General features: G+C 42.1%; 1 protein-coding gene and 1 long non-coding RNA gene across 4 annotated transcripts; both read right to left on the bottom strand.

The window, feature by feature from the left end:
• Positions 1 to 9099: 9099 nt before the first annotated feature.
• On the bottom strand, positions 9100 to 56160 carry LOC114041949. 2 transcript variants are annotated; one of them, XR_003568958.1, is made up of 4 exons: positions 56089 to 56160; positions 15229 to 15325; positions 12407 to 12477; positions 9100 to 10617 (listed from the first exon to the last, which is right to left on the bottom strand). It is a non-coding gene; the product is annotated as an uncharacterized LOC114041949 (long non-coding RNA). The 2 variants fall into 2 exon arrangements; XR_003568957.1 differs by lacking the exon at positions 56089 to 56160 and adding an exon at positions 47397 to 47465.
• An 18079-nt stretch (positions 56161 to 74239) lies between these two features.
• PLXNB1 (plexin B1) lies at positions 74240 to 129262 on the bottom strand. 2 transcript variants are annotated; one of them, XM_027860626.1, is made up of 37 exons: positions 129201 to 129262; positions 123017 to 123144; positions 120662 to 120844; positions 120107 to 120235; positions 119457 to 119557; positions 118843 to 118975; positions 117852 to 118008; positions 117488 to 117596; positions 116633 to 116741; positions 114830 to 115660; positions 114427 to 114552; positions 113618 to 113740; positions 113077 to 113170; positions 112544 to 112710; positions 112214 to 112365; positions 111090 to 111195; positions 109933 to 110069; positions 102918 to 103094; positions 102565 to 102748; positions 97967 to 98209; positions 97044 to 97211; positions 96812 to 96960; positions 96232 to 96332; positions 95891 to 96108; positions 94540 to 94718; positions 92968 to 93034; positions 91985 to 92131; positions 90010 to 90178; positions 89684 to 89787; positions 89502 to 89586; positions 89141 to 89313; positions 87803 to 87963; positions 87395 to 87542; positions 78164 to 78228; positions 77882 to 77957; positions 76370 to 76444; positions 74240 to 75165 (listed from the first exon to the last, which is right to left on the bottom strand). In XM_027860626.1, exons 3-37 carry the CDS (start codon positions 120794 to 120796, stop codon positions 75061 to 75063), a joined length of 5403 nt encoding a protein of 1800 aa, XP_027716427.1. In that variant the 5' UTR covers positions 120797 to 120844; positions 123017 to 123144; positions 129201 to 129262; the 3' UTR covers positions 74240 to 75060. The 2 variants fall into 2 exon arrangements, with proteins under 2 accessions (XP_027716427.1, XP_027716426.1); XM_027860625.1 differs by lacking the exon at positions 129201 to 129262 and adding an exon at positions 126619 to 126639 and having other exon boundaries at positions 123017 to 124159.
• Between the last annotated feature and the right edge of the window lie 12067 nt (positions 129263 to 141329).

Genomic DNA, 141329 nt, shown 5'->3' with positions numbered 1-141329 from the left:
TGTTCATATAGTTTTGAGTTTTGGAAGCTTCAAACTTGAGGTTGCTTTGGGTATGAGGGGAACCTTGTATGCCCCAGTTATATTTGAATCTATTATCATTTATCGTAATTAGAGCACAGATCTACTGAATATTACATTTCACAATCACAGAATAGTTTCCATTTTTGCTCAAATAGTGGGACCACTGGATTTATCCCATGCAATTTTTGTCTTGAGTTTGAAGTGATGATTACAATTAGTGATTTCACTGTTCCCACAACTCAAGTTTGTCAATCCTATTGAGCACTCAAAAGGAGCAGTTTCCCAGAAGAAGCTAAATTTATCAAACCAGTAATCCCTATATTTTTTTTTCCATTCTAACACTGAAGTAATCAAGGTATGGGAGGAAAGACCAGGGAAAAGGCTATATTTCACCAACATGGCATGTTTTTCATAAAGGAGATCAGCTGTTTTGTTTCTCTGAAAAAACCCATAATGGGATCACTGACATATATAAGGGATAATTACAGCAAATGGTGTTGCAAACCTTAATAATCATGTGCATCTGTCAGAAGACGCCCTCTTGGGAAAACTCCTGCACTCCTCCCTCTGTGCCTGAATACTGAGACTCTGAGGTTGGACTGGTGTGAAAAATCCAGCTTTGAATTGACTCCATTTCCCTCAGGAAAAAAGCTTTCCTTAATTCAGGCATTTATAAGGAGTCCAACTTAGCACTGTGGCTCAGAAGAACTGCTGGTTCTTACCCATTTACTTTAATGAGGAGGACTATTTCCCTCAAATGCAATTTTCATGGCTCCTGGAACTGTGCTGACATTTCTCAACCTTGCTTAGCATGTAATCACTTTCCTTTCCAAGTAGTTCCTACCTGAGACTTCCTTCATTTGAAAGTAAAAGCAAGTGGTAAGTTTACATGACTTGCATATCCAGGAAGTTACAAAAGGTGAGTGGGTGGTACGTAGCAAGCACTAAGGATTTAAAAGAGAATTGTTTGTGAAATTCATTAAAGAGAAGCCCTAATCCTAATGAAGCCATGACACTTTTGCTTCTTAGCCAACTTCTTTCACGAGTAGCAGTAACAGTCTGTCCAAGAGCAGAATCATTTGCCTACCATGATGGGCTGTTTGTGTATATCTCTAGTGTGTATTCCAGCAATCTGGGTCAGTGAGTATTGTTGGGACTTTCTTCTAATACATTTCAAAAGGAAAGCCAAACTGCCAGATCAAATTGTATTCTGCAATGACAAAAAACAAACAAAAAAAAAACACACAAAAAAAACACAAAAAAAAAACAAAGATGTTCATGATCCTGTTAAAAGTCATTTCTACCCCTTAATGAGGTTCAGCAAGGCAAAAACAAAATACAGGCATTCACCATCTTGAAAACTATAGGGGAAAAGCAAGGATAAGCCCAATGCAAATTAGATACTCTAATAGGAGACATGTTTGTTTTCATTACTTTTTTGTACATTTGCAGACAGATTAAACCTTTTCTCTCTGTCACCTTGGAGAAACTTTACATGTTGTCAAATAAACGACTGAAGGAGAACTGGAAAGAGATGACCTAACAGATATATAATAAATAATTAATAATTATTATCTTTCAAAGTACATTTATATTTATATTCTCTCTTAAAAGGCAGTGTAGTATAGTAGATAGATGGCTGGTCTTGGAGTCAGGAAGAGCACATTTCAAGTCCTGTCTGTGAGAAATAAAAACTGGCATTTGTATAGGATTTTTTAAAATTCTTAAAACATTATGCACATGGTCTCATCTGAGCCTCAAAACAACCCTGTGAAGTTAAGTACTGAAGATATTCTTATCCTCCTTCATTTGATAGATGAAGAAACTGAGTCTTAGAAAAATTAGGTCACTTGCTCAAGATTACACAATTAGCAAGTGTCAAAGGTCTACCTCACTACAAATCCAGCACTCTGACTCTTCCATGAATCTCTCATGATATAAGACTATAGACAAGTCATTTAACCTCTTATTGCCCCTAGGCAACTCTCTAAGACTAAAAGATACAAACAAATTGCTAATGGGATGGGGGGTGGGGCGCGGCAGGAGACATTTTCCACATTGGGAGTTCCCAAATACCACTGAAATCACAGGTCTACTACTACTATTACTACACACACACACACACACACACACACACACACACACACACACACGAGTTTACCTCGTAGATTCCCATCTAATACTAGGGCCTCTTTCCAAAATTCAGCACCAATTCAAAACACAAGATGTTTGGACCTCCTGAACTCACAAAATCACATCCAAGCCTGGATGTATACATCTCAAAATAGGACTGAGCACCCAAAGGAGAGGGACTATGATGGTGAGAGGACTGCTGACCTTGCCATAGGAAGACTGATTGAAGGAACTGAGATGTTTAGCTTAGAGAAAAGAAGACTCTTCCAGGTTAAAGTATTTGAAGGACTGGTAGGAGAAAAAGAATTAGCCATGTTCTGCTGGACCTCAAAGGGTAAAACTAGGGAAAGGCAAATTGTGACTCGATGTTAAAAAAAATTTCCTGATGGTGAGTGTTGTCCCCTTTTAAGATAGTGAGTTCTGCATCCCTGGGGAAGTCTTTAAGTAGAGGCTGGATGACCATTTGCCAGGAATTTTTATAGGTACCTTATATATACAGGGTTAAAGTGAGAAAAGCACTGACTCCAGGGTCAGAGAACTCAAGTTCAGATCTTTCTTCTGATACTACTTTACCTGTGTGACTTTGGGCAAGTCATGTAACCTTTCCAGGCCTCGGTTTCCTCACCTGTAAAATGAGAAGGTTGGACTAGATGGTCTTGGAGATCCTTTCAGTTCTTGATTGATAATCCTTTGACTCTTCTGAGTTCCCTTCCAACTCAGACTCATTAAAGGCACAGATCAACAATTCACTGTGCAAACCCAAAGCCCAGCACTATGATGAAATGCCCAAATCCCACGGAATCAATTATTCATTTTCTGCTTTGATACTTTCAACTTGGTACTTTGCCCCAATGTTTTCACATTTACCTTTTCAGGTTCTCCCCCATAAGAATCCAGTGGGGCTGGGAAAAGATTTACTTAAAGGCACACTATGAATTAGTCCTAGAGTCATTCTTAGAACACAGGGCTGCTGACTTCAAGTCCAGTCCTAGGATTTGCTATATAAACTGAAAGCTTCCATGTCATTGACCGGGCACTAAAATTGGCCTAACCTGACGTAAAAAGACTGCAGGATTTGGGGTCAGAGGACCTAGGGTTGAAAGCAGCTTATACCATTTACCACGCAAACTTTAGGCAAGTCACTTAACATCTTTTGGTCTCAGTTTCATCAAGTGTAAAAGATGATGATTAGGAAAAATTACCTCTAAGGTCTCTTCAAGCCCCAAATCTATGAGTCTAATACCTGTTTTCTTAAGCCTTTTTCTACTTGCATAAGAAATTTAAGTGTTCTTTGTGTCTGTATGTTTTTTTCCTTTATGAACTGCTTATTATCCTAATAGTATTCTCATGACCTTCCAATCCACAGTAACTAATATCTATTAAAATGTTTTCTGAATCTGCCTGGGGAGCTCTAAATCAAGGAATGTTTGCAAGTGTCACTCAATGACAATGACTAATTATTCTCAATTTTGTTTTTCTTTCCCCAAAAGAAAGTGTGTTTTATTATTTGTTCATACAGATACAGAGGGAGACAGAGAGAAAGAGGACACAGAGACTGAGAGATAGACAGGTAGACAGGGAGGGAGAGAAATGGGGGAAGAGAGAGAAAGAGAGAGAGAGAGAGAGAGAGAGAGCAATGAGAGGAAAGGAAAGGACAGGACAGGAAAGGAAAGGAAAAGAAAAGAGACAGAGAAAGACAGAAAGAAAAGGGAGAGAGATTGGCTGCTTTTGCACTGAGCTAAAGGAATCTTCTTCCTCGTCTCCTTCACAAGCTGCTGCTGCTGCTGCTGCTGAAACAATTCCCCAGAGACTGCAGCTCCCCACTCTTTAAGAGGTCCTCTTTTTGTTCTTTTCCATGAGGCAGAAATAGAAAGGGAAAAAAAACAAGATCTTTAAGTTAAAAAGATATGCACAAAGTGATGATATTATTTTCCATTCATGTTTCCCATGTTGTTGTGAAATCCCATACGGTACCTTATAAATAAACCAACTAAAGTTATTTCTTATGTACTTTGTATCAGGGGCTTAAATATTATATGGAAACTCATTGCAGTTGGAAAATAAGACTACTAGAAAACTGCTGACATTATACCAAATGCACAAGATGAATTTTTCATGTTATTGGTTAAAAAAATTTCACACAGATCAGCAAAATGAAAAGCATGCAGGTGTTCTGTTTCAAAGGCCAGAATAATTCATCTAGTAAACTGGTCAAGCAGCATTGTTGATCATTACTTTTCATTTTCCTTTCCCCTAGGACTATAATGTTAAATGAAGGAAGACAATCCTTCATCTGTCATCTATTTTCCTACAATCACCAGAAATAATCTCATGCAAGTTACCTTTCAACGCCATGTCAACAACAAAGGTACAAAGGTAGATGAGTAAGGCTGAAGCATGGAAACATATTGGCAAGGCTGGGAGAGGGTATAGTCCTTCCCTTCAAGGTCATTATTGTCATCGGGTGCTGGGGTCATGGTGGGATCAGTAGTAGTATTTGCTAGTTGATGGATATTTCTGTCTCTGATATTGGTTTTGCTACCAATTTTCTTTCTATCTCCTCCATTTGTTTTATTTTTGCACTTGTATATCTTATTTGAAGGTCAAAATAATATATTGTTATATTTACACATATATGTAGAAAGCTATGGTTTGGAAGTTTAATTTTCTATAATTCATTGACATGAATTGATTATAAATCATTTGTGGTCAAGCAAATAAAATAGTGAATAAAAATCCTCAGAAAAATGAGGGCAGAGGAATTATGAGGGCTAGGTGTAGGACATAAAAGAGAATAAGAAAAAATAAAATGGGAGACACCCTAAGGCAAAATCCCCAGGGCCAGATGTATTCACAAGTGAATTCTACCAAATGTTTAAACAACCAGTTACTATACTACATTATCTATTTGGAAAAGAGGCAAAGAAAAAGTCCTCCCAACACAAATATGGTACTGATACCTAAAACAGGAAGAGCAAAAGCAGAGAAAGAAAACTATAGACCAATTTCCCTAATGAATATTGATGCAAAAAAATTTGAAATAAAATACTAGCAAGGATATTATAGCAGTATATCACAAAGATCATACACTATGATCAGGTGGGATTTATACTGGGAATGCAGGACAGGTTCTATATTAGGAAAACTATCAACATAATTGACCATATCAATAACAAAACCAACAGAAATCATATGGTTATCTCAATAGATGCAGAAACATCTTTTGACAAAATAAAACATCCATTCCTATTAAAACACTGGAAAGCATAGGAATAAATAGAGTTTTCCTTAAAATGATAAGTAGTATCTATCTAAAACCATCAGCAAACAATATCTGAAATAAGCCTTCTCAATAAGATCAGGGGAAGCAAGGATGCCCATTATGACCACTATTATTCAAGTATTATACTAGAAATGCTAGCTATAGTAATAAGAGAAGAAAAAGAAATTGAAGGAATTAGAAATAGCAATGAAGAAACAAAACCATCACTTTTGCAGGTGATATGATGGCATACTTAGAGAACCCTAGAGAATCAACTAAAAAACTAGCTGAAATAATTAACAGCTTTAGCAAACTTGCAGGATATAAAATAAACCCACATAAATCATCAGCGTTTCTATATATTACCAAAAAAGTCCAGTAGCAAGGGACAGAAAGAGAAATCTCATTTAAAATAACTGTTGACAATATAAAATACTTAGGAATCTACCTGCCAAGACAAACTCAGGAACTATATGAACACAATTACAAAACACTTTTCACACAAATAAAATCAGATTTAAACAGTCAAGGAAAAATATACTAATTGCTCATGAGTCGGCTGAGACAATATATTAAAAATGACAATTCTATCTAAATTTATTCACTTATTCAGTTCTATACCAATCAAACCACCAAAAAAATTATTTTATAAAGCCAGAAAAAAATAATAACAAAATTCATCTGGAAGAAAAAAGGGTCAAGAGTATCAAGGGAATTGCTAGGAAAAAAATAACAAAATTCATATGGAAGAATAAAAGATCTAAAGTATCAAAGAAAAGTATCAAAGGGGAAAAAAGGTGAGGAAAAGGGGCCTAGCCATACCAGATCTCAAACTGTATTAAAAAGCAGTAATCATCAAAACAATCTGGTGCTAGGGAAGAAATAGAATGGTGGATCAGTGGAATGGATTACATACACAATATACAGCAATAAATTACAATAGCAATCTAGTGTTTGATAAACCCAAACTTTTAGGGTAAGAACTCACTATTGATAAAAACTTCTGGGAAAATTGGAAAGCAATTTGGCAGAAACTAGGTATAGACCATTTCATACCATATACCAAGGTAATGCTAAACTAGGTACATGATTTAGACATTAAGGGTGATACCATAAGCAAATCAGAGGAGCAAAGAATAGTTTATCTGTCAGATCCATGGATAAGGGAAGAACTTATGACCAAACGAGAGATAGAGAGCATTATAAAATATAAAATGGATAATTTTGACTACATTAAATTAAAAAGGATTTGCACAAACCAAACCAATGCAGCCAAGATTAGAAGGAAAGCAGAAAGCTGGGGAATGGGAAAGAATTACAGCAAATGTGTCTGACAAAGGCCTCATTTCTCAAATATGTAGAGAACTGAGTCAAATTTATAAGAATGCAAGCCATTTCCCAATTGATAAATCATCAAAGCATATGAACAGGCAGTTTTCAGACAAAGAAATCAAAGTTATCTATAGTCATATATGAAAAAATGTTCTAAATCACATTGATCAGAGAAATGCAAATTAAAACAACTCTGAGGCACCACCTCACACCTCTCAAATTGGCTAATATGAGAGAAAAAATGATAAATGTTGGAGGGAATGTGGGAAAACTGGGACACTGATACGCTGTTGGTGAAGTTGTGAACTTATCCAACAATTCTGGAGAATAATTTGTAACTATGCCCAAAGAGCTTTAAATCTATTTGTAACCTTTCACCCAGCAATACCACTATTAGGTCTGTATCCCAAAGAGATTTTTTTAAAAAGGCAAAAGGACCTATTTATACAAAGATATTTATAGCAACTCTTTTTGTGATGGCAAAGATTGGAAATTGAGGGAGTACCCATAAATTGGGGAATCACTGAACAAGCTATGGTACATGATTGAAATGGAATACTGTTTTGCTATAAGAAATGATGAACAGGATGCTTTCAGAAAAAGCTGGAAAGACTTACATGAACTGATGCAAAGTGAAGTGAGCAAAACCAAGAGAACATTATACACAGTAACAGCAATATTGTATGATGATCAACTGCAAGTGAATTCTCAGCAATACAATGATCCAAAGAACTCATGATGAAAGATGCTATCCACCTCCAAAAAAAGAACTGAAGGAGTCTGAATGCAGATCAAAGAATACTATTTTTGACTTTTTTGTGGGAGGATTTTTTGGTCTGTGTTTTCTTTCACAACGTGACTAATATGGAAATATGTTTTGCATGATTGCACATGTATAATCTATATCAAATTGCTGGCCATCTCAGGGAGGAGGAGGGAAGAATGGGAGGGAGAGAATTTGGGACTCAAAATTTTAAAAAAGGAAGGTTAAAAATTGTTTTCACATGTAATTAAGAAAAATAAAATATTACTTTTTAAATGGGAGGCAGGGTGGTGCAGTGGATAGAGAATTGCACTGGAAGTAAAAATATCTGTATTTGAATCTCAACTCTGCCATTTCCTGTGTGACCTGAGTGAAGTAACCCCTCAGCCCCAGTTTCTTCATCTGTCAATCTATGATACCCTGATCATAGTATCTCACATTTATATAATGCTATAAAATTTACAAAGCACCTTACATACATTATATAACTTGATCCTCACAAACGTTGTGATGTAGGTACTATTATTATCTGCATTTTACAGGTGAGGAAACAGAGTCTCAGAGAGATGAAATGACTTGCCCAGGGTCACAGAGCTAGTAATGTCTGAAGCAAGAGACAACTTTCTATTACTGTGAGTAATTAAAGGTTGCACTTAGAGCACCTTTAACAGCCTAATCCCTCCCTCTCACAGGATAATACACATTTCTTTCCAGACCCATAATATCATTTTAATGTTTAGATTTCTAATGAAAGAAAAATATAGCTTGGGGCTTCTGAACAAGCAATTCCTTTCCACCAGAACAAGTAACTCTCTAGATTTGCTCTCCAATTAGGATACTGTGCAGGAACTCTTTGGAGTATCCTCTTTTTTCTCCTAGAAGTTGATCATATCAGGAAATCTTTCTCTAGAAAGCCCAGCATGTGAACTCTTAAACTTAGTTACCCTCAAACTTGGAGTACCCACAAGGCAATTTCCAAAGCTGGGGCTCTCTTCAAGGGCTGAGTGTGAACAGACACAACTCCTACCATATGCTTCTGCAGGAAATCTTTCACTACAATCCCATGTTAAGCTGAGAAAGTTGACCCTCAGAATCTTTCCTCTTGGGCCCTGTGCAAGCACATGTCTACCATGGCCGTGCACTTCTGCTGAAGGTTGCCAATAACCATGAACAGCAACAGGGTAGGGAAAAGATAAATTCTCTTCCCGTCCCTTGCAATACATCAAAGAAGTTACAGGGTGGGGGGGGGGGGGGGGGGGGGAAGAGATGAAATACTAAAGAGAGAGAAGGCAAACAGCTGCTGATTTCTAGTCAGCCAATAATCGTTAACTCCAAATCTGAAACCCAATTAGTATTGGGAAAGTGGGTATGCTCACATTCCATGAAAGGGAAAGTGATCCCTCAATTTCCCTCAAATAATAGCCCATGCCCTGTATTTTCATCAAGTTGAACAAACTTGAATTGATGGGTAACTCTCCTGCTCATTTCCCCTTACAATACTGTTGACACTATGAGAATCTCCATGGAAACATCAAGAAAAACACTGACCGAATTTAATTCACCAAACATTTATTAAGTATCTGTGTTCAAAGAACTATGTTAAGCACTGAGGATACAAAAACAATAAAAAAATAACCCCTCCCTTCATGGAACATACACTTTTGGGTGGAGGGAGATATGACATGCACATGGATCAATAGATTATACAAGGCAATTTGAGGATGGACAGTATATTAATAATGAAGTCAATTGTGGAGGGATCCCAAGATAGGTGTCACCAGGGTTGAGATGCTAAAAGTCAGGGATAAGGAAGCAGTTTGTTACAGGAATAGGAGAAGCAGGGTTTGAGCAAAAGCAGGAGAAAAGGGATGGGATGGCTAGATCACGGAACAACTCAAAGTGAAGTCTAACTGAAATATAGGCTGCTTGAAGAGGAGAAGTAAGTGTGAAATAAGTCTGGAAAGGTAAGTTGGAGTTTTGTAGATTTTAAACACAAGAATAAGGAAACTGAATCTGACAGAAGGTAAGTAACTTGTTCAGGGTTATTCACCTAGTAAATGTCTAAGGGAGGGATTTGAACTCAGTTCTTTCTGATTCTGAGGTCAGCACCTAACTACCAAGAAAATTGATTAGAAACTACCCTAGCCATGTCCCTTTCGCCAGTATAGCCCCTGAGGTCCCTTCCAACTCTACCTACCGTCCTAGGAATGACAAACACAGGAAAAAAGGTGCATTAAGCTAGTAATCAAATCTGGTATTCCTTCAGCAGGTCCTATTAGGGTATAGAAGCAGCATTGCCTGGGGCATTTAAGGAATCAGCTCTTACCAATTTTCAATAGAAATTGAGGGGAGCTAAAAGATTGAGACTGTTAACTAGTTTAGGTCATTCACCAGGAGTCAGATCTGGGTAAAGGTGTAGTTATCTATGTCCCCAGGAGATACCCCTGAAACAAGTATATCTTTCATTGCTTTTGAATTGTGCTGACCGGTATCAAGTCAGCCAAGGAAGATGTGAGTCCATGAGTCCTCCCTTTTCTTGTGTCTTGTGTCCTGTGGCAGGACTTAGTACTTCCCCCATTTGGCATACGGGAGTATAAGGAAGGAACAAGTTTCCAGGGGAGTTTCCTAATAAAGTTCCCAGAACCTGAGACCAAAGTCTTCTATAAGACAACTAAGATTCTCCTCCATAATCCTTGGGGCATGAGTAAGAGCAAACCATGTGTGGCTGTGACCTTTGCAACCACAGGGTCACCTCCACATTGAGAAAAGGGATTGAAAAAAAAAGCAAAGGAATTGGAATAGGGTTTTGTTGGAGGAAGGTAGGAAGTGGATTTGTTAAAGGATTCATTTGGCAAAGAGGCCAAAGCAAACAGTAACCATCCCCACGTATCCCTCAGTCCTCTGGTCTCACGATTCATATTTATATCAATTACTTTGTGCTTAGAAGAACCTCAGAGGTGAAGGAAATTATTTTCCGAACCATGATGAAAAGAAGCAGGAATTCCACAGCAATCTTCTCAAATCACTTGTCTTGCACTCTCTGTGTCATTTATGATATATCTTCATTTATGACAGCAGCCAGTTCTGACTATCAAATCACCTGGAGCTGAAATTATTTTTGAAAATGTGTTAGATTCCCCATTCTAGAGAATTCACATGCCAAATCATTCATTCTGCATACAAGCAAATATTTAGATTGGCTGGAGATCATCCAATGATCACCTAATTATTCTGGTCCCCAATCTGACTTTACTGCAGCAAAGGAGAATAACAGAAATGCAAAGAAAAGGTTTAGTCAGAGAAACAAAGGGTTCTCTGAATGAGAGCCAGGCAGAATGAAAAGGGTTTTGTCTCTGAGTACTGAAATATAGAGGGCAGTTGGAGCACTTGCGATCCCCCAGCAGCGTAGAAACAACTGGGATTAACAAACACAATTCCTTAATGCAATGAACAAGCTCAGCCCTAGAGAACTAATAAGAAAACACACCCTCCTCTCAATAAAGAGGTAGGAATTAATGGATGGGAAATGTGGTTCATACAGCAGAGGTGGGTACTGCAGTGGTTGGCTCTGCATAAATTATTTTTCGTTGTTATTCAGTTGGGGAGAAATAAGGTTAAGGATAATGGAACATGGCGTAAAAATAAAGGGAAAACTGTTTTTTCAGAAAAAATGATTGATAAATTATAAAAATCAGCAAGGGTCTGTAACTTATATAGTCTCAGAGGTATCTGGGGCAATGAAAGGTTAAGTAACTCGCCCATGGTCACAAAACTTGTATGTGTCAGAGGCAGTCATTGAATCCCTGTCTTCTTACCTGCAAGGCCATCAGGAAACTCTAGAGGCTTCTTCTACCTTATGACTACACCCTAGTAGGCTTCTCCCTGGCCCAAATCTAACCCTGCCACTTCCATCTCCTTCCCAGATGGCCTCACCAGGCTCAGTCTCCTCAGAAAAAGCTCATTTTACGCCAGGGTAAAGGATTCCAATAATGAGTTCCCCTTCCCACTCCACTATTTATTTTGGGGGGAGGAAGGGAGGCAATCTGAGTTAAGTGATTTTCTCAGGGTCACATAGCTCATAAGTGTCTGAAGCCAGATTTGAACTCAGGTCTTCCTAACTCCAAGACCTATGCCTATCCACTGCACCACCTCACTGCCCCCCCACTCTACCCTTTTTGTACTTATTGCCTTGGACATAAAAGCTGCTACTTACAATACTGCTTTAAGCTAAGACAGCAAATTAAATCTTCCTTTTCAACCTTTGTTCCCATTTTGTTCTTTCTAAAGGACAAACTTGAGGCTGCTTTGAAAAAAATCTCCTGAATCTACTTTTTCCCCCAAAGTAGACTCATTCATTTTTGGACGGAAGTATGAACTAGACATTTGGATATGGTACTAAATTACCTGAGATCTTCTCTACCTCTAAAAGTCTTGTATCTAAGCTATTGCCTCTTATTAGAGTGAACAGTTAGATGGTGTAGTGGATACAGTGCTAGGCCTGGAGTTCAAATCTGGCCTCAGACACTTACTAGCTCTGTATGACCCTGGGCAAGTCACTTAACCCTGTTTGCCTCTGTTTCTTCAGCTGTAAAATGAGCTGCAGAAGGAAATGGCAAACCACTCCAGTATCTTTGCCAAGAAAACCCCAAATGAGGTCACAAAGAGTTGGATACAACTGAAACAACTGAACAACAACAATAAAGAGAGTGAGCTGATATTACAGGTCAAAGGACCTAGATAGAGTTCAGATATTAATACTTCAGTTGTTGGGGTATAAGACCCAGGATTCAGGAAGATATTAATTCCCTAGCACCAGCATTATAAATGATTGATAATTATCAAATTCAAGTAGACAACTGAATATTAATGTTAAGTGGGTTATTTTTATACTTTACCAATAGTTATCTGATAGAGAATCCTCTGATTAGCCACAAGTCTATCTTCTTTTTGTCTCAGCCTGATAAATCTGAAAAAACCAAAGCGTAAGACCTTTATCTGCAACTTTCATTACATCTCCTCATGGTAGGAGATTAATTGATACTCCATTGAGATAACTGACATCTTAGCATCATAGGTCTAGAAGACCTAGAAGAAAATTTAAAGGTCATCTAGCCTATCTCCCTTGTTTTATAAGTGACAAAAACCATTAAGTTAAACAATTGACCCAAGGTCTCACAAGCAAGAAGCAGCTATGCTGAGATTCCAGCTTGACTCCAAATCCTGCACTCTTCCTACTTCACTTCCCAGCCTTGATGAGGATGGAGTATACCTTGAGTCTGAGTGCTTGTTGGAGATTAACACTTCACCGAAACAGTGATTGAAGGATGATTTGATTGATTCAAGACTATTGAATGAAGCATAGTCTAGGTTTGGGGCCTGTAGAAGGGTACAGACAAATCAACCAGAGGTCTTAGATCTGGGGAAAGCTAAGCTCAGGTATGTACAGACATTAGCTCTGCATTGCTAGGGAAGAAAAATCTGCTTAACCCCTGACGTTGCTCTAGAGAACCCCTTCAATCATCCAGGTAGCTATAAAATATGTGGTTCTCTCTCTCAGAGGTTCTTAGAGAAGGATCCCTCTAACCAAAGGAGTGTAGGGGAGCAACCATGTGGTTTCAAAAGTCATCAGCAATCAAAGCTCAGTGGTAGAATGTTGAATGCTTCTGGATCCAAGATCCAGTAGAAGTGTCTGGAGCTCCCAGGCTCAGCCTTGTAAAAAGAGAAGGGAATTCATAAAGTTGATCTAACTCTCCTGGTCACATTCTCCATATGTTTATAATCCTTCTACCTTTGCTAATCTAACTTTGCTAAGTTTGTAAATGACAAGCAACAGAGAGTAATAGAGAAATGAGCCAACCAAACCTAGCACCATTTTTTGTTCTTAATTTACAAATTTTTGCCAGTTTTTTTAAATGATCATAATATCATAGATTTGGACCTAAATGGAACTTTAGGGACCATTGAGTCCAACCCCCTCATTTTACAGAAGAAAAGGCTGAGATACAGAAAAATCAAGTGACTTGCCCAGGGTCACAGAGTGTCTGAGGCAGGATTTGAACCTAGGTCTTAGGGCTGTAGGCTTGATGCTCTATCCATTGCACCATGCTGCCTCTCAAGTCAAAACACTAGTGATGCCATTTTACATGTGGAATAACATTTTTTTTCATTCACCTATTCATTTTACTCAACAAATATCCATTGACAGGCTACTCTATTTTCGGGCTGGGAAAGGGAACCAGGGCTAAGATTCACATTCATTGGTGAGCAATAGCCAACCATACCCTGACTGCTTTAGTCTTCTTGAAGATTGAAAAAGTAATTCATCTTATTTTTGCAGTCTGGTTCTCAGCCTCTTTACTATCCTTTCCAGAAAAACAATGTGGGCTATGAAGAATGTCCATCTTTGGTAAGGCAAGTAAGAACTTATGCTACCTGTCTTCTCAAACATGCATTAGCCACCACCTGATTCATGGTGAAACACAGAAACAAGCCCACAAATCACTCTTAACTACCCATGGGAAGTGCTCCCGACCTACTGAGCTCTATCAGATACACAACATCTTAGAAAAAATATGAAAACTTTAAAACTTCTACACTGGGAAGATAAAGCAGGAGAAAACATGTCCTGCCTTTAAAGTGGCAAAGGGCTATCTATCAAGTAAGAGAGAGAAAGCTCCTAGGCAGAGTCAGAGAATTAGAGCTGGAAGGATGCCAGAGGTTATCTAGCCCAACCCTGACATTTTGCCCAGGAGAAAAATGAGGCAGTGGACATGAAAGGAGCTGTCCAAGGTCCCACAGGTAGGAAGCATCACAAATGCAATTTCAAGCAATTATTATAAAGCACCTACTATGTGCCAGGCACTGTGCTGGGCACTAGGGATACAAGTAAAAAAGAAACAAGTCCTATTTGCAAGAAACTTACATTCTAATGGGGGAAACAAACACATGTAAAAATGCACACATCATAAATATAATATGTATGTACATCTACGTCTATATATGCATACACAATATAGTTAAATACAAAGTACTTATGGATGGGAAGCAAGGGTGTGCCGACAAATGTTTAACAACCTGTTAATATGGGGGAGGGGTTTGAAAGCGGATGTTTTCAGACTATACTATTAAATTTGTCCTGAGGAGTACATAATAATATATAGTAATAATAACTGCATTATCAACATTTTTCCACCACTTTCTTAAGTCTAGGCAATCCACAAAACAATAAATCAAGCCTGACAATTTTTTTTTTGACAATTTTCAAGGTGTAAATGCTTACACTGAAAACTCAACAATTAACTCTCCTGACTTCAGGCTGCTTATAGAACACCCCTGAAGAAAGGGCACTAGAAATCTGGGAGGTTGGGAAAAGCTCCATGCATAACATGATGCATAAACTGCATCTCAAAGGAAAAGACTATGTAACACTATCTTTCAAGCATTTGAAGGAGAGGCAACTTGTGGAGCCATAGATAAAGCACTGGGCAGGAAGTCAGAAAGACCTGAGTTCAGATCCTGCCTCAGGACCCTGTGCAAGTCTTGTCATCTCTGTCTGCCTCAGTTTTCTCAACTATAAAATGGGAATGCACCCACCTCCCAGATGCTAGAGCTAGAAGGATGCCAGAGATTATCTTATTAGCCCAACGCTGTCATTATAGCACCTACCTCCCAGGGTTGTTATGAGGATCAAATGAAATATTATGTATAAAATACCTACCATAGAGTCTGGCATGTAGTAAGTGCTTAATAAATGCTTGCTTCTTTCCTTACCCTCATTCACTCCACCTTGTAGTCAAATATTTGGAAGGGCTGCCCTGTAAAAGAGGAATTAGATTTACTCTGTTTTTTATTTTAACCAGAACTAGCTGTAGCACTGAGAAAGGACCTAAACAATGACATGCCAGGGAGTCAACACACAGTCCTGTACAAATACGGAGTCAATGAGAGTTGAGAATATAATTAGGGGCAGTTAAGTGATGCAGTAGATAGAGCACTGGCCTTGGAGTCAGGAAGACCTGAGTTCAAATCTGGTCTCAGACACTTACTAGCTGTGTGACTCTGGGTAAGTCACTTAACCCCAATTGTCTCCAAAAAAAATGAGATAGTAAAATTAAAGAAAATGGAATGCTGACAATGGTACTTCAGAAAGAAGTCTACTTTGGGCTACTAGAAGCAAGAACAGAGCTGCAAGCTTGGCTCTTCCTCTTGACATTGACTATCTGTGTGGGTCTGAGAAACTTGTTTATCAATTCTGTCTCCTTGGGTCAGCAAGATGGAGATAAGAACACCCCCACCAAAGACACATAGGTACCACAAGATAGATGAAATATAATCAATTGCATAGAATACAACAGAAATTCAAGGTATCTTTAAAATGTCCAATCCAACCCAACATACTGCCTATGGACCAGGTACTGTGTGCTAAGCCCTGGATATACAAAGACAAAATGAAAATAATACCTACCCTCAAATCACTTACAGACTAGTTGTAGAAACTCCCTTTACCAACATGGATTGGCAAGGTGCTCTGTAACATTATCTTAGAGGGACGTCTGGAACAGTGACTTGCTAGCCCATGGTCACACAGCTAGCATGAGTCAAAACTCAGGTCTTCCAATCTCTAAGGATAGTACCCTATATACTACATGATGCTACCTCTGAAGTAGATAACTATACACAGGATAATTTGGTGAGTAAGAGAGCAGTGAAAACAATGGAGTTCATGAAAGGGTTTTCACAGGAGTTAGCACATGACCTGAGCATTGAATGAAGCTAGAGATGCTAAGATATAATTGTAACGTTTCTAATTCTAATATGTTGCTATTTACCAAATTCTATGGAGTTAATGAAAAGTTACCTGGAGGCCAATAGATTGCAGAGACATGACTTGGATCTCAAAATTAAATCAGATGAGAGCTGATTCAATCAATCAGCAAGCATTATCAAATGCTTTAATGCATTAATAAAAAGACCTACTATGTGCCAGGCACCATGCAAGGCATTAAAGATACAAAGACAAAAATGAAAACAGTTCCTGCCTTCGAGATGCTAGCATTCTATCAGGGAAAACAACATGTGCATATGTAAACAGATAAAAAATATATACAAAGAAAAAACAAATACAGGGTATACCAAAAGTCTTAGTGTAGTTTTCAGCTTTTGAAAGCTGAAATCCCTTCTTTCATCTCTGAAGGACTCCCCATTCCAATCCACACAGCAGTTGTAAATGATCCCATCTTTCAAAAAGCCTTCCCTTGTCTTTTTCTAGCCCCGAAGGCTGAGATTGTACTCCCCAAGCCAAAATCAGTGGATTCCATCAATCTCTCTCTGTCCTTCTACCAGGGCCATTAGATCATAGGTTTAGAGTTGGGAAGGAGTTTAGGCAACCTCTAATCCAATCCCCTCATTTTACACATGAAGTAATTGAGCCCTACTGAGGCTGCTGACTTCTGCCTCACTGCTCACAAACATCTTTAACCTTCCTGTTAAATAAAGGATGGAAAGGGAAGAAAAAGCTGTTACACTGATAATTCAAAACCATATCCCGATTGTGTCAAGAATTGGCCCACTGGGTTTTTGTTCAGAATAGCCACTGTCAGATTATCTTCTCAAAAAGAAAAACAAACATACAGAAATGAGAGATTATAAAGCCTCCAGGGGGTCCCTCTGTGTTTGCTTATCTTCCAGCAAAAGCTGGTGAGAGTCTAATTCTTTCCTGATGGGTTTGATAGTTCTTGCAAACTCAAGAAACCTGAGGTTATTGACCAATGAGTGTCTCTTGCCATTTTATGGTCTTTTATTGCAAATCTATTTCCCTTCCAACCCCACTCCCACACCATTACATTGATTGAAGAACCTGGGGATGTTGAGCCTGGAGAAAAAAGACTTAGGAGAAATATGACAGCTGTGGTTAAGTATTCGAAGGGTTGTCTTATAAAAGTCAAATAGTTGTTTGGAGCCAGACTTTGAGTCAGCACCAGAATAAAAATGATCAGAAGAATTTTTGCTGATTGAAAAAAATAAAATACAACTTTATAAATAAAATAATTTACTCAATTTTAGCCTTTAGTTTTTGTTGGTCTTTGTAGGTAGCCTGGCTAGGTGTGATACCTTGGGCTATATACTAAAACAGCTTTAGCCCTCCCTCATCAGAGAGAGACTTACTAGCTACTCAACCCCAATAGGTAGGAACAAAGCATTTGATGGTCCAGAGAAAGTTGGATAGCTGAAAGCCAGCAGATGGTAAGAGAACAGCTTGGAGTCCACAAGATCAGTAGAGATGTTCAAGAGAAAACAGACATGACGCAATGAATAGATGACTCAGCAGAGAGTAGGGACTCAGAACTCAGTAGAAATGATATGATGCTCGGCAGAGTGAAAGCGTGGTACCCAGCAGAATGCAGGACAATGACATCAACAGAGGACCTTGGCAGCTCTGCTATATGAAAGATGTAAAGTGACCTGGCTCCATGTGCTCCCTCCATACATGCCCTCCCCATGTGCTTTCCAGTAACAAATATTCTCTGTGGATGCATTTCCCCAGTGTTGACGTGGTAACCTGTGGGGAAAACGTATCCCATGTATTAATGGTGGAGGGGACACTTTATTTTCATTTAATTTGCTATAGAGTCTTTTGCTTATAAACTCTGTTTGGCATTTATCATTTCACAATCTGGCACCTTTCTACCATTTAAGAGAGTGTCCAGGCTATGTATGTTCACTTCTCTTCTGGCTCTGCTAATGGCTCTTACCTCTCTGGACTTTTCTATCTCTTCCCTTCTTACCCTACAGAGGTTTCCACTCTTTTTTTTGTTAGGCAATCAGGGTTAAGTGACTTGCCCAGGGTCACACAGCTAGTGAGTATCATGTGTCTAAGGCTGGATTTGAACTCGGGTCCTCCTGACTCCAGGGCCTGTGCTCTATCCACTGAGCCACCTAGCTGCCCCCAAGCTTTCTACTCTTATAGCTTCCTCCTCTGCTTGGTGAGTTCTGGCCCAGAACCACCATATGAGAGAGTGGCCAGGACATCCATGTTCACTTCTCCCCTGGCTCTTCTCCTGCCTCTCCGCTTCTCCCTCTTTGCTCCCCCTACACACCTTTCCAGCTCCCATTTATGTCTTATCTTCCCCCATTAGAATATGAGTTCCTCGAGAGTAGAGATTGTCGTCTTTTAATTTGTATTTGTATTTCCAGCACTTAGGAGAGTACCTGGGGATACGTGAGAAGTACGTAATAAATTCGTTCTCTATCTATCTACCTATCTCTCTATTCTTTATTACTCTGTTCCATGCACTCTACAATCCAGCCCTAACAGCCTACCTATTGTTCCTCACACCCAATGCTCCAATACCTATCTCCCATGCCTAGAATTATTGCCCTCCCTCCGGCCTCTACCTCTTAGAATCCCAGCCTCCTTCAAGACAGTTCAAATGCAACCTTCTTTCCTGGTCCCTCATTCTGCTAATGCCTACTCCTCTAAGGTTACCATCCATCTAGGCCACTCTACGTTAAGAAGCAGCTTAGTGTGGGGGAAATTTAGGGGCCATCGAATCTTAACTTTGCCACTTATGACTTGGGAGACTTTAAGCAAGTTATTTTGACCTTTAGGAAGTCATAAATTCTCCGGACCTTGACAAATGAGAGGGTTGGACTAGATGCCCTCTGTGTTCCTTCCCAGCCCTAAAAGTCTCTTTCTATGAACTAAAACCAGACCTCAATCTGGGCCAGCCTCCCGTGAAGTCCTTTTCTCCCAGCCAATGAGTCTCATCGGCTGCTCTGCTTCTATGCCTGATTGTGGCTGCTCCCTAGTGGCCTCTTGCAGCATTGACCCAATCTGGTTAGTACATGCTATTCAGATAGCTATTCGAAAAATCATAGAATGTCAGAGCTGAAAAGCACCGCACAAGTCATGAAATCTAAACCCTTCATTTTACAAACAAGAAAGCTGAGATACAGAGACGTACCCAATAATATTGTGAGCTCCTTGAGGACAGAGACTATCTTTCGTCTCTTTTAGTACCCCCAATGGTTAACATAGTGCCTGGCGGGCACTTAAGGAAAGTCTATTGATTGATTAATTGTACTAGTATTAAGTGGCAGAGCCAGGGATTAAATCCACATTCTCTGACTCCAGATTGAGCTCTTTTCTCACTCTCCCACTCTCTTTCACTTCTACCAACATAAAATGAAAATATCATAGACTCTGGAGGCCTTGAGCCATTCTTATGGATTTCCCCAAACAGGAGAAACCTCTAAGAATCTTGGAAACCACCTAGCAGCCCATTGGGAGTAAAGGAATATCAGGAGTTATTGTTTCCCCTTCTGCTATGGATTCCCTTCTGAGTTCTTAGGAACCATCCCCATCTACCAGAATTTCAGAAGATCATTTGCATTTCTGTAGCAGCTTTCAAGTGCCTGAGTGAGAATATGCCTTTTATAGAAACTAAGTCTCTTCCAAAATTCCTACAAAGTAACAGGAGACTACTCATGCCACTTTCCCCAAAACTAAAAGACAGCATCCTTTCCATCACTTTCTTCCCCCTCCTCCTCCTCCTGCAATCTCCCACATCCCCTTCACTACTCATTTTCCCACCCATTAGTAGCTTATTCTGTATTGCCAATCACAGCATGCCACTAGGGGCTAAACTACTGAGAAATCCTGCTGCTGTTTGCTTTCCTGTAATGATGAGAAACAAGCCTGATTGCTATTGTCTCATCACAAGGTGCACTGAAGAGGAAAAGCCAACACAGTAACTGAGCTGGAGTCCTGGGCCCAGAGAGATTCCGTGATTAAGGGGAAGATCCAGAAATTAATCAATGATGAGACCAGAAACATGAACCGGTGCATGTCAATTTGTTTCAGGCTCATGTAGTTTGAGGCCAGTTGGAAAAATAACAACTACTGTAGCCAGTAATTGGCCATCTTCACATCCCTCTGATTGTTTGCCTCACAAAGATGGGGCACTAATGACTCAGGCATCTCCACCAATTGATGACATTGAATGCCTGGGTGAGATTTTCCAATTGCTGCTGAACTGGAATCTAGCCCCCAAATGGCCCTTCATTTGTGAGCCAGAGAATACCCTAGATCATTGTTACCCTCAGCTGTGCCTATAGAAAGTTAGACCTCTCTTTTATTGTATGTATTTTCTGCTACCAGCTAAGGGTTTTCTCCTTCTATTGAAGAAATGACATTCCACATTCAGCCCATGATTTACAACTTAGAAAGCACTTTTTTCATGGAGCCCCTGCAAGATAGGGTGGCACAATGATTATTTTTACCCCTTTTTACCTAGGAAGAAAATGAGACTAAGAACAAAGCAACTTCCCAGACCTCACATTGCTGGTAAATGGTATAAACTAGGATTTGAATCAAGTCTCTTTCTTCCAGGACCAGTGTTTGCTCCACTATGCCAGATTACATCTTTCTTTTTGTTGTTGTTGTTGTTGTTTATTTGTTTGTTTGTTTTTTGACTAGGCAATGGGGTTAAGTGAATTGTCCAGGGTCACACAGCTAGCAAGTGTCAAGTGGCTGAGGCTGAATTTGAATTTTGGTCCTCCTGACTCCAGGGCTGGTGCTCTATACACTGTGCCACCTAGCTGTCCCCACATCTTTCTTATTTACACTCAGGACGCCTTATTCTAGACCAAAAAGTCAACAACATAGTTCTACTTGAGCTATTTCATTGGCATTAAATTTTTTGTTGATGATCAATCATTTCAGTTATCATTATCTGACTCTTCGTGACCCCATTTGGGGTTTTCTTGCAGAGATAATGAAGTGGTTCACCATATCCTTCTCCAGCTCATTTTACAGAGGAGGAAACTGAGGCAAACGAGGTTAAGTAACTTGTCCAGGGTCACACAGCTAGTAAGTGTCTGAGGCCAGACTTGAACTCAGGAAGATGAGTTTTCACATACTTGACAAGCCTGCACTCCAGGTTCTCAATTTGACTCCCTAGAGAATGACCACTCCCAGGTTTGAGTTCAAAGGGTGCCCTATGGGTACACACTTCAAAAACTATAGCTCATAAGCCTCCTCCAATGGGCTTACTTTTTATGGTCAGCCAGTAGATACAATTAACTCAAAGTAAAGGCATTTACTAAGATGCCATGGTAAGAAAAGTAGTTACAAAACATTCCCTCTACCACTACCAAACATGAGCCTATATACATACAAAATTCCCCTGGAAAGAGTGTAAATGAACTTAGACTACAACGATAATAAAAGACCAAGGCCACAAGTGTCCAAGGCAACTAATACCTCAATACTGCACCCTTGACAGAAATAGCGAAGTTAGGAAAAAAGATTTTGGAGAAAAGATAATGATTTCAGTTTTGGACATAATGAGATCAAGATACCTATAGATTTCACCCCTGGAAGTGTCTGGCAGGCCATTGGTGATGTGGTAATGGAGCCATCTGAACAAAGGTAATAGTTGAAACCATGGGATCATTGACTTAAGTAAAGATGGCAGGCTTATCAAGTATGTGAATGACAAAAAGCTAGAAAGAACAGATAACAAACCTACAACAGAATCAGTATCCAAAAAGATCTTGACAGCCTAAAGCATTGAGTTTCATATAATAACATGAAATTTATTAAATATGAAGCCTTCCACTTGGGTTTAAAAAAAACAACTATATGAGCAGGACAAGATAGAAGAGAAGTGGCTTATAAATGATGCTTCTGAATCCAGAAATGAGTTTATTCAATATGTGCCAATGGTGTAACACATTAGTGAAGGCAGCTAAGACAATCTTAGGGTGCATTAAAAAAAAGTATGGTGTCCAGATCAAGGAAGATGACTGTCCTACTGTCCTCTGCACTGGTCGGCTCACATCTGAAATACTGTATTCAATCCTAGGCATCATATTTTAAGAGGGCAACAAGGATGTTAACAAGCTAAAGCGTACCCAGAAGATGACAAGAAAAGTAAAGAATATTGAAACCATGGGTTACAGCTAAGGAAATGGGAATATGAAGATTTAAGAGATATTTAAAAAGACACCTGAAAGACTTAGACAGTTAGACAACCTATGGGGTTACAGAGGACAGAACCAGGACCAGAGGCAGGGATTGAAAGGAGGAAGTAATTGGAAGCCACTAGAGTTTATTGATGTGGCTGGTTCGTCTAGAAGTGACTCCCTTCCGTTGTGTCCAGGTATAGGCCAGGCTGAGAATTTACTAAAATGAGGCACGCGGTGCTTTTTTAAGGAGATGCCATTAAAATTTACTCCACATAGGATTAACAAAAGGAATCTAGCAGATAGTACCTCTTCTTCCTAGTTTACAACAAAAAACCTAGAAGCCCAGATGCCACATCTCTGGACCTCCAGCAAAATAAGAGGTGATTTAATTATTTGGTTATCTCAAATTACCTCGGCCCTCTACACGATGTTCTGATAATCTGAGTTAAAACTAATATATTACATGTGATTTAAGGGCTACATCCCCTAAGTGAATTGGGGCATCATAATCTTCTGGCAGTTGTATTTTAATTAGAAATGTCATTCATTGGATGAGGAATCAGGAGACCTATGTTCCAGTCCTCATCCGGCCACTTACTATGTGACCTTGGGTGAGTCCCTTTCCCTCTCTAGATTTCAGTTTCCCTTTTCTGCAAAGTGATGTAGTTGGTTCAGGAGTGGAGAACCTGTCACCTCAAGGACACATGTGGTCCTCTAGGTCCTCAAGTGCAGCCCTTTGACTGAGTCCAAGTTTTACACAACAAATCCTTTTATTAAGGATTCCTCATCCCTGGTCACTAGATGATCTCTTACAGTTCTAACAATTCTATGAATTTCTATGACCACATCTAATAATGCACCAGTATAATAATCATGATGAATATTTTCCAAATTATCTTTCTACCTCAAACCTAAACAGGAATCAATTCAATTTACTTCAAATCAACAGATTTTTATACAGGACCTACTATGCGCATGGCTCTATATTAGGTGCTAGAAATACAAAGACAAAAAGGAACAATCTCTGCCTTCAATGAGCTCATAGTCTCACATAGTAAATGGCCGGTTGAGGACTGGAACATAGGTCTCCTGATTCCTCATCCAATGAATGACCTTTCTAATTAAAATACAATGCATTTTGCAGTCCTCAGAAAACTAAGATCACTAACACCTGGGATACACAAGGAAGATGTGACAAAGAAGATGGTTTCTGAGCCCAGTCTTGAAGGAAGATACAGATTCTAAAGGAGAGAGGTGAGTAGGATTGGCTTTTGTGAATTCACAGAGGCAGGAGGTCAAGTTTGGGGAATAACTAAGCAGTTCCAGTTCAGCTTGGAACATAGAGTTCAAGGAGAGTAGTATGATATGAGGCAACAAAGGTAAATAGAAGCTAGACTGTGGAGGGACTAAAGTGCCTGGCTAAGGAATCGTATTTTATCCTATTGGGGGGAAAGGGAACCAACATTTATTGAGTGCCTACTATGTACCAAGGCAGCCAGCTGGCGCAGTGGCTAGAGTATCAGGCCTGGAGTCAGGAAGACTCATCTTCCTGAGTTCAAATCTGGCCTCAGATACTTATTGACTGTGTGACCCTACACAGGTCACTTAACCCTGTTTGCCTCTATTTCCTCATCTGTAAAATGAGCTAGAGAAGGAAATGGCAAACCATTCCCATATCTTTACAAAGACAACCCCAAATGAGATCATGAAGAGTCAGACATGACCAACCAAAAGTGACAACAATGGGCTAGACACTGTGCTAAGCACTTCTACAAATGTTATCTCATTTGATCCTCGCAACAACCTTACAAAGTAGGTGGTATTATTATCATCCCCACTTGACAACTGAGGAAACTGAGGCAGACAGCGGTTAAGGGGCCCCCCTCAGCTGAAGCTACTAAGTGTCTGAGGCCTAATTTGAACTCAGGGCCTCCTGACTCCAGGTCCGACAATTTATCCACTGAATCACCCTAGCTGCTTCTCTAAGCAATGGAGAGCCACTGAGTTTTTGAGCAAGGGAGAGATTAGAATGAGTCCTGTGCCTTAGAAAGCTTATTTTGGTAGCTTCGTGGAGGGCAGATCGGAGAGAGAAGAGACAAGAAACAGGGAAAACAATTAGGAGGCTATTACAGCAATTCAGGCAGAAAAGAAGGAAGAAGGCTGACCTACAGTTTTGGCTGTGTTAGCAGAAAGCGGGACTGATGCGAGAGATGTTGTGAAAATTGTGTCCTCAGGACTTGGAAACTGATTGGATCTAGGGAGTTAGGAGGAGGAAAGAGTCAGAGATGATTCTGAGGTAACAAACCCTGGGGGTCTGAAAAATGGGAGTGCTTTCTATAGAAATCGACAAAACCTTCCCATCAAAACCTGCTCTTAAGAAATGATATTTTTAAATCAGTTATTCACCCTGTTGTGGAAGAGGAACAACAAGATTCGCTCCATCTTGGAGCCAAAATAGAACCAATAGTTCAAGTCCGTTCTTATGAAATCACATGAACGCTTGTAAAGCAAATTGGTTTAGAATATAAAACATAGACATCACAGAAATGGAATGAAATCATAGAAATCAAAAAATGTTTCAACAGCTTTGACATTTTTCTACTACTGCTTAATTTATCCTTTAAATTTAATTTTTAAAAATGTAATCTGTGTATTATGAGATTAGAATGGTGCTCAGAGCAATCTGACTCCATGTCCCCTCGTTTGTCCAAATCCCTTGGCTGTTGTGACTGTTTCAGCCTGGTTCTTAAACAGTGTGGAAACTATTAAGTCCCTGGGTTATCACTCCCACAGGCATTTGCTCTTTTTTTTGTTTGTTTGTTTAGTTTTAGTTTTCAACATTCACTTTTATAAGATTTTGAGTTCTAAATTTCCCCCCTCCCTCCATTCCCCTCTCCCCAAGACAGCATGCAATGTGATATAGGCTACAGGCATTGGTTTTTTAAAATGTATTTCCAATTGTGGATTGAAACACTTTCCTTTTACTCTGTGTGAAGGACTTGCAGGCATCAGGAAGCTGATGAGGAAAGTATATTTCAAGGCAAAGAGACTCCAGAACCCGACTCCACCTAGGGAAAAGCAATCCCTGACTGCATCAAAGTGTTCAATATATCCTTATGGACTTAAACTGAATCTATGCAACTTACACATTCAATTTCTAGGCTTTATCAGGTAAAGGCTGTGTCATTTTTTAATTAACTGGTACATAATAGAGGCAAGTGCTGAAGCTAGCTCCTGAAATCAAGCCGATTGTTAAATGTTCACTGTGAGCATTTACACTTCAGAAATCAGCAAATCAAGGCTTGATTTATTGTTCTATTGACTTCCCAGGCTTAAGAAAGTGGTGAAGAAAATGTTAACAGTACAGATTAAACTTTAAAGTGTGTCATAAGCACAATTTGTTTCCCTGTCAAAGAGCTGGTTGTTAAACATTTACAAGCACACCCCTACCTGACCTCCAACAAAACCCAACTCCAATGCTTCATTAGAGTGAGAAGATTAACCCCGGGTTCTTGAAATCTATGGCTATGGAATTCAAGTTCTGGCAGGTCTAGCCAAGGTGGAAAGGTTTTCAATATGGACCCAGTGACAAACTGCATGACTGTAGTCCAAGGGCCAGCCTCACTAAATTGGCAAAGTCTCATCAGGAGGGTGGCTGTAGGATGAAGAATGTTTCAGCCATAGCCACCCCCAAAGCTCCTCCACTAAGCTGTAGAAGAACTGAAATCAGCACTGCTTGAAAGAACAGACATCCATGAAATAACCAAGGTCCTTAAAGAATTGGCACGGGGCATTTTCTTCAACAGCAAGAGCCCCATGACATATTCTTCTGTATTCTTCATAATGTTTAGGATCGTGGTGTCATCAATTTAGAACTAGACATAACCTTAAAGTCCTCTAGTTCAACCCCATAATTTTAAAGATGAGAAAACTGAGGCCCATTGGGGTACAATGACTTGCCCAAAACGTAGCAAATTCATAGAAATGATAGATGGCAGAGCCAGGATTTGAACCCAGGTCTTATGACTCCAGGTCCAGGGTTGACTTTTTTTTTCCATAGACCATTCCATAACCAGCAAATTTTCTGACTTCTTATTCTACTTACAAATCAAAAAGATAAAATAAAATAAAAGCCTTCCCTTGGAGTGGAAGCTACAGTGTTCCTATTTTTTTTTTCAGTGTTCCTATTTTTAAACTTGTGTCAATCACACTGCCACCTAATGTAATGACTCCCAAAATTCAATTTGCCACTGATACCCAGTAGCATTTGGAGAATTAATTTGATGTAAATTAAATTACTCTAATGTACGTTATAAAGTAAGAGGATCTGTTAGAGTAATTCTTTGGGGTCCTCTTCAAAATTCACCAAGAAAGAAGTTACAACTCCATGGAAGATTCCTCTTCAACACATGTGTATTTCCACTTGTTCAACCAAAAGGATTTCAACACTTCTAAGTCAATAAACTTTTGTTAAAGGCCAAAATTTTCAGGGACTTTTTCTCTTCGATTTAGACTAGGTACTACCTTTAGCTTAAGGGAAGCAGCAATCCCCCGATATATTGGCAGAGACAGGAGGAGTGGGGTTTCTGTTCCGTTTGCATAATAACCCTTATCAAAAATGTATTAAGGCAGAGAAAAAGAATCCATTTTCCCTTTTTTAGAAAAGAGACATGTTCTCTCCCTTGGTATTCACAGGAGAGAAAACCCTAGGAAGAAATCTATGAATAATCTGAAATCCCAAATCTAAAGCTGGGGAATTAAAAGAACATTGTCTTCCTGAGATAATAAGCTGTTCAGCATGACTCTAGCTGAGGTTTGTGAAGCTAATGAGTTATATTAAATCCAGTGATCATAAACATGTTTTGAAAAAAAAATGTCCAACACACCATGCAAGTCTGATCTTGGGTTAAAAGAAACCTCTGTGGAAAGGCAGATAAAATTCATAGTTTTGTCTGGCAGGAATGGGAGATGCTCTTCACAAGCATGAACCAATTAGAAATATTTGAGGTGAAATGTGGAACTTCAGACCACAGTTACAATCATCTTTCTTTAACCAGGTACAAATTTCTAAAAGAAAAGAAAATGTAGCTTTAGAGAATAGCCCAAAATATACTGTTGTGAGTAGAATTTATAAAGACACAGTAGTAAAACTGTTTTTAAAATAGCTTCAGATAATCTAATGGTCCAATCCTGCCTTCCCCTCCTCACCAAAAAAAAATCACACAGTAAGTGCTTACAACAGTATCAATCTACTCCTCTATACCAGCATATAAAGTAGTTTGCTGTTCTTTAATTGAATAATTCAAAAAATCTGTTAAACCAACATGTTAAGCACCAGGGTACAAAGATAAAAATAATACTCCCTCCATTCAAAAAGCATACATTCTACTGGAGAATATAACATAAACACAACAAATTAATATCAAATGTATACAAAGTAATGTTAATGGGGAGAGAATGCTAACAACTAGGGAAATCAGAAATTATGCCACCTGAGCAGTGCTTTAGATGAAGCTACAGGCTCTAAGAGGTGGAATAAAGAGCATTCCATTCATAAGGATACCTGTAAGAAGACAAAAAGGTGAGAATGAAATGTTGTATATAAGCAGACTTTTCCACGAAAGCAAATTGAATCCATGTAAATGAAAAGCTACCAAAAACAAACAAACTTTCCTTCCAGTCTTCTTTAAAAAGGAAAGGGAAGAGATGTCAAAGATGACAAAAAAGAATGCTTTTTTTTTTAATAGTCAGTCAACAATAGGGAGAGTGAGATTTCTGTCAGCATCCTCCCAGGGTCCAACACAGATATTCCTCTACGGTGGACAAGTAATGGCAAATGCCTCAGAAGCTGTTCTCAAGATCAAGGCTTCTCTTGTTTGGGACACAAATTTGTCACAGCCAAATCTCCTGAGGAACTTTTAACTAAACACTAGAACCTCAACTGCCAATCAAGAGGTATTGGATTGGCAAGAGGAGGGATGTTGATGAGAAGATTGAGCCTTCCCTCATCCTCAAGGTATTAGTGCTCTCTCCTCAATTTGCCTTGTTATATACTTGTGTGCCCTCTAAGTGTCTCTGAAATAAAACATAAGGTCCCTTAGAGCAGAGACTGCAGCAGCTGGGTGGCATAGTGGATAGAGAACCAGGCCTGAAGTCAGGAAAACCTGAGTTCAAATCTGGTCTCAGACATTTGCTAGCTGTGTGACCCTGGGTAAATCATTTAACTCTGTTTGCCTCAGATTCCTCATCTGTAAAATGAGCTGGAGAAGGACATGGCAAACCATTCCATTATCTTTGTCAAGAAAATCCCAAATGGGGTCATGAGGAGTCAGGCATGACTGAAACAAATGAACAACAAAAGAGCAGAGACCATCACAGTTTAGTTTTTATATCTCCAGCGCCTGGCACAGTACCATGCACATAGTAGGTGTTTATTAACTATTGAATTGAAATAATTCCTCATTCTTTCCCTCTGTGAAATAGGAGATAAAATGCCTTATTTTCTAACCCAGGAGGTAATGTTGATCTTAGGATTTGAAAATCAAAACTGGAAGGGACCTTAGAAACCATCTAATCCAACCTTCTCATTGTCCATCTGAGGAAACTGAGGCCCAGAGATGTTAAGTGACTTGCCTAGGGTCACACAGAGAATAAATAATAGAACCAGAATTTGAACACAAACTTTTTTTTATTCCAAAGCCAGCATTCTTTCTATCCTACCACACAGAAGCAAGATGAGAGCCCTAGAACACAAAAGACTCAGAAAAAAACTTTCTACGAATTATACATTATTATCATAGAATCATCATCAGTGTTATGCTTCTTTCTGCAATTTAGAAAATACAGGTTTTGGGGACTGTTTTAAATTATTAATATCTTTTGTTTTTACATAACCTTGATTTCCAAATATATTCCTTCCCTTTTCCCAAGGAGCAAGCCACTCTTTGTAACAAATAATTTTTAAAAGCTCCCAAAACACCAACTGTCTACCAGTAAGTGCAAAAGTTCAGATCCATAATCCCCCACCTCTGCAAAGGGAGGTACATTTTTTTCAACTCTACTCTTCAGCTAAGTCTGACCATTATACTTACACAACATTTACAGTGTTACATTAACAATTTTGTATATTGCTAAACTCTGCTAAAAATGTACTTTTCAAGTAATATTTCATATGGTATGCTCTGTTTCTAAATGCACTAGCTAAATTGTTATAGAGTACAATGTAGGAAAAGAGGGAGCAAAAAACATGAAAAGATTTTTCATTTACTGAAATATATTCTTTCAGGTCTGTGCTCCTGTCCCTCATTCCTTTTGCACAGTCTTCAGAAATGAAAGGATAATATCAATATCATTTTATTTGTTGTTGCAAATATAATGGAACATTCACCATGTCAAAACCCCTACTGCTTGAGATGTATAAGTCTGAAATTATATCTTCCCTTATTTGATGCTTTACATCAAAAATAAAAAATCATTGTTCTCTAGGTAAGAGCTGTGAGGATTTTTGCTAAACAAGTAGTCCTAGTTTCTAATGCATATTTTGTCCAAGGGGGTTGAGGGCCTAAAATCTGTAATGACATGATCTGATAAACCAGAAGGCTAAACTGATGCAATTCATGTAGGGTCTTTCTACTGAGATGTTGTGTGAGCTGATTTTGAAAAGCATCACTCCAGGAGCTGAAATGTCAGACTGTATCTGACTGGTAAGACTCTGCCCTCTGAGAACATGGGCAGTCACTGATTTTTGAAAAATGTCAGGATTGTCATTGCTTATTGACTATTAACACCTTCTAGTTGTTTGTGGCTGGCAGTCAGGGCTGGGGGGGGGGCGCTAATTGTTGTCTACTCCCCACACATTTTCTATCCTCCATGGAATCACGAATAACAGGGGACTGGCCAAGCCCAATCTTTATGAGCATAGGCAGCTGACTGGTTTTGAAGCATCAGCAGACATTCTGTAACTGCTTCTAGTTCATTAACCATATGGTGAAAAGACAGACATTTGATTGGCTGCTAAGCCTGGGTAAGTCACTTAACCCTATTTGCCTCAGTTTCCTCATGTGTAAAATAAAATGAAGAAGGAAATGGCAAACCACTCCAGTATCTTTGCCAAGAAAACCCCAAATGGGGTCACAAAGAGTCAGACATGACTGAAATGACAGAGCACAACAAAAAAGCCTGAAATGGATTGCATTCAGAACTCACTAACCAACACAAGCAAATCTCTTCCTCTTTCCTGCCTGGCTGGTGTTTGAGCAAAGAGGACCAGGGCTGTGAACCACCAGGTCAGAGAGGGGCCTCTGGCCCTCTCTCACCTAAAGCCACCATGAATTCAAGAGAAAAAGGCTCTGCTATTGCCTCTGTTTCTGTTGTGTCCTTTCTTTTCTGGTTTTAGGTGAAGAAATGTTGGAGATGGCCTCAACTTTGAAAGTTGTGCCAAAAGTCCAGGAGCTAGAATCCATGCCAAGCCAGAGGGAAAGACTAAGTGATCACAGTACCAGAGGCCCTAAAGAGCGCTCTCATTTGCCAGGACAGTGGCAGCTAAAATGAATACTTATTCAGAGGCTATCCTGCATTTGGAAGCAAACTTGGTGAAACAAATATTTTATAGAATCTACTTAATGTATGATCCCACTCTTTCCAGAGATTGACGTGACAGATTAGAAAAGAGTGACTCCACAGTTGAGGGGTGAGGGGGGTAAAAGGAGGAATGCTTTGTTATTTCCGTTCTTGCTGTTATCTTCCAAGTAAATATCCCTTTGTGAAAGCTAACTGAAGTTAATTGGTTAAATGAAACTGGGGTGCTAATCACTTTCGGTTAACATTAGGGAGAACACACAGGATGGAAGCTTGAGCTAATGCCGTCAGGAAAAGATACCCCTAGACCTTCAGAGGGACCGTTATTAGTCTGAGGGGTAGATGTGGCCAAGTCCCAGGGACACAGCTTATCTATGAGAATAGGAGTTGGGGTAAGAGAGCCCCGAAATTTTATACGGTCGGAAGAGGCAATAACCAAAGATATGTGAGAATGATGAGACTATAACTGGAGATATACGATTAGTTGTGGGTACCTTGGAAGGATATTGAAAACTTTTCAGGAGAAAGTGACCAGCATGATGAGATCACTAAAAATCATACTGTTGCGAGGTTTCCCATCATTGGAGGTCTTTCAATGGAGGCTGAACGACCATTAGTCTTGCCAGAACTTTCCAGGTAACTCTTCGTTCTCCAGCAGTAGCTCTGCTTGGTTTCAACTTCGTGGAACATTATGCCCCTGGGGGGTACCCCCTGCTAACCTCTCCTCATTTTACTCCCCCCCACTTTTTAGCTTCTTTTTGTGTGTTGTCTTCCTCCACTAAATTGTAAGCTCCTTGAGGAAAAAGACTACCTTTCTTTTTCTTATTTTAGCACAGTGCCTAGGACATAGTAGGCATTTAATTAACGTTTCTTGAATTGAAATGCAATTGAATTTTTCAGGGATTCCGCACAAGTACATGTTAAGCTAGATAACCTCTAAGGCCTATTCCAACCTGGATTCTGTGATTCTTTATTAATCAGCCTACCCCACAAAGTGGTTATAAGGAGCAAATGATTCACTATATGTCAGATGAGTTGTACATGGCACAGATATAAATGGTACCATTTTGTATTTAAAATCTATTGTGGATACTAATCATGTTAGATCATATTAATTAGTATTGCTCTAAAAAAACAATCAAATAAGTCAACTCTAAGCTTTCCTTATTTGTTTTCTTACCTAGGCTATCTGCTTCTACTGGGGAGCATTGAACAACTGGTTTATTCTCCCTCAAAAAATGTTGCCCATTTAATGTTGTAAATAAGAGTTCAGAACTACCCACAGAACCATAGAATCTCCGAGCCACTAGGAACCTCAGGGAGCATCTAGTCCAACTAGCACTTGAACAAGAATCCTATCTATAGAAGGAAGGTAGAAAATTGGGAAAGAATTTTTACAACCAGTCTCTCTGATAGGGACCTCATTTCTAAAATACATGGAGAATTAAGTCAAATCTATAAGAATATAAGTCCTTCCCCAATTGATAAATGGTCAAAGGATATGAACAGGCAGTTCTCAGATGAAGAAATTAAAGCCATCTGTAGTCATATGAAAAAATGCTCTAAATCACTATTGATTAGAGAAATGCAAATCAAAACAACTCTGAGGTACCATATCACACCTATCAGATTGGCCAACATGACAAAACAGGAAAATGATAAATGTTGGAGAAGATGTGGGAAAATTGGAACACTAATGCATTGTTGGTGGCGTTGTGAACTGATCCAACCATTTTGGAGAACAATTTGGAACTATGCCCAAAGGGTTATAAAAATGTGCATACCCTTTGACCCAGCAATAGCACTTCTAGGGTTATATCCCAAAGAGATCATACAAATGGGAAAAGGACCCACATGTACAAAAATATTCATAGCAGCTCTTTTTGTGGTGGCAAAGAATTGGAAATTGAGGGGATGCCCATCAATTGGGGAATAGCTGAGCAAGTTGTGGTATATGAATGTAATGAAATACTATTGTGCTATAAGAAATGATGAACAGGCTGACTTCAGAAAAACCTGGAAAAACTTGTATGGTCTGATGCTGAGTGAAGTGAGCAGAACCAAGAGAATGTTGTACACCATAACAGCCACATTGTGTGATGACTAATATTGATAAACTTAACCCTTCCCAGCAATACAAGGATCTAAGACATCTCCAGAGGCCTTGTGATGGAAAATGCTATCCACATGCAAAGAAAGAACTATGGAGTTTGAATGCAGATTGAAGCATACTATTTGCTATTTTTTTTTCTTCTGTTAAGTTTTGTTTCCTCTTTCTGGTGGTTCCTCCTATTGGTTCTAATTCTTACTTACAACATCACTAATGTGAAAATATGTTTAATAGGAATGTTTATGTATAGCCTATATCAGATTGTGTGCCATCTTGGGGAGGGTGATGGGGAGGAAAGGGGAGAAAAATTTTTAATTCAAAAGTATATGGAAGTGATTGTTGATAAATCAAAATAAATTAATAAAAAAACCATTTGAAAAAAAAAAAGAATCCCATCTATAACTTTGTCAACAAGTAACCATCCGGCTGTTGGAAGACTACCAATAATGGTGAATCCACTATTTGACAAGGAGGCCCTTTCCACTTTTGGACAGCTCTAATTCTTAGGAAGTTTTTCCCTTATATTAAGCTTCACTTTTCTTATTGCACCTTCTACCTGGGGACAAACTGATGAAGTCTAACTCCTCCTCCATAGGACAGCCCTTCAGATACTTCAAGGCAGCCATCATATGCCCTCTAAGTCTTTTCTTCTCCTGGCTAAACATCATTATTCCTTCTACTACTTCCTTTACCAACCTAATGTGCAAATCAAACTGCAGATCACCTTTCTGCAACTTAATAATAACAATAATATGCACTTACATAGCACTTTTAGCTCTCCAAAGCCTCTTTTATTTCATTTGAGCTTCATAACAGCCACAGGAGGTAGGTACTATTATTATCCCCATTTCATGGGTGAGAAAACTGAGACTGAGAGGTTATGTGATTTGCCCAGGATTACGCAGATAGTAGGCGTCTGAAGCAGGATTTGAAAGCAAGTTTTCGGGGCTCCAAGCCCAGCACTCTCTCCACTATGCTAACTAGCTGCTTCCTTCCATCTCCCATGCTTTGCTGCAGTGGTACTAAGGGGAACAAGTAAAATGTCTCCTCCTCGTGACCTTGGACACTATCTAGCAACTCATCCCTGAACAGAAATTTCCTTTACAATATTTCTGATGCATAGTGATTTGGTCTCCACTGAAAGAGCTCCAGCAATGGGGAATTCACTACCACTTAAGATAGCCATTCTGGTTTCAGACAGGAAAAAACCGTTAGGAAAATTTTCCTTATATCAAACTGAAATCTGTCTCTTTGGAACTTCCATCCCATTGCTCCTTGTTCTGCTTTCCTGGGGCAGCTAGGTGGCACAGTGGATAGAGCTCCAGCATTGGAGTCAGGAAGACCTGAGTTCAAATCTGGCCTCAGACACTTGACATTAACTGTGTGACTATGGGCAAGTCACTTAACCCCGATTGCCTCACCAAAAAAGCAAAAAACAAAACAAAACAAAAAAAAAAAAAACAAGCTTTCCATGTGACAACTCTTAAAATACTTAAAAACAGCTATCATGCTATGTTTCTAGAATTCCCCTGTTCTAATCTTTGGTCACCACTTCCCTTTCAAAATGCCCATAGCCTTTTGCTGTAATAATGCATTCTAGAATTTGCCAGGAATTCAAGTCAAGTTCATTGGCCTGTAGCTTAAAGACTCCACCCTCTTTTCTGACATGAAACATCTCCCCTTCTCCACAGTCTTTCAAAGACTACTGGCAGTGGCTAACCCATCTCTTCTACCAATTCTCTCACTACCACACATGGTAGCATGGGGTAAGGATCAGAACTCTGCACTCAGAGTCAGGAAAGACCTAAATGCAAATTCTATTCTTCACACATACTAGCTGTGTGATCAGGGACATATCACTTAATGTCTCTGAGCCTGTCTGTGCACTGTAATTCTTAGAGTACGCATCTCCTGAGCTTGTGACAATTATCTCTTATCATTTTACCTCTGGACCAGTCAATCAGTGAATAAGCATTTATTAATCAGGCACTATGGACCAGAGTCCATGACTCACTCCCCAGGTGAGTTAACCCACTCAGCTTTGGAAGCCATCGTGGAAGCCTCAGCTTCATTGGCAAGAGAATGAGAATAAACTCATTAAATTAAATAATGGCATAAAAGAAGAGGCATTAACATCTGCACTGCAGCTTCATCCTAAGCACAGTGGGGCTTTTTCATCTGACTTGCAGCTAAAACCTTCTATATATCCTGGCTTCCCCGTAAGAATATGAGCACCTTGAGAACTGGGATTATCTTCTTTTTCTGTTTATATCCCCATCTCTTAGGCTATTGTTTAGCACATAGTGAGCACATAATAAATGTTTTTTTATTTCATTCATCCACTTAACCAACAATATCTAGCTGGTCCCTGACCATTATATACATCTTTCCCTGACTTCTTGGGTCATCTTACCATTTACCCCACCACCACCATGCATTTAACTCCCTCACCCCTGTTCTACCTCTTGCTACCTGGGAGTTTAGGGGATTTTTTAGGCGGGGAGAGGCAATCAAGGTTAAGTGACTTCCCCAGGGTCACATAGCTAGTAAGTGTTAAGTATCTGAGGCCTGATTTAAACTCAGATTCTCCTGACTCCAGGGCCAGTGCTCCATCCACTGCATGAAACAGTAATCAAATCAATACTACCAGTATATCTGGAAAAGCCCAAGGCTCCACTCACAATTCCTACAAACACACTACCTAACTTGGCTACCACTACCCTATATGTGTTGTGCCTGCCCCCTCCCCATTAGAAAGTAAGCTCTGAGAATTCCAAGATCAGTCCTTCTATTACACCACAAGGCAATGATGAGTCCAAAGGCTTACTGGTTCCCTTCCCAGGTTTTCTTATAGGATGTCCTCGAGAAGGAGAAAACATGACAAGTTCTATTCCTGAAATCACAACTGAACTGCTCTCTTGGGCTCATTTCTTCATCTTTTCATGGAGCAGCTCTCCCATGGATCGACTTCTGAGAGATTTTGTGAGGATTCTTAGGGTGATATCTACAAAGTTCTTGAAAACTCTTCTAAGAGACAGGATATATAACTATAATTCATTATTATTCACAAAGATAAGAAGTGAATTAACGCTCGTTAAAAATTCTTTCATGGCTCAGGAGATAAAAGCAAAGGGGAAAGAGTTTGATTTCACAGTTAAATTACTGAGTCCCTATAAGCTACAGAGCCTTTGATAGTAGAATTAATAAGTGAAGATAGAAAAAATAAACTCAATTTTTAGAAACATTGACTTTTCCTCGAGGTTTTCCCTAAAGAACTGTAAGAATTGAATCTTAAGGTCGAGAGTAGAAAAGGATGTGAAGCTCATCAGAGCCACCTGCTGGCTATAAATGAACCTTATCTTTGAATTTATAGAGAAACAATTGAAGTAGATTTTTTAAAATTACTTTCTCTGATGGAAAAAGGTAAACTGCAGTTATGTTGCCAGCCCAGCTTGTGAAATGACATTTAGACCATGATCAAGAAATCAATCAATTAGCATTTATCCGGTACCTACTATGTGTCAGGTGCTGTACTAGATGCTGGGAACACAAATACAAAAACGACACTATCACTGCCCACAAGAAGCAAGGGAATACACCATATTCATAGAAAAATACAGGAATAAAATATGAAATAAATAAGAAGTTATTTTTTTGCAGGGGTGAGGCTAGAGGAGGGAATAGCACTAACCACTGGGAAACAGGAAAGACCTCTTGAAGGAGGTAGCAATTGAGTTGAATCTTTAAGTGAAGGTGTTCTAAGAAGCAAAGATGAGAAGAGACAACATTCTTGACATGGGGAGGGGGGACAGCCTCTGCAAAGCCATAGAGAGCAAGATAACTGAACTATGGTGTCCTAAGTCCCAAATCCTGAGTCCCCCAGCCCCTTCCCCAACCTCAACTTTGAGCCCCCCTTAGCTGGGATCCTGTGAACAAAAGTAGGGAAGGGAAAGGAGGGAAAAGCATTTATTAAGCACCTACAATGTGCCAAACATTAAACTAGATGCTTTGTTATCCCATTTAGGGGTGTTGGGTAGAAGCTGAGATGGCCGAGTAAGTCCTGGAGCTTGTGGGGAGGTGCTTTGGAGGGACAAGGAGGTCTGGCAAAGGGCTTTGGCTAGAAGGGTCTCTGACAGCAGACGCCTAGGAACAAGGGTTGCCACGGGAGCAGGAGAGGAAGAGCTCTGTACCAGTTGTAGGAAGAAGAGAGAAAAGGGCCATTTGACATACTTATCATTCAAAAAATCAAGTATTCCAAAGTTAAAGGAGATTGGTAACATCTATAATAAAAAATGGAACAATTATACCAATTGGCTTTTGTATAATGCAAAAGGTTATAGCTCTAGAGCTCAAGTTTGTCTAGTAATTCCATTCCAATCCTTCTATAGAGAAGGAAACTGAGACTCAGAACAGCTGAATGACCTCCTCAAAGTCTCACAGCTGTATTTGAAGTGGAGCCAAGATGGTGGAGGGAAAGCAGTGACTGTCTTGAGGTCTCTCCCAAAACCCTACAAATACCTAAAAAAATAGCTCTAAACAAATTCTAAAGCAGCAGAACCCACAAAAAGACAGAGTGAAACAAATTGCCAGCCAAAGACAGCCAGGATGGTTGATCAGAAAGGTATATCGCACCTCAGAAGACTGAATCGCGGGCAACTGTGGTGGTTTCCAGACTTCTCAACCCCTGAACACCAAAGACAACTTACAAGGTCAGTGGGAAAAGTCGGTGACTGCAGTGAGAGAGGAGCTAGGTCTCAGTCGCAAGTCTCAAGCGCGGCCCGGGGCCACAGCTTTTTCCTGAGCTTCCAGCCCACAGACTGAGGGGGAATCGAGTGGCTGATCAGAGGGGGATTGCAAGGATCTGTTTGCCAGTGCTGAGGCAGGAATTTCTTGCTTTGCCCGTGCTTGGATCTGGGTCACAGTTCAGAGGGGTGGTCCTGGGACGAGGAGGAGCACTGGTGCAGTGGAGCTTTTTGGTTGTGGTGGAGAGAAAACACCTCGCCCCTTATCATACCACCTTGGAAGAACTGAAAATTTACAGGTCCCTAGAAGTAGCTCTGAAAACAGCTGTACAAACCCCCAAAGCTTGGGACAGTACACTCTTCACATTGGAAGCACACTTTTACCTTAACAAAGACTTTAAAACTCAAGTAATTGGCTGGGATCATGAGTAAGCAATGCAAAAAGAGTCAGACTATATTATCTTACTTTGGTGACAAAGAAGATCAAAACTTACAACCAGAAGCAGACAACAAAGTCAAAGCTACTACATCAAAAGCCTCTAAGTAAATTTTGAATCAGTCCCAGGCCTTGGAAGAGCTCAAAAGGGATTTTGAGAAGCAAGTAAGAGAAATAGAGGAAAAACTGAGAGTGATGCAGGAAAATCATGAAAAACAAGTCAACAGCTTGCTAAAGGAGACCCAAAAAAATACTGAAGAAAATAACACCTTAAAAAATAGCCTAACCCAAATGGCAAAAGAGGTCCAAAAAGCCAATGAGGAGAAGAATGCCCTAAAAAGCAAAATTGGCCAAATGGAAAAGGAAGTCCAAAAGATTAATGAAAAAAATACTTCCTTAAAAATTAGAATAGAGCAATTGGAAGCTAGTGACTTTATGAGAAATCAAGACACTGTAAAACAAATCCAAAAGAATAGAAAATTAGAAAACAATGTGAACTATCTCATTGGAAAAACAACTGACCTGGAAAATAGATCCAGGAGAGAGAATTTTAAAATTATTGGACTATCTAAAAGCCATGATCAAAAAAAGAGCCTAGACATCATCTTTCAAGAAATGATCAAGGAAAACTGTCCTGATATTTTAGAACCAGAGGGCAAAATAGAAATTGAAAGAATCCACCAATCTCCTCCTGAAAGAGATCCCCAAAGGAAAACTCCTAGGAATATTGTAGCCAAATTCCAGAGTTCCCAGGTCAAGGAGAAAATATTACAAGCAGCCAGAAAGAAACAATTCAAATATTGTGGAAACACAATCAGGTTAACACAAGACTTAACTGCTTCTACATTAAGAGACCGCAGGGCATGGAATATAATATCCCAGAGGGCAAAGGAGATAGGATTACAACCAAGAATCACCTACCCAGCAAAACTGAGTATAATCCTGCAGGGGGGAAAATGGTCATTCAGTGAAATAGAGGACTTTCAAGCATTCTTGATGAAAAGACTTGAGTTGAATAGAAAATTTGATTTTCAAATACAAGACTCGAGTGGAACATGAAGAGGTAAACAGGAAAGAAAAAATCATAATGACTTGTTAAGGTTGAACTGTTTACATTCCTGCATGGAAAGATGATATTTGTAACTCATGAGACCTTTGTCAGGATTAGGTTAGTTGGAGGGGAAAAAATTATATGTACGCATATATAGATATAGACAGATAGATAGAGGGCACAGGGTGAGTTGAAAATGAAGGGGTCATATCTGGAGAATAAAATTAAGGGATGGGAGAGGAACATACTAGGAGAAGGAGAAAGGGAGAGGTAGAACAGAGTAAATTATCCCACACAAAAAGAAAAACAGAAAAGAAAAGGCTCTTACAGTAGAGGGGAAATGGGGGAAGGTGAGAGGGAATGAGTGAATCTTATTCTCATAGGATTTGACTTAAGGAGGGAATAACATACACACTCAGTTGGGTGTGGAAATCTGTCTTACCCTACAGGAAAATAGGGGGGAAGGGGACAAGAGAGGATGGGAATGATAGAGAGGAGGGCAGATTGGGAAAAGGAGTAATCAGAAGCAAATACTTCTGAGGAGGGACAGGGTCAAAAAAAGAATAGAATAAATGGGTGGGTGGGATAGGGTTAAGGGAAATAGAGTTAGTTTTTCACAGCATGTCTACTATGGAAGTGTTTTGCATAACTGCACATATATAACCTATATTTAGTTGCTTACCTTATCAATGAGGGTGGGTGGGGAGGGGGAAAGGGAAAAAATTTGGAACCCAAAGTTTTAAAAACACCTTTAAAAAAAAGTTTTCACATGCAACTGAGAAATAAGAAATACAGTAAATGGGGTACAGAAATCCATCCTGCCCTACAGGAAAATTGAAGGGAAGGGGATAAGAAAAGGGGGGGAGAGATAGAAGGGAAGGCAGACTAGGGGAAGGGGTATTTAGAATGCATGCCATCTTGGGGTGGGGGTAGGGGCGAGATGGGGTGAAAATTTGGAACGCAAAATCTTGTGGAAGTAAACATTGAAAACAAAAAAATAAATAAATAAAAATTTAAAAAAATAAAAAAATAAAATACTCTCTTCAAGTCAGCAAAAAAAAAAAAAATTTCCTAATATCAACCCTAGACCTTCCCTTTATACCTATCTTATTCTCCCTTGTATCATAGTTATTTTTAAAATGTTTTTCTTTTCATTATTATTTACATTTTCTTTTTTATTACTGTTTATTATACAATATGTATTGTTTATTATTATGTAATATAATATATATTATGTTCTTTTACTTATTATTATTATATTTCAATATATAAGGAAAAAAAGGAGGATTGTACATAAAATTAGAAATTTCAAAAAAAAAAAAAAGTTGTATTTGAACCCAGGAAGTCTGACTCTAAATCCAGTATTCTCTACACTTATTATCAAAATGTTTTCATTATTTAGTCCTTTTCATCCTAACTCCAACCTGACTCTCTTCCTGAGTTCAAACCTATCCTCAAACACTTACTAACTATGTGATCCTGGGCAAGTCACTTAACCCTATTTGCCTCAGTTCTTCATCTGTGAGATGAGCTAGAGAAGGAAATGGCAAACCACTCCAGTATCTCTGCCAAGAAAACCCCAAATGGGGTCACAAAGATTCAGACAGAACTGAAACAATTGAACAACAGCAACTCCTTCATTTACATCAGTCAAATTGGGCTCCTTGCTGTTCCTCATTCAACACCCAGCCTCCTATCTCAATGCCCTGGTACTAACTATCCCCCAAGCCTGAAATGCACTCACTATCACCTCAGCCCCTTAGACTTCTTAGTTTCCTTCAAAATTCAAGGTCAGGTGCTACTTCCTATACGAAGTCTTCCTTGATCCCCCCAATTGCTAGTGTATTTAACCAAAAAAATTATCTTATATTTTCTTTTGCATATATTTGATATATACTTATTTATTTATATGTTACATCCCCTAATAAAAATATGTGCTCATTGAAGGCAAGGACTTTTTATTTTTTGTATCCCTGGGACCTAGTAAAGTACCTGAAACATTGGTAGGAGCTTAATAAATGTTCATTGATTGATTGGTTGTGGATTGATATACTTTCTCTTTTTTCTTTCTCTCTTGTTTGCCTCAGTTTCCTCATCTATAAATTGGGGATAATAACAGCACCTACCTCCCAGGGTCATTGTGAGGATCAAATGAGATAATATCTGTGGAAGTGCTTAGCACAGTGCCTGGCACATAGTAGACGCTATATAAATTCTTGTTCCCTCCTGTTCCCCTTCTTACTTAAGCCTCCCAACAGCCCTATGAATGGGCAGGACAGAGACTTTTTTGACAGGCAAGGTAAGAGCTAGTTTCCACATTGCTCTAGGACACTAGGAATTATTTCTTTATATCAGTATACTGGGCAAAGCAAGTAAGGGGGGTAGGGGCATCCCCATGGAAATGGGAAGGGCACTTACCAGGTTCAAATGCAATTGTAGAAAGCACAAAACTACCCAGACGAGGGTGGAGAGCCCCTCCTTATGCTAACATAACTGGGGAATGTAGGGGGCACCAGACCCCAAGTTTGCTCTAAGAATGAAAAGAACCTTGTCCAACAGGAAATTCAATTAATATGAGCAACACAAATGACTCATCAGCAAGGATAAGGGTAAGGGGGGAGAGATGAGGGCATCCCATATAATGATGCAATGGAAGAGGTGGAAAAATTGCACAAACTTGGCAATGACTCAGCCATTTCCCTAGGACAGCTGCTCCCATTTCCTCCCTAATGCCAGTAAATGGAAGCAGGGCAACATAAGACACTGTTAGAGCCTCCAAAATAAAAATAATCAACCATTTACATAGTTCTTTATGATTTGCAAATGACTGTACAAGATTATCTCATTTGGTCTTCACAACAACCCACTAAGGTAGATGCTACAGATAGTATTATCCCCATTTTACAGATGAAAAAAACTGAGGCTCAGTGAAATTGACTTGCCCAAGTCAATGTCAGAGGTGGGATTTGAACTCAGGTCTCTACTGTCTTCAAGTTCGGAGATTGATGCTTTCTTCACTTCACTGATGATGATGCTCACTGCCTTTTTTTATTATTATTATTATGTCATTCCCATTGCTTTGTCATTTGCAGTGAACCAAGGAGTAGGGACATTGCAATCTTGTCCAGATATGAAGAGTTGACAGAAGGTGGCCTTTTGGATCCAGTATAGACTATAGAAATGTTGAGTAGTATTGTCTAGATTGTGCAGTACCTCTGAAATATTTCAGAAGTTCATTAATTCAGCGTTTCAGGAATTACTGCACCACATGTATTCAAACCTCTGGGACAAATGTGATTATGAAGATAATTTTGTTCAATGATCCACTGAGTATTAATGTCAAATGAGATAAAAAAAATAGGGAGATACGAGTTCACGTAAGGTGTCCAACAGTGTCTTGAACGAAAATGTCCTGAGGAGTGTAAACAGATGAAGAATTTATTTTCGATGTCAAGGTTCTCCAAATGATCTAATTCACAAATTACATTGTACTAATGGCAATGAGCTCCACAACAGCCTCCTCAGTGAAATCCAAAATTATTGGGGGAGGGGAGGAGAGAAGGAATTACATTAACCATCCATACCTATAAAACTAAGTGGATGAAAAATGCATGTTGCCCAGATTTTGACCTGTAGCATATTAAGCTAATGCATCAACATCTACTTGGAAAGGCATTACAGATAGTCAATGAACTTGGCCCAGATTTGAATAGAAGAAAGAGAGAAACTTGAATCATATTTGAAAAATTGTTGATGGCTTAGTGGTGCCACAAAAACACATCTCCTAAATCATAAGAGACTTATTTAGGTTGAACTGTTTACATTCCTGCATGGAAAGATGATATTTATAACTCATGAGACTATTGTCAGTATTAGGGTAGTTGGAGGGAAAAAATTATATGTATGGTTGGATAGATAGATAGATAGATAGATAGATAGAGGGCACAGGGTGAGTTGAAAATGAAGGGGTCATATCTGGAGAATGAAATTAAAGGGGGAGAGAGGATTATACTGAGAGAAGGAGAAAGGGAGAGGTAGAATGGGGTAAATTATCTCACAAAAAAAAAACAGAAAAGAAAAGGCTCTTACAATAGAGGGGAACTGGAGGAAGGTAAGAGGGAATGAGTGAATCTTATTCTCATAGGATTTGGCTTAAGGAGGAAATAACATACACACTCAACTGGGTATGGAAATCTGTCTTACCCAACAGGAAAATAGGTGTGGGGGGAGGGGACAAGAGAGCAGGGGGATAATAGAGGGGAGAGCAGATTGGGAAAGGGGGTAATCAGAAGCAAATACTTCTGAGGAGGGACAGGGTCAAAAGAAAGAATAGAATAAATGGGAGGGCAGGATAGGATTAAGGGAAATAGAGTTAGTTTTTCACAGCATGTCTACTCTGGAAGTGTTTTGCATAACTGCACATATATAACTTATATTGAGTTGCTTGCCTTTTCAATGAGGTTGGTTGAGGAGGATGGAAAGGAGAAAATTTGTAACCCAAAGTTTTAAAAACACATGTTTAAAAAAAATTGTCTTCACATGCAACTGGGAAATAAGAAATACAGGAAATGGGGTACAGAAATCCATCCCACCCTACAGGAAAATAGAAGGGGAAGGGGATAAGAGAATTGGGGGAGAGATAGAAGGGAAGGCAGACTAGGGGAAGGGGTATTCAGAATGCATGCCATCTTGGGGTGGGGGGGTGAGATGGGATAAAAATTTGGAACTCAAAATCTTGTGGAAGTAAATGTTGAAAACTAAAAATAAATGAATTTTAAAAAACACATCTCTTTAACACAGATATTCTCTCAGTAGTGCTGTATGGCAGTGAATCATGGAATGCCAAAATTTTAGAGGCATCATGATTCCTTGTGACCCAAAGGGAAATGTAAAAAAAAAAATGATCAAAAAGTTACGTATAAGGCATCATTGTGGATATATAACAACAAAAAAGGAGGTGAGCTAATAATGTAGTCAGTCTAGGAGGCATCATGGTACAGTGAAAAGAATATTAGCTCTGCAATCTTAGGACTTGGATTCAAATTTTGTCTCTGATGTTTACTATCTATGGGACTATAGGCAAGTCCCTTAACCTCTGTGAGCCCAAATTTTCTCATCTGGAAAATAAGGGAGTTTGACCAGATGACCTCTAAGATCCCCTCCAGCTCTAAAACTATGGGCCTATGAAAGATAAGAGGTGGATAGTCCTAGTACTGCCTTGAATTATAAGAAAATAACTTTAGGTACAAAGATATTAAACAAGGGCAGTTTGGTGCATCTCAGCTACTCAGCACTGATGGAGCCATACTCATCAGTGATAAGGACATGATCCTTGAGAGATGAGCTGAACACTTCTACACTGTTCTCAGTGGATTGTCATCAACCAATGCCGAAGCCATGATGGTTTACCTCAAGTAGAAGTCAATCCCTCTCCAGCCACACCTCCAATTGAAGGAGAGGTTTTGAATGACATTAGGCTCTTCTTGAATGGCCAAACGCCTGGTGCTGACTCTATTCCAGCTGAGATCTTACAAGGCAGGGGGTCCACTGCTCATACAAAAGCTGGTAGAAATCTTCTGGGTTATCTGGCAAGAGGAGGTTCTCCCCCAGAAGATCAAGGATGCCTCCATTGCCCATCCATATAAAGGAAAAGGAAACAGGTTTTCCTGTGACAACCACACAAGGGTCTCTTAGTCATTGCTGGCAAGATTCTTTCCAGAGTCTTTAATCAGCTGATCCTTCACCTGAAAGATGGTCATCTACCTGAGAGCCAATGTGTCTTCAGAAAAGGATTGGTCAACATGGTGTTTGCTACCCGACAACTCCAGAAGAAATGCCAGGAGCAGAACAGAGGTCTGTACACGACATTTGTCGATCTAATGAAAGCCTTTGATACCGTCAGTCATGAGGGCTTATGGAAAATATGACAAAATTTGATTGCCTGGAGAAGTTCATCAGTATTGTACATCATTTCCACAACAGCATACTTGCATAGATTCTGGATAACAGACAATGCTTTCTAGCTTTCTCAGTCTTCAATGGAGTGAAGCAGGACTGTGTGCTTGCTCCAGTGCTTTTTAGCATATGTTCTGCAAGGTTATCAGACACCTTCAACAAAGATGAAAATGGCATCAAGGTCAGCTATCACACTGATGGTAAGTTATTTAACCTAAAAAGGCTACAAGCCAGCACTAAAGGAGAGGGAGCATTGGTGCATGACTCTTTAGATAATTGTATATTCAGTGCTGCCTGTGAAGCTGAGATGTACCAAAGTATGGATCAGTTCTGCTGCTTGTATTAATTTGGGTCTGGCAATTAACACCAAGAAAACAAAGGTTCTCCATCAGATGGAACCACACCATCCATACATGGAAGCATTGGGTTACAGAAAATGGAGAAACTTTGAATACTACGGATAAGTTCACTTACCTTAGCAGTATACTTTCCAGGAATGTACATATAAATGATGAGATGGATGCACACATTGCCAGAGCTACCTCAGTATTTGAGAGGAGGCTCTGAAGAATGTATGGGAGAAAAGAGGTATTAGACTGCCTACCAAACTGAAGGTCTACAGACCCACTGTGCTGACTTCATTGTTACATGCCTATGAACATGCCTGTTATACACCTGAACAGTCTACTAGCACCACATCAGAAAATTAAACCACTTCCATTTGAGTTGTCTTAGGAAGATTCTGAAGATCACCCAGCAAAATACTGTACCCGACACTGAGGTGCTCTCTCAAGCTGAACTTCCAGGCATTCAAACTCTACTGCAGAGGGCACAACTCCAACAGGCTGGCCACATTGTTTGAATGCCAAACATACGTTTGTCTAAAAGACTGTTTTACAAAGAACTCACACGAGGCAGGCACTCACATGCGTAGTCTGAAGAAGCGATACAAGGACATTCTCAAGTCCTCTAAAGAGCTTTGGAATCGATTGTGAGACATGGGAGACACCGGTACAGGACCACCCAACATGGTACGCCCACATCAAAGACGGCTAAGCACTAGGGATACAAAGGAAGGCAAAAAACAATCCCTGCTCTCAAGGAGATTTCCATGTAACTCAGAAAACAACATGCAAACAACTATGTGCGAACACATAGGATGAGTTGGAAATAATCAACAGAGGGAAGACACAGGGATCAAGGAAGGCTTAAATCTTTCTTATAGAAAGGTGGGATATTAACCGGAACTTGAAGGAAGCCCAGGAAGCCAGCAGGCAAAGATAAGAAAGAAAGCATTCCAGGCATGGGGGACAGGCAATGAAAATGCCCAGAATCAAGAGATGATGTGTAGCTAAGTAATACATGCAACATTGCACATGGACTGGTAGTGATAGAAATGAAACTTTCTCTTTTATAGGAATAATTGTAATACCTTGCATTTGTCTAGTGCTTTACAATTTTCAAGGGATTTGCCATACTTTATTTCATTTGATTTTCCAATTCAACTTTTTACTACCAAAAATTGGCAAATCAACCACTAGGTGTCACTCTTGCTACATAAAATTACTCAAAAAGCCTCTTTTGGTTTTTGAAGTCCAGGTCATTGCCCCTGAATTTATTTCTTGGGCGAGGACAGGGGTGGGGCGGGGCGGGTAGAGGGAATAAGCATTTACAGTATGAAGCACCGAGTCCTTGCCAGGCACTCTGCTAACTCATTTGATCCTCACAACACTGAGATAAGTGCTATTATGATCTCCATTTTCCAGTTGAGGACACTGAGACAGACCAAGGTTAAGTGACTTACTCAGGGTCACACAAAGTGTCTGAGGCATAACTCCAGACCCAGCGCCCTATCCACTTCACCACCTAGCTCCTTCTCTTAGAATCCCATCAGAATCATAGCACCTCTAAGTTAGAGGGATTCATCCATCCACCAGATACCTGATGAGTGTCCCCCCTGCCTTTGCCTGAAGAGCTCTCCTGACTACTTTTAGAGAGCTCTGATTCATTAGGAAGATTTTCCTTACCTTAAACCTAAACTTACCTCTTTGCAGTTTCCATCCCCAGGTCTGCCTTCTAGGGTCAAACAGAATAAGTCTTCTCTGTCTTCCACATGAAAGCTTTTCAAATATTTGAATGCAGCTGTTATGTTCTCCCTCAGTCTCCTCTTCTGGCTGAACACTCCCACTGTTTCTCCTATTGGTCTGTATATGCCATGATCTCAAAGCACTGGTTGCCTTCCTTGGGTTCTCTCTAGCTCATCTTCATAAAATGTGGTGTCCAGAATTGAGACAAAGTACAGGGAAACTATTCACTCCAACGTGCTCTGTTAACGCAACCTAAGCCCAGACAAGCATTCTTGGCTGCCATTATCACACCATAAACTCATATTGAGGTTGCAGTTCACTAACACGCCAAGATCTTTTTCAAACAAATCTCTACATGGACCATGCCTCCCCCTTCTCTTACTGACAGAATCAATTTTTTTTACCCAAGTGTGAGACTTTACATTTATTCCTATTAAATTATACCTTACTAGACTTAGACTAGTGTTCTAGGCTCTGGCAGCTGGATGCCTCGGTGAATAGAGCTCTGGGCCTGAAGTTAGGAAGACCTAAGTTCAAATTCAGCCTCAGACACTATTAGCAGTATGTCTCCGGGCAAGTCACTTAACCTCTGTCCACTTCTGTTTCCTCAACTGTAAAAGTGGGATTATAACAACACTTCTCTATCAGAGTTGCTACAAGGACCAAAAGAGATAATATTTGTAAAGCAATGAACAGAGTGCCAGCAACATTGTTGTTCAGGCATGTCCAACTATGTGATCCCATTTTGAGTTTTCTTGGCAAAGATACTACAGGGGTTTGCCGTTTCCTTCTCCAGCTCATTTTACAGATGAAGAAACTGAGGCAAATAGGGTTAACTGACTTGTCCAGGATCACACAGCTAGTAAGTGTCTGAGGCCAGATTTGGACTCATAAAGGTGAATCTACCCAACTTCAGGCCCAGCACTCTATCCACTGCAACACCTAGCTGCCCTACCAGGTACATAGCAGGTGCTTAATAAATTCAGGTTTCCCTTCTCCTAAACTGTCCTTAAAAATCCGGATTCACGCACATTTTTTTTCACTTTCAGTATATTTTTCCCTCTATTTTTCTTGCTTTTCCCCCCTGCAACATGGTTGATGTGGAAATATGTTTTGCATAACTTCATATGTATAATGAGTATCATGTTTCTTGCCTTCTGGATGGATGGGGGAGGGATGAGGGGAGGGAAAACATTTGGAACTGAAAATAAAAAGTTAAAAGTTAGCATAAATCTAACTCACTATGCTGTGAGTCCATAATCTGATCCTCAAAGGAACAATGGAATAATTGCGTACAAGTCTTCTTGCAGGCTATTTCCAAAAAACCCATTTAACTTGTTAGGTACTCTTCGCTGTACTTTAAAAAGTTTCCAGGCTTGGAACAGTCAGTTCCATTTTCCTGCACTATCTGTAAAGAAACCCTTTACTTGAACATTATTGCATTGTATGTCTTTCAGACAAAGGAGAGCGATGACAGTGGAGAAGGCCTGACCATGTCTCTTAAGGTTGCTGTGGAATCTTATGTGCTTTCATGTTCATTATCTTCATCAGTTAAAAAGAAAGATGCGGGGATATTTATATCAAGACCCACGAGCATCTAATACAAAATCCTCTGTGTGCTGTTCAAAGCCCTTTATAACCTGTCACTCACTCACACACACACACACACACCCTTCCACTCTTCTTACCCCACCACCACTAAGGACAAACAATAACAACAGCAACGACCCCAAATACTCTATAATCCAGTGACCCTGGCCTCTTTGCTGCATCTCCAGACTCCAGGCGTTTTCACTGGCCCTCTCCCAGGCCTGGATTCCTCTCCCTCCTCATTGCCTCCTAAGTCCCTGCTTCAATCCCTTCAAGTCCCTGCTAAAGTCCCACCTTCTGCTGTGTGACCCTGGGCAAGTCACTTAACCCCAATAGCCTCACCAAAAAAAGCAAAAAAAAAAAAACAAAAAAAAACCCCACCTTCTCCAGGAAGCCTTTCCTAATCCCTCTTCACTCTAGCTCCTTCTCTCTGTTCCAATATATACTGTATATAGCTTGTTTGTATATGCTTATCTGTGTGTTATCTCCCCCACTAGACTGTGAGCTCCTTAAGAGCAGGGAGCATTTTTTTTTGTCTATTTTTGTATCCCCAGAGTTCAGCACAGTACTTGGCACATAATAGGTGCTTAATAAATGTTTATTGAATGACTGAGGTTCGGGGTTTCCAGGACAGGAGATGCAGTCACAGTTATACCCAGTTATACCTTAAGCTAACTATAGGATTTATCAAACAACGTAGAAACTACATTAATGTAGCTATCCATACAGAAAGGATATGAGGAGACAGACACATCTGCTTCTTTGCTGACCACTGAGTCCCTCCCTTTGTCTGGCTTAATGAAAGGAAGCTGCCCACATAACTGCTCCCAGGAAGTTAGCTCTATCCAGACAATAGCCCAACCACCAGCTGGCCCACAGATCTAAGGGATGCGAGATTTAATACTTCTGTAGACAAAGGGGAACTGGTGCCTCTTACAAATTCACCAATCTAGGGTAAGCAGATAAGATTAAACACCGGGGTTAGTGCAAGTCCTTTGGAGTCAGGAGCGGCACTCATGGATATTCATCATTCACTCTCGCTGTCTCTGTCTGCACTTTCCCTACAACCCCTCTGGGCGAAAGGCCTCATCTAGCCAGCCAGCCAGCATCAACTGACATCCATGAAATATTAAACAACCCAGAGGAAGCCCTCCGGGGCATTGCACAGATCCTTTATGAAGGATTTATGGAAGAATACAAACAAGAATCATGCCAGATCAGGAGATGCATAAATGGATTGGGATCTGCACTGAGGGAGAGAGTACCCCTCCCCCCACCCTACCCCCATGAATCTAATTCCCCAAGAGTTTGTAAGCTTTTTGGAGTCATGAACCCCTTGGGCAGTCTGGTGAAGTTTATGGACCCCTTCTCTCAATAATGTTTGTAAATAATTGAAGGAAATGGAGAATTTCAATTAGAAGTTAGTGGAAATAAAGGGGTAATTTTCTTCCCATCCAAATTCATAGACCCCCTGAAATCAAACTACTAACCACAAGTTAAGAACCCCTGAATTAGACTGTGTATCCATAGGAGAATCCAAGTAAAAAGATAAAGGAATTACTAATCCCATAAAACCTCATTATTCAGGACATAGGCTGGGTTTAAATTCTACCTCTTTATTATCTATGAAAAACAGGTTTCCTGAGAGTATAAGGACAGAACCCATGATTTCATGGATATAGACAATTCCCAGATTAGGAAACTCCCCCTACCAATGCAGGTCAGCACCTTCTCTGCAGTTTCTAATCTTAGTGAACTGGTTGAAAACGCAGAGATTAAGCGATTTGCCTGGGGTCACTTGGCTAGAATTGGTCAGAGGAGGGCCTTGTATTGAAGTCTTGCTAGCTCCAAAGCCAGCTGTCCCTCCACTACTGATGAAGACAACAGTTTTTAAGCACTTTAGATCGATCCAATTACATAAAATTCAATACCGGTCTGCTTATAAAAAAAAAGTTCTTATTAAAATAGATGCCCAAAGGACAAGAGCTTGGCAAGACTTTATTAACCTTATTTGTGTTACTATGTATCCTTGAAAGTCATAAAACTATATTAAATGGTCAGGTGAGATTTGGACCCTTCCCACAGAAAGAGGACCGGGGTTACTCAACAGAAAGAGAGACTTATGGATCCATAGAGGTTATTGCTAACCACCAAAGGAATAATAACCCAGAGTACATCCTTAACTAGCTTACTCTTGATTGGCTCATTCAGAGGTGCCTGGAGCCTATTTACCTTAAATTGCTACATTGGCAAAGCTCCAGCTTGCTCTCTTCTGGGTATAAAACAGTTCAAACTCCAAAGTTCTGGGGCCATTCAATCTAGAATCCTAGCATACAGGACAAGTTCCTTCTTGGACCTCATGCACACTATGACATGTCCCAAATCAGGGCAAAAGGGACCCAGATGTCTATGTCACAGACTGGCATCTGTTTTAATATCAATAAATTATGGCAAGTCGTAAGTGTGACGTGTTTCTTGTCCCTTTACATATATTATTTTATTTTGATCCAGAAATGGATTACTATACTGTACTTGTTTTTAGATATTCTCTAATCAAGACTTCTCACTTCATCTCTATTAATTTGATTGTTAGTATTTTTAATTAATTTATTTTTAGTTTACAACAATCACTTCCATAAGTTTTTGAGTTTTAAATTTTCTCCCCCTCCCTCTATGCCTCCCTCCCCAAAATGGCATGCAATCTGATATAGATAGGCTCTACATATACATTCCTATTAAACATATTTTCACGTTAGTCATATTGTAGAGTTAGAACCAATAGAAGGAACCACAAGAAAGAAGAAATGAAACAAAACAGAAGAAAAAAAAGCAAATAGTTTGCTTTAGATATTCTCTAATCAAGACTTTTCACTTCATCTCTATTAATTTGATTTAGTATTTTTAATTTATTTATTTTTAGTTTTCAACAATCACTTCCATAAGCTTTTGAGTTTTAAATTTTCCCCCCCTCCCTCTGCACCTCCCTCCCCAAAATGGCATGCAATCTGATATAGGTTCATACAGGAATATACATTCCTATTAAATGGGAATTTAAATTAAAAAATTAATATTTTATATATTTATATATTATATAATTATATATAATATATTATTATATAATATAAGATACAAATATAAGGTATATAATATAAATAAATAAATAAATAAATCCTAATTAAATAGGAATTTAATAGGAATATACATTCCTATTAAACATATTTTTCCTATTAGTCATATTGTAAAGAAGAGTTAGAACCAATAGGAGGAACCACAAGAAAGAAGAAATGAAACAAAACAGAAGAAAAAAAGCAAATAGTTTGCTTCGATCTGCATCCAAACTCCATAGTTCTTTCTCTGGATGTGGATAGCATTTTCCATCATGAGACTTTTGGAGATGTCTCAGATCCTTGCATTGCTGAGAAGAGCTAAGTCTATCAAAGTTAGTCATCACACAATGTGGCTGTTACTATGTACAACATTCTCCTAATTCTGCTCACTTCACTCAGCATCAGTCCATACAAGTCTTTCCAGGTTTTTCTGAAGTCTGCCTGCTCATCATTTCTTATAGCACAATAGTATTCCATTACATTCATTTACCACAACTTGTTCAGTCATTCCCCCAATTGATGGGCATCCCCTCAATTTCCAATTCTTTGCCACCACAGAAAGAGCTGCTATAATTATTTTTGTACCTGTGGGTTTCCCATTTTTATGATCTCTTTGGGATACAGCCCTAGAAAACCTATTACTGGGTCAAAGGGTATGCACATTTTTATAGCCCTTTGGGCATAGTTCCAAATTGCTCTCCAAAATGGTTGGATTAGTTCACAACTCCACCAACAATGCATTAATGTTCCAATTTTTCCATACCTTCTCCAACAGTTATCATTTTCCTGTTTTGTCATGTTGGCCAGTCTGATAGGTGTGATGTGGTACCTCAGAGTTGTTTTGATTTGCATTTCTCTAATCAATAGTGATTTAGAGCATTTTTTCATATGACTACAGATAGCTTTAATTTCTTCATCTGAAAACTGCCTGTTCATATCCTTTGACCATTTATCAATTGGGGAATGACTTGTATTCTCATAAATTTGACTCAGTTCTCTGTATTTTAGAAATGAGGCCCTTATCAGAGACCCTGGTGGTAAAAATTCTTTCTCAGTTTTCTGCTTCCCTCCTAATCCTGGTTGCATTGGTTTTGTTTGTGCAAAGACTTTTCAATTTTATGTCATCAAAATTATCCATTTTGCATTTCATAATGTTCTCTATCTCTTGTTTGGTCATAAATTCTTCTGTTCTCCATAAATCTGACAGGTAAACTATTCCTTGCTCTCCCAGTTTGCTTATATTATCAGTCTTTATATATAAATCATGTACCCATTTTGATTTTATTTTGGTATATGGTGTAAGATTTTGGTCTACGCCTAGTTTCTGCCATACTCTTTTCCAGTTTCCCCAGCAATTTTTGTCAAATAGTGAGTTCTTATCCCAGAAGCTGAGGTCTTTGGGTTTATCAAACAGTAGATTACTTTGACTACTTTGACAACTGTGTCTTGCATACCTAACCTAGTCCACTGATCCACCACTCTATTTCTTAAGCAGTACCAAGTAGTTTTGATGATTGCTGCTTTATAATACAATTTAAGATCTGGTACACCTTTGAGTTAATACTTTTGAAAAGTAAAAACAAATTGCTTGACTACCAAGGTATATACAATGACATTTTTTTTGGTCCAGACCTTAACTGGATTAGGAAACTACCATAGACAGACCTCCCTTTGCCAAAGCAAATGCACGGTTCTTATGCCACTTACAGTCATATTCAGTTGCCTGGTACACTGAGAGATTAAGTGACTGCCTAGAGTCACACAGCTAGGAAGTTTCAGAGGCAGGACTAGAACCCAGATCTTCCTGACTACACAGCTCACTTTCTATCTGCTGCCTTCCAAACATAGCTACAATGACAGAAAATAAAACAACATTAAAGGCACCTGAATCCAGACTAAATGCAATGATCAATCTTGGTCCCTGAGAACAGGTGATGAATATCACATCTCTCATTAAAGAGGTGGGGGACTTCACATGGGAAATGGTTCCTATCCTATCAGACATCATCACACAATTTTATCAGTTTTGCTTTATTGCAAAGGAGAGGTCTGTTGCAGGGGGTATGTCAGGATATGACTGTGGTGTTTCTCAGAAAGTACCAATAAACCTATAAGCCATACATTCATTAAAGAAAATTACAGCTTGAAGAACTCCAGAGTCACAATTGTCTTAAATTAATAACTACAGAGTAGGACAGGTTGGTTGTAGTCGCTTCTTCTTTCTATTTCTATTTATCCCCCTTTCCCTCTTCACTGGCTACTACAAAGATGTAAAAATAAATCATATATCTGAAATTCTTATAATCTGGATGCTATATAATTTCATTAAACCACATGTTTGAATTACATGACCTATTAGAACCCTAAGGTCCATCTCATAAAAGTGAGCCTTCCCAGAAGAAGTGATCCATCCTCATCCCAGTACTAACAATGCTTTGCAGGCATGGCTAAGACGCACTTTGACATTCTACCTTATGGGGATAGAACCTGGACCTGCCATCTTAGTCGTATGGGAAACTTCCAGATGAGGAAACTCCCTCCCTGAATGCAAGACAGTGTCTTTACTGCAATTTACAGTAAGGTCCCAATTAGTACAAATAATGAATCCTCTGAAGTGATTGCATGTATTTGAAGTTGCACTATACAAAGTTATAATCAGGTAAGTTATGGTGATTGGTTCTAACCCAATGAAAACACGCAGTGTAAATGTGAATAATGCAGTCACTTCAGAATATTCATTATTCAGCTAATGGAGACCAAGCTGTATGGTCTTTGAGAGTTGCCCAGAGAGGCTAAATGTCTCAGTTCTACCTTGTGTTCCAGTAACCTCGTTCTACCTGTGTTGTTGTAAAGAAAAGCACTTTATAAACTCCCCTGTGCACTATTGTTATCCTCTGTAGAGGTACAGGAAAAAGGGCTTCATTTGGAGTCAGAAGACACAGGTTCAAATCCGGAGGACCTTTGCCACTTACTACCTATATCACCCTGAGCAAGGGAACGGCAGTGACCTTTGGCAAGAATGGTGTACGAAAAGCTCCTCTACAATGGGTTTCCACTTCTTTCTCATCCCGCCCCCACCATTCTAAATCTCCAAAAGTACCTGGAACAATGCCAGTACAAAGCTAGAAACTGAGTAGTAGAGAGCCTCAAATCTCAGGTTTGAGATTATGTGCTCCTTCTCTGTAGCAAGGAGCATCCCCCTTCCTGGTTTCAGATACAGACAATCTGCAGTGTGCATCATCCACATGAGAATTATCAGGGATAGACTACACCACTAAATTATTATTTACCGTTCACTTTGTGAAACATATATATATATATATATATATACACACACACACACACACACAAATATATCCATAAAATAGGAATAATAATAATAATAGCATCTACCTCCCCAGGTTGTCGTAAGGATCAAATGAGATATTTGCGAAGTGTTTTGCAAACCTTAAAGTGATATATAAATATAAAAAAACAGGCTTTTTTATTGTGCTCTGTCATTTCAGTCATGTCTGACTCTTCATGACCCCTTTTGGGGTTTACTTGGCAAAGATGCTGAAGTGGATTTCCATTTCCTTCTCAAGGTCATTTTACAGACGGGGAAACTGAGGCAAACCTGGTTAAGTGACTTGCCCAGGGTCACACAGTTAATAAGAGTCTAAGACCAGATTTGAACTCAGGAAGAGGAATTTTTCTGACTCCAAGTGCCACATACACACACACACACACACACACACACACACACACGCATTATATAAGCCTCTTCTTCCCTCTCTCCAATTTATCCTCTATACAGCTACTAAAGTGATTTTTCTATGTCATTCTCACTCCACTGGCTCTCTGTTGCCTCAAGGATCAAATAGAAATACCCCTTTTGGACCCTTATGGTCCCTCACCGTCTGATTCCAGTCCACCTTTACAGTCTTATGATACATTACTCCCCTTTACTCACTCTATGGTCTTCCTGGTGTCTCTCACACACAACACTCCACGTCCAGTCGCTGGCCTTTGTCTTGGCTTCCTCCTATGTCTGGGAGGTCCTCCCTCCTCACTCCTGCTTCTTAGAACGCCTAGTTCCTTCTAAGCTCAGCTAAACTGTTGCCTCCTACACAAAGCCTTTCCTGGTCACATACCCTACCCCCAGGTGCTAGAATCTTCTCGCCAAAAAATAACTTTGTATTGATGTATGTACATTATGTTGCCCCTCATACAGTGTAAGTTCCTTGAGAGCAAAGACTATTTCATTTTTGTTTTGGTATCTTAGCACAGTGTCAGTCACAAAGTGTTTAATAAACATTTTTGTTGATTGATTACAAATATATTTATATGTGTCTGTGTATGTATATGCAGAGATATTTACATACACATATGTAGCAGTAGTATATATATATAGATAGATATAGATATAGATATACTAGTATATAGTAGTGGTGCGGTAGATAGAGAACCGGACTTGGAAATAGGAAGACTTATCTTCCTGAATTCAAATGTGACCTCAGGCACTTATTAGCTGTGTGACCCTGGCCAAGTCATTTTTTTTTAATATTTTTTGTTGGTTTGTTTTGGTTTTTTTTTAATTTTTTAGAGAGGCAATGAGGTGACATGACTTGCCCAAGGTCACACAGCTAGTAAGTGTCAAATGTCTGAGGCTGGATTTGAACTCAGGTCCTCCTGACTCCGAGGCTGGAGCTCTATTCACTGTGCCACCTAGCTGGCCCTGGGCAAGTCGTTTAACCCAGTTTGCTTCAGTTCCTCATCTGTAAAGTGAACTGGAGAAGGAAATGGCAAACCACTCCAGTATCTTTGCCAAGAAAATCCCCAAAAAGGGGTCACAAAGACTGAAACAGCTGAACAACAACTAGATGTGTGTGCATAATATACACACTTAAAAATATATGTGTGTATACTGATGTATGTATGTATGTTTTAGGCCTATGATCTCATTGGTATAATAAAAATTCAATGTACAAACAACTTTCACCACCCCAGACTGGTAACTAGTTGTCTGGATCGCTGAATAGCTAAATGACTTATCCATGGTCAGATACCAGAATGTTTCAAAGGCAGCACTAGAACCCAGACCTTTGCTGACTGCAAGGATGGCCTTCTATTCCCTAAGCCAGGCTTGGGGAAGTATCTCTATAAATTATTATTATCATAATTATTCATGATCATATTATAATTCAGGTGATCCCTAAGGTCTCCTCCAGCTCAAAATTCTATGATTCTTCATGAATTCCTCTGCTCTGACAGCATCCTATGCCTTCCTTGGAATTTGTACCCTCTCTTCTGTCCATGGAGCCCTGGACAATGTTGACTTTATCCTGTACCTGGGATCATTTTCAAGATCCGAGTTTTAACTAGATGCATGTGAGTATATTACATACATATTTATGTTACCAGCAGAGAAAAACCTGCCTGGGGCTATCCATAGCAGGCAATTCCAACCTAAATGATTACTTTTAGGTTGCCGGGGACCCCTTTCCCAAGGTTGCTACAGATAAGCTTCTGTAAGGCTTTCGTATCTGAGTTTGGCAGCCTGTGAGAGGCTGCAAACAATAACTCCAATCATTTTAACAAAAGCCATAGCACCACAGATGACTCTGCCCTTGCACACATGAACATACCTGCACGAGCACCATGTTTTTAAATGCTCCCTACTCCCCTTATTCTTTACGGGAAGCACTGACGTTCACAGTTATCTTTATGAGCCTCTAGCTCGTTGGGAGATTCCTGGCACTGTACAATAGAGATAGAAATTAATCGGTTGTCAGGAAACAGAGGCGCTAGAGGGCTAGGAGGAACAGAGAGACGCAGGTGCTGAGGCTTGCTCGAGAAGATTCCCTCCCACCTCTCCAGGGGCAGCTGGAAAGGGGTGTGATGGATTACAACTCTATCAGGAGCCTTTAGCAGTATCTGGAGGTAGGCAGAGTGCTGCTGTATGTGACAAAGGGTGGTTGGAAGCTGGCCTGGGTGTAGTGAATCCTAGAGAATGGAGAGAGAGATGACTGGGTGAGGGAGACAGAGAGAGAAAGAGAGAAAGAAAGAGAGAGAGAGAGAGAGAGGTGTGAATTTTTTTGTGTAAGAGCAATGAGAGAGTGCCTTTGAGTATGCAGACTAGGGAGGTCACAATGACATATGACAATCGTGTCTTTTGGCACAAGGACAAACAGTAAGTAAAGGCCAATGCAGAGACTGCAGTTCAATTTGGGAGTTAATGTGTTGTTCCTGAGGTGTGTGAAGGGATGTGCATTGGATACAGATCTGTGGCTTGGTGGCTAATTTGGCAACACACACACACACACACACACACCACACACAGGCATATACCCCACCACCGCACACACACTATAGGCCAGTGTCTAGTGTAGCTTATCTGAATCACAGACACCTGAGCTTAATTATGGGTTTCTGTTTCTGAAGCTGATTGCAATCTAACAGTAAGGAGATATAGTTGAAAGGGCACTGGCCTGGGCTAGAAGGAATAGATTAGGGTTTGAGTCCTGGATGTATGGTTGTAGGCAAGTCTGAGCGTGTTTCCTGATCTGCAAAATGGTGCTAATAAAACTGTCGTGCCAATCTCAAAGTGTTATTGTGGAGAAAGTGTTCTGTCAATCTTAAAACTCTATAGAAATGTGAAGAAACATTGCATAAGTTCTAGCCCTTAGAGAGCACACTTCAATGACTATATTATAGCAGCTGTTGATGTGGGAAAGTCAAACATTTCAAGGATCATTTAAGGCTACAAGGAAATAGAATAAGTCACACCAAAGCTCAAAAGAAAGTGTGGTCAAAAACAATGCCAAGAAATAATGAACTCTTGCTACAAAGCAGACTAACCTATCCTCAGAAAACAAGTAAATACCTTCACAGAGAGCTGAAACCCACAAGGGTTGCTAGTGATTCCTCTACAGAATAGCATAGGATTATTAAAGCTGGAAAAATATACAGAAGGCCAACAACAAAACAGAAGCTAACCACTGAGATGATGAAGAAACACATAGATAAGACAATAAAAAGATTAGAGCACTGAAGATTGGAAAAAGGTAATTTTACTGGTGAAACTCACTTGAAATTCAAGGCCACACTGAAATCATTGTCAGAAAAAGTACAGATGGGGGCAGCTAGGTGGTACAGTGAATAGAGCACTGGCCCTGGAGTAGGAGGACCTCAGTTCAAAACCAGCCTCAGACACTTGACACTTACTAGCTGTGTGACCCTGGGCGGGTCACTTAACCCTATTGCCTAGTAAAAAAAAACAAACAAACAAAAAGTACAGATAAGTCTATAGTATCTGAGCAAAAACCCGTAAAACGTTCACCCAAAAATAATGTTTCAGGAGTGTTTGCTCAAGAATCTGTCTTGCATCTCCAAAAGTCTTATGATGGAAAATGCTATCCACATCCAGAGAAAGAACTATGGAGTTTGAATACAGATCGAAGCATGCTATTTGCTCTTTTTTTTTTCTTCTGTTTTGTTTTGTTGCTTCTTTCTTGTGGTTCCTCCTATTGGTTCTAATTCTTCTTTACAGCTGATTAATATGAAAATATGTTTAATAGGAATGTATATGTAGAGCCTATATCAGATTGCACACCATCTTGGAGAGGGGGGAGAAGAAGCAGGGGGAGAAAATTTAAAACTCAAAATCTTATGGAAGTGATTGTTCAAAACTAAAAATTAATTAATTAATTAATTTTAAAAAAGGGGAAAAAAAAAGAATCTCTGTCTTGGAGCACTAAGAACCTAGACCTAGAACACTGAGAAGTTAAGTAATTTGCCCAGAGTCATACAGTTAGTATGTATTAGAGGTCAGACTTGAACATAGATCTTCTTGGCTTTCTATCTACCATGATATACAGTCTCTCACTTACTAATATAGCAATGTATAAATGTTTGTATGCATATAGATATATTCTATTGCAAGTAATACTGACAGCACTTACAGTTGCAAAATTGTAAGAAGCAAAACCAGTGCTTACACAAATAATGAGATGTGTATAGAACTACAAAGACCAAGACATTATGGAAAGAATTGTAAAACTTAAAGTTGTTGACCCTTCCATAAGAGGGGAGAAACTAGAGGGACAGAGTCCGATTAGGAGGCTATGCAATGGTATAGGCAAGACAGGGCCTGTAATAAGGAACTGAAATAGGATGGTGATTATGGAAGTGGGAGAGGAGGAAACCTACGTGGGACATGTTTCTGAGGGAGAATCATTAAGATTTAACCACTATTGGACTAGATGACCTTTGAGGTGACTACCCACTCTGAGATTCTGTGATTTATGCTTAGATCTGGGTAGTGACTGAGAGTCAAAAATCAAGGATGAGTCTGAGGTAGCAAACCTAGATGACTAGAAGGAGGCTGGACCCTTGACAGAAATAGGGAAGTACAGAAGAGAGTTAGAAAGATGAGATGTTTTCAACCTGTTGAGTTTGAGGTGCCTACAGGACATAGGGTTGGAAATGTCCAATAAGCAGTTTTTGATGCTGGACTGGCACTCAGGAGAAAGCCTAGGGAAGGATCTATAGATCTGAGCAAAGTGGCACAGTGGATAGAGTACAAAGTTTGGAGTCAGGAAGACTCATCTTCCAGAGTTCAAATCTAGCCTCAGACACTTCTTGGCCAGTGACCCTGGCAAGTCACTTTTTACTGTTTGCCTCAGTTTCCTCATCGGTAAAATGAAATGAGCCGGAGAAGGAAATGGCAAACCACTCCAGTATCTTTGCCAAGAAAACTCCAAAAAGGGTCACAAAGAGTTGCACACAATTGAAAAATGACTAAACAACAAAAATAGATCTAAGAGTCATTTGCATAGATATGACCATTAAATCCATGGGAGTTGATAAGAGAGAGAGAGAAGGAAAAGAGAGAAGAGCAGAGGAACCAGGATTTGGAGTACATCCATGTCCACAGAGCAGACATTGATTATGATCCTGCAATAGAGATTGAGAAGGGGTGATCAGACAGGTAGAAGAAGAATCAAGAGGAAGTGGAAACCCAGAAAAGAGAGCATACCCCAAGGCTATTCAATTCCCATCCTCCCAGAAGGTCACTATTGAGTCACTTGGGGAAATTGAGTACCCCATTTGTTCACCCCTGCGGACTAGCTATGACAATCAGGATGGATGCTGATTCTTCCTCCCATCTCCCCATCTTCCAGCTGCTCTGCTCTACTCACTCCTCTGGATCCGCCTTTGCCATACAATTACTAATTTCCTCATGATCCAGATAATTCCCAGAGGACATAGCCCCCTTAGCGTTGTCTTATAACAGGACACCCAGCAAGATGGGTTTTTCTCTCATTCAGTTTTCCTGCTGGCTGTGTCCAGGAACACTCCTGACCCAGGCTCATTACTTATCTAATTCTTCAAATTTTCCAGATTTAAAGAGGGGCAGTGTAAATACAGTAGAAAAGAGTGTGAGATTTGGAGCTGAAGAATCATAGTTCAAATCCAGTCCCTATTACATACTGTAGGCATGACCTTGAACAAGTCACCTAAATCTAACTTCTCTGAACCTCAGTTTCTTCATCTGTAAAATGAGTGTAATAATACTTAACAGTATTTGTTTTATGTGTTTTCTGTAAAGTTATGTTTTAAAGCATTTTGCAAATTTGAAAATACAATACAAACACTGCTGTTATTTTAGCTATATGCTCTGAAGTATGAATCTCCTCTTTAAAATGCCAATAGCCATTCATGAAGGTCTTTGCTTACTTATTAAGTTCAGAGCTAAGGCTGGAAATATGTTTTGTACTACTTCACATGTATAATCGTTATTATGCGATTATAATCGTATACGATTATATAAGGGACAGGGAAGAGATAGGAGAGAGGGAGAGAATTTGAAACTCAACACTTTTTAAAATGAATATTAAAAAATTTTCAATGTAATTGGGAAATATACATATACATATACACATATATGTGTGTATGTATGTTCAGAGCTAGGGTTTCATGCACTTAGAAATGATTGAATTTTTAACAGTGGGTTTTCTGCCCTAAGAATGAGAAATGAAAACTGCCATGGCCCTGCTTACAAGGAACATGAACATCTTGTGCATTATTCTTCTGCCACAGAAAAGGTCGATCCATCTATATGGGGAAAAGTGCCAGCCTCAAATCAACCTTTTACTGCAAAAGCCTCTTTATATCTCCACGAACACCAGAAGCCGCACCACCAGCAGAGTTCAAGAGAAGACTCAATTCAACCTTTCACGAAGTAGAACAATCACCTGCCTAAGGTAACCCTACTCCCCTATTTACTGACATTTAAGTGGCACTTTAAGGTTAAATAATAATAATTTATTTAACATTTATACAGTGCTTTAAGGTTTTCAAAGTGCTCTACAAATATTATCTCATTTTATCCTCATGACAACCCTGGGAGGAAGGGGTTCTTATTGTCATCTGAATTTTACAGATGAGGAAACTGAGGCTGAAAGAGATTAAATGATTTGTCCAGGGTCACACAGCTAATAAGTAAGTGTCTGAGGCTAGATTTTAATTCAGTTCATTTGGACTTCAAGTTTAACACTGTATCCACTGTGCAACTTAGGTTTACAAATCTTTATATACTTTATTTCACTTTGCATATATTATCTTACTTGATTTTCACAACTGTCCTGTGAGATAGGTACCTATTCTCCCATTTTACAGATTACAAAAACTGAGGCTCTGAGAGGTTAAACGTCGCACAGCTAGGAAATGTCAGAGGAGGGATTCAAAATCATGTTTCTGCTGACTCCAAGTTCAACACCAGGCAGTGTGTTTCACTCTATTATGTTGCTTCTCTAAGGGAAAGCTGGCTATTACTGAGTTTAAACCCCAAGGAGATAACAGCTAATTAGTTGTGGTATCCCTTTGTAGCCACTTGTGCTCAGGGTTTTTCCCTTCATTTTCCTAACATTTCTAGGTCATAGAGACAAATGGAAATGCAAGACATCAGGAGCTGAATTGTCTGGGACATATTAAGTAAAGGGATCCTTAAGGTCATGTAATGTTGTGCTAAAGCAGAACATATAAAAGCCCTGAGAGTTGCTTGCTTCCCAAGAAACATGCTAAAAGGACATGGCCAGTGCAGGAATTTGTTTTGTTTGACCATGCATATCTATTACAAGGGTTTTGTTTTTTTCTTTTTCAAGGAGGGGAGAAAAACATTGATTTTTACTCATTGAAAAAAAATTTCATTTAATCTAAAAATTAAAAAAAAAAACATTCCAGAAGAAGTCAGAAAGGGACACAGGAAAATTGCCACAGGTGGCCTCAAGGCTGCAGGTTCCCCACCCCTGCACTAGGTGGTCACTTAGTGCTATTGATAGGTGACCTCAGTTCTGAAAGCAGCACAGGGTGATGACGTAGGAGACAACAAAGAGGCCATCTAGTGACCTTCCTACTTCATCACTGGTAGCAGAAAACTTTCACCTAAAAAATGATCAAAGAAACAAATGTTGTCCTTCCAGGGCTCGGGGTGAAGGATGGCACATAGTAAATGGTTCCCCTTTCCCTCTTTATGACTTTGATATGGGAGAGGTGGGAGCCAGGGATATGACTCCTCTACAGATGACCTTTGGACAAAAATGAAGTTGATGATAAACTCCAAGCCAAGATAGCTCCCTGAACAGAAGCAGGTTCCCACATACCTACTCTAGCAAAACCCTGAAATTCACTTCAACCAAATAATGATCAAGAAATCCAATTAGAAACTACGGTAAGAAATTTCTTCCTCCCCAGAAATGCACAAAAGGTCATCCAGAAGCCCACAGGCAATAGGAAAGGGAGTTGCCAAAAGAGCCAACACTAGAACATGCAAACACATGCGTGCTTCTTGGTCCAGAGAAAGCAGATCAAAAGGCTCGCTTCTCTAGAAAAATACAGGAAGTTGGTAATCAGACCTTGGAAACTCTAGAGAGCAGTGGTGAACGGTGGGGCATCACAACACAAAGACTGGGCCAAGCAAGGAGCCCAAAGGTTCCCACGTCTCTCGTACTTTGTCCTGAGATACTGTGCAGAGCCCTGAAGATCAAGACTGTAAAACTCAAATATCCAGGTCGGGAGGGGGTGACCTCAGGAGGTGGAGATCACTACTGGAGCCCCAGTAACCCAGAGCGAGACCAAGCAGAGCCAACCACTTCACCCAAGAGACTAGACCAGATTGGAATCTGGCCCCAGCTCAAAGCCCCATTTCTAAAAACCAAAGAAGACACCAACCAGTATAAAAATTATAGTTCTAGAGATGTCCAAAAATCCAGTCTAGAAGAAGAAAGTAACTCCATACCAATTGTCAGCTGAAAATGTGGATTTTCCACGAACTACATAAATACCCAAAATCATTAAGCAAAGAGATAAAAAGGGATTCAGGCTGGTACTTCAGGGCTTATACGCCACCTGGTGGCTTACTCAAAGATTGCACAATGTTTGATTATTCCAGCACTGTCTCTAGTACCCATACACAGTAATCTGTGTCCTTTAAGACAAAAAGAAATACCCTATATGTGCCCAAATATTCACAATAATATAATCCATAGTACCATAAAACTGGAAATAAGTTCTGTGCCTAATGATTGGGAAATGACTGAACAGATTAGAATGTATGTAAGTAATAATATTCCTGACTTCTGAGGAATTACAAATACGAAGAATTCAGAGACGTGTGGGAAGACTTGCATAGACTGACACAGAGCAGAAAAGGCAGACCCAAAAAAGACAATATTCAAAATGACAACAATAACATAAATGGAAACACCACTAAAAGACAAGAGAATGCAGGTCAAATATAATGAACAATGGTGGTTTCAGATGATTGATGTTAAAACACATTTGATTTCTATTCAGAAATGATAAACCATAAAAATAGAACATTACATGAACTCTTAATCATAACTGTCATATCAGATGCTTTTGTTTGATTTTTTTAAAAGGAAGATTTTGGGGGGTGTTTATTGAAAAGCAATCAACATGTCTAATCAAAATATTATAAGAGAGATAAATAAGATAGTGCTAGTTAAAGGACCATGGCAGCAGCTGGGTGGCTCGGTAGATAGAATGCCGGGCCTAGAGTCAGGAAGAAATCTTCCTGAGTTCAAAGCCAGTCTCAGGCACTTACTAGTTGTGTGACCCTGGGAAAGTCACTTAACCCTGTTTGCCTCAGTTTCCTCACTGTAAAATGAGCTAGAGAAGGAAATGGCAAACCAGTCCAATATCTTTGCCAAGAAAATTCCAAATGGAGTCACAAAGAATCAGACACAACTGAAAACTACTGAACAGAGTTAAAAGACCAGGCCAGTGATCCATGGTCAACGGTCTTTGGAAAGTAGCATGGTAGCAGAACACTAGACTAGGAATCAGGAAGACCTGACTTCAAATCCTGATACTTATGAACTGTGTGACCATGGGCAAATTACTTAACTTTTCTCAGCCTCAGTTGCCTTCTCTGCAAAATGGAGATAATACCTGTAGTACTTACTTCACAGGGTTGTAAAGATAAAGATAATGTATGGAAAGCACTTTGCAGACATTAAAATACTATAGAAATAACAGTTATTATTATTATTTGGTGAATATATATAAATACTTTAGATTTCTATAGTGTTTCTTACATGGGGTCTACAGGTTGCCATGGACAAAAACATCCATTATATTGCAGAGTGTGGGATAAAAAAATGGATAGTCCGAGTGTCATACTGGTAGCCCTGAAATATTAAAAGACCTACAGGAAGGTCTCTAGAATGTTGGATAAATTTTCTTTGGAGGATTTATAAAGCATAAACAAGAATCAAGCAGAATGAGAAGACATATATGGGTTGTAATCTGAATCAGTGGAAGAAGTGTTCACACCAATGAGAACACAGAGCCATCAAAAAATCTAGCATGGTGCTGCTTCTTAAAATTGAGCATTTAATGTTTTTAACAGTTGGCTTTTTTGGTGTGTTTTTGTTTTTTGGGTTTTTTTTTTTTTTTTTGGGCTAGGCAATGGGGTTAAGTGACTTGCCCAGGGTCACACAGCTAGTAAGTGTTATGTGTCTAGTCAGAGTCCGGATTTGAACTCAGGTCCTCCTGAATCCAGGTCTGGTGCTTTATCCACTGCGCCACCTAGCTGCCTCTAATAGTTGTTTTTTAAAGATATCTATTATCACAGCCTCTGAGCACTATACAACCCCAGAAATTTCAAGGTGCCAATATTGTAGTGAGGCTAAAATATTAGAATCAATCAAACAACATGCATTCATTAAGCACTTAATATATGCCAGGCACTATACTAACTACTAGTGATACAAAGAAAAAGTAAAAAGCAGTTCTTGCCTTCAGTGAGCTTACAGTCTAACGGAAGAACCAATATGTACAAATATAGCTCTATACAAGCTACAAAGTAGATACAAGGTAACCCTAGAGGGGTAGACACCAGCTGGTACTCAGAGACTTCTCCTGCCCTCTCTTCCCCAATCATCTCTCATCTCCCTTTTCTCCCTCTCCTCATCTTTTAGTGTTTCTTGGCTCCCCTTTCTTTTCTTTGCAATCCTCCCCTACTATGCTAAAGTGTTGAATACTATCAGAGTTGTGACCTGGGCCCTTGCAAGGTCAGTAACGAAGGGACTGTCTTGGCAGGAATGGAGCACTGACCATTGGCCCTGACTGCAGGGAGGGAGGAGAAAGACAAGGGGAAGAGGAAGGGGAGGAAAAGAGAAAAAGCATTTTTTAAGAATCCACTATGTACCAAGCACTTTTACAAAAATTACCTCTTTGATCCTCACAACAACCCTATGAGGTAGGTCCTATTTTTATCCACATTTTACACTTGAGGAAACTGAGGCAGAAAGAGGTTAAGTCATTTGCCCAGGGTTACATAGCTATTAAGTGACTGAGGTCACATTTGAACTCAGGTCTTCCTGATTCCAAGTCCTGCATTCTATCCACATCACCACCCAGCGGCTTTACAAATGCAAGGGCAGATACAGAAGCTGGAGAGGGGGTGGAAGGGAGAGTAGGCATGAAATGCATCTAGGAGATCCCAAAGGAATCCCTTGACATCATTCAATAGAGGGTTCTTTTCTGCACATTGTGGCTACCCCACCGCCAGCTTGTCCCACAAAATGGGACATTGCAAAGTTCACCTTGGCTCAGGCCAAAGAGAATCCCAGATTACAGGGGTCCATGAAATATCTGCAGTGGGCCTGGAATCCTAGCCGGTCCTCTGATGGCCTCATGGGAAGTCCCTGAGGTACGCCAGGTGCAGTCAGGGACCAGGGTCACTAATTCCAACTGCTTCCTCAGCCAGAAGTTTGCATCCCTCCGAATAGCAAATGTGCTTTACCAGGCAGAAAAATTCCTCAGAGGTCTGGGCCAATCGTCTGGGCAGCTCTGGGGTCTTATGGAGGCCCCTGCAGAGGGCCTTCCAGTCCAGCAGTCAGCCTCTGCCATTGTCAGCTGCAGGACATACATTCATGGAGTCAAACAATAACTGACACATCTCTAATTGTTATAAAGGGGATGATGGGAGTTTGGGGGGTTGGGAAGGGACAATGTTGTGTGCCAGTAATTAGGACAAGCACCAGGCCTGGGAAGGAACAATTGCCTCCCTCAGAAGGGGGCCGGGATCCAAGAAAGTTTCAACCAAAACAAAAAAAAAATTTTTAAAGCAAAAGCAGGCTAAGAAAATATAAAGATGGGGGCAGCTAGGTGGCGCAGTGGATAGAGCACCGGCCCTGGAGTCAGGAGGACCTGAGTTCAAATGTGATCTCAGACCAAACACTTGACACTTACTAGCTGTGTGACCCTGGGCAAGTCACTTAACCCCAATTGCCCAAAAAAAAAATGAATAAAATAAAGATTATAACTGTTTTCAAAATATTTAAAGGCTTTTGTAGTAGAAGAAAATATGTTCCGTGCTGCTCTAGAAGGTACATCTTAGGAACAATTGATGGCAATTATGAGATGCATTTTTAGCTTTGATAATAAAAAGAATATTCTGACAATTAGACCTAGCCAGTTATGAAATGAACAACTTTGTAAAGAGGTGAGCTCCTTGTTACTAGAGGTATTTGAGCAAAAGGCTAGCTAACCATCCATTAGGGAAACTGCATCATACTGCAAAGGATGGGGCACTGAACTAGTAGATGGTCTTTAATCCTGAGATTTGAGATGGTATGATTTTACACAGAATTTAGTTTGCCTAATAACTGGTTAGATTCTGATACAAATATGTATTTTCCACTCCCACTACTATATTATAACAATAGACCACCATACTTCCAAATACCCAGTATCACAAACTTCTTCCTTCTTTAGTTTCCTCTCCTGCCTCCTTTCTCTCTCCTCTGCAAGAAGAGACTGACTTGGGGATGGGGGGAGGGGAAGAGGGAAGTGAGCTCCTCCAGAGTCCTCGTAGAAAGCATTTGGAATGCATTTCAGTCCCGGATTTCAAGCATAGAGTCCTTTTGATCAGAGGCGAGGGTTTTTAAGACTCAACTTCAATTGATCTGGCTCAGAGACGAGATTCCTTTGGCCAGTATTGCCAAAGCCCAGATCATGAGACAAACCCAGATACAAGGGTAATGCCTGGGACTATTTTCAATTTTTCTTTTTGACATCAGTTTATTTGGGGCTTTGCCAGTACCAATAGACAAAAGTTTCCTACATACTATTTGCTCAGAAAAATGCTTGGAGCTTTTCAACATTAACCAAAAAGTAACTCAGGGTTATTACTAGAACCTAACTTGTATATTTACCTAAGGAACTACGGGATACCCAGGGCTGTTCAAGGATCACAATTTGCTTATGTGGCCCTGTGTCTGTGAAGAGGAATTTAAGGCTGTTGCCAGGTCCCCTAGACAACTAAGTTTGGACAACACCAGAGCTCTAAGCTGAAATACCCTGGGAGAGAAACCCTTAGGAAACAAGAGAATTCACCCTGAATTAAAGAATTTGCTTGCAGGTCTGTGCCCGCTTCAACCTGCAATGAGTGATCTCCAGCCCCATGACTATGTATGTGTGTATATGTGTGTATGTATGTGTATATACATGTGTATGCATGTGTGTGTGGATGGATAGACAGATGGATAGATAGGTAGATATAGATAAGATAGATAGATAAGATAAGATGAGGAAGTTGTAAGCATGACACCTTGTGGTATGTAACCCAATCTTGTTTCTTCACATTGAACTCAACTCACAGATTACAATCCTTCATTATTAGCTGATCTTTGATGATCTTGATGTAAAGAGAAGGGTTTGCTTTTTTGTGTGTCTATTTGAATGCTTAGCTTTTTGAGGTTAGGGAAACTTTGCATCTTGGTTTTCCTTTGAGGGGGTGGAACAAAAGAAAGGGGGAAAAAAGAGTCAGCTATGTATTAGGAAGTAATTTAGCTGAAGCACCATAATCCCCACTCCACCAGCATCATCAAGAGACCATCCCATGGGCTGAAAATAAACCTGATTTGGAAGAAATGATCGGAGATCCCAGGGGAAGGAATTCCAAGTTTAGTTTGGGCCTAATATTCTGAAGGGAAGATTCCATTCTCACTTCCTGCTAGAAGAGAAGCATACAGACAGAGGGGATGCAAGATCTGATTTAGAGAAGATTAGGCTTAGTCTGGGGAAATTCAGTTAAGGGCTATGTCAGAAAGGTTAAGTGGCACTCAGTCTTGGGGAAAAATGCAGACTTCTGATAGTCTTACTTAGATCTAGAGCCTACCTGGTATCACACATATTTGTGTAAAATTCCAGCTTTATTAGATTATAACCTCCTTGAGGGCAGGGACAATGCCATTTTTCACATTTGTATCTCCAGCACTCAGCACGGTACCTTGGATATAGTAGACATTAAATTTCCCTGGGGCATCATTTCTGAATATGAATATTCCCATTTCCTTCATATGTTTGTCTGGACCTGTGATCTCATCAATAGAGGGAATTCCCACTGTGAAAACTTCCTCCACTCATGCAGATCTGCCCCACACCTGTGACTTAATAGCATTAGAGTTGCTGGTGGCTGGGGCGGGGGGGTGGTTTAAGAAATTTGTCCACAATCACAGAACCAATGTATCAGAAGCAATATGACATGAATGTAAGTCTTCCCAATTCCAAAGCTGGCCCTCTATCCATGACACCATGCTGTCTCTCTTTCCTTCTGCATAAGTCCTATAAAATATGATTTAAGAAACTCTGTTTTACTACAATCTCAGGTCAAAGTCCAGATTTTGGACTTGCCCTACTTAATCCTGCTCAGGGAAAGTAACACCTGAAAAGATGCCAAAAATTGAATAAGAAGGTGACATCTGAAAAGATGTCCAAAAAAATTAAGGTGACACCTGAAAAGATGTCAAAAATTACTCAAAGGCAATTAATTTGGGATACTAGAGAGCAATAGGTATTGTTTCTTGTATTTCACCTTGATCTCTCCCCAAGCGTGAGATGCATCTACTGATCAGAGAATAGGGTGACTGCTGAAAAAGAGTGAGATCTAGGCCATGTGATTCATGGCCCCTGGCGTGGGCCACCCTACAAGGACTCAGATCGCTTTCTTGATAACAGAGCTTCCAAATTAACTAAGAATAAACCCATCATTGAGGGAAGCTACCCAAGAAGGCTATGGCCTCTAGAACTACGTGTAAACAGTGTTGTTGGCAGTTGCTGTTTTTAGAAAGAGAACTTTGCCAGTTGAATCTTGATCTAGTCATGAAATTATCAAGGATAGAATCAATTCCAGAAATCCAAGGATCCTCAGCCAACATTTCATGAAGCCAACATCTTTACCAGATAAAGAATCCTCTCAACAACACAACTGAAAGATAGTCATCTATCTTCTTAAGAGCTCCAGTGAGGGGGGACCCATTACCTCCTTAAGCAGCCCATTCCACTTTCAGATACCTCTAATTCTAAGGGAAGTTTTCCCTTTAAAATTTCCCTCTACAGCTTCTGGCCACTGCTCCTAGTTCTGCCTTCTAAGCAGAGAATACACAAATTCAGAAATGATGCCCTAGAGAATGTCTTCTGAGCCAAACAGAAATAATCTAATCTCTCTTCTATCACCTCTCATTTCTTCTGCATGCTACACATCCCCAGTTCCTTAGATGGCACAGATTCAATGCTCTTCACCATTCTGATTTGCCCTCCTTTGCACATTCTCCAGATTTTCAAATATGGCACCCAGAACTGAACACAATCCTCTGGTGGTATGCTCTGACCAGGGCAGAATACAGTAGGACTATGACATTCTTCTTATTTCTGAATAGTAACACCTCTCTTTAATCAGCTGGAGATCACATTAGCTTCTTTTGACCATCATATCACAGTTGGTTCATATTGAGCTTGCAGACCACCAGAATCCTCAGATCTTTTTCAGACAAACTCTAGGATGTTGGTTATAACTCCTGTGGTGATCTCATGGAACATCAGCACAAGTCATACATAATGGATGGTTTGTCATCTGAATGCTGAGAAAGAGTTCACACTTCACCTAGTCAAAGAACCATTTGAATTTTTAAATATTTGAGATCATAGATTTAGAATTGGAAAGGTCTTTAAAGTCATGTAATCTAATCTCTTCCTTTTTCAGAGGAACCTAAGAGCCCAGAGAAATTGAGAGATTTACCCAAGGTCATATAGGCATTAAGGGGCAAAGTCAGGATTCAAACCCAGACCTTTAGATTTTAAATTCAACATACTTCTACCTGACCACACTGTTTCCTGGTATTTGGTTTGAAAAACCAATCGCACAAATACAAAATGAGGCAGAAATAATGGGCTGCAATTTTTTCATGTAAAAATGATCTGGGTATTTTGTTGTTCAGTCACATCTGACTTTTTGTGACCCCATTTGGGATTTTCTTGGCAAAGATACTGGAGTGGTTTACCATCTCCTTCTACAGCTTATTTTACAGATAAAGAAACTGAGGCAAACAGGGTTAAGTGACTTGTCCAGGGTCACACAGCTAGTAAGTATCTGAGGCCAGGTTAGGACTCAGGAAGGTGAGTCTTCCTGACTCCAGGTCTGGCACTCTATCCACTGTACTAATGAGCCGCCTCCAAATTACCAAGGGGATTTTAGCACACTGCAAATTCAACAGGAATCAACAGTGAGCCATGGCAGCCCCCAAAATGCAAATATGATCTTAGATTACAATAACAAATGTCCAGTGCCCAGCACTGGGGAGGTCATAGGATCATAGATACAATGATGGGAAAGCACGTTAAGGCCATCTAGTCTAACCCCTTCATTTTACAAATAAGGAAACTGAGGCCCAGGGAGGTGAAGCGACTAGCCCAAAGTCACATAAGTAGTAAACAGAAGCAGGATTTGAACCCAGGCCTTCTGCTTCCAGAGTCAGTGCTCTTTCTGCTGTACCTACCATACCACATCCAAGAGCATAGTCCCACCACACTCTGCCCTAATTGGACCATAGCTGAAATACTGTGTCCAATTCTAAATGCCACATTTTAGGGAAGACACACCTAGAAGGGTCACCAGGACGAGTGAAGGCCCTTGAGGCCACTCCATAATGACTGGATTTTTTTTAAACTAGGGCTATTTCACCAGATTTGGACAGGGGAAGAGGCAGGATGAGAAAGAACATCTGAAAAGGAAGGGGTACAGGGAGGACACACAGTAGCTTTTTAGCCTTCCTGCTCTGAATCTGTAATTCTATGACATAATCACTGCTCTACAGAAAAGATCAGATGGAGGATTCTAAGTTTACAGGTAGAAGGGACCTTAGAGGTCATCTCGCCTAACATGTTTATTTTACAAACGAGGAAACTGAGGCCCACGAGGTTAAATGATTTACACAAGATCATTTAAGAGCAAGCAGTAGAGTCGGGATTCAAACCCAAGTCCTCTGACACCAGATCCAGCCTTCTTCCCACTGTACCCACCTCCGTTCTCCTTCCCACCCCCCCAGAGCAAAACTAGGACCGATGGGTGAAATTTACAGAGGCAGATTTAGGCCTAACGTAAGGAAAAACTTACTAACATATCTATCTCACAGTGGAATGAGCTGCCTCAGAAGATAATCACAGCTAACAGTTATTAAGTATCTGCCACATACAAGGCATTGGGCTAAGCATTTTACAATTATCTCATTTGATCCTCACAACAGTCCTGGGAGGTAGGTGCTATTATTATACCCATTTTACAGATGAAGAAACCGAGGCAACCAGAGGTTAAGAGACTTGCCCGGATCACCGCGGCTGGGAAGTGTGCAAGGCTGTATTGAACTGAGGTCTCTCTGACTCCAGGCCCAGAGTTTTGTCTACCCCACCACCTACCTGCCCCCAAAAGCCTTATGAATGGTCACTTGTCAAGTATGTTGTATTCCTCTAACTCTGGGATTACAGGCCCACTTCCACCAATCTGGTGACTTCCAGATTAGAACCTCTCCCTTCCTGCCTCCTCCACAAATTCACTCATCTCTTCCTAAACTCCCCCCACCAACGCACTAATTCTTCCAGTGGGAGCTTGGGTGAGCTTCAGGAGCTGAGGCCTTGGTTGTGGTCAGTCAGGTTTGAACTATAAAAGGATTAGGCTGAGGTCAGCCAGAGCTGTCTGAAATCTTCTTGATCTCAGCTGCCTCGCTGGTCTCTTCCTTTGCTTCCTGACTCAATGACTATAGGTGAATTACATTTTATATCCTTTTTATTCCTGTTTTGAAGTTTCAATCACTAGTTTTAATTGGATTTTGTGGTTCCCAAGTGCCTATTGCATATTTTTAAAAGGGGAGAAAAAAACCTTTGAACCGGCTGAGCCAATACAAATTTGGACTTAGCTCCCAATACTTGCCCTTTGCTAATCCCTACATTTCGCATCCCTTCCCTCTGTCTACAGCAGTCCACTAACCTTTAGAATTCAGACCTTCTTCACACCAGTATGCTAACCCCTACTGATCTCCCTTCTCTTGAGCAACGGGGCCTGGGGACAAGCTACCCTGTGGGGTCCCATGGGTCTCTCAAGATAGCTATGCATGGCAGGGAGGTATGCATGGCACCTCCTAGGGATGGATGTGAACATCTATCTCCCTGCACCACTCACTGAGGCTAGCCGGGGCCTCCAGAGGTCTGCTGCCCCCAGCAGGGACCAGGCCTGAAAAACAAAGTCCAACTCCATGAGGTCAGTGTTATCCTTTAATGATCACCAGGTGTCAGTCAGGGCCACCACTACAGTTACATCACTAGGTCACAAGGTCAGCACCTCATCAAGACTTTATACCAATTTTTCTTCTCAACAGACGCAGGCTTTTAGCACTGGAGAAGGGGTTATGAGGGTGAACAGGATGGGCACCTCTCCCCCTTTCTCCACCCCCAGGACTGCCGTCCAAAGCAGTCAGACCTGACTAGGGATCAGTCCGTGGGGATCCTGGGAGAGGATTCAGAATCACAAAGGATGGAGACCCGCAATCCAGCAGGGCTGACAGGGGAAGCTGGGGAAGAGGGATGGGACCACGTCCCTGCTCCCTCGACTTTAGCCTTGAAGAGCAGAATGACAGGATGCAACAGGGCATCCTATGTGAGCTGCATCCTTTGTTCTCCCTGTCTATCCCCCAAGGGAAAACTGAACCCTGATTCTGTATCCACAGTCCAAGCAGGAACAGCTAGAAGGGCCAGCTCAGTCCTGCACAGAGAAGGCAAATCCTATAGGGCTAGTGAGCTCGTGGAGAGGGGATCTCCAGACGTGGCTCGAGGCCATTGAGGGGCCTGGGGCCAGAGTTCCAGGAAGCCCAGACCCTGTTACTCCCACTAAACTCTGCTTGGAAAATCAGTCACAAAAGAGCATTTCTTCCAGCACCAGGTCCCTCATCCTGTATGAGGCCACCCTGGTGGGGGGAGGTGGCAGAATCCACTTCCCAGGCTTTTGAGGCCATAGCAGGGTGTGTGTCCAGGCCATGGGGGTCGAAGGGAGAGGGCCTGTCAGGACCAGCTCAGTGAGGGGAGGTCACAAGTCAGTGACTTTGTTCTCTACAGCAGCAGCAATCTGTTGGAGCCGGTAACCCAGCTGCATCTTCTGGGCAGTGCCATCTTCCTCCAGGGCAGTGATGATCTGAAAGGCAGAGACTAAATCACGCAGAGCCCTGACAGACAGCCGCAGGGGAGAACAGAAGAGGCCTATCACTAAAAGCTTTGAGGCCTCAAAGAAAACATCTCTCAAGGATGGACTGCAGGACCTGCAGGCCAAGCAGACATCACCCAGAGTCCTTAGGCAGGAATACAGACCCCAGACCTCTGGGGAACAAAAATGGGAAGAGGTTCTAGAAACCAAAATTTGTTGCTATCACTCCTATTTTTCCCTGTCAGGTCTTTGTTAGAAAACCCTCTCTGATGCCCTAGCATCCCCACCATCTCCTACCTGGGCACACTCTCCCCAACTCTGTCCATAGACAAGTGCCAAGGAGGCGGGAGTGCCACAAATACCCCCCAAATAAGAGGTGACACTCATTTTCTGTCAGGCAGTGCTTGGGACTCAGACATGGAAACAATGTGTTTGCAGTGACATCTAGGCAGGCAAGGAGACACTCTCAAACCTCTGTAGTGGGAGAAGGCATCTGCCCTACATCTGGCCTAAGGTTTAGGAAACATTCACAAAAGAATTGGGCTCCCCTGAAGTTAAGGCCAGAGGGGTGACACAGGGGTGCAGGCCTGTGGGAGAAAATTTCCCAACAAAGGACCACAAGATAGGAGGGCCTATCTGATTCCTCCCAGGAAAATTCTATCCCAGTTCCATGGGGAGGGGGCGACAAGAATTAGAGAGCAGGATCTGGGAATGAGGGAGTAAGCCTTCCAAGGTGAAGTTTCCAGATAGTGATGAGAAGAAGGGGGTGGCGAGCACACCAGCCCAACCCCCACCGTTCCCGCCAGGTCCCTGGGAAGCAATGGTCCCATCCACCCCCTCTGCTGGGAAAGGCACTAGGGTAGGGGGAATACAGAATGCTAATCAGTGGGGGCCTCTGTGTAAGAGAGGCACTAGGGTAGTGGGAGAAGGGAATGATAATCAGTAGGGTTTCTGCTGGGAGATGTGCTAAGGGTAGTGGGAGAAGAGAACGCTAATCAGTAGGGGCTTCTGTGCAGAAGACATAGGAAAGGCTGGCCCTTCCCCACCACATACTGTGCCAGAGATCCCACCTAAGTCACATGGGGTCCAGAGCACCAAGAACCTCAGCTCCCTGTCCCCTCCCAGCCCTGCCCTCAGTGCTTTACTAAGGGTCCCACAGACAGAACCCCTGCATTCATGAGGATGACATACTCACCTGGTCATAGTATTTGTTGATATACTTGTAGAGTTCATGCAGTGCCACCAGGGCACTGAGGTCCCCAGAATAATTCTAAGAGGGAAGATCAGAACCTCAGGTTATATAGAGACAAGGCCAGAATAGGGAGCAGTTCTAGGGAGGAGGAGACGCAATCACACAGGCCTCAAGAGCTTGCCTCATGTTGGCCAGTGACCATAGAAGGTTAGCTAGGTGGGCCTCAAGTGGCCAGAAACTCCTTGGAGAGCCCCCTCTTTGTGAAGAAAGCTAGCTGAGGTAGTCAAGTTCCAGTTTTTTCTGGAGTAAAAATGGTTTTAATGTCAGCTCTTGATGTTCCCAAGGATCCACCATAAGTACAGTACAGATATGTTTGACCACAAGAGGAAGGGAATAAGCATTTATATAGTGCCTACGATGTGCCAGGCACTGTGCTAAGCACTTTTCACAAATATTATCTCATTGGATCCTCACAACAACCTTGAGAGGTAGATGCTATTATTAGCAGTTGAGGAAACTATGGGACAGTTTAAACAAAGACTTGCCCAACGTCACACAGCTACTAAGTATCTGAGGCCAGGTTTGAACTCAGGTACTGGTTGCCCCATGAGAAGGTGGGAAGTACATGGAGGGGAGGCTAAAAAGGACCACTGGCCCATAGAATGAAAAAGACATGGGGGACTGGATTAAATGGAAAATCGTGTTGGATTGGAAGTCAGGAGATACGGGTTCTAGTCCCTGTTCTGTCATTGGCTAGGTGACTTTGGGCCAGTCACAGCCTTGTTTTTCTATCTGTGAATGAGATAGGCTAGAACCCAATGAAAAGCATTGCAAAAAAAAAAAACTGAAAAAAGCAATGATTTCAGGAGTTCAAAACATGCCACTTACTAATTGGTGAACTTGAATAAGCTACAATCTCATTGACCCTCAGTTTCCTCATTTGTAAAAAGGGAGAAATAATCTGTCTTAATGGATGTGAACACTGTCTATAAACTGTCAAAGGCTATACACATACACACAGGATAAGAAAAGTGAAGAGAGTTTAGTTCTATGTTGCTTTTTGCCTCTAAAATTCAGCAGACAGCCCAGCAGAGCTCAAGCCAAGCTTCCCTTGTATCATGAGTAGAAGGGAGAACTTTAGAGGTTTCTTGTTTTGTAGCTTTCTTCACATGTGTGATTTTTAGACCTACACTGACAAGCAGCAAAAGTGTCTGCAAACTCAGAAAAGGGCTGCATGCTTGATTCAGGAACAGTAGGAAATGGGAGTCACCAGGAGACTATATTCCATTTTTCAGTGGACCCTGAAGGAAGGAAACCCCAAACAGAAACAACTACTAGTAGAATGGAGCAGGTGGGCCAATTCCCAACGTCCACAGAAAAGAAGGGAGTGTTCCTTAGAGATGTGCCTGGAGGTGCATACCAGCAAAGGGCTACAAGCCCTACCACTAGGGCAGCAATAAACAAAGCCCACTCCACCCATCCATACCCCCCCCAAGACTCAAACATTTTCCTTACCCTGGACAGCTCAGCTAGGGCTGAATTCATCTCCTGATCGCTGGCTGAGATGGTTTGCCTAATGTCTGCATAATACCTGCCCAGAGACCACAGCCACAGGGGCGATTCAGTGAACTGGCCACCCCTAGGGTCCCTCTTTGTTCCATTCCCCACCCCTATACTTTCAGAGTTTGCCCTCCAGAATGTTTCTAAACTTCATCCCCAGTTTTCTTCCCCATCCCTACCCTCCCAACTGGTAGGTTCACTCCCAGTTCCTCTAACCCCCAATCCTCATAGTGGTACCTCTCCACCATCTGCTTGTAGCGTGGGATGTCTCGGGCATAGAGCAGCTTGTTGATGGGTGAGTCCTGGACATCAGGAGGAAGGAAAATAAAAATGAGTTACTCTTCTCTTCACTGCTGAACTCCAATGGAAGGGGTCACGTCCAGCATCCATTCTCTCCTTGCCCTCCTGTAATCTAACTTTTGTCCTGACTATGTTTCACTCAAATTGCTCTACCTAAAGCTACTGATGACCTTCTATACACATGCAATAGTCTCTTCTCAGCCTCCAATTCATCCCCACTGCATCTGGACACTCCAGGAAGATGGCTAGTTCAGAGCCCCAACATGTGACCTTGGAATAGAGTTTGGTAACCAAGAATCCCCCCACTGATGTTTTCCTCCCTTTAGTAATTTCACTTGGGAGAAAGAGACGAGCACAGCCAAACAGGCAAGCATGATTGAAGCAATCCCAGTGAAACATGGTAACAACTTTGCCCTGTGTTTGATGATTTCCTAACACGTACATCATTGAATAAAACATACCAGTGCAACAGAAGCCAATGCACAGGCTGAACAAACTAAACCCAATTACCAATGCACATGGTCTGCTTCTGCCCTGGTCAAACTAGGACACTCATCACATAGCTATCCAACCCCTTCAGGCTCTAGTAATCAGGCCATGCACCCTTATCTCTTTCAGACAAAGTTTCAAAGTAATTTTCCTTCAGTTACAGGCACATTTGTCCCTTCATTCATTTATAAATTCATTCAACCAACAGTCCTGAGGGCCTATGACCACGAAAGGCAGCCTAGCAAGAGGAGAAGAGCTCTGCGCTTGGAGTTAGCAGAGACCTGGGCTGAAATTCTTCCTCCCACATGACAGGATGTGACCGTGGAGAAGCCACTTCATCTGCTTCTCAGCTTCTCTACTTGCAAAATGGGCCCAACAATTAACACCTGTAACATCATCACAGGGCTCCCATGAGGAGACAATGAGCTTTGCAAACCTCAAAGCACTATGAAAACATCAGTTACTATTTTATTTGGTTTCTCCCCAGGAGGCTCCCCCATCACACTCCCACTCCAACTCTCCAGCCTGATTCTGAGGCTGCCATTCCATGAATGGGGCAAGCTTCCAGCCATAGTCCTCTCTGTTCCTTTCTAATCTTCTTCTGGGCTAAGGAGTCAATTTACCCCTCCTCCTCATATTATTAAGGTGTTAGTTTATTTCATTCAATTAATAAAACATTTATTGAGTACCTACAATGTGCAAAACACTAGAAATACAATGACGAAAACTTATGTAATCCCTGCCCTTAAGTAAAATAGGAGGAGTGTTTCCAAGAGATATGTACATAAATAACCATATTATAATTTTGATTACAATGCAAAGTCCCAAAAAGTATAATAGATCACATCTGGTGGAGACAAACGGTGGCAGATTAGAGAAAGCTTTCATGAGTGAAAGAAAAAAAAAGCATTCATTAATGTTTATCATTATATGCCATATACTATGCTAAGCACTGGGAATGGAGATATAAATAGAAAAGCAATACAATTCCTGCCCTCAGGGAGTTCGCATTCTAACTAGAGAAGACAACATATAAAAGGTAATTCAACTGTCAGTCAGATGGAAGGACCCCGAGGTCCTAAGGGCTCAGGTGTAGGTAAGATGGCAAGGTCTCAGAGGCCATTAGGTTGCACTAGCAGGTCAGACTGCAATGCCTGGGGGTCTAGAGAACATCATGGCAGGGTAGATGGCAAGGCCCAGTAAGACCTCTACTATCTGGGATGAATTGTAGTTGCTAACTCCATGCTCATCCTAGTAGCCATGCCCACTAGGTAAGGGGGTAGGGTAGGGATAGTAGTAAAGCCCTGCCTAGCATCACTGGGAAATGGGGAGAGGGTTTGAGGACTAGAATAGAGTGAGAACTTTGGGTTCCCTCTAGGAGTGAAAGGTCAGCAAATAAAAGGTCAGCAGAAAGACCAGAGAGGCAAGAGAAAAGGAGGCAATGGCAAAGAAGGTGGGGGGAAGGTATCTGATACTGCCAGATAGGATCTAGGCCAGATAGGAAATCAGTTTGGGGTGGACAAAAGCAAGGCTATTTATTCCTTGCGGAGATGACATCTGAGCTGAGCCTTGAAGCCAAAGAAAGATTTCAAGGGCAGAGGACGGAAAGAAAGTCCATTCTAGGCATGGTATACAGAGTGGAGATAGAAGAAGGTAGAACAAGATCAAGTAACAGCCAAGGAGGCCATTGATAAAAAAAGAAAGTCCCCATATACACCAAAATATTTATAGCAACACTGTTTGTGATAACAAAGAATTAGGGAAAAAAAAAGTAGATGCCCATAGATTAGGGAATGGCTAAACAAATTGTGGTACAAGAATGGAACGGAATATTAATGTGCTATAAAGAATAACAAATGTGATGAATACGGAGAAGCATGGAAAGATCTGCATGAACTGATAGAGAATGAAGGAAGCAGAGCCAAGAAAACAATATACACAATGACTGCAACAATGTAAATGGAAAGACCATGAACAATCCAAAACAAATATTGCAAAATTATAAAGAACAAGCAAGTCTTGAAATAAGAACTATGAGAAAAATGTCTTCTCCTCTTTGCAGATCCACAAAAATTACACACTGTATGTATTTTCAGACTCTTTTTGATGTGTCAATCGGTTATGTTGATTTTTGTTTTTTTTTTCTTTATAAAAGTACTATTTGTTACATGGGATGACTCAAGGAGGAGGAGGAGGAAACACCATAGGGAACTAGGGTGATGGAAAAAACCAAAAAATTAAAATTAAAACTTTTTTTTTTAAATATCAAATAACAGTTTTAAGTTGATTTAACTCGAGTATAAGGTACATGAAGAGGAAGGAATTCAGGTAGTGATGTAAAGAAGAGATTAGAGAAAGAAGAGCCTGGTAGCAGAGACCTGTTAGGAGACTAATATAATAATCTATTCAATAAGTAAAAAGGCCTAAATAAGGATGGTGACAATGGGAGAGGAAAGAAGGAGATGAAGGAGATTTATAATGGAGAAAGAATCTACAGGACTACTTGGAAATTGATTCATTGTGATGGACGAGGAATCGGGAAAAGTCAAAGATGACCCTCAGGTTTTGAGTCTGGATGACTGAGAGAACTGTGGTGCCATCATCAAAAACAGAAGAGCTAGGAGAAGAGTCAGGTCTAAGAGGAAGAGAAATACAACTTAAGGCATAAAGAGTTTGAAGTCCCAGTAAGGCAAGGAGGGAGGGAAGTCATTAGGCAAGCTGGAAATGTGAGACTGGAGTTCCCAGGAAAGGGGGAAGACAAAAATACTAATTTGAGAGTCTATCAAAGGTGATGACGATAATAAGAGCTAGCATTTATATAGCACCTACTATGTGCCAGGGCAGCTAGGTGGTACAGTAGGTAGAGCACCAGGCCTGGAGTTAGGAAGACTCATCTTCCTGAATTCAATTCTGGCCTCAGACATTTGCTTCAGTTGCTTCCTCTGTAAAAGGAGCTGGAGAAGGAAATGGCAAACCACCCCAGTATCTTTCCCAAGAAAATCCCAAATGGGGTCATGAAGAGTCAGACACGACTGAAAACAACTGAACAACAACAACTATGTGCCAGGAGCTTTGCAAATATTACCATATTTGATCCTTACAACAATCCTAGAGCATAGGTGCTATTACCATTTCCATTTTACAGTTAAGGAAAATGAGGTAAACAGAGGTCAAGTGACTTGCCTAAGGTCAAACAGCTAGTATGTGTCCAAGGCCATATCTGAATTCAGGTCTTCCTGACTCCAGGCCCAAAGCTCTATCCATTGCGTCACCTACCTGCCTCAAAGATGATATTAAATCTATTCTAAAGCTTTAAGTTTTAGCATGACAACAATGAAAGGACAAGGAGTCATGGGATCTAAGAACTAATAGTACATAATTGAAATGATTGACTAGAATAGGAACAATGGAATAGGAGAGCAGAGACAATCCAAGGTACTTACAGGGCAGGAGAAGGGTAAACAACAGATTGGGGAAGGATTGTACGGTGGGAGAGGCGGAGGGACAGGAGATTGTGGTCAGAGAGAATTCCAAATAATGGTAATTCACTTTCATCTAGAGCTTTAAGCTTCATAGATTGCTTTCCTCAGAACCATCCTGTGAGGCGGGAAGAGAATTCAGCATCATCCACATTTTACAGATGAGGAAATTGAGGCTCAGAGAAGTTAAGTGACTTGCCTGTGGCAGTTGTCAGCATCAAGATCACACCTGTCCTGACTAGGAACACAATGCTATTTACCGCAACACAATGTCATTCTACCTCTAAGAATAGTGGAGAATACGGGGTGACCTCCTTAGTGATAACAGAACAAATGGAAACTGAGGGCTCAGGAAATGAGGCCAAGATGTTAGAAAGGTCACCAAGGTGAATATTAGGAGTCACAAGCGATGATCATAAATAGAACATGGAAACTCTTTATAGTCTCCAACATGTATTTATGAGACAACAACCACAAAAAGGATGTCTGGCCCTGTTTCATCATACTTCCTCTCCCGGTTTGGCTTCCAGGATATTTTACTCTCCTGGCATTCTTCCTGAATTTCTGGGAGTGCTTTCTCAATTTCCTTTACTGTCTCCTCATCTTCCTCCAGCTCTTTTAACCCTGGGAATTCCCCATGGCTTATTCTGGGCCTTTAGCTCTTCTCTCTCATTGATTCATCCCTGAGGGAGCCGCCGCAGTCAGAGTTTGAACCTTGGAAATTCCCCAAGGCTTATTTCTCCATCTTTACCTCTTCTCTCTTCTTAATTCCTCCCTGAGAGAGCTCAGCCACTGTCAGAGATTGAACTACCACACACAGACTGGTTCCCAAATCTGTGACCTCATACATGCTAAGAATATCTCATAAGATGAAAGGCTGAAATGGCCAGAAATTTACAGTTGGAAAAGGTCTTTTGACAATAACACTACTAGGCCTTTGTCCCAAAAGAGATCAAAGAAAGAGGAAAAGGCCCCATATATACAAAAATGTTTACAGCAGCTCTTTTAGTGGTACAAAGAACTGGAAATTGGGGGTGGGGTGGCCATCAATTGGGGAACAGCTGAATGGATTATAGTATGTGGATATGATGGAATATCCTTTTGCTATGAAAAATTGAGAAATGAACTGTTTCAAAGGAAACTAGAAAGACCTCTATGAACCAGGGCAGAATGAAGTGAGCAGAACTAGGAGAATAATTTATACAAAGACAATAACTTTATAGAGAAAAACAACTTTGAAAGTCTATAGAATACTGCTCAGAGCAATGAAAAACAATGATTCCAGAGGAATAAAGATGAAACATGCTACTCTCTTTACTGAGAGATGTTGATCTCAAAATGCAGAATGAGATATACATTGTTGGACATGGCAAAAGTGGGAATTTCTTTTTCTGGGTTATGAATATTTATTATGAGGGTTTTCTTTTTATTTCTCTGTTTTTCACTTGGGGTGGGAAGGAGTGGAATGGGGGAAGGAAGAGAGAGTGATAGAGATAGAAAGACACAGATAGAGACAGAGACAGAGAGGGAGGAAGGGAGGAAAGGAGCAAAGAAAGAAGGAAGTAAGGAAAGAAGGAAGAAAGGAAAGAAAGAAGGAAGAGACATCTTTGATTTCTCTTCATTTCAGTCTCTTAACTCTGGGCTATTCGGTCTCCTCACTCATCTCTGCACAATCTACTCTTTCCCACCACAGTACCTTTGCTTACCTACTCCCATCTCCAAAAAACCATAACCATCTCTTCCTCCAAAAAGTGACTCCAAGTTTACTTCCCCTCAAGGAGTCTTCCTTTCCTCTGCATTTTCACATGGCATTCTACACCAGACTATCGAACATTTTATTTCACTGCTTTAGAATTATCCTTTATTCGGTTCCTGTGTCCCGTGAATATTCCATACCTCATTGTGGCATTGAGATGAGCTTAGGTTATTGAGAGCATGCCAGTGGAAGACATGCCCCTGCAAGCTTTACCCAAGCTGGGACCACTTCCAGTAGGAGACCGTGGCTGCTGCCCAAAGATCAATCTAGGTTAAGTGCATAAAGACTCAACCAGCAGATTGGCCACTAAGTGATGAATTTTTTGGCCATGGTGACCCACGAAATTTCAGATTCCCAGAAACAATGGCTGAACGGTGAAAGGGGAGAGGAGAGGGGACTAAGAATCAGGGTTTTTTCTTTAGGCTGTCAACAAACATTACAAAATATTTGTCCACAGACACTGTCAGTACTCTAACTGTGAGATCCTCGTCCAAAGACCAATGAGTTGGACATACTGTTGTAGGAACCAAACCACATTCATATTGACATTTTCCCTAGAAATAAAACTAAGAGAAAGAACTTGCTGCCAATGAAAGGATGGCTCATGGTTTCTCCTTAAAGAAACAACTAAAGGAATTAGTGGAGTTAGTTTCACCAGGTGCCCAAATATCACTTCATGAAATCCTTGCTCATCTCACCTTGAAATGCCTCATAATGAGCATCAGCAAAAAGGCCACCATGAAGATAATTACAGGTTGCACCAACATTGGTTGTAAAAGATAAACAAGCAGAGAAATTCCAGGAAGAACTTTACAAGATCCTCTGAATTAAATCAACATATGCCCTGCTATTTGGTAACTTCAGTGTAAAGGCACACACAGGGAGGACAGAAGGAATATTGGAAAATATGGCTTGGGATTAAGAAATGAAAAAGGCCAAAAGCTTATGGATTACTCAGAAGCCTCAAGCCTACATATCACAAATACTTTATTTAAGAAGTGAGTCAGAAGGGTCTGGTCATAACAAGCCCTGAACAATATCTCAAAACTTTCAATTTACTGTATAATAACAAGAGCTAACATTTATATAGCACTTCAAAGTTTGCAAAGACCTTTACCTATGTTGTCTAATTTGTATCTTAATGGACAGGGAAATAACAGGTTACCTAAATGGGAATCAGAGCTGAATCAGCTCACTGAACAAAGTCAGATCATTAACAAGTTAGAACAAAGGTCAAAATCATCACCAGATTAGAAGAAAGGATACAGATGAGAAAATACAGTGCGCACTTACAGCAGTTGAAACCTAACCTGTTTGGTTCTCAAAATCGGGAAAGGGATGAAAGACACTGACTCTGACTAGCACAATTTCTTAGAAAGGTTTAATGAATGTAAAGGAGTCACAATAACGATGGGGCCAAAAGGCCCACAGGTTGCCTTAATCAAGTGAATATTTGATCTCAATGCCAAGTAGATACATGACACCAAAAACAATTCTAGTTTAGAAAGCAAGCCCAATTGTAACACACCATAGAGAAGGATGACAGAAGATCACAAGCAATATTGGCCCCACAAAAGAATGAAAAGCAATGAAAGGAATATGAAATTAGTATGAGAATTAACTAAACCAGATCATCCTGTGACCATTTATAGATGAAACTAGAAAGGCAATAAATAGTCATATATTGGAACAGATCTGTTCACAATTCTTTGGAATCTATTCTCATCATTGATGAATGGAACCCCCACATTCAGACTCTACCACCTTGGTATCTTATGTACTATAATGAAGAAGTAGAAATATCACTTAAAAAGATGAATTCAGGAAGAGCAGTTGGTCCTAAACAAATACATATGAAAAAAGTACATGCTGAATTTGTCACAATATTTAGTCACTTAGACATCCATTTTCAAACTATCTCAAAGTGAGAAAAAATTCAAAAGAATGAGAAAAATTACGGACAATAGTATCACACCAAAGGAAAGGGAACCAAAAAGACATCAGCAAATAATGATCCACACTTGTACTTTCTCATCTTTATGAAAATTGTATATGCTCATATCATGGTTATCTGAGATATAAATATGAGAAGGAAACAGGTTTCCACAGATGGTTTTCTACTTCAGACTCTATCTTTAGCGGGGAGCCCATCTTTATCAATGTCTTGGACAGGCAATGAAGATGGGCAATGAACTGGGCCCAAAATCAAACAGGCTAAGGAGAACAAACACTATAAAGACAGTTGTCCTCTTCATGATCCCAAAAGTCTCCCTAAAGATCCTTTTTCATCAGCAATATTTCCTCAGTGATGCTGTAAGGTTTTAAACATAGAACAACATGACATCAGAAGAATCATAATTGCAACTGACCTAAAGCTCAATGGAAAGATGTACAGGCGGTCTAAGTAGGCAATAGCATATTACCAAGGATGTATGGGAGGTGGCATAAAAGGCATCACCAAGGACAGGTATGGTCAGAAAAGAAAGGAAGTGGGCTTGTCATGTATTCCACAAGATGGACAATGAGACCCAAGGAAGGCCTCCTGCATGTCACGTAGATGCTCAATGATTTATAGAAGAATATGGAGAAGATGAAACGTATGAGCGCTTAAATGACAGTTCTGCTGTTTGCTCCTTTTGTGACCTGGGACAAGTCATCTAACTTCTCTCGAGGTTTCAGTTTTCTCATGTGGAAAATTAGGGAATTGGAAAGGACGATCCCTAATGTCTCATCTCTAATTCTCTAAATCCTATGATGTCAATTTTTTATTTAAAAGATAAGATCGGGGCAGCTAGGTGGTGCAGTAGATAGAGCTCTGGCTTTGTGACCCTGGGCAAGTCACTTAACTCTGATTGACTCACCCAAAAAAAAAAAAAAAAGATATGATCAACATAGTTCTGCCCCATGCCAAACCCTCATTTCCCCCTCCCCACCCATGCCACATACTTCATTCCTTCCCATAATACATTTTTTTTTAGAGAGGAGGAGGGCATGCCAGTTGGAGCTTGTGTTTTTATCAGTATAGAGAACTCCCGGTGTGAAAATTCCCTAAACCTATTCAGATGAGGAACTCCTCAGGAACACAGCCTGAAAGAGTTCCTTGGAACAATATGAGATTAAGTGATTTGCCCAAGTTCGCACAGCTAATCCATATCAGAGACAGGATTTGAACCCAGGTCTTCCTGACTCTAAGGCCTTTATCTACATGTCATGCTACCTCCTTCCTTTTTCTTATTACCACCCCCAAATCCATGCTACTCCTCCACTCTTTATGACACCTCTCCCTCTGATGCCACACCTCCTTCTCCCGCACACCTACTCCACCCCGCCCAGCCCAAGATTCTCTCCCCCTTCATCTACCCCAATGCTACAACAGCACGACTTGTACCCCTGCCTCACACCTCTGATCCCCATACCTTAGGCCACCCTCAGCCCTTGGCTCACCCGACCCAACTTGTGGTCTGCAAGAGTGCAGGCATCCATGAAGGTTTGGGCGATGACTAGGAGCACAGCATCCATGTTGTCTGACGTCTGGACGTCAAAAACAAATTGAGGGTTCTTGATGATGTTGATCCAGAACCTCAGGGGCAGACTGTGGACAGGGCAGGCATGGCAGGGTGTGAGAATGGCAAGTTCTGGGTAGCTGGGCCCCGCCCTGCAGGGCCTCCATGTCTTCTCCCTCCCAAGCACAACCTAAAGCCTCTAGCCAGGACTTCTTCTGGCTGTAAGGGATGGTGTAGAGTGATGCTTGTCCACCAGATAGCCCCCCATAACCTCAGGGAAAGACTTGTCGACAGGGCAGGCCAGAAGACAGTCATGGCCACTCCCCTTCAGTCCAAATGGCACCCTGACCTGTTGGTCTTCCAGATGTGGATGGTGTCCTGGTCTGAAATACCATGCTGCTGGGCCTGATCGTCCAGCAAGTCAAAGAAATACTTGATGGCCAGGGGCACTGGGCGGCTGGTACTCAGGATCACCTGGAATAAGTCGTCCACGAACGTCTGCAGGGTGCCCTGCGAAGGGATCATGGGAGAAGAAAAGAACAGAGCCTGGACTGACACCGAGACCTCAGCAAGTATCCAGCCTGGGGCCGAAGACAGCAACTCTGCCCAACCTGTGCCCAATCTACTTCCCGGACAGCTCTAATTAGTAGGAAGTTTTCCCTTGCATAAACAGAAATCTGCTTTGCTCCTCAACAACTTTCATGCAGTACTCCCAGTTTTGGCCAAGCAAAATAAATCTAATCCTTTTAAATGACAGCCCTTTGTATCTTTGAAGAAAGTCATCATGTAATCCAAGTCCTCCCTTCTCCAGGCTAAAACTCCCTGGTGCTTCCAGCTGAACCTCCTAAGGCCTAATCTGCAGTCCTCTCACCCTTCTGTTTGCCTTCCTCGGGACTCACTTCGGTCTGTCAATGGCCTCCCTTAAAACGTGGGACCCAGAACCGAACCCAATACTCTGCATGTGCTCTGATCAGGGTAAAGAACCATGCAGGAGTGGGCTGGTAAATATTTAACAACCAGGTGTGGGTGGAGGGGGAGGAATGTATGCTTGGCACACTTTTAAGTTTAATCTGCTTTATTAATATTTTCTCCATCACTATCTTAAGTCTAGGCCACCAACAAAACAACAAATCAAGCCCTGATTTGTAGCCTTTGCTGATTACTAAGGTATAAATGCTCACACTGAAAATTTAACCATCAGCTCTCATGAGCCAGTACAAGGCAGCTCCAGCACACCTGAAAAATGAGATGAATGGGTCCCTTGTCTGGAACATTTCAATAATCTGTGATTTCGCCAGTGTAAGGTCCCTCCACGGATTCAGATCACGACCCCCCCTACCCACACCCCAAATGGTCTTTGAGAACTGCAGAAGCCAAAAAATTCATCCCTTGTAAGGCTCATTAGCTGGGCTGGCTTTCAGACAACAGATATACATGCTATCACAGAGGTCACATTCAAAGACTTTCTACCTTGATTAGCTCTCCAAAAGCTTAGACTTGACTGGCACAGCCTTCAAGAACCCAGGGTTCCCTTCAGTCCATAACAAGGCACCACAGTGGGATCTTATTAAGCACTGTGTCCCATTACCCCTGTCTCACATGACCTCTGAATGCATCTATTCCCAACCAAGCCCTAGATTTGCCCATGCCATCTGTCCCTGAATGACACCCCCATTGTAATTGCTACCTTCATAGACAACAGACGGGTCAAGTAGATCTCAGGGATGGCTTTGGCTCTCTCCCGATCTCCACCCCGAAGACTTCCCCTCCTTTGCCTGGGTGGTTCTGGTTCCTCGCTCGGTTTCACTAGATGCCAGGGACGGATGCCTCCCTCATCCATGTCTTCCAGCATTGGGGTTTCTGCATTAGGGACCCCATATCTGGATCAGCCTATGGTCCCACAAGGGATCCTCCCAATCTCCATGGTGAAGTGACCTCCATGTGGGCAGGGGTTGAAGGAATGATTGTACTTGGAGATCTCCTTGGGACAAGGAAGGATTTGGGGAGATGCCCATGCTATCTAGTGTAAGGAGAAGAGAGATACTCACTCTCTCCAGGAACATAATCCTGGTTTTCCCGGGGAATGTGCTTGCTGAAGCGGGGAACCAGGGCCACAGTTGCTCCATCAGGAACCTGTTGACAGGGCTGGTGATTCTTCTACCCCCCAATAACCCCAGCACCCTCCCCCCCCAGCCCTCACCCTTGTTTTCTATCCCCTGTCCCTTCCCACCTTATAATGCTGCAAGGTGTTCAACCGCCTCCATGCGCCTTGGACCACGGAGGTGACATCCTCATCAGACAGGATGAGGTGACCAGCTACCCCTGACCGCCATTCTATGAGGGGAGTGGGAAGGGACAGGCTTCAGTCTCCCCCTGTCATCAGACAGAGTTCCCATTCTGCTGTCCAGGGAGAAGGGCTCAGGTCAGCTTGAGCCTCAAACTCATCATCTAGGGATGAGGGCAACTTTGGGGGAGACCCTACTCCCTACAGCAGGACAGCAATGCAATCCAATTCATACCTCCCTCTCCCTGCATCCACCCCTCCAGCCACCTCACCAACATCCAGGGCACCAGGGTCTGGCCGCTGGGCAAGGGGCGCTCCCTTGTATAGCTGGTCCAGAATCTTCTCCTTGGCCTGGGAAATGGTGTCGCAGTCTAGGACCTTCACAGGGACACCTGGAGCCTCTGCCAACCCGACCCCTGGCACTGTTACTGCATTTAACGTCTGTACAGGACATATAAAGGGGTGATCACGAGCAGTCCCTTCACAAAGGCTCCGGGAGGCCGGCAGGGGGTGGTGAAGAAGAAACAGGAGTCAGTCTGTGAAGGCATCAACATGACCAGCCAACTGCATCGCTAACGGAGGTTCCACCAGGACCACTGGCTCTCCTCAGCAAGAGAGGGGCCTTCCTGCCACCACCACCCCCAGCTCCTGGGGGCTGACCATTTCCCTTACCTAGCCTGTGTACAATTGGCTACTAAGTTTCACTAAGAAAAGGGTGGGGAAATTCCATAATGAATCTTTGTTAGGAAAGAAACTACAGGAAAACAAAAGAAACACCTGAACACCCAGAAAAGTACAGGTTTCCAGAGTGTGGTGCTAGATTTGGATGAGAACGCCTGGGTCCACACGCTGGCTTTGATGTTCACTTTGGAGCGGATCTCTAAGGTCCCCTTCCAACTCAAAATCTATGTTCCTAGAACCCCAACTTGAGCATCTAGCCATCATGGGATGGCCAGGTACTGCTCCCTTTTCCTCCTGTCCAAGCTAGGTACCAGAGAATGGAGATGAAGCAAAGATCCAGACTTCTCACTGGAGAGGCAGTGGGCTAGCACTGCTGACCAGGCTGACGGATCCCCAGTCCCTCCCACATGATTCCAGGCTCCTCCCCCAGCTGTCTGACCCTTTTGCCAGAGCCTAGCCTAGGCAGAACCTTTGATTGGCTGCTGCTCTGACCCTCACAGGTCCTCATTTTCCCCAACTATAAAAAGTGCTTAGCAAATCCTCACTCCCTCCCTTTTTTTCCTTTCTTTTCTTCCTTCCTTCGTTCTTTTCTTTTTCCTAACTTCCTTCCTTTCTTGCTTCCTTCCTCCCTTCCTTCCCTGGCTCCTCAGTGAGGAAGAATCTTTTCTTGTTCCACAGATTCCTCCCCCAAGGCTTCCAATCACTTTGCCTTGACATCACAAGCCCCTGACCTTCAATTTCCTACAGGTTCCTGCGACTCTAGTCCAGGGAATCCTTCCCTCTCCCCAGAAAGATGGCGGCGATCTCTTTGCCTAAAGTTCATGCACCAGCTCTCTCAATTATGACTTGACATTAGAAGCTGGGTCCAGTGTCTAAACCATGTAGCCTCGAAGACAGAACCATTTTTACCAGGATCCTGTCTACGGTACGTCAGCTCCCTCCACTGGCCAGAAACAGACCCCTTATCTCTTGTGTTAAAGGTCTTACTCCCCTTTTGACACACCCACCAAATTCCTTGCCTGATGGACAGTTAGGTGGCACAGTGAATAGTGCACTAGGCCTCAAGTCAGAAAGACTTGAGTTCAAATCCTGCCTCAGACACTTACTGGCTTTGTGACCCTGGACAAGTCACTTAACCTCTGTCTGCCTCAGTTTCCTCAACTATAAAATGGGGATAGTAACAGGGCCTACTTCTCTAGATTACCATAAGGATCAAATGAGATATCTGTAAAGCACTTAGCACAGTGCCTGGTACACAGTAGGTGTTACAGAAATTATTATTCCATTCCCTTTCCCCTTTTCTGCTCTTGCTCTCAGCTCATAGGCAAAGCAGGAATGACTAACATTCTGAGCCCAGTGAATATTAAAGTCTTTCTTAGTTCAAGGTACCAGCTCTGTCCATTTCCCCAGTTTCCTTCTGATGACTCACTTGCGTGCCCCTCCCAGGAGAAAAAAGCCTTCCAGAATCCTATGATTACAGCTTCACAAAACCCCAATTATCTTACAAAAGCACATAAAATGACAAACAAAATTTCTACCAATGGACTAGGCAGGTCATTCCCTCACCAGAGGACGGTATTCCAAGTCCTCTCGAAGCAGACGGTTATCGTTCAATGTGTACTTGGCCTTGCCGGTCACACTGTCCACAGGCCCTTTGTCCACCTGGTGCTTGATCCCTCGGAAGAGCATGTAGAGGGGTTCACCCACCGAGTCCTATCGGAAGAGATCAGAATGTTACGCAGGCTAATGGGAGTGCTATATGGAGACACAGAGGGCAGAGGGGACTTCACTGCAATGGCAGTGTCCACATAGAAGGAGCAGCTACATTTCACAGGGACTAAATGAGTATCCTTGCTGGAGACACAGAAAAATCCAGCTCCAAAGTCTAGTTTAAGGTGCACTGCCCCTTTTTCCCTGCATTTTTCCTGTCCTATGTGAAATGGGCCTACAGTATCATAAAATCATAGGCTTGGAGCTGAAAATGATCTTAAAGACCATCTAATCCAAACTGTTTCATTTTTTAAAGAAGGAAATTGAGGCCCAAAGATGTCATAGAGGTCATGACAATGGCAAGATTTGAACCATGGTTCTCTATCTCTAAATCCAGCATTCTTCCCAATGTGCAGTTTCTCATCTAATCAACTACAACCTTCTTCTGACCAAGACAGAAGGAAGAAGGGAAGCAGGGGACCTGGGATGCTGGTCACCAACAAGGAGATATGGGGGAGCATGTGTCTATAATCACAAAGATGATGATGACCTTCACAATTCATCCCTTCTTAATCCCTTCTGGGCTCATTTTCAAAACCAAACCAAACTCTGTACATCATTTTGTCTGATATTCTAACTCAAGCTTCAGGGAATGGGGCAGGAGAGAAGCCCCTGATACATCACCTTGGTAACAGCCCCTCAGTAATCAAAGGGTTAATCACAGACCCTCAGATCACAGGATTAGTCTGAAGACACTATGTCTTAGACATAAGACATGCTTAATCAAGGTTTATTGAATTTAGCTAAATGGCCCAGGCCAAGAAACAAAGAATTCTCACCCGTACAAAGGTGTAGAGGCAAATGGACATCCAATTGGTGAGCAACTTTTCCACTACAGTCTCAGTCCTAGGTGAAAGCAAAAAGGAAAAAGTCTTGACATTACTAGGATGCAGCCTTTGGGGTAGGGAAGGGAACACTTGCACAGGACGGGTGCTTTGGGAGGAGGAAATAGGGTAACACGGTCAACACAATCAACACCAGAGGCCCCAAGGTCACCTGTGTAGACCCAAGCAGCACACACAGTGGTCTGGTCTTTGTGAAATTTACAGCAAACTCTGGTCAAATCAGATTGTTCTAAGGACAAAAACTCAAAAACTAAGAGTTGAAAAGAGAGCTTAATATTTGAAAAATAAACTCTACATACATCAATGAGAATATCAGAGTTCATCACCTTGATTTCCTGTAAGAGGAGGCCTGAAAGCTACTAGATGTCATGCCTGACAGTCCCCCCAATTTACATTCCCCCCAATTCCTGCCACACACATATGCCAGTCCAACAGCCCTTCCCAGACCCTTTCACACATTCAAGGTTATTGTGGCTGTTTTATGACAGTATCAGTTAGAAGCTGGGTTCAGTAATCAGGGTTCAATGGACTCCAAGAACTGCTGCCCTTTCTTGCCCCCCCATCCCCTAATCCCTCCTACCTCCTGCAAGACACTAATCCATCTGTCCCACCATCTCTCTGGCATCTTTAATATTTCCCTTTCCCCAGTTCCTTCCCATCTGCTTACAAAAATGCCCAAGGGTCTTCTAAAAGAAAAAGCCTTCCTTTTCTCCTTCCACCCTATTTGATCTCTCTCCCACCTTTCTCCCACTGAGGACTTGGACAAGTCATTTCATCCCTAAGGGCCTCGGTTCCTCCAGATGGAAATGAGGAGTGGGACAAGATGACCTCTAAGGTCTCTCCTGCCTTCGAAGCCTGATCCTATGACCTTGCAAACATTTCCTCCCCATCCTCATGACCTTATCCCTCCTTAACCCTTTGCAAGGAGGATTCTTCTGCCCCATCACTTTGCTAAAATTTCTCTCTCCGAGGTCACCAATGACCTCCTCACAGCCAAACTCAATTTTCCCTCAGTTTTCCCATATACACACCACTGCTCCTTATGGCAGGGAGCTGAGGAGCCCCAGCTGGTACTATTATCTGAATCAGTTCCCATCAGGAACCCTGCCAGCCCTCAGGGTTTTTAAAGCTAAAAAATGCTAGTATTGAGAAGCCTTTTAAAAGTCCAGGGCATGTAGGCATAGATGGGATCTCCAGATACCCACTGCTTCTTTTTACCTTTTGTTCCTCCATCTCTATCCCTATAGCAACATGTTTGCCCCACTTATTGTTCTGCCCTTCAATGCCCTCTTATAGTAAATGGCACGATCCTGCATACAAACCTCGTTGACTCATGTCCAACTTTTGGAAGCCACTTGTCCTTGTCATGAGTCTTAACTCCTGAACCCCACTCATCAGTCTTCCCAACCCCCAGCTCCTGCTTCCTCTCTGACCCCAGCCTCCACCCCCGCTTCCCTTCCCAACACAGACCCTTTACTGTCCCAGATCCCCATCAGAAACACTGACCTCCGCAGCATCAGCTTGGGATTCTTGGCCACATACTGGGCCACCAGGTCGCTGAGTAACGTCCGGAGAATGTCGGTGAAGTACTCCAGCTTCCCGTGCAATGCCACAGTGAGTAGGGACGCCACATAAGCACGGTCTCGAGGTGAGAAAGTGCGCTGACTCTCCAGTGTGTGGATGAACTGGGGATCAAGGAAAGGAACCATCAAGTCACACAAGTCCAGAGTTGGAAGGGACCTGGGAGGTCACCTGGTCCAACTCATCGCTGAGCAAGAATTCTACAATATTTTTAAGTAGCTGTGACCTCTGCTGGAAAATCAACACTGATGAGAAACCATCACCTTCTGAAGCAGCTTGTTCTATTTATGAACAGTAGCCCTAATTGTCAAGAAGATTCTCCTCACATTAAGCTCATATTTGTAGATTCTACCTCCTGCTCCTAATTTTTCCCTCTCTAATGCCTCTTCTACACATCATACTTCCAAATACTTAGAGACAGCTATCATCTCTCCCCACCCCCAAATATTCTCTTCTCTTGACTTAACATGCCCATTTCCTTCAAGTGATCCTGGAATAACATGGTTTTTAAGTCCCCTCCCTCTACTGAACATCCTTCTACTCGTCAATGGTGTTCCTATTATATGGTACCCAGGCCCAAATACAGTACAGGCATCCCTTCCACTTTACATGGGTTAGGGGTGTGGTTCCCTTGCAATCTGGAAAATTTTTTTGGCCCTCTCTTCATACCAGAAAAGAAGTCTGAATGATTATGGTATTAAAAGATAAAATATTCTGATATTATACAGTACTATGCATATATTTTATGCATTTCTGAGTTTCTAAACTTTTTCTGCATTGTCTGCTGGCCTTCACGTGTCATCTGCAGCCTCCACAAAACTCCTAAAAATTTTCCATTTCATTTCTTACGCTGATCCAAGATATATCAAAACCCCAATGGGGAAAGTCGTGATGTGGAAGCGATAACTGTACTTTATATGCAATCTGACCTGACCTGAGGACCAGAGTATCAGCTCCTTCCTTCCATACTTGGACAGTGCAGGCTAAGATCACATTAGCTCTTTTGGCAGACTGTTGATTCATATTGAGCTTTCAATCCACTAAAATCCCCAGATCTTGTACATCTAAGTTATCTGTTGTCTAGCCATACTCTGTTCTTTACCCTGTATCTATAAAATTGATTTTTTGAGCCTAAGTGTAGGATTTACATTTACTGGAAGGGAGGAGAGTACAAAGGGAAGAAGGAAATGGAGTAGAGAGAAGGGGAGCAAAGGGAAGAGAAGGGAACTAAAGGAAGACTTGGAAAGGGGAACATAGAAAAAGCAGGTGACTGTACCTTGGTGAGAAACAATTTGCTGTTGAGTAGATTGGACAGCTGCCCCAGCCCCTGCTCCACTGTGGGCCTGCGACTCTCGGGTACCCCCAAGTCTCTGTGTAGGGGTGACTCCCGGTGTCCAGGAAAGAAGACACGCTCTGCATATGACTTGTAGTCCAGAAATGGGATCCCACTGCCCACCAAGTCACTGGTAAGATCTGTCATCTCTGTCATCAAGTCTAGAAAAGGAAGACACATGGCTCTGGAGGGCTGACTGGGGCGAGGAGTCAGGAAAGAGCACCAGGGCTCAGGTGACAAAGAGGCGCAGAGTCAAGAGAGGTGGAATGGAGCAAGAAAGTCACCTGTAAACTCTTTCTTGCAGCGATCTCGAACACTGGTTTCCAGATTCTCCAACTGGATTTGCACTTTCTTATAGTCCCTCAGGGCCTGTTTGCTCTTCCTCCTAGGAACCCCAGTGTAAGCCAGGAGAGAGAGAAAGAAGAGAGGAGGGAGAGACAAGGAGGAGAAGGGGGGTGGGAACAACGTCGAGAAAAAGTGGGGGGATGGAGGAGGGAAGGAAAAGTGTGAGAAGGGCAGGGAAGGGAAGTTTGTGTATGTGTGTGCAAGAGAAAGAGACAGAGAGAGAGAGAGAGAGAGAGAATATAAACATACAGTGAGTACCACAATAGAGGAAATTAGGGACCATGTAGTAGTGGGAAGAATAGAGATCATACAGAGGAAAGAAGAGGAACATCATGTGGGCAGATATAAAGTGGGCAGAAGGAGAGAGAGAACATGTGGTGGGAAGAAGACCACTCAGAGGGGGAAAGAAAGAACATGAGTAACATGTCACTGGAGGGTGAAGGAGACTACAGATCTCCCTGATCCCCTAAGCCCCCTCTCCTTCCCTTTCCCTCGTCCCCTTTCTAAGATGTATCCCACCTATAGATGAAGACGATGATGAGGACACCAAGTGCAAGGAGGCAGGCACCCACACCCAGTCCAACCTGGGCTCCTACGGGGAAGGCAAGGGGACTCTCGATGTCATATTGGACTCGGCCAAGGGTAAAGTTCAGGTTGCCCATCTGCACCTGCACCAGGAACAGAATCACCGAGTCCAGACAGCTGCTGACTATACCCACCCAAGTCTCAAAGCTTTTCATGCTCCACTTACTGTGAACTCAGGAAGGGAGTTCAACCCTTCCCGGTGCCTAGGAGGGGGCTGTTCCGCAGGGGGTTCACAATATAAGTGGTTCCGTGTCAGGGTCTTCACTAGGCAAGGACCATCACCAATCATGGCAACCACTTCATCCTTGGAGATTGCTAGATCCAGATTCTCCCCCTGGGATAGAGACAATGGGCCACTCAGGATGCCCCAATCCCCCCAAATAAGAGCAATATGGGGTCACTCTGACCCGCCTCCCACTAAGACATAGGAATACTGGGTCAAAATCAGTACCCTCCTCTCTCTGGGATAGAGAGCAAGTAAATAATCCCCTGCCCTCACTAGGATGCAAGGACAATGGTTCCATCAGATCCCCTGCCCCTGGGATGGAGGGAAAGCGAGTCACTCAAACCACCCTTCTCCTGGGACACTGAAATAATGGGACTCCTTCTCCATGCAACAGAGGGAGAATAAGTCACTCAGCTCCACCTCCCTCCTCCTGGAATAGAAGGTCAATGGGCACCTCAAACTTCCAGACCTCACAATAGGATCCCCTCCCCCTCCTTGCGTATTCAGTCTCTCCCTCCTATCCCTTTATTCCTCCCTCCCCATGATTCTCTCTTACCCTACCATACCACAACCTTGCCTCGACCCTCTATGCTCCTAGAATCCTTCAGCTCCTACAACCCTCCCACAATGACCAGCCTCAAGCCTCTGCTTTGTCCATCTGTCTCCCACAACTCAGCAAAGCCAGCGAGGCAGTAGGCTCACAAGGCTAGGGACAATGCATTCTTTTTACTGAGCAAGCAGGGAAGCAGAGACACCTGGGAAAAAAAGAATCACAGACCCAGCAGGGGGCAAGAAGAGTGAGGAGCAGGATCTCCGCTATGACCTCCCTGGAAGCCACAGTGCTGTGAGGGAAGGATAGATACCTCCACAGACAGCACACTCCCAGGCTTGTGTCGGAACGGCGAGGAGGGGTCCTCCACGTTGAGGGGCCTCAGGATGGGGTTGGCCTCATAGGAGAAGCGTGTGGGATGCAGGGTAGCAAAGTCAAAGAGCAGATTGTCAAGGACAAACTCCAGCTGGACCCATGTACCACCTGAGAGCCCAGGGATGGCTGGTGTACGGCACACAAGTAGGTGTGAGGAGTTGATATGGCACAGCTCCTCAAACTGAGAGAAAGGGAAAAGAGGCTAATGAGGAGAGGGAGACAGCAGGACTATGTCTGCCTCAGCTACTCAGCCCCAGTACCTTCAAGGTAGCGCGCCAAGCCCACACACTGAACACCTGCTATGTGTGGGGGCCCCAGCTGGGTGCTGAGGGAATACAGAAAAAGATGTGGTCCCTGCCCTGGGGAAGCTCCTCATCTAATAAGGCAGCCATCTATCCCCCCTCCCCCAGGAAGCTCCAGCTACACAGGAAAATCAAGATAGAACCTGACAGAGCAAAATCTAGAGTTTGTCCAGATCAGATGATAGACACACAGACCAAAATTCTCTCCTCCCTCACACAATCTTCACTGTGAACATTTGACATGCACAAATGTCATTCCCCAATAGATAAATGGTCAAAGGATATAGACAGAAATAGAATCGGAAAAAAACAACAACCACATAAAAGAAGGCTCCAAACCACTAATAACAGGAGAAAAGCAAATCAAAACAACCCTGGGGATTCACCTCACACCCTACAAATTGACTAAGTTGACAAAAGATAGCAATAGTCAATGTTGGAAGGGTTGTGGGAAGATAGGCACACTGGTGCATTGCTGCTAGAACTGTGAATTGGTACAACCATTTTTTGAAAACAATTTGGAATTATGCAAATAAGGTGATTAAAATGTCCATACATTTTGGCCTACAGATTCCATTACTGGGCTTATACCTCTAGGAGGCCATTGATAAGAAGAAAGTCCCCATATACACCAAATATTTATATCAGCACTTTTTGTGATAGCAAGGAACTGGAAACAAAGTAGATAACCATCAACTAGGGAATGGCTGAACAAAAGTATGTAAATATAATGGAATATTACTGCGCTGTAAGAAATGATGTATGATGCATACAGAGAAGCACAGGAAGATCTACATGAATTGATGCAGAGTGAAGGAAGCAGAATCAAGAAAATAATATACAGAGTGACCACAATGATGTAAATCAAAATAACAATCTCACACACATACCAAAATCAAGTGACTGTTGCAAAATTATAAAGAACAAACATGGCTTGAAAGAAGAGATGTGAAAAGACACTCCCAGCCCACCCTTTTGCAAAGGTGGGAGGTCTGCAAGTGTTGCATACTACACATATTTTCAGACTTTTTCTATGTATTGATCAATTATACAGATTTTATCCTCTTTTTCTTTTTTTGTCTTAAAAAAAATACTGTTAAACCTTCCCAATAAGATCAGGGGTGAAGCAAGGATGCCCATTATCACCACTATTATTCAATATAGTACTAGAAATGTTAGCTACAGCAATAAGAAAAGAAAAAGAAATCAAAGGAATTAGAATAGGCAATGAGAAAACAAAACTATCACTCTCTGCAGATGATATAATGGTATACTTAGAGAACCCTAGAGAATCAACTAAAAAACTACTTGAAATAATTAACAACTTTAGCAAGGTTGCAAGATATAAGATAAACCCACATAAATCATTAGCATTTCTTCATATGACCAACAAAGCCCAGAAGCAAGAGATAGAAAGAGAAATTCCATTTAAAATAGCTATATACCAGGAGCAGCTAGGTGGCATAGTAGATAGAGCTCCGTCCCTGGAATCAGGGGGACCTGAGTTCAGAACCTGAGTTCAAATCCGGCCTCAGACACTTGTCATTTACTAGCTGTGTGACCCTGGGCAAGTCACTTAACCTCAATTGCCTCACCAAAAATAAATAAATAAAAATAACTATGAACAATATAAAATACTTGGGAGTCTACCTACCAAGATAAACCAAGAAACTATATGAACACAATTACAAAACGCTTTTCACACAAATAAAGTTAAATCTAAACAACTGGAAAAATATCAATTGCTCATGGGTAGGCCAAGCCAATATAATAAAAATGACAATTCTGGGGCAGCTAGGTATCACAGTGGATAGAGCACTGACCCTGGAGTTAGGAGGACCTGAGTTCAAATCTGACCTTAGATACTTGACACTTACTAGCTGTGTGACCCAGGGCAAGTCACTTAACCCCATTTGCCTAGCAAAAAAAAAAAAAAAGACAATTCTGCCTAAATTAATTTACTTATTCAGTGTCATACCAATCAAACTACCAAAAAAGTATTTGATAGAGCTAGAAAAAAAAATAACAACAAAATTTATCTGAAAGAATAAAAGGTCAAGAATATCAAGGGAATTAATGAAAAAAAAAAACACAGAGAAAGGTGGCCTAGCAATACCAGATCTCAAACTATATTATAAAGCAGTAATCATCAAAACTATCTGGTATTGGCTAAGAAATAGTGGTGGATCAGTGGAATAGATTAGGTACACAATACACAGTAGTCAATGAGCATAGTAACCTAGTGTTTGATAAACCCAAAAACCCTAGCCTTTGGGATAAGAACTCACTATTTGACAAAAAAGGTTGGGAAAATTAGAAAACAACAGAACACAAACTAGGTATAGGCCAGCATCTCACACCGCATACCAAGATAAGGTCAAAATGGGTACATGATTTACGCACATAGGATGACACCATAAGCAAATTACAAGAACAAGGAATAGTCTACCTGTCAGATCTATGGGGAAGGGAAGAATTCATGACCAAACAAGAGATACAGAGCATTATGAAATGTAAAATAAATAATTTTGATTATATTAAAATAAAAAGCTTTTGTACAAACAAAACCAATGCAACCAAGATTAGAAGGGAAGCAGAAAGCTGGGAAACATCTTTACAGCAAGCATCTCTGATAAAGGCCTCATTTCTCAACTACATAGAGAACTGAGTCAAATTTATAAGAATACAAGCCATTCTCCAATTGATAAATGGTCAAAGGATATGAACAGGCAGTTTTCAGATGAAAAAATCAAAGCTATCTATAGGCATGTGTAGAAGTGCTATAAATAATTTTTGATTAGAGAAATGCAAATTAAAACAACTGAGGTACCACCTCACACCTACCATATTGGCTAAGAGAGCAAAAAAAAAAATGAAAATGATAAATGTTGGAGAAGATGTGGGAAAATTGGGAATTGTGGGGAAAATGTGGGGAAACGCACTGTTGGTGGAGTTGTGAATTGATCCAACCATTCTGGAGAGCAATTTGAAACTATGCCCAAAGGGCAACCAAACTGTGCATACCCTGTGATCCAGCAATATCATTACTAGGTCTCTATCCCAAAGAGATCATAAAAAAGGGGAAAGGACCTACATGTGCAAAAATATTTACAGCAGCCCTTTTCGTGGTAGCAAAATATCAGAAACTGAAAGAATGCCCACCAGCTGGGGAATGGCTGAACAAGCTGTGGTATATGAATATAATGGAATACTATTACACAATAAAAAAATTATTAACATGCAGATTTCAGAAAAACCTGGAAAGACCTATATGAACTAATGCAAAGTGAAATGAGCAGAACCAGGAAAACATCGTACATATTATAAGCACCATTGTGTGATGATCAATTATGAATGACTCAGCTCTTCTCAGCAACACAATGATTCAAGACAAGTACAAAGGACTCACAAAGGAAAATGCTATCCACATCCAGATAAAGAACTGATGGACTCTGAATGCAGATCGAAGCATATTTTGTTTTAGTGAGGCAATTGGGGTTAAGTGACTTGCCCAAGGTCACACAGCTAGTACGTGTCAAGTGTTTGGTCCGAGGCTGGATTTGAACTCAGGTCCTCCTGATTTCAGGGCCGGTGCTCTAGTCACTGTGCCACCTAGCTGCCCCAAAGCATATTTTTTTAACTCATGTTATTCTTTTTCATGTTTTTTCCCTTTTGATCTTTTTCTCCTTTCACAACTGTGACTAATATGGAAATATGTTTTACATGATAGCACATGCATAACCTATACCAAATTACCTACCATTTTTGGAGAAGGTGAAGGGAGGGAAAGAAGAAGAAAAATTTGGAACTCAAAATCTTGTAAAAATGAATGCTAAAAATTGTCTTGACATGTAATTGAAAAAAATAAAATACTATTTTAAAAAATACTGTTATAAAGGTGACTTTCTGGAAGGGGAACACTGGGGAAAACTATGGTGATGTAAAAAGCAAAAGACATCAATAAAAATTTATATTAAAAAATACATGAATCTTGAAAAATGTATTGAGGTGCCTGGGGAGAGAATGAAGTGTTAGAGTGAGGGTATGCAGTGCTAGGGAAAAAGATGTTTGGGAGGCTGGAGACAGACTGACCCTGGGTAAAGTCTCCAAGACAGATAAGGAGAGACCACTGTGTTAGGATGAGGTTCTGGGACAGAGAAATATAACACATACCCTCAGTCACATAAATACAACAGGACACAATAAGAACCTGGGTGGACAAGAGATGACCTACGTGTCGTGTGCTGCATGAAGTTTCCTGGGAACATTTGGGCTCAGTCTCTGGGACAATCCGGCGTCTTCGGCCCAGCCCCCGTCGCTGACGCAGATGCTGCTCCTGAGTTGATATCGTGACCCGGATTCTTGGCGTCTGTACCACATCCAAGTTCTGCCCATGGACCCAGATCACACGCCCTCCACTGCAACACAGCCATGTGAGCCACGGCCCCACTGCAACATAGCCATGTGAGCCACGGCCCCATGGACACCAAGCCACACAAGCTCCCCAGCCCTCTCCCCCACAGACACACACACCCACACACTATCACCCCCCAGCTGAGAGCCTTGCCTCCCAACCATGCCCGGCACCTGACGAAGCTCTTGGCTGGGCCGGCAGAGGTTATGTTGGGGTCTGGTGTGTACTGGAAGAGGCCCTGCTGCAGCTGCCTCTCCACACCCCCAAACCACACAGCCACCTGCAGTGCCACCGACACAGGACTCGGGCTCGTCTGGCACTGCAGCTGTTCCATCTGGGCCACTGAGAAACTGAGGGTCAATGGGAAAGAAAGAGAACCTGGGTCAGGCTTAAGGAAGGTAGCGAGAGCCTGATACCATGGCAGAGTCTGAAGGAGAAAGATTCTAGAAATCTGCTAAACTAAGGGAAGGGGACAAGGAAACAGAGACATAGGTAGAGGAGTGCAGGAGGAAAAGGGGGCCAGGGAGGAAGAGGAGAAAAGAGGAAAGAGTGAGAATCATAGCATCTCTAATGGGAAAGCCCAGAAGGGGAGTGTCCAGCCAGGCCATGGTTAGGATCTCTGGAGTCATCATCCAGGTTCAGGACACATACAAATATCTAAGATTCCCTCAGTAACATAGTATGGCTCTATCATCCAGAGGTTTAACCAAACTTTTTTTTAATTAGTTATGTTTCCAAAGTTGGAAACATAGATAGAATGACAGTCTTAGAGTCAAAAACATCTGCCTCTAACATATTAGTTGTGTGATCGTAGGCAAGTCGTTTAACTACCCCAGATAACTCTGCATCCAGAAGTCACAAATGAATGTCAGATTTCCATTGGTGGAAGGAGTTTCTACACGAGAAGCTCCTTTTTTGTTGTTGTTCAGTCATTTTCGGTCGTGTCCAACTCTTCGTGATCCCATTTGGGGTTTTCTCGGCAAAGATAATGGAGCGGTTTGCCATTCCCCTCTCCAGCTCATTTGACAGATGAGGAAACTGAGGCAAATGGGGTTAAGTGACCAGCCCAGGGTCATGCAACTAGCAAGTGTCTGAGGCTAGATTTGAACTCATAAAGATGAGTCTTCCTGACTCTAAGCTCAGCACTCTATCCACTACACCACCTAGCTGCCCTTAGAGAGAAGTTCCTTAACAGTCACTGAAATTACAGGTCCAAACAAAAATAAAAAATATTTCCAACTTAACTGCATCTAGCGATTACAAATTCCATAAATGCATCCCTCATTGTGTAAAATCTATTTCTTTGTCCTAAACTTATATCTTTCAGGCTTCAAAGGAGACTCTCTTAATCCAGGATTAGGTAAACAAGTCCTTTGCTGATCCCTTCATACAATCATAACATTTCATGGTTAGGGGGAACTCTAGAGGTCTTCTAGTCTTCCCATTCCCTCCAAATCAAGAAATCCTGTCTTCACCATTCCCTTGAGGGCACACATGTCAGAGAACTCAAGACCCTAGGAGGCAGCTCCAAACGTCAGCAAGTTTTTCTTACCTAGAGCTGAAATCTGCCTCTCAGTAACTCCCACCCATGGCTCCTAATTCGTCCCTCCAGAGCCAAGAAAAACATACCTAATCTCTCTTTCACATAAAGGCCCTTCCCTTCAAATACTGGAAGGCAAGTCCTGTTTAGGCCTTTTCTTCCTAAACCAGTTATTCAACTAGTTCTGAACTCACCTAAATATGCTAGCAGCTAGTCCAAACCTCACCATCTTGCCTATAGGGAAGAGGATGAAAAAAAGTATGGACAAAACCCAGAATTCAGAATGAGACATGTATTTTTGGACATGGCCAATGCAAGAATTTGTTTTGTTTGACTCATATTTGTTACAAGGGTTTTGTTTTTCTATTTTTTTTCCCCAATGAGGGAAAGGGAGGAGGGAGAGAAAGTAGATTTTTGTTCATTGAAAAACATTAAATTTAAGTTTTTACAAAGCATGGCCAAAATTAAATGTTTTGCTGAAATTCAGATATGTTATATCTACAGCATTCATCTGAGACTAGTAGTCATATCCCCCTCAAAAAAATCAATCCTTCCCAGCTTCATACTATCTACAAATTATTAAACGTCATCTATGCCTTCATTCAAGTCATTGACGTATACCTGAAACTAAATTTATCTGGGCCCAAAAGAATGGCCTGTTATCTTGAAATGACTAGTTCATAGAGAACTATTTTGGCTTCTGTTAAATAAAGCCAGATTAGCTCAAGCCAAAGGAGCGTGAAAAGTATTGTTTCAAATGTGTATTGTGATTGGTCCGAACAGAACTCGATGATTTTCATGAAACTTGGAGAGGATGTGAAGAAGAGTGCTTCAGTGCTAAGATGGCTAGAATTGGGGTCAGATGAGCAACTAGTGAAGGGAATCCAGTGTTCCCTCAAAGAATAAATTCTTTGAAGGAGAAAAAAAGACAGAAAGGAAATCCTAGCCTATGTCCAGAGTAGAAGACTATGACACACAGGATAACTTTGGAGCTATGCAATAGATATATGTCTTCCTAAAGGGATCCAGTTAGACCCTTGAAGAGGAAGCTTCCAGAGCTCCAAGAAATGAAGATATGGTTCCACAAGTTCCTGAAGTATAGAAGGAATCCAACAAGAGTCAGAAAAAGAAGAGGCAAGTTGTTATGTCTGGTGACTCTCTGCTGAGGATGGAGGTAGCCCCACGTTAGTCAGACACAAACAACAGAAAGGTCTCTTATCTTGTCAGGGTGTCTATATTCTGAATATGACAAGAGTGTGTCCTAAGGCTTGTCAAACCTGATGACCACTTCCCACTGCCTGGTGATTCACTTGTTACGGACAAGTAACACAATCAGAAGGAACCTGGGAAGCATCACTAGGGCTTAGGAAGTCTTCAGCAAGAGTGAAGTGAGCAGAACCAAGAGAACATTGGACACAGTAACAGCCATATTGTGCAATGACCAACTATGATTGACTTAGCTCTTCTCAGCAATACAACGATCCAAGACAACTCCAAAAGACTAATGATGGAAAATGCTATCCACATCCAGAGAAAGAACTGTGGAGTCTGAATGCAGATCAAAATATACTATTTTCTCTTTTTTGTTTGTTTGTTTTCTTTTTCTTATGGTTTTCCCCTTTTGTTCTGATTCCTCTTTCACAACATGACTAATGTGGAAATACGTTTAGTATAGTTTTACATGTATAACCTATATCAGATTATTTGCTCTCTTGGGGAAGGAAGAGGGGAGGGAGGGAGAAAAAAATTTGGAACTCAAAATCTTATAAAAGGGAATGTTGAAAACTATCTTTATATGTAATTGGAAAAAAATAAAATACCATTAAGTGGAAAAAATAAGGAAGTCTTCAGCAAGCAAATGAAGGTCTTTAGCAATATGGCTGGGGTTTCCATCATTGCTGCCAATGAACGGGCTATAGAAAAGCAGAACTGAACCCAGAGAAGATGAGCAAGATCTTTCAGGGGAGGAGATGGATATTCAATGAAATAGGGGACTTCCATGCCTTCCTGATAAAAAGACCAGAGCTCAACAGAAAATTTGATCTTCAAATACAAGACTCAAGAGAGACATAAAAAGGTAAATGGGACAGAAAGATACAATGTGTTGTTAATAAGGGCAAACTGTTTACATCCCTACAAGGGAAGTTTACATCCCTACAAGGGAAGATGACACTTGCAACTCTTGAGAACTGTATTGTTATTATACCATGTTAAAAGTGTATACATAAAGGGGGTGGGTATAAATTGACTTTGATGTAATGATGAAAAAATCTAATCAGGTGGATTAAATGGATCCAAGTAAGTGAATTGATCTGATCTAACTAAGAAAATGTACTGAGAGAAAAGGAAAGGAGGAGGCAGACAAGGGTAAATTACATCACAGGAAAAGGCATAAAATCCTATTACAGCAGAGGGAAAGAGGGGAGGGAGATGAGCATTGTTTGAACTTTACTCTCATCATGTTTGGCTCAAGAAGGGAATAACATAATCAGTTAGGCATAGAAATCTAACATGCCCTATAGGCAGTAGGAAGGAAAAGGGGAAAGAAAAGGGAGGGGGGTTAATAGAAGGGAGGTGGGACTGAGGGAGGTGGTGGTCAAAAGCAAAACATTAGTGAGGAGGGAAAAGGTGAAAGAAGAAAGAAAAGCATAAACAGGCAGGGAAAAGGATAGAGAAAAAGTCACAGATAGTAATCATAATTGTGAATGTGATATATGAATGTAATGGAATACTATTGTGCTATAAGAAATGATGAACAAGCAGACTTCAGATAAACCTGGAAAGACTTGTATGGTTTGATGCTGAGTGAAGTGAGCAGAACCAGGAGAATGTTGTACACAGTAACAGCCACTTTGAGTGATGACTGACTTTGATAAACTTAACCCCTCTCAGCAATACAAGGATCTAAGACATCTCCAAAAGCCTCATGATGGAAAATGCTATCCACATCCAAATAAAGAACTATGGAATTTGAGTGCAGATCAAAGCATACTATTTGCTATTTTTTTCTTCTGTTGTGTTTTGTTTCCTCTTTCTGGTGGTTCCTTCTATTAGTTCTAATTCTTACTTACAACATCACTAATGTGAAAATATGTTTAATAGGCATGTATATGTATAGCCTATATTAGATTGTGTGCTGTCTTGGGGAGGGAAATAGGGAGAGAGGGGGAGAAAAATTTAAAACTCAAAAGCTTATGGAAGTGATTGTTGATAAATTAAAATAAATTAATAAAAAAATTTTTTTAAAAAAGCAGAATTGAGAAGTGAACAACTAGCTAATAAATTAGTGGATTTGGGGACAATGACTTCAAATATAGGAATTATGGATTCTTGGTCAAGGATGGAAAATACCCAATAAAGGCTATAAGTTCCCTGAGGGCTGGGACTATTTCATTTTTGTCTTTGTGTTCCTAGTGCTGAGCACAGTTCCTAGAACTGTTATTAAATGCTTACTGATTAACTGATAAAAAATATGTTTGCCTAGAGTATTTGAAACTGATTAAGAGGACTCCAAACTGAAAAAAGTAGGGGAAGAAATTTGAAGTGGTACTTTTTATGATAGCAAAGAATTGGAAATAAGGTAGATGTCCATTGACTGGGAAACAGCTAAACAAACTGATACATGAATGAAAAGGAACATTATTGTGCTGTAAGAAATGACAAATGTGATGAATAAAGAGAAGCATGGAAAGGTCCACATGAACTGATGAAGAGTGAAGTGAGCAGAGCCTAGAAAACAATTTACACAATGACCACCACAATGTAAGTGGAAGAATGATCACCAAAAAAAAATCAAAAATGAATGTTACAATATTGAGTCAAACATGACTCAAAAGAGAACCCAACCCTTTTCAGAGGTGGGAGGTCCCACAACTGGCATACTATTTGTACCTGACCTGTGGTAGAGCCTTCCACGTTCATATTGATCTCATCATCTATAATTGGACACCCTGTACCTTGACCCCTACATAGTGATGTTATTTTGGTCCTCTTCAAGAACAAAGGACAACAACCAACCAATATTGTACATATTTTCTGACTTTTCTGATGTATTGATCAGTTATGCTGTTTTTTTCCTTCTTTTTCCTTTTTTTGTCTTTAAAAAGTACTATTTGTAATCTGGGAATTTGCTTTGCTTAACTGTACATGTTGTAACAGGAAATTTTTGGATTTTTGCTTTCTCAATAGGAAAAAGAGTTAGGAAGAGAAGGCAAATATTCATTTTAAAAGACAAAATATAGCCAAAGTTTTAAAACACATAGGATGGCTCTCTGGAAGGGCAACGATTCTGGCAGAAATTATGGTAATGTTAAAAAACAAAAGCCATCAATAAAAATTTATTTTTTAAAACATAGAGGAAGGCAAACAAAACTACCCACATATATCTGCCAAACTAGATACAACAGAGAGTTGAAGGAAGGACATAGGAAGAAGAATGCCAGCAATTCATAAAAAAAAATACTCCCAAAAAAAGGAAACAATAAAAGCCAGGGCCTCAGATCTACAAATGCACAAATTGTGTGCAATAAACCGTAATGAACACAGCAAACTAAAGAGTTTAAAGTACAAGGAGGTAAATTCAACCTTCTAGATATCCCAAAAACTTGATAAAATGGCTCATGACTAAAATATGGTTAGAAAAGGGCACACTTTACTAGAAAGGAACAGAGAAGATAAGTGGGATAGAGAAGCATTGCACATAAAGAAGAAATATTTATATAAGGAAATACAGGATGGAGTAGGGGCTAGAGGTGAAAAGGATCTAGGAATTTTAGCCAGTTGTTAACTCAACATAAGTTAATCATGCAACAGAATAAATGAGGCTTGGGGCAGCTAGCTGGTACAATGGACAGAGCACTGGCCCTAGAGTCAGAAGGACCCAAGTTCAAATCTTGGCCTCAGATACTTACTAGCTGTGTAACCCTGGGCAAATCACTTAATCCTGATTGCCTCTCCCCAATAAAAAAAAATTGAATAACTGAGGCTAAATAAACTAAGGCATGGTGCCAAGAACAAGAAAAGAGATGGACTGTCTACTCCACCACATCTGGAGCATTTTGTTCAGTTCTGGGTGCCACAGTTCATGGAGGACATTGACAAACTGGAGCAGATCCAGAGGAAGATGACAAAGACAATTAGGGATCTGGAGGCCATGCTATCTGGGCATCAACCACAGGGACCACAGAGGTTTAGCATGGAGAAGAAAAAACTTACAGAGAATATGATAATTGTCTTCAAGGAACTGAAGAACTGTAATGTAGAAGGATCAGGCTCATTTTAATTGTCCTCAGAGGACAGAACTAGGAGCAACGGGTAAGGCTGTAGAAGAGCACATTTCAGTTCAATGTAAGGAAAAACTTCCCAACAAAAGGACAAAATGAGTTGCCTCTCATGCTGATGAGTTCCCCATCACCTAAGGTCTTTAAGTATAAGCATTACTGACTAAGCAACCACCTGTCCGGAACTCTGAAGAGAGTATTCCCATTCAAGTACAAGTTACAATATATGACTTCTAAAGGTCCTTCCAACTCTGAATTTCTGTGACTTTGTATAGAAAGAGGAGGAAAAGGAAGCTGGAGAATTAGGGAGATGGAACTGATGGAAGGAAATGAGTGGTTTAAAAAAAAAGGTATTGAAACAGCCCTTACAGTTGACAGGGATGGTCACCAACCAATACTCGGATGTCCTCCAATCGTCCAGTGAGTAGCTTGGAACCCTGAAGGGTCAGATAGGTACCCCCAGCCTTGGGACCTCGGATAGGAAAGATAGACCTCACCTCGGGATCCTGAGGAAAACAGAGAACAATGAATATGGGGGAAAAGAGATATAGAAGAGAGAAGCACCCAGATAGGGAGAGCCAGGGAATAGATAGGCTTAACAGAGAAAAGGAAAGATAGGAATCTCTCTGTCTCTCTCTCTCTGTCTCTGGCTCTCTGGCTCTCTGTCTGTCTCTCTCTCACCATAATAGGAGAAGAAAGGAAGAGATACAGAGAAAGAAACAAAAAGACACTAAACATAACAGAGGAAATGGAAAAAAAAAGTAGATGGACAAAACAAGAGAGAAAAATACATGGAGCCAGGAAGAGAAGAGAAGAAAGACAAAGACAGAAACAAGAGAAAAAAAGAAGAGAAACATGGGGAGATGAGGAGAAGGGAGGAGGGTATAAGAATCATAATAATAGTTTATAATATTATGTGTTTATTAATAATAATATGTTCACATAAGAAATAAGACTATTAATTAATAATATAATATGATAGTTTATAATATAATAGCATTTATATAGTGCTCTAAGGTTTGCAAGGCACAGTACATATGTTATCTCATTTGGTTCTCACAACAATCCTGTGAGGTAAGTGCTATTATTATTCCCCTCTTACAGATTAGGAAACTGAGAGTAAGAGAGGTTAAATGGTTAGAGATTAAAGGACTTGACCAGGATCACACAGCTAGTAAGCATCTGAGGCAGGATTTGAACTCGGGTCGTTCCTAACTCCAGATCCAGTGCTCTTATCCACTGTACCACCTAGCTGCCTCAAAGACAGACAGAACAGAGACAGAGATGGATAGACAGAGACAGAGAGACAGAGACCAAAGGAGACAGAGACAGGCAAAGGAGTAAGGGAAGAGCAAAGGAGTCAGATACACATAATCAAAGGGAGTCAGAGACAGTGACAAAGACAGGATAGGGAGAAGCACAAGCCCCCGCCAGAGTAAGGGGCCTGGGAGGGAGGCCTGAGAGGCTCACAAGAAGGGTGGAAGGAAGTGGAGTAGTTTGGGGGAGCAGGGAGAGGGTCAGTCTACCTGATAGGCAAATTTGTGGTCAGAGATGCCATGTCCTCCACCAGGAACTTCCACAGTCACATGACCCACCTTCTCGTCCCCACTGCCACCAGTGACGCACACAATGCTGTGGAAGACAAGCAGTCCATTCGGTCCTCCTTCTGCCTGTCAGCCTAGTCAAGTCACCTCCCATTCACCCCTGCTGACCTCACACAGAGCTCCAACAGGAGATCCCCAGGAATTAGCACTCAAAGGAGCAGTTCCTTTCCTTCTCCCACAAGCAAAGTATGATGAAAGACCCCTGGGAGAATTATTTGTCTCATGTTTCCATGTATGATTTAAAGACTTTTCATTGCAATCATGGGGATGACCACAGCTGACACACTGATCTGAGCAGACTATGTGTTACAATGGAACGGGACAGTCAGAGACAGCATTCTGAGGTGGGCAGTGGTTAAGTGAGTTGCCCAAGGTCACACAGCCAGTAATTCTCTGAGGCTCAATTTGAACTCAGGTCTTCCAGACTCCCAGTCTTGGTGCTCCAGTTTTATTATCTATCTTTATTAAGCACCTACTACATGTCAAGTGCCCAGTGTTGGGCACTGGGGGTTCAAAAATGAAAACCAACAAAACAGCCCTTAGCCTATACTCAAGCCACAGAGAGCCGAGATAGAAGAGAAAAAAAAAAAAGACTTTTCTGAGGTCAGGGTTCAGAGAAATCTCTAGTAAATGGATAAAGGTCAATGTGGGTTGGCCTGAAACCAGGGCTTCCAAAAAGAAAGAATCTTTCTCCTTTGGCACTCAGGACAGAGGCCAAGGTGAAGATGGAGTAAAGGTGTGGCATGGCCTGAGAGGTCAGGACCAACCAGGCAGGGATACTGAGGAGATGCTGGCAGAGTGGTGCCAGGTCTAACACTGAGGTAAAAATCAAGGGCTGGTCATCATCTTCCTCATGGTGAGGAGGGTCCAGTGAGGACCAGGCAGCAGGGCCCCAAAGCAGGAAGGAATTACAACCCACAAAAAGGAACCCAGGAGGGGCACCTGAAAGCAGAACCGCAGACTGGGGTCTCTGCCTTGTGTTCAAGCTCATCAGCAGGCACCGGTGCCCTCCCTCTTCCCTGTCCCGGTTCCCTACAAAAGGATACCTGCTTGAGACCTCATACTCCTGGGCATCCACAGCACAGGGCACTCCAGCCACGGCGACTGTCTCTGCAATGTCTTCATGCTTCTGGCCCAGGTTGGATCCTCGGATGGTAACGCGGGTGCCCCCATCCACGGGCCCAGTCAGTGGCTCCACCTGTCCAGTAACACCACAGTCACTAGGAAAGGGTCACCCTGGGCTTCATCTTTCCTTCCCCCGGCTTCCCTGAGGTATGGATTAAGAGTCACCCCTCTGCCCCCAAGCCTGAGGGCCCCTCTGCCCTACTCCCAACCCTCCCAAGGCTCTTTCCCTGTGCATCCAGTGACCCACATACCATGTAGATGAGGGGAGCAGGACACAGAGCTGCCTCAGCCTCAGCACAGGCCTCACGGGCCACACAGTGGGGATGGTCACCATCACACCACACACAACCGTAGCGAGGATCAGCCGTACGGCAGAGGCTGCAGTCTGGGCGTCCCACAGAGCAGTCGTACAATGTCACTAAGAGAGAAGAGAATTATAGCCACAGTGAATGGAGCACAAAGACTAGGGTTCCCCATCTTCACCATCCTGCCCTCCCCCACGGCTTCCTTCCTCTCTCCTGAAATCGGAGAGTCCTCTGTTCCAGAGGTGTCAGACGCACAAATGGCCTGAACCAGATTAAAACATAATTGGGAAATATTTAACAAAATAAATAAAAGTACAATGGAACATGAGAGAATGTTAACTTGGGGTTTTCTAAATTAGTTTGTGGCTCCTGGGGACCCTTAGGGGTGGCTTAGTGGCTACCATGTCTATTTGAATTTGACCCCACTGCTCCGCTTCTCTCCTCTGACACCGTCGTCCCCCAACCCTTCAAGTATTCACCATGAAGCCCCTCTGCACTGTCCATTCGAAGCCTTCCCGACTTCCGCAAGAACACAGGCACGTGGAACTCGGGCTGTGGGGCCGCATAGCTAAGCTGAAGGTGGGAGACAAGGTGGGTGAGAAGGGGTCAAGGCGGGAAAAGAATGACAGCAGCTTGGAGTACGAGAAGTCACCCAGAGGAGGATGAGAACAAGGAGTATTAACTTCCAAATGTTCAAAGAGCAGCAACCATGTTTTCTGACTCCCAAGATCAAAGGTCCTGTGTCCTCCTCAGACTGGAGGGGCTCTCTAATGTCACAGACCGTGTCCTCCCTCAGACACGGAGGCTCTCCAGAGTCAACAGGCCGGGTCTCCTTCAGACACGGAGGCTCTCCAAGGCCAAAAGACCCTGAAGAAATGGGGAGGAGGTGCAGGGAGAAGAGACTCTCTGAGAACAGTAGCTGTCTCTCTCTCTCTCTTCAGACAGAGGCCTCCTTGTTATGGAGATTAGCCTGAAGTTGGTGACAAACACACCCCACCTCGGGATCCCCAATGCCTTTACCTGGTGCAACTGGCAGATGATGCGACAGAGCACGCCTGTGACCCCATCACACTCCACTCTGGCCTCTATCACTTCCATATGACCCTCCAGCTCCAGCACACATTCATAATCCCCTTGCCCATCCTGGGGGAGAAAAAAAAAATTGAGACACGTGACTACTGAAGGTTACTCACCCTGTGGGTGCTTAAAACATTTGCTGAACTACTTTATAAATTAAGAGAGCTGTCTAGGGTCTTAAGGTAGCATGGGGACATCTCTGTGGTGTCTCTAAGACCATGACAGCAACATAAGAATCTTAGGGACAACTCGAAGAACGTAGGAGCTTCTTCAGGATTGGGGAGTCGAATCTCTAAGACAGTTGAGATAGCTCTGGGATCTTAGGTGTGCCTCAGAGGCTTCAGCCATTTCTCTAGGACCGACCTACGGGCCACGTCTAGGACCTCTGGGACATCTCTGGACCCTGAGGGACTTTGGGAACGCTGCGAGGGCCTCAGAGACATCTCTGGGACATCTTAAGAACATTTTGGGGGCTACAGCGACGTGGTTGGAACGCTGTCATACTAGGAGACAGGCTTAGACCAAATTGTAAGAGATCTAAATGGTGGTTGCCTCTGGTCCTGACACCATTCCAGTTCCCCAAATTGAGAACCATATCAGTAAACAGTAGAGGTAGAGGGTGCCAAACTTTCCTTCTAACCAATGCCCAGAACCTGAAGGGCCCAGTACACGAGGAATAAAGGTTTCCGAGGGAAACCTAGCTTCTTAGCTTCAGGAATAGGAAGGGCCACTGAATGGGCCCAAGGACTCACTTGGTACAAATGAAAATTCCTTCCTAGAAGGGTCAGTTCATGTTCTATCTGGACAGGCAGCAAGGAAGAGCCCTCAATACCCTCCACACAAGGACACGCAGCAGGACCCTGGTTCACTACTTCTTCCTACAGAAACCCAGAGGAAGAAGGAAGGTGTGGGGCTGCGTTCTCTCTCCCTGCCCTCCACCCATTCCTTCCTTCCCTCCTCCCACAGAAACCCCAGACACTGAAGGAGGCCGTCGGGCCATCTCCTCTCCTCCCACAGAAGCCTCAGATGACAAGAAGGAGGGAAGGGATAGGGCAGCATCCTGTCCCTTTGCCCCGAGCCCACCCCCTCGTCCTGCCTCCCTCTCTTCCTGCCCCCAAGACCTTGCTCTTTCTCCCTCCTGGCTCTCAGCCTCACCAGCTCCCAGAGCCCGGGGGAGTCATACTGGTAGTCGAGGTCAGGGAGGAGGATGTGGGGGGCGTTGGGGCCCTCGAATTCCGATGAGTCCCCGTCACCTGAGAGGAGGGTGGAAGTGGAGAAGGGCGACACGTCACTCCCTGTCCACTCGTCCGCCTCAGGCATTTCGTCCTCTCCGAGCAGCCAGTCAGGGGCATGCTCCTCGGAGCCAGCGACCCCTGGGAAAGTGGTGGAGGGGCCAGTGCTGGGAGCATGGTCCCAGGGAGGAGAGGAGGAAAGGGTCAGGGTACCGAGGTCCCAGGACGAAGAGGTCAGAACCGCTGTGTCGGAGGGCTGCCCTCCTAGGGGAGATGGCGAAGGGGCAGGGGGCAAGATGTCCTCAAGTTTGGTCACTGCTCCAGGGGCACCCACTGTGGTGACAGTGTCACCTACACCCTCCATAATCCCAGGATCCACAGAGATGCTGGGGAGATGGCTAGGCTCCTCCGTTGGAGCTGTCTCCAGGGCTGGACCAAAAGTCACCTCTGACCCAACGGTGCTAGGTATAAAGGCAAAGGCCTCTGTCGTTGGAGGGGCTGTGGTGGCGGGTATGGGGACTGTGAGGGGAGGCCCAGGCTCAGGGGGCGGTGTCCTAGGCGCCTGTTCTGTGGGGGGAGGCATGGGATCTGTGGAGGGGGAAGTGGACCCCACGAGGAGAGTGCCAGGCTCTGTTGGGGGAAGTTTAGGAACAGGAGTAACAGGGGCTTTGGGGGGCATGGAAGGGGTAAAAGTGGGAACATCCCCCGTGGGAGCCACTGAAGACAGGAGTGGCCAGGAGGCTGACAAAGGCAGCTGGGGATTGGAGGCAGAGAAGGAAGGCGGGAGGGAGACACACTCAAAGGACATGGCCAGGAGGTGTGGGTAGGTTTATGTTTCAGAGAAAAGATAAGGAGACCAAAGAAAAGAGAAACACACAAAAAAAATCTAGTTAATTCTCTAAGGGAGGAAACAATCCCAGGGAACATCTGTGACTAAGGGAGGGGCCCCAGGAAGGTGTCAACAAAGGGAAGGAACCAGAGGGCTTGGTGGACATGTTCAACCTACCTCCTTCAGAACACACACAGACACAAAACACATCAGTAAACCCACGTGGACCCACCCCAGAAAAAAACACGCATAGAACACAGATCGCCTCATACACAGTGAGGAACAGAGTCACAATTCTATACACTGTCACACACGCATGAGCAGAATGAAACCACATTAACATGCAGACAGACAGACAATCACACACAGGCAGCAACACTAACATATTCTCATATACAAGATCACAGGCAGTCACATGGCCACACAGGTAAGCCTTGTGTGTGGTCACACACAGAAGGGTCACAGTCACTCGCATGTACAAAGCACAGATACAGGAATTCTGGGAGTTGCTCCCCCAACCCTCCCATCCAGGATACATGCAGAGCACAGGAGTTGAGGCTGAGACCAAGGGCATGGGCATGGGCATGGGCATGCCATGGGATGGAGAGGATAAACGTTTGGGAAATGCTAGCGAGGTCCCTGAGGAGTTACTGAGACATGTTATTCTCCCTGCCCCTGGGGAGTCAGCACCAAGGGTCCACTCTCTCCCTCCCACATCCAACCCTGGAGACCTTCCCTCCCAGGAACATCTACTCTTTAAGAAATCTCCTGTCCCATTCCTAAAACACATGCACACACACACACACACACACACACACACACGCACACGCACGCATGCACGCACACACACAGGCGCGCACACCTTTTCTATGTTCCTGCCTCCTGCATCACACTCACCCTCTGGCTGTGCACACTAGGCCCCACCTCACAGGCCGACTTGTGGGTACACAGATGCTGCCACACACACCAGCTGCATCCCCAAGTGCTCTGCACACAGGCCTGGCATCTAGGGCAAGGCAAATTATACTGATGGAGGAGAGGAGCACATGAAGGGTGATGATGACAGGACTGACCTGGAGGCTGGTAGGAAGCCAGGTCAAGGGTAGGTACTGCTGGAGACAGTAACAAACTTGTGGTCACAAAGCACCTTACATATATTTGAAATTAGGGAAACAGGACTGTTAGGACGGTCCCTGTTTTGTCAATGAGAAAGCACGGAGTCAGAGAGAAGTGACATGTCCAGCTTCATACAGCTAGTCACACACAGAAGTAGGACCTAAAATCAGGTATCTTGACTCCTAGCCCAGGAATCTTTCTACTGCACCCAACAGCCTGTCATGATTAGGGACCAGTGTCAGGAAAATCAGTCAAGTGGAAACTGGGTTTGGGGGTCAGAGATAGGGAGATCTCTGGTCAGGGTAAGGATCGAGGGGATGGGTCAAGGTCAGGGATAGAGGAACAGATCAGGGTCAGGGATGGGGAAGGGATGGTGGGGAATGGAAAGATAGGCCAAGGTCAGGGATTGGTGGGGGGGGGTGGGAAGGTTGTTCTTCAATCAATCAAATAAACATTTATTAAGCGCCTATTATATGTGCCAGGCACCATGCTAAGCACTAGGGATGTATAAGGAGGCAAAAGACAGTCCCTACCCTCAAAGGGCTTACAATATAATGAGAGATGTTGGCAGGAAGGACCCGGGTAGAGAAATGTGGCAGGGTTAAAAACCCTGGACATCAGGGCAGGGGAACTTACGGTGTAGACAGATGAAGCATAGCCACAGCAGCACAGTCATAGAAGGAGAACTCAGTGGATGCAATGATGACTTCCCCAAACTTCAGCAATAAAGGCACTAAGACATGATCTGTAAGGGGTTAGGAGGGAGTTCTAGTCAGAGCCTGGGACTCATACTCATACACACCCACAGGTTCTGCTACAATACAGAACCAAAGACTCAAGGCACAGGGAGAGAGGAGGGAAGGAGAGGGAGGAAAAACAAGCCACAGACCCACCCACCTTCCAGGGCTACCCCCTCTCCCATCCTCAGCACTGCCACCCCCACTCCCAAGAGGAGAATCTTTCCTATTCCTGTCCCACCTTGCCCCTCTCCCTTACTGACCAGCACCCATCTGCAGGGCAGGGGTCCGACTAGGGTCCGGGGAGGGACACATCACGCCAGCATCAGTCCAAACCGCTGGACTCTCATACTCTTCAAAATAACATGAATACGACTCATCTGGTCGCAGGACAGGCAAATCTGAGATTGACAGGAATATCTGCCAATCAAAGGCAGGACAAGCACATCAGCCTATGAATACAGGAGGGAGAAACACACCCTGTGCACGCACACACACACAGATGCACACACAAACACACACACCCCTATCTGGGAGACTCAGAGCTCCACACATATTCTACCCCTCCAAACCTAGGGAGATACACAGAAGGAAGGGGCAACAAAATCTGCAAGATCCCTCATGAGCCCCACAGGTGCCCTCCATGATATTCCCACAATTACTCCCCAAAAAGCAAGTCACAAACAGCTCCTCACAAACCCATCCCACAGACACTCCCCACTCTTCCCCATGGAGTGTCCCCATACATCATCAATGACCCCCCAGACATCCCTCCAGCAAGAGGTCTCCATCATCTCCCCCAAGAAAATCACCCAACTCCATGCAGTTCCCTATAAATACTCCCCACAGAGCCTCCTACATTTACTAACCCATAGAGTAGCACCACAGACACCATCCACAGAGCTCCCCCCACCAGAATGTGCCTCATCACAGAGTTCCCCAAGATAGTTACCATGGAAGACCCCTCAACGTATCCCATATGGAAAACACCACTTCACCCATCCTTATACCTCATGAAACTCCTCTAGCATAGTCCCCACACAATTATCCCCTGCAGAGCCTTCCACTATATGCCTCCCTCCAAAAGAGAAAATTATCCCAGAAAAAGCCCTCACAGAATCCTCTGCAGACACTCCCTACCCCACCACAGAGCTCTCCAAAGAGACCCAGCCTATGGAGTCTCTCCCTTGGCCCCTCTATACATCTTCTGGACCCCTCAGAGACCTCCCCCACCCTAGTATCTTGAGGGCTTACATTTCTCTTCTCCTCCCTGCTAACATTGGCAGGACTCACAGCCTGGATTTGTAGACACTTAGGCTCAGGACTGAAGCTCCATAGCCAGGGCTCTGGGCCCCGGCCCCGGGAGCACTCAGCACGACGGCTGCACCTAGACCAGACAGGGGAAGCACAGAGGGTCATAGAGCATCCGCCAGCCAACAGGGGTCATGGAGAGGAAAGAAATCCCTCCCTAAGTGCCTTTAGCTAGGGATAAGGATCACAAAGGGTCTCCAGAGGGCTCCAAAGGTCAAGAGGGGTCTCCAGGAATCACAGCAGTGAAAGGATCTCCTCCAGCTGACCCCACAAGGACTTGACTGTCCCAGGCACATTTCTACCTCAGCCTCCTGGGGATGGGGCCTTGACTGTTCGAGCACATATCCCAAACCCACATATTAGGGGGTCTCTAGCATCAGTAAAGTAATCTTCAGGGTCATAGAAACGTATCTATCTGAGCATCATCAGAGGAATCCCTGGAGTTCACAGAAGAACTTCCAAGGGCCAGGGACCCTTAGTGCCTGAGAGGCACCTCCCCCCATCCCCCTCCCATACACATTAGCAATCCACAAGAGTCAGAGGGTCAAGGTACTGACCGTCCAAGAAGAACACACCATCCACAGTAGGGGTCCTTGGGGGCCAGACATGATGTGCAGTTCAAATGCTGAGAGCAGGAGGCCACAGGGACCCTCACTACCTGGAGAAACAAGGTGGTCACCACAAAGGAGCTCAGACATCCCAGGGCAATTCACTTTTAAGGGCCCAAATTAGCTAGAACTCTTCTTCACCCCACCCCCACCCCCTATTTCAAACCCTATTCTAATAAGCCATGTTCTGGGACATAATGATTTCCATTTCAATAGCACTTTAAGGTTTAAAAAAAATGTGGCCCACTGGGCCTCCTCCCCCTCACCATTTTATGCTCCCCACACCCATCATCATCTTCATCATGAATCATTCAAATCACGATCTAAATAATAACAAAAACCACTATAGCATTTTAAGGTTTGCAAAGTACTTCCTTTACAACAAACCCTGTGACAGTGGTTGGATGAGGAACATTATCCCCATTTTACAGATGAAGGATTTGGAGCCCTGACTAGTAAAGTGACTTGCCTAGAGTGACCCAGTAAGCATCAGAGTCTAGATTCAAACCGAAGTGTCCTGACTCCAAGTCGATGCTCTTTCCACCACACCATATCTACTCCTAATATAAAGAGGGTCCAGTTCTAGCCCCATCACTCACTGTGCTCTGAGTCATGACATACAGATGTTCCAGGGCCCAGTCAAAGATCAGATCACTGCTCACTGCTGAGTCACTCTGGATGAGCTGAGTTGCATAAGGACGATGGTCACCTTCTGGGCCCAAGTAAACCTGGATAATCAGGGATAGTGTATAGGGTAAGGACCGTAAAGAGGTAAGCCCAAAATCCAAAGATCAGAGATCCTAATGCCCACCACTGGGGTCAGAGATCAAGGATCTCAGACTACAGATGTGAAGCTCAGAGATCAAAGACCACAGGGGTCCAGTCTTGGGATCAGAGGTTATATTACCCATCCCGGGGATCAGAGCTAGTATACCCTGCCTCAGAAGCTTATAAGTACATGGGCTTGGTCCCAGGATTAGAAATCACACATTCCAGAATAGGCTCCCCAAAAAAGTACTATAGGCAAAAAAAAAAGAGGGAGAGGGATCAGGAAACCCAAGATTTTCTTCTTTCATGCAGCAATATATTCCTCTTAACCTGCAGTCCTAACCCACCCTTACTCTCCCATGGGTGTCCCCAGTCCCTGACCTCACCTTGTGCAGCTGCCCTTGGCTATCTCCCAGGAAGGCAATGGTGTGTCCATCTTCCACACTGACTGCCACAGCTGTTAACTGGACATCTGCCCACTCCACCAGGGGTGTGGCCTCTAAGGGAACTCGACTGGCCATTGGGCTGGGCGTGTGGTCTGACCCACAGGGGTAGGCATCCAGTGTATCCTTAGCAGGAGGAAGAAAGTTAGGGTGGGGTCACAACTCCTACCACACTCTAGCCCAGGACCCCCAGGTGGTTCCTTCCACATGCCAGAGACAGCCTTAAACATCCCTGGGAGTGGGTAGAGTTCTTGAGGGTACTAAGTATCTATGGGATAACATAACTGTATTTTCTGAACCTAAAATAAAGGTATTGGTCAAACCAAAAAAATTTACACATCCCTTTGCAAAGCTTCATGAAAAAGTATATTTTCTCTTCTTAAAGTTGGGACTTCTTAGAAAATCTAGGATATTATGGTCACTGGAGCTAAAGGTTGCCACCACCACAGCCATGCCCTCAAAAACAATCCTCACCACCCCCACCCTCAATATAGTTCCCAAGTGGAAGGGAAAAGGAAAGAGAGATGTTAGGACTTGAGAATGAAGCAAGAATCTCAGGGTTCCCTACCACTATCCCCACCCCACCCTAACCTCCCACAACACAATGCAGCTGGTGCACATTACCATGGAACTCTGGTTCCATGCTATGGTATGCTGCCATACTTGAGCTGGCCCCACTTTCTCCCCTAGAGACTTTGGTCCATCCTAAGGCTCTCACTGTCACCTCTGTGCTGACATCTTCCAAATTTACATCTCCAGATCCCCCCAAAAACTATCACTGAAGTTCTAGTCCCTTATTTCCAGCTATTCACAGGCCAACAGCACCTCAGACTCAAGCATGTCCAAAACCAAACTCCATCTTCCTCACCAAAACAAATCTCCCCAACTCCCTTGTCTAACCACCATTCCCTCAGTCTTAAAGACCTAAAGCTGATTTTGACTCTTCTCTTCTTCTATATCTCCTTTATACTGTCAATTCTTCCTACAAATGTCTCTCAGATTAGTCTCCTCCTCTCCATTTCCAAGGCCACAACCCCAGTAGAGAAAAAGGAATGTGGCATAATGACCAACCATAATTCCAGAGGATTCATGATGAGACATTCTGCCCACCTCCTGATAGAGAGGTAATGGACTCAGAGTGCAGAATAAGACATCTTTTTAAACACAGCCAATGAGAGAATTTGTTTTGCTTGACTATACATGTTTGTAATGGTCTTTATTTTTCTTGCTTTCTCAATGGAGAGGGGAAGGAGAAAGGAAGGGAAAGAAAATAGACCTAAAAATGAGATAAAATTTAAATTATTTTTCTAAAAAAGAAAAGATGATTGTCAACAGGAAAGGGCTTTGTCAACTGTTAACTGCCATAAAATTATAGTTATCATCATCATCATCATCATCATCATCATCATCATTATTATTATTATTATTAGTCCACCTTCTTGACTAGTGGCTAGATTACTATAATAGCCTTCTAACTGATCTCCTTGACCTCTGGTCTCTTCCTCTCCAATCCATCCTACTCACTACCAAGTAATCTTCCTTAAAACACTACTTTCCTTGCATTACTCTCCTACTCCAAAACCTATGATGGCTCCCCAGTGCCTACGGGCCCAGATTTAAACTCTTCAGTACAATGTTCATGATCTTTCATACTACAGTCCACACTACAGTGCTACCTAGGTCTAACCTCTCTTTTCAACACAAACGCTCTTCAACCAGCTAAATTGTTCTCCTAACCCCAACTATCCCCCTAATAGATATACCGGGCTTGTTTCTCCACATTCATTTTGTTCATGCTATTCTCACCCTCACCCCTGGAATGTGGAATACTGTCCCCACTCCTTTTCTATCTATACAAATTCAACCCCTTCTTCAAGGTCCCAGTTCAAGCTCCACCTTCATAATGATATTTCCTCTGACTATTCCAGCTCATACGAACATCATCTCTCTCTAAATTATTTCAGCACACATTATCTGTATCATACAACTCAGCAGTTTACTATCAAGAATCTGATATCAGTCTCCATTTCAAGTGTATATACTTTATCACCTCAGCTAGACAGTTTCTTTTGAGCAGAGACCATTTCTTTTGTACCTTCATAACCTCTGGCACAGCATTGGGCACACAAGAAGCAATCAACAAACACATTCTGATAACTCTATTAAAACTTTCCCTCAATTCCCAACAACTTAGGAGATCATGGAAACCTGTAATGAGTCTTAGAGACAGGAAATGGCAAGGGAGAGTAGGATCACCCATCAGAAGGGGAAAGGTACAGGGACTGCAGGGTTACTTACAAGAGGCAGCTGGGCACAGTTGGAGTTGACATCATATTCGATGTAAGCAATCTCAGTTCCATCCTCTGCCCGGCCATCCCGTGTGTAGCAAGCATCTCGTGTTTGGTTGGCCAACTGGTCAACCTCATCTAATGGGAAAGCACAGAGCGCAGAGGCCCCAGAGATACCAGCAGTAGGGGCACGACCAGCAGTAGAAGGGTTGACTGAAGAAAAAGCAGCAAACAACACCTCTCCGCCATCCCCCTGGGATCCCATCCCAGGAATAGCCACAGCTGCTGCCTGGACCAGGCCATACGGTGCCCCTCCACAAGACAGCGGAAGCTCCACATAGGAATAATAATGCTGATCACTCAGGCAGACTCGTGATAAGTAGGGGCGGAAGGCTCGGGACTGGGCCTGCAGGTCTCGCCGCAAGAACAGGAAGTAGACACTGGTTCGACGGGCAAAGGCAGCCACAAAGTGGTGGCTATATTCAGACAGCCGGCCCACAGCTAGCTTGGCTGTCTCCTCATAGGAGAACACAGCCTGTGGGTCAGAAGGACGCAGCGCACGGGTTGTAATGGGAGGGATGCCCCCTCCAACACCCCGGCTGGTATAGCCCCGGCCTACAAACAAAAGAGGCTCCCCAGCTGGACCCTGTCCCACCAGCCCCACTGTGCTGATGGCTGGATCATTGGCCGCCACATACTGAGTATCCCCTGGACGCTCTGGACGAAGCAAGAGCTGCCCTATGTGGTCAAGGCGTCGCTGTTCACATACTCCCTGGTGCGCACTCCCACACACCACTAAGGCCCCTTCAGCTCCACCAGGCCCACCAGGGCTCACCAACAGCAGCTGGTTGGGGTTGTCCGTGGGTTGGGCCTGCGGGCACTCAAGAGGCAACACAGGGGGCAGACAGTCCCTGCTGTCCAGCACAGGCCCCGTGGACACAGTGGCCTCAAGTGTCAGCTCTGAATTCAGTTGGAACAAGAAGTTGGTGGCCCCCAAATAGAGGGTCCCTGAGATTGGGTCCCTGACCAGATGCTGAAGGCGAGTGTCATTGGGGGTGAAGGAGGTGAGAGTGGACTGTTGCATCGCAAAGGCTGGAGCACACACAGCCCAGAGCAGCTGCAGAAGGGCTGAGCCAAGGATAAGCATGGTCACCTGAGGAGAGTAAAATAGGAAAGACACACAGACAGAGTGGAAGAGGGGGAGAGGGGAGGAAGATAGGAAGAAGAGGAAGAGAGAGAGATCAATTAGTCTGGATAAGGAGGTCTATGGGGAAAGGGCCTAGGTCTAACTCCTCTACTTGGGCCCTGATTTCACCCTTTCCCATATCTTTCCCACTGATCACACCCACTTTTTCATTTTCAATCCCTCCCTAATCTCATCTCATTCCCTTCTGCCATCCTGAATCTCTCTTTCCTTTTACTACCAAACTCCTACAAAGAGATATCTATAAGTACTGTTACCTCAGCTTTCTCCTCACCCTCTCCCTTCTCAATGCCTTAAAATCTGGCTTCCAACCCCACCACTCTACTGAATTTGCTCTCCCAAGAGATCTACTAACTGTTAAGTCCATTGGCCTTTTCTCAGTCCTCATCCTCCTCCACTTCTCTGCGGCTTTTCCAAGATACTCTCCTCCCTTAGCGTCTCTCTCTCCTGGTCCTCTTCCTAGCTGTCTGACCACTTCTCAGTCTCCTTTACTGGACCATCAGCCATCTCCTTTTCCCTAAATATGTGTCTGTCAAAGCTCACTCCTGGACCCTTTTCTTTATACTCCCTTCCTTGGTGACCTCATCCACTCCCATGGATTCAATTATCATCTCTATGCAGATGCAATTATCCTCTCTAGAAGTCCATCTGTTGCTTAGAGACCTTCTCTAGCTTTTCAGCCAGAATCTTTCATCACTGAGTCAAATCTATAAATCCAGCCTTCATTTCTCTCCTGAACTCCAGTTTGGCAAATGCCTGCTGGACATTTCTACTTGGATGACTGACTGCCATCTCAAGTTGAACATGAATGAATGAATAAAAAGTATTTTTAAGCCCTTACTATGTGCCAAGCAATATGCTAAACCCTGGGGATACAAATACAAAAGCAAAGACAGCCCCTGCCCTCAAGGACCTTATACTCTGATAGGAGAAACTGCACACACATAGAGGAGTATAGTAGCCTGGGAGGAGCTACTACTGGTCTGGATACAGGGATGGTCATGATGGCCATAGAGAAGTACACTGACATACCCATCTAAAAACATGGCAGAGTTGATTATGCTTCATGGTGCCATGAACAGTCTAAAATGAGATTCATCATCTTTCCCATCTTATTCTCACCCAAACCACATACTCCAAATTTCCCTATTTCTGTTTAGTACCACCATCCTTCCAGTCACCCAGATTCATAACCTCAAATTCTTCCTTAACACTCTCCTCTCCTTTACCCCTAGACATAATCCTACATAAGTCCTACTGACTTTACCATGACTCTTAACATACATTTCTTTTTTTCTCTATTCACATAGGCATCACCCTAATTCAGATCCTCATCACTTCATGCCCAAGCTACTATCTCCAATCTTCCCCTCTCCAATCCATCCTTGACAAAAGTCTTCTGAAATCACCCAATGGACCAATTTAATCCCCAATTCAAAAACCTTCAGTGGTTGCCTATTGCCCTCTAAGAAAAAATATGAATTCCTCTGCCTGGCTGCTAAATCTTGTCATGTCTGCCTTCATAACTTCTCTTACATGCATCCCCTTCACACCATTCATAAAGCCTTGACTCTAGTTCAGGCCTTTATCACCTCTCATCAAGATTACTGCAATAGCCCTCTAACTGGCCTTCCTGCCTTAAGTCTCTCCCTCCTCCACTCAACTGCCAAAGTGATTTTTTTAGAGAGTAGGTCTGACTATGTCACCACCATCCCTGCACACAGTGCTCCAATGGCTTTTGTCTCCAGAAATAAATATAAACTCCTCGGTTTGGCATTTAAATTTCTTCATAACCAAGTCCCTTTCTGCCTCATCAGACTTCTTACACCTTACTTCCCCTCCATGCATTTGAAGATCCATCTATACTGACCTACTTACAATTCCTCCAACAGGACACTCCATTTCCCATACCCATGCCTTTGCACTGACTGCCCCCATGCCCATATTGCTCTGCCTCTGTGCCTTGACTTTTTAAGCTTCCCTGGCTTCCTTCAAGACTCAGCTCTAATTCCCCCTCTGCATTGGGAGGCTTTCCTGGTTCCCCCAGCTGTTACTGTCTTCTTTCAGATTGCTTTTATATACAAGGCATACATCTTGTATGTACTGTTCCACCCATTAAAATGGAGGCTTCTCGAGGGACAGGGGTTTTTTGACCTTTCTTTGTATCTCCAGAGACTAGCACATAGTAAGTGGTTCATAAATGCTTGTGGTGCAACTGACTGGCTTAAGGCCCTCCAGAGTATAGCTAGAACCTACCTTTCCATTCTCATATACTATTACTCCCCTTCATGCTCTTGATCAGTGGGACCAGACTTTAAGCTGGGCCCATCTCAACATTCCATTTTGCTACCTGTGCTCTCAGGCAAGCTGTTCCCCGTGCCTGGAATGGACTCCTCCCTCATCTTTACCTTTCAGCATCCATATCTTCCTTTAAGGCTTCATTTAGGTACCATCTCATCTGTGAAAGTATTCCCAGTTGCTTGTGTTCTCAACACCTTCCAATTGCTTTGCTACGTACAGGTTGTTTCCCCAGAACACACAAAAACAAGCTGTAAACTTGAAGAGAGGCACTGTCTACTTTTTGTCTTAGAATATTCGTGGCCTGCCTAGCACAGTGGCACAGTGTTATACATCTTGCTGATTAGTCGTTTCAGTCATGTCTGACTCTTCGTGACCCCATTTGAGGTTTTCTTGGCAAAGATACTGGAGTGATTGGCCATTTCTTTCTCTGGTTCATGTATACAGATGAGGAAACTGAGGCAAACACAGTTAAGTGACTTGCCCAGGGTCACACAGCTAGTGTCCAAGGTCAGATTTGAACTCAGGATGATGAGTCTTCCTGACTTCAGGCTTGCCACTCTATCCATTGCACCACCTAGCTGTCCCACATACATCTAGTAGACCCTTAAAAAAGTTAATTGAATTGAATAAGTAAATAAGAACAGGGGCAAAGGCACAGGGATGTACTCACTAGAGAAGGAGACAAAAAAATCAGGATCCTTGGGATCAGTTGTCTGGGCTTAGAATTAGATAAGCAACAAGTCATGACCAGAAGCCCAGGTTCTCCCCTGATATGTCCAAGGATAGGGAGAATGAAAGGACACCCCAAAAGCAACAGAGGACTAAAATGGGAGGTGGGAGGGAAGTTCAGATTAGGTGTCAAATCATGGTCAGAAGCCTGAGACTCCCCAGAGCCCAAGAATGTGGAGAATTCAAGGACACCTAGCGAGGAAAGGAAGGCTGAAGAGTGGGAGATAAGAAGAGGGGAGGAGGGAAGAAGGAGGAAATGTTTTACTCTGAGAAAAGTTAGAGATCATTGGAAGATTGAGTTTCTCTTGACGAGGGACTTAAAGAAGATGAATATTTTGACCCAGGTCAAAACAAGAAGAAAATGACATTAAAGTGATGGACTAAGATTCAGAATGAAATATGATCTTTTGGACATGGCCAATGTGGGAATTTGTTTTGCTTGACTATGCTTATTTGCCACAAGAGGTTTGGTTTGGTTTCATTTCATTTTGTTTTCAGGGAAAGGGGGGTGAGAGGGCTCAATACTAGGAATACTAGTATTGGGATACAAGAATTCCTGAAAAAGTAGGAATTTAGGTTAAACATAAGGAGGAACTAGTGAGAGATAACGGTAGCAAGTGTTACTAAAAATAGGTAACCAAATCAAGCCCTTTATTAGAAACTTTATTAGAAAACCAAAAGGATTCCCCTGCAAGTCTATATGGCCATCCTGCCTGGGGGCAGAAGATGGAAAGATGACCTCCAGGGAACCCCTACAACCAGAACCCTTGGATCCTTACTCCCAATACTGGTCTATCCCTGCCCTTCTCTAGGTCAGGAGGCAGGAGACAGGAGGCAGAAAAAGCCCTGATGTAGACACCAGAGGAACATTTCACCTTCCTTCCCCCAAAGGAGCAGGAAAGCAAACAATAAAACAACCAGGACCCGCATCAGGGCACCAGGAGGTGTGGAATAGGATAAAACGCATGAAGAGGCACAGAGAAGAGGGGAGGGGAGGAGAGGGGAGGGAGAGGCATCCTACCCCCATCCTTCCCACAACTCAACATGTTTCCTGGACAGAGGGACAAGGATGTGGACATGTTGTATCCGGCCCAGCTGTGACAGAGACTGAACAGGAGGGAGAGTGAGGGGGACAGGCAGAGCTTAGTCTGGATAACCGTGACCAGTGACCCAGTGTGGGAAAGTAAATAATCACAGGTCCTGAACACTATCAGTTGGATCAATGGACAGAGATTTGATCAAAGAGAACAGTGTGGGCTTAGGGGTAGTAGTAATAGACCACTGTCAGATGGAGAGGGAAGCAGAAATGAAGGAGAGCTGGCAAAAGAATAAACTTACTGAGCTCAGGAAGGCAGGTCAATGATATAGTGACCGATGATGGAACATTTGGGGGCCTAGAGCTTAGCAGTGCCAGAACACTGGTGAAGTACATAAAGTCCCCATAAACAGTGCCTCTCACTTTTCCCAGGAGACACGACTTCCCTTATCCTCTGAGGAAAGCCACAATCCTGGCTCCCCCTCAGGCAATACCAGCTCCTAGCTCCCCCAGGGAACATCCGCTCCCTTATCCCAGTTCTCTCAGGGAACATCAGTTTCCAGCTCCTCCAGGGAACACCAGCTGCCCCAGAGAACACCAACTCCACACTACCAACTCCCCCAGGGAACACCAGCTTCCACCAAGAATACTACTCTCCCTGTTCCCCCAAGGACACATTACCTTCTTCATCTCCCCCTAGGGTTACTAGCTCCCAGTTCCCCTAGGAGAAGACTAAGACCAGCTCTCTAAGTGGACCACATACCCCCAGATCTCCCAGGGGACTGCCACCCTTCCAGCTCCCCTCAGGAAACATGACCTCTGGCTCTCACAGCAGACAAATACAGTTCTGGGGAGTTCTGCCTCTGGGCTCCATTAACTCAGAGCCTCTACATAAAGTCAAGTGGAGTCATGGGCTGAACTTACCTGGTACAGCAGGCAAAGCAAGCAAACAGCAGCATGGCCAGTATGGATCAGGTCACCTGGTCTGGAGAAAGAACACATAACGAGTCTGAAAAGCTGAGGTCACAACACCACTCCCTTCCAGGGTCAGCAAGGATGGAGAAGACGCTTGAAGGTTATCCCAACACCGCACATGGGAGGGAGGGAGCAGGGCCACCCCACCCCTTGTAAGGTCATTATGGTTCACAGGAGGCTGTGGTCAGGCTTTCCCCTCACGGACTGTCCCCACAGAGGGCTGAGAGGCAGGGAAGTTAGCTTGGAGGACTGCCACTACACACATTCCAATGAGGTGGGGGTGGGGGGTGGGGAGCAGGGTACTTGCATTCCAGAGTAGGCTACTGCTCCCCTCCCAGGACTCCAGGACTGCCTCCCCTCTCCCCACACCTACCAGGCAAGAGAACCATGGAATTACACAGTCCTCAATTTCCCTACACCCTCCTCTATTGCCCCCAAAGGAAGCTTTACACGACCCTGGTGACAGATACTTGGGGCATCTCTGGGGGGAGAAAGCCCAAGGGAAATTAATCAAAAATAGAGAAGGAGGCAGGTTTCAACCCAGTGTGGGTTCTGGGATTAAGAGATGTCCTAGTCCACTTGATATTAACCTTTTCTGTGCCCTAGACCCCTGACCAGGGTGAAGCCCTCCTCAGAATAATGTTTTTGTAAAAGTTCAAGAAAACGTTAAATTTCCGTTGGATGTTAATGAAAATAAAGATGTAAATCTTTTTCCCCATCCAAATTCAGATTATGGAGCCATGGTTAAGAATCCCAGCCCTAACAAGTCTAAGTCTGTGGTCTGGGCTGTGGGGTGGAGAGAGGGGTGGAGGGGAAACTAAGCCCCACAGAGAAGACAGAACCAGGAAATGGTTCTATAGCCTTGGCAAGCTATAAAAAGGGAAAGCAGGGAACTAAAACAAGTGATCAGAGAGAAGGAGTCTGGGAATAGGAACACCAGGAGGCTAGCTAGGGGCTTGGTATGCTAGCCCCATGCCATCAGGGGAGGGGGTGAGCCCTCAGCTTTCAAGTCCCACGTGAGCATCACATGACATCACAGCCATGACTACAAGATACTGACAAGGGCAATGACCTTTGAGCTCCCTTCTCCCTAGTTTCTGCCTCCTACAATCTAGCCTGCATATCAGTGGTGGTTTCATTAATACTCCTAAAGTATTGCTTTCACCACATTATATCTCAGACTCAAATGCCTTCAGCTGCTACCTATTACCCATTATATCAAATCTAATTTCTTCTGCATGATTTTCACAGCCTCAACAGACTATACCCACTTGATGTCTCACCACTTCTCCTCCCCAGCCATGCTGTTCTTCCATCTATCACTCAATACAGCACACTCATATGTAGCATTTCTCTTCTCAGAATGCTTACTGCTTTAAAAGACTGAGCCATTCTAAGACTTTTATCTGCTCAACAAACACTTATTAAATGACTATTATGCGCAGAGACTTCTGTTGGACCTTAGCTAAAAGATAAGGAGAGAATCCCTGCACTCCTGAATCTTGTATTTTAGTAAGAGGTTAAGAGTGACTTCTCTATCAATAAAGGACCCCAAGGGAATGGCTGAACAAGTTGTGGCATATGATTGTGGTGAAATACTATTGTGCTAAGAGAAATGACAAGCAGGATGGTTTCAGAAAAACCTGGAAAAACTTAGATGAACTGATGCAAAGTGAAACAAACAGAACCAGGAGAACATTGAACATAGTAATAGGAATATTGTGCAATGATCAACTGTGAATGACTTAGCTAGTCTCAGCAATACAATGATCCAAGACAATTCCAAAGGACTTATGAAAAATGCTATCCACCTCCAGAAAAAGAACTGATAAACTCTGAATGCAGATCAAAGAATACTGGGGCGGGGGGAAGCATACTGGGTTGCTTTTTTTTTTTTACTTTTTTTCCTTGGTTTGGGAGGGAAGGGGTCTGTATTTTCTTTTACAATGTGGCTAAAAATGTTTTACATGACTGCACATGTATAATCAATATCATATTGCTTGCCTTTTCAAGGAGGGAGGGAGAGAATTTGGAACTCAGAATTTTACCAAACTAATGTTTAAAAACTGTTTACTTGTAATTAGAAAAAATAAAACAAAGGACCCCAAGCAAAGTCTGGATAATAATCTGTCAAGGAAATTGAATAGGAGATTCCTTATCAGCTAGGATATGGATTATGGATTATATTATTTCTGTTTTCTCTTCCAACTCTGAGAATCTATGATTCTATGATAAAATGTTTTATGAAAAGTGTACTAGAAAGGTTCAAAACCTAGCACTCTAATCATAGCTGACTTTAAAAAGGAATATGAATAAATGATTCTCAAAAAAATTGCATATTATTAACAATCATTTGAAACACTGCTCCAAATCACTATTAAGAGAAATGCAAATCAAAACAACTCAGATTTCGCCTCACAACCAACACATCAGCAAAGACAACAAAAGATAGCAATAATCTAGATCAAAGGGTTGTGGAAAGACAGGCACACTGACATACTCCTGACGAAGCATGAATTAGTTCAACCATTCTAGGAAGCAATTTGGAATTATGCTAATAAAAAAAAAAGAGTGATTAAATTGTCCATGCCCTCTGACCCAAAGGTCCTACTAAAAAGCATATGCCCCAGGAGGTCAAAGATAGAGAAAAAAATCCAATATACACCAAAATAATTGTAGCAGTACTTTTTGTATTAGCAAAGAACTGGAAACAAAGATGTTTATCAATAAACTGTGGTACAGGAATGTAATGAAATATTACTGTGCGCGGGGGCAGCTAGGTGGCGCAGTGGATGGAGCACCGGCCCTAGAGTCAGGAGGACCTGAGTTCAAATCCGGTCTCAGACACTTGACACTTACTAGCTGTGTGACCCTGGGCAAGTCACTTAACCCCAATTGCCTAGCCAAAAAAAAAGAAAAGAAAAGAAAAAAGAAAAAGAAATATTACTGTGCTAATGAAAACTACAAATATGAACACAGAAGAGCATAGAAAGATATATAAACTGAAAAGTGAAGTAAACAGAACCAGAAAAAAATCCTACTATAATGTACATATAAGCTACAATAACCACAAAACTGAACACTGTGTAATTATAAAGACCAAGCCTGGCCTCTAAAAGGAGATATGAGAATGTACTTTGCTCCGTTCTTTGCATGAGGGAGTCTATGGTGGTAGAACACAGCATACACTGACAGCCTTGACTTACATGCCAGTTAATATTGTTTAACTGCATGGTTCTCTTTCTAATTCTTTGTTCCAGAGATGCTTCTCCGGATTAGGGGAGAGGAGAAGAGTATGGGAAATGAAGGTGATATGAAAACAAACAATAACAATATTTTTAAATCGTAGCTGACATTAATAGAACACTTCAAAGTTTGCCAAATGCTTTTTCTCATTTGGTCCCCATAACAATCCTGGGAGGCAAGTACTACAACATTATTATTCCCCATTCTAGACATGAGTAAACTACAATTGTGAGAGGTTAAAAACCTGGAGTTGAGTCTAGGGTCACAACAACTAGTAAGCATGACAGGCAAAATTCAAGCCCAGGCCTCTGTGACTCTGACCCTTCTTCCCATTACACCACAATGCCTCCTAGGTATGCAATGCCCCAGGGGGAAGCTTATTGCCAACAAGCAACAGGGAATGTTTCATCAAGCATCTGAGTTTGGCTTTGAAGACTGGGTAGAAATCTGGCAGGGGAACAGAGAAGACATTCTAGGCATGGGGAATGGTTTGAACAAAGGTACACAGGTAAAGAAGTAGAGGGTATGCTCAGGAGAAAGAGACTAGCACAGTTGGTCTATAACAAAGAAGATGCTGAGGCAAGAAATACATTAGGTAAGGCTGGAAAAAGAGAGTGGCTCTAGGTTGTGGGTGGCCTTGAATGTCAGACAAGACTCTTGTGATTTACTTGGCAAGCCCCAAGGAGTCAGTGAAGAGTTTTGAGCAAAGGAAAGACATAACAGAACTTGGCACCTAGTAGGCACTTAATAAACTTTTGTTAAATTGAATTCAATGGCCAGACTGATTCCAAAGGTAAGGCATTATGGTCATGGCGAGAAGGATGGATTGGAGGATGAAGGGAGAAGTGGGGAAGGGGCCCTTAGAAGGCATTTCAAACACCATTCCTTGGCCTTTTTCCCCAAAGAAATCAAAGAAAGAGGAAAAGGATCCACATGTACAAAAATATTTATAGCATTCTTTTTTATGGTGGCAAAGAATTGGAAATTAAGGAGATGCCAATCAATTGAGTAATGGCTAAAAAAACTGTGGTATATACACGTAATAGAAAACTATTTTGCTATAAGAAATGATGAAAAGGAGAGGTTCAGAGAAACCTGGGATACCTTGTATGGACTGATGTGAGCATAACCAGAACAATTTATACATCATAAAACATCACAAAAACAAACAAACTTTTAAAATACTTAAGAACTCTAATCAACACAGTGACTAATCACAATTCCAGAGGATCAATGCTGAATCATACTACCTACCTCCTGATGGAGAGGTGATGAACTCAGGGTGCTAAATGAGACGTGTATTTTTTGGACGCAGACAATATAGGAATTTGTTTTTCTTAACTATGTATATTTGTTCCAAAGGTTTTGTTTTTCTTTTTTTCCAACAGAGTGAGAGAAAATGGATTTCTGTTAATTAAAATAATTAAGTTAGAAAGAATGTCCAGGTGGGTAGTAATATGACCTGTACTAAGGTGATGGCAAAGGGAGAAGAGAGGATGGATGGATGCAAGAGAATGTGTAAAACTGGTCCAGACTCAACAGTACCCAATAGGATATGAGAGGTGAGAGGGAACAGCTATGGTTTTGACTGAGTGAATGGTCAGGCCACTCACAGAAACTGTGAAAACAAAAGGAGGAACAAGGTTAGGATGAAAGATAATAAGCTTGGTTTGCGACATGTCAAGTTAGAGATTCATGTCATATTTCCTGGAGGAGGTGTCCCGTAAGTAGTTAGAGATGTGGGTCTCGAACACAGAATTGGAGAGTGAGAGAAATTCTGGGGTCACCTACATAAAGGTAATAGTTTTCTACAGTGATATATAGATATATAGTGAGATATATATATGTACATATGTATCTATGTGTGTGTATACATATATATATAAAACACAACAATGCCATACTTTTCTGTGTCCCTTTCTGACCTGCCTTATGTTCTCTTCTTTGTATCTTTGTCTCACTGATGCTCTTTTTTCTTTTTTTTGCATCACTATCACAACCCTTCCCCCTCACAACTCTGCCCTGCCAAATAAAAACCTACCTAATAACAAATAAATACAGTCAAGAAAAAGAAATTTGTATCGCAGCGGGTATGAAAATGTATGTCTTGCTCCGCATCTACAATCTATCACAAAAAAGAAGGAAGCATACTTTGTGATCAGTCTTCTAGAGTAGAGATTGGTTCATTGATCAGAGTTGTTCATTTAGTTTCCTTTATCATGTTGTGTTATTTTTAGAAATAGTTCTCCTAGTTCTGCTTACTTCACTCTGCATCAGTTCATATAAGTCTTGATTTCTCTGAATCTATCCTTTTCATCCCTCATGGCACAATAATTTGCCCTAATTCGTCCAACCATTCCCCAATGAGTTAGCATCTACTTTGTTTCCAGTTATGTGCTGAAAAAAAAAGTGTCACTATAAATACTTTTTGTGCATAGTGGTTCTTTCCCTCTGTCTTTGGTCTCTCTGATGTTTATAGCTAGTCACTGGGTGGCTAAGTGGTGCAAAAGTGCCAGGAAAGTCAGGAAGACTAGCCTTCTGAGTTCAAATGTGACCTCAAACGTTTACTAGCTGTGTGACCTGCAGAAGTCACTTAACCCTGTATGCCTCAGTTTCCTGGAGAAGAAAATGGCAAACCACTCCAGTATCTTTGCCAAGAAAACCCCAAATGGGGTCACAAAGAGTCAGACACAACTGAAACGACTGAACAACAACAACAATCACTAGGTCAGAATATGAACAATTTAGTAACTTTTGGGGCATTGTTCCAAATTACTTTCCAGAGTGGTTATACCAATTTACAGCTCCACCAACAGTACATTAATGGGCTTACCCTCCCAAAGCCCCTCTAACCATTGTTGTTTTCCTTTTTAGTAATTATTCCCAATCTGATAGACATATGAGGTGGCACTTTGCAATTCTCTTATTATTAGTGATTTGGAGTATTTTTACATATGGTTATTGATAGCTTAGATTTCTTCCTTTGAGAACTGCTTGCTCAAATCCTTTGGCCAATACATCCATTAAAGAATGGCAGATAGATAGACAGACAGACAGACAGACAGACAGACAGACAAGACAGACAGACAGACAGATAGAGAGATAGAGATAGAGAGAGAAATAGATCTTGGATATTAACCTTTACCAGAGAAATTTGTTGCAAATATTTTTTCAAGTTGTTTCCCTTCTAATTCAAACTGCACTGTTTTTGTCTGTGTAAAAACTTTTCAGTTTTATGTAAACAAAAACTGTACAGCTTATCTCCTTTCATCCTTGCTCTCTCTTGCTTAGTCAATTCTTCCTTACCCATAGTTGTGAAAAGTATCTCCTTCTTTCTCTTCTAATTTATTATATGACTCATACATAGGTCATGTAAGCCACTAAAAGCTTATTGTGGAATATGGTATCATATAGGAGCCTAATTTCTCCCATGCCTTCCAATTTTTTCAGCACTTTTTGTCAAATGGTGAATTCTTACCTAGCAGTTTGTATCCCTGGGATTACCAAACACTATACTGCTGTGTTCAGTTGTTTCTGATCTTGTGTACCTAACCTGTTCCACTGATCACCTCTGTTTTTTAACCACCACAAAATTGTTTTGATGATTTACTGCTCTATAATTTACTGTGAGGTCTGCAACTGCTAGGCCTCCTTCCTTCCCACTTTTTTCATTATTTCCCTTAAAATTCTTGACCTTTTGTTCCTTCTTTTGTTGTAATTTTGTTTACTTCAATAAAGTAATCCTTGGGTAGTCTAATTGGTATGGCACTGAGTCAGTAAATTAATTTAGGTACTATTGTCATTTTTATTACATAAGCAGTGCCCAACCATGAACAATTAATTCTTCTCCAATTATTTAAGTCTTCCTTTAGTTCTATAAAGAGTGCTTTGTAGTTGTATTCCTATAATTCCGGTGCATACAGGTGATAATTGAAACTATAGAAATGAATGACAGGGTCAGGGTAAAGAATACCGAAAGAAAGAGGATCAAGAACAAAATCTAGATGAGAAGTAAGATGAGGCTAAGAATCCAGTGAAGAAGACAGAAGGAAAGATTAGAGAAATAGCAGCATCATGCTGGAGACTGAGGCGTCTTTAAAGCCAAGGGAGAAGAGTACCGATGAGGACAGTGTGCTTAACAATGCCGAAGGCTGAGAAAAGGCTTTTTATTTGATTTGGGAATTTGGAAGCCATTGGTGACTTTAGAGAGGCAATTTCAGTAGTATGGTAGAAATAGAAACCAGAGGAAGAGAAGGTGAACACTGGGCACAAAGTTTTTTAAGTTTGATAGTGAATGGGGAAAATAAGAGATAGGGAAGATAGCTAAATGGCAGAAGTAATAAAGAAAGAATTTTTTTAAAGAATTGGGAAGATCTAGGCATGCCTGTAGATAGATAGGAACCAGCAGAAAGGGAGAAATTGAAGATGGATAAAATAGGAGGGATGGCTACTACAGCAAGATCCCAAGAGGTAGAATGAAATGAGATTGGGGGTACAACCCTAACAAGAGATAGAGATACTTTTTCAGGGAAAGAGGAATGCTGATGTGGGAAAATGTTGAGAAACGGAAGAAGGAATCCAGTCTTCACACTTAAGTAAACAGATATGCCACCTGCTATAAGGTGGGATGAGGAAGGTGAGTAGAGAAGAAACGGTCTGGAACCATCACTGAGGAAATGAGATAGGGCATCGAGTAGAAGGATCAACTTTTTCCAACCTTTCCATCCTCTCCCCCTCCCCTAAGTCACCTCCATATATACACACACCCAAGAGGAAATAGTTGATTAAATATTAGAGCTGGTCATGAGGCAGAACTACCCCCAACTGATGATTGGAGGGTGAGAATACTCAACCATGACTCACTACTCTATAAGCAGCTAAGAATCCATCTCAGGCTCTTTCCTAATCAGGCTTTGACCACCAAGATCAAGCCCTACCCCTCCAATTCCCACTTTTCCCCTCTCATTCAGGGAATGATACTCAAATTAACAGTACCATTGCCACTGGGAGGGATATGACCATCTCTTGCCCTACAGTTCCACTCAACATCCCCATGATTTAGTCATAAACTGCCTAGACAAAAGCATGCTTTCTCTACTACCATTTTCTGCTCCCTCTTATGCAATCATGTTATTCCTATCCCTCTCTAGCTCTACCCTCCCCTTCCTTTCTTATTGAAACCCTTCCTCTCACACTCTTTCCATCCTCTTGCAATCGTGGAAACCTTGCTCCTTCCAAAAGACACTGCAACTCTGGCTAATGTGTTCAGTAGTATATGTTGCTTCACTCCTGCCCCATGTGACGGCCAAGAGGAATAAACAGAGTTCTCAGTACTCATTGCCACTTCCAGACTGTCCCCTCCCTATTCCTCTGCCACCATCACTCCTCAACATCTCCTTTGAGGTTCGCTACATCCAGATTTATCACCCTATCCGGATCCTAGTGGATGTTCTGTAATGGTTCCCAGATCATTCTCCCTCCTTTCTCAAGAAGTACACCTGACTCACAGTCTTCTCTCCACCCCAACCCCTGCTTTTATAGTTGGCAACTCCAGTTTACATACTGCTGTCTCTTCAATTACTCGTTTCCCAGTTCTTCAACTCCCTACGTACACTGGTCCACACTTACATTCTACCGAGCCACACACAGGGGACAAGTAGTCTACTTCCACTATACACAGCCCTGAAATTATCTGAGCATAACCTCCAATCCTTCTGTCTCTCCCTATGCCTCACCCTTCACCCATGTTCTGTCCTCATCAGAACCTCCAACGATTCCACTGTACACTGCTCTCCCAGTTCATTTCGTCTCCTCTGGCTTCACTTGTCTCCCTTCAAAATCTTAGCCCTATAGTTAACAAATTTAACTTTGCGCACTGACCTCTAGCCTTGAGTCCCTTGTCCTCTTGTCCTAGCAGTGTCCCCAGATCCCTTCTCAGATCCCAACTCTGACTTACCCCCAATCCACCTTCTCTACTCCTACTTATGTGCTGTTGAATGATAAAATTGGTCACATTATTTTGCTGTCTCAGTTCATTGCTAATTTATGTTATATAATCTTAGCTGGACCCTCACTGCTGCATGACAAACCTTTCACCTTTCCATGACTGACTTCCCACAGGGTGTGTTCTAAAACAGTGGTGTCAAATTTAGAAAATCACAAATTAACATTATCTATGTTATATTGTATTTTTATTTGTTTTGTTAAACATTTCCCAATTACATTTTAATTTGGTTTCAGTCTTACTGGGGAGTTTTGGGGGCAGGGAGTTTAACATCTCTATTCCAAACCTCTCAGAACTGGCATTATACTTGACTGGAAAAACTGAGCTTCCTCTGGTCTTCAATTCTACGCTTCATCACTCAATATATTAACGTAAACTCCAGGGACACCCTATTACATTCAGAATCAAATATAAAATCCTGTTTGGCTTTTAAAGCCCTTCATAATCCGATCCCTTCCTATTTTTCCAGCCTTCTTACATCTTACTTCCTCCCACGCCCCTCCATACCCTGCGATCTAATGACATTGGCCTTCTTCCTGTTCCCTGAACTAGACACTCCATCTCCCTCCTCCAGGCATTTTCACTGGCTGCCCCCCAAGTCTAGAACTCTATCCTTACTCTTCTTTACCTCCTGGCTTCCTTTGCATCTCATTTAAAGTGTATAGAAATAGATGCATACGTAGGAGAGACAGGGAGGAAGAGAGAGAGAGAGTATCTGTCTGTTCAGACAAGATATATGCATAGAGATGTGTCATTTGTACAGAGCTGTTGCTATATGGTCTCACCCATTAGATTGTGAGTTCCTTGAAAGCAGACTATTTTTTGCTTTTCTTTGTATCCCCAATGCTTAGTACGGTGTCTGGCACATAGTAGGTTCTTAATAACAGGCATAATCCTTCATTTTTCTGTTGTTCATCCTCAAAAAGAAGAAATTGCCTTTCTCTTCACTAGGTTCCAGTTTTTCTACTTCTGCCCTTCATTCCATCCCATCAGGCATCCCATCCTTCAATCATCTCCCTAATTCTCAATCTCCCCTTATTGATTAGTTCCTCCCCCACTGCCTACAAACAGGCTCAATTTCCCCAAAACTTCACTGTTCTAGATCTCTTCACCCTTTCACCCTCTTTTTACTTAGAGAAAAAAAATCTACGGGAATTTATTGTCTCTACTGTCTCACCCGCCACTCACTCCTCAATCTTTTTAATCTGGCTTCTGACCTCACCATTCAGCTAAAACTGCTCTCTCCTATATGAACCAATGCAGAGTAAAGGAAGGAATTATATACACAATGACTATAATAATGTATTTGAAAAGAACAAAAAAAATTAAACCATATGCTTTATAATTATTATAACCAAGCTTGACTCCAGAGAGGTGATTAAATATATATTATATATATTTTTATATATATAAAACTTTCCTTCTTTGAAGATGTGGGGCATTATGGGTGTGGAACATTGCCTGTACTGTCAGACTACACTCATGTGTTGCTTAGTTTTGTTGAATTCTTTTTTTCTTTATTCTTCATTACAGGGGATAGTTTATAGGGATATAATCAGAAATGCAGCTAACATATAAATATAAAAATAAAAGGTATCAGCTAACATTTAAAAAAAATGATCTCTCCAAGGTTACCAATGATTTCTTTATTCTTTTTTTTTTTTTTGCTTGTTTGTTTGGTTTTTTTTGGTTAGGCAATGGGGTTAAGTGACTTGCCCAGGGTCACACAGCTAGTGAATGTTATGTGTCTGAGTCCAAATTTGAACTCAAATCCTCCTGAATCCAGAGCCGGTGCTCTATCCACTGCACCACCTAGCTGCCCCCTGATTTCTTTATTCTGAAATAACCTTTATTGTTCTTAACCTCTCCTCAGCCTTTTACACTTTTGAACACTCCCTCTTTCTGGACACTGATTCCTCCCCGGGATTTTGTGACTTCTCTGTAGGGGTTTTCCTCTTACCTGTCTGACTAATGCTTCTTAGTCTCCTTTGTGGGATCATCACCCACATCCAGCCATGGTATACATCCCACGGCCCTTTACCTGAGTCCTCTTTTCTCTATATGTTCTCCCTCCTTTTGGTGAACTCATCAGCTCCCATGGGTTCAACTAACATCTCTATGCCAATGACTCCTAAATCTACCTATCAAGCCTGCATTTTGATTCTGAACTCCATTCTCAAATCTCCAACCATCTGTTGGATATCATCTCAAACTCAATATATCCAAAATGAAACTAATTATCTTTCCCCCTAAATCCTCCTTTCCTCTAAAACTTCCTTATTCCTCCCAAAGGTACCACTAATATTTTAGTCATCCAGGGTCACAAGCTAGAAGTCACAATTCAATCAAGCAAGTGCCTGTCATGTGCTCGGCACAAGGTATACAGATACAAAAGTGAAATTGTCCTTACCCTCAAGGAGCTTACATTCTACTAGGGAGATACTTATTCATAGATGAGTAAATATAGGACATATATATAACATATATTACATGTATACATACACATATTCTGTAATATTACATATATGTATATACATACATAGTCACATATTAGGTTATTAGGGAAATATACACACATGTGTATATATGTGTATGTGTATATATATAAAGATACATATACATTGGGTTATTAGGGAGAGGCCTTAACAACTGAGGGGAAGCAGGAAACGCCTCTTGAAGGAATCCTTGTTTGAAGGAAACTAAGAGATGGAGGGAGGTGATGAGAAAGGGCATCCTAGGCAAGGGGAGACAGCCCGAGCAATAGCAAAGAGAAAGGAGGTGCAGCCACTCTGGACTCTTCCCTCTCGTTCCCCCTCCAGCCCCACCCC

The sequence above is a fragment of the Vombatus ursinus genome, unplaced genomic scaffold (genome assembly GCF_900497805.2).
Source record: "Vombatus ursinus unplaced genomic scaffold, bare-nosed wombat genome assembly UNPS02014225.1, whole genome shotgun sequence".
NCBI lineage: Eukaryota > Metazoa > Chordata > Mammalia > Diprotodontia > Vombatidae > Vombatus > Vombatus ursinus.
This window is presented reverse-complemented; position numbering and strand designations above follow the sequence as displayed.

Excerpts from the sequence above, each read along its gene's own strand:
- PLXNB1 (XM_027860625.1), bottom strand. The coding sequence starts at position 124,153 with ATGCTTATCCTTGGCTCAGCCCTTCTGCAGCTGCTCTGGGCTGTGTGT. Across the intron at positions 111,196-112,213 it reads GAGTATGAGGTCTCAAGCAG|CATTGTGTGCGTCACTGGTG; the intron begins GTATCCTTTTGT and ends TGTCTTCCACAG. Across the intron at positions 96,333-96,811 it reads ATCATCGTCTTCATCTATAG|GAGGAAGAGCAAACAGGCCC; the intron begins GTGGGATACATC and ends TGGGGTTCCTAG.